Below are 144179 nucleotides of genomic sequence, written 5' to 3'. Positions count from 1 at the left end.
GAGGGAACAACAAGCTAAATGAAATCATCTTGGATATAATTAACACATTTGCGGGTGTTTATAGCATTCTGGCAACCCCCTCAACCTACTCTTTAATGAACAGTGCGGCAGGTAGCAACTTTTCGGTTACCGGCCCAGTGCTTTAACCACCATTTAAAGCCCTGGGCCGGTAACCGAAAAGTTGCTGGTTCGAATTCCTGAGTCGAATATCTGTCTGTGCCCTTGAGCAAAGCACTTAACCTTAATTGCTTTGTTGCAAGTTGCTCTGGATAAGAGCGTCTGCGAACTAAAATGTAAATGTAAGCATGAGGCAGACTGTTCTGTATAATGATCATACTTCATCTTTACTAAAAATGTATCATGGAAATTCAAATGTGTCATTGTGTTGAGTGAATAGGGAAAGCAGTGTCAGGGAAGCCTACAGAGGTTTTTCATAGGATCCCAAAAGACTCTCCCCTGAGCATCTAAAATGTATGTAAAGGCAACAAGAGAAGCATACAAATGAGATATATTGTGATATTGTGGGAGTCCCCATGGTAACGGTTAACCATGTCAAGCATGCACTCTCCATGGCAACTAAGACGATTTGGGAATACTGGTGCACGTCAGTCTGGCCTCTGGCTGTCTGAAACACAGGAATAAAGAACATTTACACAAAATGTTACTATTGTCACATTTTGTGAAGAAATTAGAAACATCACTGGGTATTTTACTAAAAGGGAGTATAAATATAAATATACATTTAAATACTTAATAGTGATGTTTATAATCATGTAATATATATTCACAATAACAATACAGGCACAAAATCGGACATCCTTAGTCGTTCACCAGACATAATTTATCATGATGTAGGTATTGGTAAATAGAGCTACAGACAGCTGGCCTATAAGAAAGAGAGCCAGTCCTCTTCTGGCTGTGCCGGGTGGAGATTATAACATAACATGGCCAAGATGTTCAAATGTTCATAAATGACCAGCATGGTCGAATAATAATAAGGCAGAACAGTTGAAACTGGAGCAGCAGCACAGTCAGGTGGAAGTTGAAACTGGAGCAGCAGCATGGCCAGGTGTACTGGGGACAGCAAGGAGTCATCATGTCAGGTAGTCCTGGGGCATGGTCCTAGGGCTCAGGTCAGTTGAAACTGGAACAGCAGCATGGCCAGGTGGACTGGGGACAGCAAGGAGTCATCATGTCAGGTAGTCCTGGGGCATGGTCCTAGGGCTCAGGTCCTCCGAGAGAGAGAAAGAAAGAGAGAAGGAGAGAATTAGAGAACGCACACTTAGATTCACACAGGACACCGAATAGGACAGGAGAAGTACTCCAGATATAACAAACTGACCCCAGCCCCCCGACACATAAACTACTGCAGCATAAATACTGGAGGCTGAGACATTCTATTAACAGAGAACTCATAATGAGCATGACTGCATTTAAAGCTTTTTAACCATCTCCTTTAATTAAACAGAATACCGAAGGGGCACATTTAAACAAAGAGATATTATCCTCCTTAGTTAAGCCTGTTCAATTTAACAGTCATTAAAGCTTGTAGTGCTTGGCTGAAGTTGTCTCCTTGAGTCGTTTGAAGTGAAAGCTTGAACTTGCAGTATCACAAAAACACCTGGGTTACAGGGGACTGATTAGATAACTGGCTGGTAAACTAAATAAGAATGGAAGTTAGTGAGTTCAGAAAGTATTAACAACCCTTGACTTTTTCCACATCTTTGTTGTGTTACAGCCTGAACTACAATTTTATATTTTTTTGTCACTGGCCTACACACAATACCCCATAATGTCAACGTGGAATAATGCTTTTTATTTGTATTAATTTGACAAATTCTTTAAAAATGAAAAGTTGAAATGTCTTGAATCAATTAGTATTCAACCCCTTTATGGCAAGCCTAAATAATAGTGTTTAAGATTTTTGAATGACTACCTTGTCTCTGTACCCCACATATACAATTATATGTAAGATTCCACAGTCGAACAGTGAATTTCAAACACAGATTCAACCACAAAGTTTTCCAATGCCTCGGAAAGGGCACCTATTGGTAAAGAAAAATACATTGAATATCCCTTTGAGCATGTTGAAGTTATTCATTAAACTTTAGATGGTGTATCAAAACACCCAGTCACTACAAAGATACAGGTATCCTTCCAAACTGATTTGCCTGAGAGGAAGGAAACTGCTCAGGGATTTCACAATGAGGCCAATGGTGACTTTAAAACAGTTACAGAGTTTAATGGCTGTGATAGGAGAAAACTGAGGATGGATCAACAACATTGTAGTTTTCTGTGTAACACAACAAAATTTGGAAAAAAGTCAAGAGGTGTGAATACTTTCTAACATAAGGTTCATTATAAATTGTTATTTTTGTGAATCACCTTGAATTTGAATAATATTATCATATTTTCAGTCAAGTCAATTAACAAATAAAATAAAACAAACTCCAAGAGCAATTTCACTTCCACAGGTAGAAAGAGATACAAGGAGGTGCTATAATGCTTAGGAGATGCAGAAATCTCCTTCAATCCATTCTACAATCACTGTGGACGAGTGTCTGATTGTACACGACAGTGTGACTGAGTAGGTGTGTCAATTGACTATAACAACGGCAACTAGACTCAATGTCACCATCTAGCTTCAGAGAGGGAAAATTATTTAAGACTTAATCAGAGAGGAAATGTCCTAAATCTGTCCACAACAAAAAAAAACATTTTTTTAAATTTAACCAGGTAAAAAGCCCATTGAGACCCAGAGCCTCTTTTTCAAGGGAGACCTGGCCAAGAAGGCAGCAACAATCAATACATTACATAATTAAAACACACAACAATACAATTCAACAACATGATCCAAAAAAAGCATTTACACTCCTCTGTAACAGAGTCTAACATCAAAATGTTTAATTCATTCAGTGGGAATAACATATCTAAATGAAGTATGGGTTGTAGACTATCCCATGCCTCTGGTGCACAAGACAAGAGGGCAGTCTTGCCTAATACTGTAAATGTCCTGGGGACTTCAAGTAGCAACCACCTAGCAGACTGGGTATGGTAACTGCTGGTGGTGAAGGAGACCAGACTACAGAGGTAAAGAGGGAGTTTACCCAAAAGGGCTTTGTAGATGAACACATACAAATGTAGCTTTCTGCGCATATAAAGTGAGGTCCAACCCACCATTTGGTACAAGTTGCAATGGTGGGGGAGTGACTTGGCATTTGTAATGAAGTACAAGGATGCATGATAAATATAGTCCAGTCTCTGTAAGACATAGGAGGCTGCATGCATATACAACAAGTCACCATAATCAATTACAGAGAGAAAAGTGGCCTGAATAAGCTTCTTTCTGGCCATAAGCGGGAAGCAAGCCTTATTGCGAAAATAAAAACGCAATTTCAGTTTAAGCTTCCTCACAAGATTATCCATATGAACTTTAATGGACAGCTTGTCATCCAACCATATACCTAGGTATTTGTAGGAGAACACTTTTTCAATGGATAAGCAACCAAATGTGACAATGCTAACCTTCTCTGGCTGAATGCGAGCTCAGGTAAAGGCCATGAATTTTGTTTTTTGGACATTCTAGATGAGTTTGAGAGCCTAAAAGGAGGCCTGCAGTTACTGAAAAGCAGTCTGGAGCTCGTCAACAGCCTGAACCAGAGAAGGAACACATGAATATATTACTGTATCATCTATAGATGGAACTTTGCTGGCTGCATCCCATTTCCCAGATCATTAATACAAATTTAGAACAATACAGGAGCTAAAATGGAACCCTGGGGCACACCTCTATTTATCTCAAGAAAGCTAGACTTGTGATTGTCATCTGCCACTGCCATAGCTGCCGTTGTGATGCTGTGCCCCGCTCAGTATGTTCTTTTCAATTAAGACATTTTTAACTGTGGATTCATAGATTTTGCCAGGATAGGGAGTTTTAAGATAGGATATGACAATAGTTATTAGCATCTGAGGGATCTCCACCCTTTAGTAGTGGGAGGATATAAGCTAATTTCCAAATGCTGGGTATGGAATTGGTCAAGAGACTCAAGTTGAAAATGTGAGCCACATGTTCAGTAATAATACCAGCTGCTATCTTTAAGAGGTAGGGATCCACGTTGTCTGGAATTAAATATTTTTTAGTGTCTATTGCCATTAGTGCTTTATAGACCTCAGCATATGAAACAGGCTCAACGTTAAAATGGTTCACATGAGGGCCTATATCATAATTTACTGTAACAGAGCTTACATTAGAGGTGGGCCCCATCATTATCAAAAACTGAACCAGCAGATATGAAGTACATGTTAAAGACCCCTACAATATCAGCTTTATCCTTCACTGCATTAGAATCCATCATTAAATGGCCAGGGAGGCCAGAGGATACATTAGAACCTGACACTGATTAGCCCTTCAGGACTCGGTGGGTTGTTTAGGTTCTCTGTGACTGTATTTAGATAGTCATCTGATTTGGACTTCCTGATCAAACCTGTACATTTGTTTCTTAGTGCTATGAAGGAGAAGCATTTGTAGGTCTAGCTTGAGCCCAAGAGACATTTCTCTTTCTAATTAATTCTGCCAATTCTGCCAATAAGCCCACAAAGTGAGGAATTTTTGTATGGTCAATGAGAAAGTAAAACAAGAATTGCTCATTTCCTACATGAGGCTAATTCTGATTGAATAAAAGTTTTGTCATATTTAGGCACTGATATTAGTGGACGCGCGTGGCATATCGCCAACTTTGACAAAAATGACTTTATATCAGAGTTGTGCCTGTTGTCATAGAGATAGAGAACTCATTAAGGATATAACCAGTTTTAGCATGGACATTGCCACTGATGGCAGGGTTGGGGAGTAACTGACTACATGTCATCTGATTACAAAAAATGAATCAGTTACATTACCAGCAAGAAATATTGTAATCAGATTACAGATACTTTTGAAATCTAGATGATTACTTCTTGGATAACTTTCAAACAGAAAGGATGTTTAAAAAATATATACATTGTGACACCTTTCTGTTTTCTCAATGGCATTAAATTCAGCATTGAAAAAGGCGCAAGTTTAAGTTTGCTCCACCTGAGCAAGTGTGACCACAATTCAGAGACCACTAGGATGACACAGCAAATGCAGTTGATGGATCCTTTTTGTCTTCTTATGCCACTTAAGGGGAAAGTAATCCAAATTTAACTGAAAGTAATCAGATTATGTTACTGAGTTTTGGTAAACCGTAAATTGTTACTGTTGTTAATTGTTACAGAAAATTGGGACAGGTAACAGATTACATTTCAAAAGTAACCCACTCAACCCTAATTGAGGGCTTCCACGATTTTAAAGTAATCAACTGGGTGGGGATTCCTATGAGGTGGGAGCAGTCAGCCAACGAAGAAGAAGAAAATGTAGTACTTTAAAACGGAGATAGCCTCAATGATGCTGTCACAGATGCTATAATGGCACAGATATAAAGATGAGTCCTCTATCTCTGTGGCCTGTTGTTCACGCGCGTATCTGCCCTCTCATTGGCTAGAATAGTCCCATCTGATCTTGCCTCCTCCCACCTGCCTTCCATCGTGGAGGACATGTATTTCCATTATTAGAGCGATCACTCGACTAGTTTATCAATATAATAGACAATCTCTGACTTAATCGCTGTGATTAGTCACCTTTTACCCAGACTAACTTTTCAATGTAACTAATGGGCTCTCAGTTGGCCTGAAAATATTTTACATTTTAAATTGAAAAATGTCTTGAAAATCTATGCCATAAAAGAGCGGGGAACTGAACATGTAGTTATTTACCCTTCGATGATGTGCCACAGGACGGTTGTTGGAATCATTTCTTTTACTTGAGTTTTACATTGAGTTACATGTTTTTTATCATGAAAACATTAGCATTGTTTTATCGCTTTAAAGGTTTAAAGGGTTAACTGTTGTTTTCGTTCCATAACTATATTATCACGAGTTGACCCTGGAGAGACGAAGCAGGTACAGGGAGTCAAACATTTAATAAATAACGGACATGGAACGAGACAGGAACAGCGTCAGCAAACTAATACTAAAGACAAAAACAATACAATGCAGCCACGGGGAACAGAGCTGGGTAACTGACAAATATAAGGGAGGAAATAAACAGGCGATAGGTGAGTCCAATAACGCTGATGTGCATGATGAGGGAAGGCAGGAGTGCGTGATGCAGGGCAACCTGGCGCCCTCAAGCGCCAGGGGGAGGGAAGAGCGGGAGCAGACGTGACAGTACCCCCCCCCCTCTTGGGGCGCCGCCGGTGGGGCGTGGAAACCCAACGAACCGGCAGGAGTGTGAGAGCCTGGCAAGTCGGGTGAGGCATGGGAGCCTGATGATCCGGCTGAGGCAAGACGCCTGTCGATCCCGCTGCAGAGAGGGAGCCCCAAGATCCAGTGGAATGTGACGTGGGATGGGAAGCCGCCGAGCCAACCGAGGCAAGGAAACCTCTCGAGCCAGCCAGGGCGTGAAAGCCCGACGGGCTAGCTTAGGCACTCCCGGTTCCATCGGCTGCGGGATCCATCCCGACATCACCAACAAAACAAATGACAAACAAAAAAACTCCTGGACCGGCTGGGCGAACAATAACTGACGATCCGGCTGAGGCCCGACGTGGGATGGGCGCAATCCGAGCCAAACGGGGCAAGGAAACCTCTCGAGCCAGCTAGGGTTCCATCGGTGGCAACCCAGAGCCGATGGCACCATACCAACTGGAACGCCAGTACTCCCCGATGCTTCGTATGTATGGAGGCTGCATTCTGTCGAATTAGTTGACGCTGGAGAGATGAAGCAGGTACGGGGAGTAAAAAATTCAATGAATAATGGACATGGACCGAGACAGGAACAGCATCAGCAAACTAATACTAAAGACAAAAACAATACAATGCAGCCGCGGGGAACAGAGCTGGGGTGATAATAAACAGGGGGAGGGAAGAGCGGGAGCAGACGATACATATACAGTTGAAGTCGGAAGTTTACATACACTTAGGTTGGAGTCATTAAAACTCGTTTTTCAACCACTCCACAAATTTCTTGTTAACAAGCTGTAGTTTTGGCAAGTCGGTTAGGACATCTACTTTGTGCATGACACAAGTCATTCCAGAAAATGATGTAATGGCTTTAGAAGCTTTTGATAGGCCAATTGATATCATTTGAGTCAATTGTAGGTGTACCTGTGGATGTATTTCAAGGCCAACCTTCAAACTCAGTGCCCTTTTGTTTGACATCATGGGAAAATCAAAAGAAATCTGCCAAGACCTCAGAAAAAATTGTAGACCTCCAGAAGTCTGGTTCATCCTTGGGAGCAATTTCCAAACGCCTGAAGGTACCACGTTCATCTGTACAAACAACAGTACACAAGTAGAAACACAATGGACCACGCAGCCGTCATACCGCTCAGGAAGAAGACACGTTCTGTTTCCTAGAGATGAATGTCATTTGGTGCAAAAAGTGCAAATCAATCCCAGCACAACAGCAAAGGACCTTGTGAAGATGCTTCTAATGGCATGACATCATTTTCTGGAATTTTCCAAGCTGTTTAAATGCACAGTCAACTTAGTGTATGTGAACTTCTGGCCCACTCTACTTGTGATACAGTGAATTATAAGTGAAATAATATGGAGGAACAGGTACAAAAGTATCTATATCCACAGTAAACGAGTCCTATATCGACACAACCTGAGAGGAAGAACACCATCCCAACCGTGAAGCACGGGGGTGGCAGCATCATGTTGTGGGGGTGCTTTACTGCAGGAGGGACTGGTGCACATCACAAAATAGATGGCATCATGAGGAAGTAAAAATATGTTGATATATTGAAGCAACATCTCAAGACATCAGTCAGGAAGTTAAAGCTTGGTCGCAAATGGGTCTTCCAAATGGACAATGACCCCAAGCATACTTCCAAAGTTGGTAGTATGCTGGTAGTATGACCTCAGTCCTATAGAACATTTGTGGGCAGAACTGAAAAAGTGTGTGTGTGAGCATAGAGGCCTACAAATCTGACTCAGCTCTGAAACTCGCTCTGTCAGGAGGAATGGGCCAAAATTCACCCACTTATTGTGGGAAGCTTGTGGAAAGCTATCCAAAACATTTGACCCAAGTTAAACAATTGAAATGCAATGCTACCAAATACTAATTGAGTGTATGTAAACTTCTGACACACTGGGAATATGATGAAAGAAATACAATATGAAATAAATCATTCTCTCTACTATTATTCTCACATTTCAGATTCTTAAAATAAAGTGGTGATCCTAACTGACCTAAAACGGAATTGTTACTAGGATTAAATGGCAGGAATTGTGAAAAACTGAGTTTAAATGTATTTGGTTAAGGTATATGTAAACTTCCCTGGAAACACAGCCCACTGTGAATATAAAATATGGAGTAGGAAAAAAAGCTGACGAGACCCTCATTCAGCTCAAGAGGAGCCTACTAAGTGTCTTCCAGGGAAAGTGGCCCTGGACTCCTACGGGCTGTAAGAGTCTGAATTGTACATGAGGGCCAATAAAGAGGTCAATGTGAAAAATAGCTGATCCAAACACAGACCAAACAGTCATGGTTTATTTCCACTTGTTGCTGTCTGTACCTCAACACGAAAAGAACATAGCTCAAAAGAGGAGTGAATGGCATGGTTTGGCTCCTTAAAAGGCAGTGTGTGAGGTTTGATAGAGGAGCTCACATAGTTTCAGTCAAGGGGCAAATGTATCCCAAAAATAATTAATTTAGAATTTTCATTGCTGCATTTGTCAATAGGATACAATAGGATGTCATAAGGGATGCAGTCTGACTGACAACATTTGGTTCAACATTTGGTACCATAGAATATCAACAGGTAACTTTTGTTTAGAAATGTAGCAGTTTTTGTTTCAACAGGCTATCCACTCATCCAAGCTCTCTGTCATTATGGAGAGGTAGCACACTCTCTGAATAGAAAATGTGGTGAACAAACTCAACAACACTATCTCTCTCTCTCTGTGTCCAGCAGGACTCCGTCAAACAGTGAATTGACCTACCAGTAGGGTTGCAAAGGGCCTAAACTTTCCGGTAAATTTCCAGAATTTTCCCTGAAGTGTTCTATGGGAAGTTAAGCCCAGGAATTTTGCTTACATTCATCAAAAAAGTTAGCTTATAATAGTGAACCTTTTTTTGTGGTATACGCATTAGGCAATTCTAGGTCTTGTGGCATATTTTGGTTAAACTATCCCCAATTCAAAGGAATTGCAACCCTCTGCTTGCACAGTGCATTCTTCCATCACGTGCAGTGCACTTTTCCATCACATGTACAGCTGATTCTCAAGACCTTGCACACTAATGAGATACTATTGAGACCACACTACTACACTGTTTGAGCCAAGGACTACATGCTTTCTGGTAAATTTTGATTACAATACTGGGTGGGGTGAATATACACTGCTCAAAAAAATAAAGGGAACACTTAAACAACACAATGTAACTCCAAGTCAATCACACTTCTGTGAAATCAAACTGTCCACTTAGGAAGCAACACTGATTGACAATACATTTCACATGCTGTTGTGCAAATGGAATAGACAACAGGCGGAAATGTATAGGCAATTAGCAAGACACCCCCAATAAAGGAGTGGTTCTGCAGGTGGTGACCACTTCTCAGTTCCTATGCTTCCTGGCTGATGTTTTGGTCACTTTTGAATGCTGGCGGTGCTTTCACTCTAGTGGTAGCATGAGACGGAGTCTACAACCCACACAAGCGGATCAGGTAGTGCAGCTCATCCAGGATGGCACATCAATGCGAGCTGTGGCAAGAAGGTTTGCTGTGTCTGTCAGCGTAGTGTCCAGAGCATGGAGGCGCTACCAGGAGACAGGCCAGTACATCAGGAGACGTGGAGGAGGCCGTAGGAGGGCAACAACCCAGCAGCAGGTCTGCTACCTCCGCCTTTGTGCAAGGAGGAGCAGGAGGAGCACTGCCAGAGCCCTGTAAAATGACCTCCAGCAGGCCACAAATGTGCATGTGTCTGCTCAAACGGTCAGAAACAGACTCCATGAGGGTGGTATGAAGACCCGACGTCCACAGGTGGGGGTTGTGCTTACAGCCCAACACCGGGCAGGACGTTTGGCATTTGCCAGAGAACACCAAGATTGGCAAATTCGCCACTGGCGCCATGTGCTCTTCACAGATGAAAGCAGGTTCACACTGAGCACATGTGACAGACATGACAGAGTCTGGAGACGCCGTGGAGAACGTTCTGCTGCCTGCAACATCCTCCAGCATGACCGGTTTGGCGGTGTGGGGTGGCATTTCTTTGGGGGGCCGCACAGCCCTCCATGTGCTCGCCAGAGGTAGCCTGATTGCCATTAGGTACCGAGATGAGATCCTCAGACCCCTTGTGAGACCATATGCTGGTGCGGTTGGCCCTGGGTTCCTCCTAATGCAAGACAATGCTAGACCTCATGTGGCTGGAGTGTGTCAGCAGTTCCTGCAAGAGGAAGGCATTGATGCTATGGACTGGCCCGCCCATTCCCCAGACCTGAATCCAATTGAGCACATCTGGGACATCATGTCTCGCTCCATCCACCAACGCCACGTTGCACCACAGATTGTCCAGGAGTTGGCGGATGGTTTAGTCCAGGTCTGGGAGGAGATCCCTCAGGAGACCATCCTCCACCTCATCAGGAGCATGCCCAGGCGTTGTAGGGAGGTCATACAGGCACGTGGAGGCCACACACACTACGGAGCCTCATTTTGACTTGTTTTAAGGACATTACATCAAAGTTGGATCAGCCTGTAGTGTGGTTTTCCACTTTAATTTTGAGTGTGACTCCAAATCCAGACCTCCATGGGTTGATAAATTTGATTTCCATTGATAATTTTAGTCTGATTTTGTTATTTAAAAAAATATTTAATAAGAATATTTCATTAGTTCAGATCTAGGATGTGTTATTTTAGTGTTCCCTTTATTTTTTTGAACAGTGTATTGTATATGACATACATGCATGATTTTATGTTAACTTGTAAATAGTAGCCTACAGCAAAGTGTGTATAAATCAAATCTAACTTGTTAATATTTTCTGATAGTTTGTTTTTGCTACTATGTGGGTTTTAGCTTGCTTGAGGAGGAGTGTTACTTTACCTGGTTCCATACATTTAATTACATTTAATTTTAAAACATTTATCTTACAAATGAGTTGTTTAATCTAACTGCTTAACTATTTATCTGTACCTTTTTTTACTCATTTAAAAAAAATCTTTACTGGAAAATGCCACGGGCACTATCTGATGTGTGGAGACATTTCACTGCAGCTAATGTAGAAGGAAAAGCTGTGTACATTTGCAAATACTGTGCCAAATCATATTTGAAGAATGCAGCAAAGATTCAGAATAATTTGGCCAAGTGCATAATGTTCCCTCAGCGCTCACAACAAGCAACCTCTGACAAAAGCCCCTCTACTTCTATTCGAGGTGGAAATGATGAATCAGACACCTTATCGATAAGCAACAGCTCATGGCCCTCCTGGAATCAGAAGTTGTTTTTAATCAATGGAGGAACGTGGTCAGAGAAATGCTGATGAATGTCTTGCCCGAGCTGTGTATGCAACTGGTTCACCTCTGATGCTCACGGGCAATGTGTATTGGAAGAGATTTCTGAATGTTCTTCGGCTCAGCATATACACCCCTCCAACCAGACATGCTTTATCTACTAATTTGTTTGATGCAGAGTTCAACAGAGTTCAAGTGAAGGTCAAGCAAATCATAGAGAAAGCAGACTGTATTACAATAATCTCTGATGGGAGGTCGAATGTTTGTGGGCAAGGAATAATTCTCCACCCCTCATCTCCACCCCTCAACCAGTATTCTACAAGAGCACAGACACAAGGGACAACAGACACATCGGTCTCTAAATTGCAGATGAACTGAAGGCAGTCATCAATGACCTTGGACCCCAGAAGTTACAGTGTCTTGCGAAAGTATTTGGCCCCCTTGAACTTTGCGACCTTTTGCCACATTTCAGGCTTCAAACATAAAGATATAAAACTGTATTTTTTTGTGAAGAATCAACAACAAGTGGGACACAATCATCAAGTGGAACGACATTTATTGGATATTTCAAACTTTTTTAACAAATCAAAAACTGAAAAATTGGGCGTGCAAAATTATTCAGCCCCTTTACTTTCAGTGCAGCAAACTCTCTCCAGAAGTTCAGTGAGGATCTCTGAATGATCCAATGTTGACCTAAATGACTAATGATGATAAATACAATCCACCTGTGTGTAATCAAGTCTCCGTATAAATGCACCTGCACTGTGATAGTCTCAGAGAGGTTAAAAGCGCAGAGAGCATCATGAAGAACAAGGAACACACCAGGCAGGTCCGAGATACTGTTGTGAAGGAGTTTAAAGCCGGATTTGGATACAAACAGATTTCCCAAGCTTTAAACATCCCAAGGAGCACTGTGCAAGCGATAATATTGAAATGGAAGGAGTATCAGACCACTGCAAATCTACCAAGACCTGGCCGTCCCTCTAAACTTTCAGCTCATACAAGGAGAAGACTGATCAGAGATGCAGCCAAGAGGCCCATGATCACTCTGGATGAACTGCAGAGATCTACAGCTGAGGTGGGAGACTCTGTCCATAGGACAACAATCAGTGGTATATTGCACAAATCTGGCCTTTGTGGAAGAATGGCAAGAAGAAAGCCAGTTCTTAAAGATATCCATAAAAAGTGTCGTTTAAAGTTTGCCACAAGCCACCTGGGAGACACCAAACATGTGGAAGAAGGTGCTCTGGTCAGATGAAACCAAAATTGAACTTTTTGGCAACAATGCAAGACGTTATGTTTGGCGTAAAAGCAACACAGCTCATCACCCTGAACACACCATCCCCACTGTCAAACATGGTGGTGGCAGCATCATGGTTTGGGCCTGCTTTTCTTCAGCAGGGACAGGGAAGATGGTTAAAATTGATGGGAAGATGGATGGAGCCAAATACAGGACCATTCTGGAAGAAAACCTGATGGAGTCTGCAAAAGACCTGAGACTGGGACGGAGATTTGTCTTCCAACACGACAATGATCCAAAACATAAAGCAAAATCTACAATGGAATGGTTCAAAAATAAACATATCCAGGTGTTAGAATGGCCAAGTCAAAGTCCAGACCTGAATCCAATCGAGAATCTGTGGAAAGAACTGAAAACTGCTGTTCACAAATGCTCTCCATCCAACCTCACTGAGCTCGAGCTGTTTTGCAAGGAGGAATGGGAAAAAATGTCAGTCTCTCGATGTGCAAAACTGATAGACATACCCCAAGCGACTTACAGATGTAATCGCAGCAAAAGGTGGCGCTACAAAGTATTAACTTAAGGGGGCTGAATAATCTTGCACGCCCAATTTTTCAGTTTTGTTAAAAAAGTTTGAAATATCCAATAAATGTCGTTCCACTTCATGATTGTGTCCCACTTGTTGTTGATTCTTCACAAAAAAATACAGTTTTATATCTTTATGTTTGAAGTCTGAAATGTCGCAAAGTTCAAGGGGGCCGAATACTTTCGCAAGGCACTGTATTTGCACTGGTGACAGGCATTTCTGCGAACATGAAGACTGCTTGGTCTAAAGTGGAGGAGTCCCACCCTCACATCACACCCATTAGCAGTGCTGCTCATGCATTGAATCTGCTCCTCAAGGACATCATGGAACTGAAAACAATGGATACACTCTACAAGAGAGCCAAGGAAATGGTTAGGTATGTGAAGGGTCATGAAGTTATAGCAGCACCAAGCAAAGTGAGAAGAATAAGAGCACCACATTGAAGCTGCCCAGCAACACCTGTTGGGGTGGTGTTGTCATCATGTTTGAAGGAGTCTCTCCAAGAAATGGTCATATCACAGTCTGCCAATATGGACAGCCCCATCAAGAGGATCCTCCTCGATGATGTATTCTGGGAGAGAGTGGTAAGCAGCCTGAAAGTCCTAAAACCTATAGCAGTAACCATTGCACGGATTGAGGGAGACAATGACATCTTGTCTGATGTTCAGACTCTGCTTGCAGATGTAAGAGAAGAAATCCGTACTGCACTGCCCACTTCCTGTTGCTCCAAGCAGAGGAAACTGCAGTTCTGAAATACATCAAAAAGTGTGAAGACTTCTGCCTGAAGCCCATTCATGCTGCAGCGTACATGTTGGACCCCAAGTATGCTGGCAAGAGCAATTCTGTCTGTTGTAGAGATCAACAAGGCCTACGGTGTCATCACTACCATGTCTCGCCACCTTAGCCTGGATGAATGCAAGGTTCTTGGCAGTCTTGTGAAGTACACTTCCAAGCAAGGGCTTTGGGATGGAGATGCAATATGGCAGCCATCCGGGCAAATTTGAGTATTTTTAAACCTGACAACAAGCCATCCTCAACAAGGTTGGAAAATGAAGATGAGGCCTCAGAGTCTGATGTTCAAGGGGTGGACATTGAGGAGGTCCAGGGAGAAGACATGGAAGCCTGAGAGGAAGACGACTGAAGCTTTAGTTTCTAGACTATCCTTTTACAGATGTTGAAAACGTTTTTGGGAGATGCGATAGATCATTGGAGATATCACGATTCAAGGTAAGACCCAGATGTAGACTGTGTCAAAGTAACAATTTTATTACAACAACAAGGGCAAAGGTAGAGGATGGCAGGCAGGCTCAGGGTCCGGTCAGGCAGAGGTCGGTAATCCAGAGTAGTGGGCCAAAGGTACAGGAAGGCAGGCAGGCTCAGGTTCATGTCAAGCAGAGGGGTCAAAGCCGGGGAAAACTAGAAAACAGGAACTAAGACAAGTCAGGAGCAAGGGGGAAACCACTGGTAGGTTCTACGAACAAAGCGAACTGGCAACAGACAAACAGAGAATACAGATATAAATACACCGGGGATAACGGGGAAGATGGGGACACCTGGAGGGGGGTGGAGACAAGCACATAGACAGGTGAAACAGATCAGGGTGTGACAAGGGAGCATTCAATATTCCCTTTATTTTGTTGTTTAGTGAAATCATTCAATGTGAAGAGTCAACTAATTTAATTAAAGTTCAATTCGTAACTAAATTGTATTTTTTTATTTCTATTGGAAGGATTTAATAATTTGCAATTGTGTTTACTTATGATAGGGTAAAGGTTTATGTTTCTGTCTCCATATGATATGGTTGATATATCCAATGCAAAAAAAATGACATTTAAATGGTATTAATATTAATTTAAAAATATTTCCATTAATTCCCATATATTCCCGTTAATTCCCACCAAAAGTTTCCACCTTTGAATATTCCCCAAAATGTGCATCTCTACTTGTCAGGAGGATAAAAATAACACATGAAGGTCTAGTAAAAGAGTTTTGGGTTGTTGTTTTTAATAGGACAACTAGGGCAGTAGCGTAGTAATAATTCTAGCCTTGGACATGTCGTGAAGTGGGTTAAACCCTCCCTCTCCCATTACAATAGGTAGGCCTACAAAACTGATAGACTGTTAGGCTATTATAAATGTATGTTATAATACACAATTTAATAAAAGGTGTGGGAACAAATGACATGCTATATTTTTTTATTTAATAGGACATTCATATCTGATGTCTTCAGCTATGGTTTAGCCAATACAATATGATACATGTCAGACATGTAACGAGACTAAGCTGATGAAACAATGGGAGCATCTTGTGTTGGAAAGCTGTATTGAAGAAACCAGTGTTGGATAAGGGAAATATCATTGAGAGTGATAAATATGAGAACATGACATATCCCCACTGAAACATGACATCTTCAAACCTATATAAATTAATAGACATACTGCATATTACACAAAGCAACAAGCAGATATTTAGAAGTAATTGATCACTACCCTGCAAATGGTGCTGATCGCTTTTCCATTTTGTTGTTTTACTTTGAAACCCACTGGAGCAATGAGCATATGGATGAGTACATTATGTAAAAAAAATATGAACATCAGCTTCCCAGTATCTTCATGTTCGACTGTGAACTTTCCTCACCATGCACCCAGCCAGCAGATTAATCGCCATTATTAATATGGCTATGTGGAGTGTTTTAATCATTAGCTAATGTTTTTTCCTTGAGAATTTTGCATAATGGGTGACTAGAAAGCACTTCACCATGCATAATTAATGCAACCTCAAAAGCAGCAATAATGTATGCTCTATTGAGCTCCTTTTTTCATCTTCCTTAGTGATTAACTCTAAGCCATTTTCCTAAATTCTCTAATGCATAGCATAATTTATTTGCAGATCAGATGTTATTGCCATGTAATCGTTCACATTTTTGTGTAGTTGTTTAGAAGACAAATAATTATTCATAAGGCCGACCTGGGCAAAAAAAAAAGCTAGTTTAGCTTTGAAAAACATATTGTATCACAGCACCTCTCATCTTTCTAAAGATCTCATTTAAATGTACTGTGTCTTCACTGACATTTTCAACCTCTACCTGTCCGAGTCTGTAATACCAACATGTTTTAACTAAATAAATAAATAACAAACATGGATTATATTCAATGTCATCAGTTCACTGGAGAACAGAATATAATTTGAAAGTAAAACACAAATTGCGCTTTATTGATCTGATCTGCAATTGCTGTTCACAGTTCTGAAATTAGTTTAGTGATGGTTGGTGTCTTTTGAATTCGAGTTCATTGGACTGGTTGATCCTCTTGTGTTCCTCTGTTTTGCCATTTGGAGGAGACTCCTAGGTTTAACTAGCGTGGTGGTCTGTGCTGGTGGTGTTAGGGCAGTGCCACACACATCCATGGTGTTTGGGAAGAGACTTAAACCTTGACTCAGTTCTGCTCAGTCTCAGAGCCATAGAGCAAAAGCCACATTCACATACATGTTTATACACACGACACATGAGTGTAGTTGCTTGTGTACAGAGATGGGACCAAGTCACAATTTTCAAGTCTCAAGTCTTAACCTTCGAGTCTTCAATCAAGTCCCAAGAAATAACAAGCAAGTCTCAAGTAAAGTCCACAGCTCAGGTCGAGTCAAGTCACAAGTCCCTAATATGGGGTCAATGGTTACGTGTTTTATGTCAATTTTGATGCACTTTTTAAATTTATTTTCTTACACTACTAGTACTCTACATAATAAACTTGAGTCAAAGATCATGTTAGAAATGTATTTAAAAGAAATCCTATTACTGACAGAAAGGCCATACAAATGGTTCCAATGACAAGACTTTTAGGCTCTTAGGTTTTCAACACAGCTTACACCTACTGTAGACACAAAATGTAAACCAGGAAAATCCTAAAAGTTGTTTTATTTTTTCATAACTATACAAGAAAAAACAAGTGCAAAGCAGCCATTCAGAGCAGCCATTGTATGTCCTCAAGACGTCACTGCTCCATTATCATCGTATATTTCCTCTCTCTCTTACAATGCATTGCATTAGCAAAATATCAAATTGGCAAAGGGTCAATCATTCATTTGGGTGCTATGGGACCGCAGTATGATTCTCCCTTGGCTGAACACACGATCCACAGGAGCACTTAATGCAGACACTGCCAAGAACCTCATTGCCTCTCCAGAACAGTGAAGGAATAGTGTTTCTGTTCATAGTCCAGAACAACTTCTGAGATGCTGGAGTGCCACACACTTCTCTCTTTTGTCTTTTGTGATATGCTACAAACCAGTGGCGGTCAATGCCGTTTATGATGAGGGAGGACATTTTTTTTCTCGTGAACATGGCATTATTTCTATTACAGCATGTTGGGTGACTGTCATTCATATTCCATTCACCCAGTTCAATGTAACATCGATTGGTTTAGGTTACTACATGATACAACATTTTCCCCTATACCCATCATGAAGTTGCTACAACCTAGCCTATGAATGAATGTTTACAACTTAGGGACACACAGGTCGAGGGGAAATTTAGATGACAGTCAGTGACACATGGACAGACAGTGACACATGCAATACTGCCTTGGACACTCTTGCCTGCATCTAGCAGTCCAACAATTCCAAACAAGTGTTTCTTTTGGACAAAATCTGGTATTATTTTATCCCCGTTTCGTTTGCTTCAGTTTAAACAGACCACCATAGTGCCTGTGCCCAATAACACTAAGGTAACCTAAATAACTACCGACCCGTAGCACTCACGTCTGTAGCCATGAAGTGCTTTGAAAGGCTGGTCATGGCTCACATCAACACCATTATCCCAGAAACCCTAGACCCACTCCAATTTGCATACCGCCTCAACAGATCCACAGATGATGCAATCTTTATTGCACTCCACACTACCCTTTCCCACCTGGACCAAAGGAACACCTTTTTTGAGAATGCTATTCATTGACTACAGCTGAGCGTTCAACTCCATAGGGCCCTAAAAGCTCATCAATAAGCTAAGGACCCTGGGACTAAACACCTCCCTCTGCAACTGGATCATGGACCTCCTGACTAGCCGCTACCAGGTGGTAAGGGTAGGTAACAACACTTCCGCCACGCTGATCCTGAACACAGGGGTCTCTCAGGGGTGCGGGCTCAGCCCCCTCCTGTACAGCCTGTTCACTAATGACTGCACGGCCAGGCACAATTCCAACACCAGGTGGCACAGATTCTCCTGAAGTCACTGCGCAAGCTCTTCGAATGCATACTGAATCCTCTGGCAGTCAACTTCGTTCAAACCCCTGCAGCAGCTTGCATGATGGACCCAAGTGTGTCTCTGGAACTTTAATCATCAGAGATGGGCTCCACTGATAAGGGAAGCAGAGTATTTTGTACTTCAGCAAAGCAGAGAGTACAGCGGTGGAGCAGCAGGACACCAGTAAGATGCCAGCACGATGAATTCAGCAAGCATGTCGACCACAGTGCTTCAGAAATGTAGTTTCCTCAGATTGAAGATTGTGTCAGAGGTCATTGTCCAGCTGGAGGGTAAACCTAGCAGGGCATTAAGTGCCCTGTGTGAGCTGTGGAAATACCTAGGAAAGGTAAAGAGGGGGTATGTTTACAGAGTCACCTCTCCAGTCCTGACAGGCAAGGATAGCTGTTTATCCAAAGCTGTGCCCTGTGTCACTGACTCTCGTTTCTACCCCTGCATCCCAAGCGTTTGTGGAGAGAATATTCTCTGTCTATGGCCAACTGTCATCAGGCTTGAGAAACCAAATGACTATCTCTCCAGAACGCAGTCACCAGAAAACCTTGTTTGGTTGAACAGAAACACACACACGCATACGCACGCACGCACAAGCTGGCTGGCTGGATTTGTGAAAAAGTATTGTATTGCTTATGTTTTTGCTGTTGTTGCAGCTGTTTTTATTAACCCTATTTGAAGGGGTTAGTCAGTGATACAGGTTTAATATTACAAAAACATTGCATGTCAATTGTGCCATAACTTCTTTTATTGTTTTTTCCTCTTTCTGTCAGATGAAGGTAAAGGTACTTGATTCTTCTTACAACTACTACTAAAGTTTAAAAAAGCATTGGATTGGTTTAAACATGGTGAAGATGTTCCTTCCACCATATTTATTGCACCAGTTTAGGCACTTAACCTTTAAATCCAAGTCACATTAGAATGTATTTACCTAACCAAACCTATGTCCTGGCCATGGAGTTGTAAGGACTCCTCTAGTGGCCAAAAGCCTGTGTTAGTATGTGCAGCACCTTTAAGGACTTTCGCCATTTTTAATTCGTCAACTGGGCGGGACTTCCAACTTCATTGGCTAATCCTTCCTGATTACCCGGTTGGCATGACCTGATGACCCGGTTGGAGTCGTGACAAGCCGGGTCATCTGGGGGGGGGGGGGGGGGATCAGCCAATGAATTTTACTTGTGAAGAAGAAAATGAACTATTTCAAGATGAAGATGACCTCAATGGAGCTTCCCATGCTCTCACAGACGCCATCATGATGCATAAATGTTATGTATATCCAAGTCTATGGTCCTGGCCCATCATCTTGTATTTTACTGCCCCCCCCCCCCCCCCCCCGCAAGAAGTGTCATCCCCCCAAAAAACTATAGGCCAACAACACATAAATGGCTCCTAGCCTCCCAACCTAGGCTAATTTCCGTCCCTAACACTAAAACCGAAACTAGATAATATTAAAACAAATGTTTTTTCAAACTGAAACTAAATAAAAACTAGTAAATCAAGTCTGAAAAAGAACTAATACTAAACTGAATGTCAAATAGAAATTAAAACTAATATTAAATCACAAAACTATAATAACCATGCAGGCCACATTTTCTCTCTCCATTTGTTGACTACTAAACTTCCTTTTTTGATTAAATAAACCTTGACCATGCATGGTGTTCGACACATACAGGTTTGACGTCTCAAAAAGGGTGCATAGTCTAAAAAGGCTCTCTCAAACCCACATAACTCAAGGGGAATTAAATTCAGATTGCAGTGGCTACCTAGTCAAAAGTTATTATAGCCAACTCAGCCAGGGATTGAAATTTGCAAATGTTAAAAAACACATGCAAAATAAACATATTCCCAAGTGGCTCTTTGGTTGGGTCTTTTGCTCATTTATTAGCAGCAAAGATTAAAAAATATATATATAATCTGCTTGTATGGAATTTATTTTTCCAACTCCTCGAGTACCCCCAAAGCCCCAGACAAACACACCTTCTTCAACTCATTGAGGTCTTGATTATTAGTTGTCAAGCTGAATCTGGTGTGCTTGTCAGGGGCTACGTATTTTGTTGTTGTTGTTGTTGTTGTTTGGGGTACTCAATTACTGGAGTTGGGAAACACTGGACTAGAGCATAAAGTCCTTACCATGATCTCTGTCTGTGCATCCCTAGTAGGCCTACTTTTGAGTAACCTGTGTGCCCTATACACATGACCAGTGACCCATGACCCAAAATGCCCTCCACTGTAAAAATTACATGAAATATACCAAGGCAGACAAACTATATAGAAAACATAACAAAACAGCCATATATAACAAGTTGGCAAAAATGGATATAACAGGGATATTGTATTTGTAAGGCCAGGGATGATTATTATAATTTAGAAATTATGATTTAAAAAAAAAAATGCTATAATTAATCAATATGCTGAAACTGAAACTGAACTAAATACATGTCCTCAACAATGGAAGGCAGTACGGAGGAGGCAAGATCAGTTGGGACCGTTCTAGCCAATGAGAGGCCAGATACGCGTTTGAACCTTTACTCCACACACAGAGACGCATACAAAGCTCTCCCCCGCCCTCCATTTGGAAAATCTGACCATAATTCTATCCTCCTGATTCCTGCTTACAAATAAAAAACTAAAGCAGGAAGTACCAGTGACTCACTCAATAAGGAAGTGGTCAGATGATGCGGATGCTACACTACAGAACTGTTTTGCTAGCACAGACTGTAATATGTTCTGGGATTCATTCAATGGCATTGAGGAATACACCACCTCAGTCATCGGCTTCATCAATAAGTGCATCTGTGATGTCGTCCCCACAGTGACTGTATGTACATATCCCAACCAGAATACATGGATTACAGGCAACATCCGCATCGAGCTAAAGGCTAGAGCTGCCACTTTCAAGGAGCGGGAGACTAATCCGGACACTTATAAGAAATCCCGCTATGCCCTCAGACGAACAATACAATTACGATTGAATCCTACTACACCGGCTCTGACGCTCGTCAGATGTGGCAGGGTTTGAAAACTATTACGGACTACAAAGGGAAGCCCAGATGCGAGCTGCCCAGTGACGCGAGTCTACCAGATGAGCTAAATGCCTTTTATGCTCGCTTCGAGGCAAACAACACTGAAGCATGCACGAGAGCACCAGCGGTTCTGGATGACTGTGTGATAACGCGATCGGTAGCCGATGTGAACAAAACCTTTAAACAGGTCAACATTCACAAAACCGCTGGGCCAGGCGGATTACCAGGACGTGTACTCAAAGCATGCGCGGACCAACTGTCAAGCGTCATCACTGACAATTTCAATCCCTGACTGAGTCTGTAATACCTACATGTTTCAAGCAGACCACCATAGTCCCTGTGCCCAAGGAAGCAAAGGAAACCTGCCTAAATGATTACCGCCCTGTGGCACTCCAGCCGGTAGACATGAAGTGCTTTGAATGGCTGGTCATGGCTCACATCAACAGCATCCTCCGGATACCCTAGACCCACTCCAATTCGCATACCGCCCCAACAGATCCACAGATGATGTAATCTTAATCGCAATCCACACTGACCTTTCTCACCTGGACAAAAGGAACACCTATGTGAGAATGCTGTTCATTGACTACAGCTCAGCGTTCAACACCATAGTGCCCACGAAGCTCATCACTAAGCTAAGGACTCTGGGACTAAACACCTCCCTCTGCAACTGGATCCCGGACTTCCTGACGGGCCGCCCCCAGGTGGTAAGAGTAGGCAACAACACATTTGCCACGCTGATTCTTAACACTGGGGCCCCTCAGGGGTGTGTCCCCTCCTGTATTCCCTGTTCACCCATGACTGCGTGGTCAAACATGACTCCAACACCATCGTTAATTTTGCAGACGACAGAACAGTGGTAGGCCTGATCACCGACAACGACGAGACGGCCTATAGGGAGGAGGTCAGAGAACTGGCAATGTGGTGCCAGTACAACAACCTCTCCCTCATTATGATCAAGACAAAGGAGCTAATCGTGGAATACATGAAAAGGCGGACCGAACAGGCCCCCATTAACATTGACGGAGCTGTAGTGGAGCGGGTCGAGAGTTTCAAGTTCCTTGGTGTCCACATCACCAACGAACTATCATGGTCCAAACATACCAAGACAGTCGTGAAGAGGGCACGACAAAACCTTTTCCCCCTCAGGAGACTGAAAAGATTTGACATGGGTCCCCAGATCCTCAAAAGGTTCTACAGCTGCACCATAGAGAGCATCCTGACCGGTTGCATCACCGCCTGGTATGGAAACTGCTCGGCATCTGACCGTAAGGTGCTACAGAGGGTAGTACGAACGGCCCAGTACATGACTGGGGTCAAGCTTCTTGCCATCCAGGACCTATATAATAGGCAGTGTCAGAGGAATACTCAAAAAATTGTCTGACTATTTTTGTACACTGCTGCTACTCGCTGTTTGTTTGTTACCTATGCATAGCCACTACATGTACAGATTACGTCAACTAGCCTGTGCCCCTGTACATAGCCTAGTTATTCTCATTGTTACTTTTTATTATGACTTTTTATTTTAGCCTACTTGGTAAATATTTTCTTCTTCTTGAACTGCACTGTTGGTTAAGGGCTTGTAAGTAAGCATTTCAGGGTAAAGTCTACACTTGTTGTATTCAGTGCATGTGGCAAATAAAGTTTGATTTGATTGAACAACAGGCACACCGGTTCTTGCTATATGGAATCCTTGGGACGTCCCAACTCTGACGTTATCAAGGGGCCAGGGGTTTATTGTTAAAGTAAAGGTAGGTATTAAGGTTCGTGTTTAGGGTAGGGACGCCCCAATGATATCGTATAGCAATAACCCAGGCACAACTCGAATATAAAGTGTTTTTTCTCAAAGTTGCTGCGATGTCAGTAAAATCGTAACAACTTAACCATTACGGAACTTATATTCGATCAAATAAGACTCACGTAGCACATAAGACATTGCATTTTTTGTTGACCAAATTCGACCTTCTAATTGACCTCCATACAAAAACTCTGCTTGGTGGGGAAAAAAAGCCACCTTGCTGCAGGATACATATTTAAGTTTCCATCTCGCTTCGCCCCTTCCGCTCTGTTTAAACTTTAAAACCATCATATCCTGCTTCGAATTGGCCTCCTCCCGATTGGCGCTTTTGAAAGACACCCAGCGACGTGATTGCTTGGTTTTGAAAGCTAGCATGCCCGCGGCCAATTCGAAAAGAGTGTACCCAGCAGTAGTACTCTAGCTAGCTGACTGTAATAGAGCCACACTCATTTTCCATTCAACAGTCGCGATACACAACGACATGGCACAACCGGTATAAAAGTTTTACATTTTTAGCAACGTGTATTCTTTGTTTGATCGATTGTATTGTAGCAGTTGTCATGAAATTTAAAATGTAACTAGCTAGCATTGAGGGAAACATTCGCTAGCTAGCTATCACATGCACAGCTTTTGAAAACGAGGATATTGGAAATTATTACTAACAAGGCGTCACATTAAATATCACAAAGTAATGTTATACTGTTTTGTTATCGAGTAATGATACTACTATAATGTTCATTGTTGGCTGGCTACCGAAGTTAGGTAGGTAACGTTAGTTGACTATCTATTTTCTTAACGCGGATGTCATGCTTTTTTTCTCTAGCACTTGTTAGATTGCGGGAGGTTTCTTAACTAACTCTAGCTACTGTAGTTACCTCCAACAAACAAAGTTGGCTATTTTGACCTATCGTTCATTTTAAGTTGCATGAATGGCTTTCGTAACCTAGACTGTTTATTTTTTTCAGGGAACAATGGATGATTACGTGAAAATAGAGAAAATCGGAGAAGGTATGTTATTTCCTCAACTTTGATTTGTTCCCCCCCAAACTTGCTATCTATCTAGACTAATATGTATATAATTTTGAACCTGCTATATTTAGCTTGCTAGATTTGTGTGCATGTCATTAGATTTTCTTTATATTTTCTTCCAACCTGTTAATCAAATCTAATTTGTCACATACTTCGTAAACTAACAGTGAAATGCTTATTTATTGGCCCCTCCCAACAATGCAGAGATAAAAAAAAAATATATATATATAACGGGTAACGATAACTTGGCTATATACACGGGGTACCAATACCAAGTTGATGTGCAGGGATACAAGGTAATTGAGGTAGATATGTACACATAGGTAGGGGTTAGTGATTAGGCAACAGGATAGCTAACAGCAGCATATGTGATGAGTCAAGAGTCAGTACGGGGGTACAGCGGTATAAGGCACTGCATCTTAGTGCAAGCGGTGTCACTACACACCCTGGTTTGAATCCAGGCTGTATCGCATCCGGCCGTGATTGGGAGTCCCATAGGGCGGCGCACAATTGGCCCAGCATCGTTCGGGGTAGGCTGTCAATGTAAATAAGAATTTGTTCTTAACTGACTTGCCGAGTTAAATAAAGGTATAAAAAAAAAGTTTAACTTCAGGGTCCTGTTGATTCCAGACTTGGTGTAGCGTTACCATTTGCCGCTATACATTATTCATCAGGGTGGCTATCCAACATAGTAAAGCATGATTGTTGCTGTGATTTCCAGGTACCTATGGGGTTGTCTACAAAGGCAGACACAAGTCGACAGGCCAGGTAGTGGCCATGAAGAAGATCCGACTGGAGAGTGAGGAGGAGGGAGTGCCAAGCACAGCTGTCAGAGAGATCTCTCTGCTCAAAGAGCTAGCGCACCCTAATGTTGTACGGTATGTAGTGTGTTTGTGTCTGTGGGGTTCCTAAAGAGTTTACAGTAGCCAGGCAGCAAGAAAGTTGATGTGATGTCTTAACAGTTCAAAGCTCAGACACAGCATCATTCTAAATAGGCTCTGAGCAAGTCTTGCAATTGCCATATCATATTAGCTGTCTAGTGTCTACATAAACAAATAACATGTATTTTGTCTCCAAACAGCCTTCTAGATGTGCTGATGCAGGAGTCCAGACTGTACCTCATCTTTGAGTTCCTTTCCATGGACCTGAAGAAATACCTAGACTCTATCCCCTCGGGCCAGTACATGGACCCCATGCTTGTGAAGGTATCGACCCCACTGAGGGCGGGGCAGTCATGATGCACATAGCTTGTTTGTATTTATTTTTTTCACTTTCTGCTCTTAGTATACCAACTTAGTGTTTTTAGTCCAAGTTGTATTGGACTGTAAACAGTGTTTCTTGCCAGTAGGTGAATTTTAACCCTCTGCTACTATCTCCCCCATCCAGAGCTATCTGTACCAGATCTTGGAGGGCATCCTGTTCTGCCACTGTAGAAGGGTCCTCCACAGAGACCTGAAGCCCCAGAACCTGCTGATTGACAACAAGGGAGTGATCAAGCTGGCAGACTTTGGGTTGGCCAGGGCCTTCGGGGTGCCAGTCCGGGTATATACCCACGAGGTAAGCCAGAAGACCACATAGTTAATTTCCAAAGAGCATTAGCAGATACACATGTAAAGTAATGCTATCATAAGGTGTGTGTGTACACATACATTTTAATGGCATCATTAACTGTGTCTTTGTGTCCAGGTTGTGACACTGTGGTACAGGGCTCCTGAGGTTCTGCTGGGTGCCGCACGGTACTCCACCCCTGTGGATGTCTGGAGTATCGGGACCATCTTTGCGGAGTTGGCCACAAAGAAACCACTTTTCCATGGAGACTCAGAGATTGACCAGCTCTTCAGGATCTTCAGGTATAAACTGAGTGTACAAAACATTTAGAACACCTTTCTAATGTTGAGTTACACCAGGTGACATCAATAAGGGATCATAGCTTTCACCTGGATTCACCTGGTCAGTATGTCATGGAAAGAGCAGGTGTTCCTAATGTTCTGTACACTCAGCATATTTGCATGTGAATATACACATCTGTAATATAACAAATCCTACTGCTACCAACATCTAGGTTGGTTAATCAATACATTTGAATGTCTACAACAAAAACACTAACAATGTAGCTATTTGATGCTAGATTAGGACATTTGATTGAGCTGTGGTGGGCAATGAGCCATCCAGAATTGACAGGCAGACAAATTGAGTGATTAACAGTCAACACTGAGATAATTGCTCCATGTTGGGCATACTGTATGACATTTTATGATCTCCTTGAATTAAGTATTTATCAAGCATGGTTTCTTTCTTTTCCAGGGCCCTTGGTACTCCCAACAATGACATCTGGCCAGAGGTAGAATCTCTGCCTGACTATAAGAACACGTTCCCCAAGTGGAAGTCAGGGAATCTGTCCTCCATGGTGAAAAACCTAGATAAGAATGGCATTGATCTGCTCACTGTAAGACAATTTCCCTGTTCTCCTAATATTTATTCAGATTGATTATGAAACATTGTTACTGTAGAAGCCTGGTGCACACCTGTCTTTTTCAAGGGGCTGGTTGTGTTTTTGGTAGTATTATTGATATTGAAGTGACCTATTGTTCTGTCAGCCCAGCAGTAGTCTTTAGGATACAAATGAAAGTGACCATGTCCCACCTTCTGTAGAATGTGTCGCTTCATAATTTCCTATCGTCCTCATTTGTAGAAAACGCTGATCTATGACCCACCCAAGAGGATCTCTGCTAGACAGGCTATGAGCCATCCATACTTTGACGACCTGGATAAAACCACTCTACCTGCCAGCACGGTCACGATGTAAATGTCACATGGCTCTACTCAAAAGGACCTGAAAAAGAGTACAATTATGGATGTGTATTGAATTTGTTAATTTGATTTTTTTTGTATCTTTGTTCTTTCTTTGTTTGTCCTTTTTCTATCTAATATGAATAACTATTCTGTAAATAACTTTTATGTAAAAAACAAAGTTTGGATCTAAAGTGACAGTATATTTTCAATAAATTGCACTTTTGCAGAACTGATACTTCTAAATTGTTTTGTTTTATACTGTTAATCTGTCACTGTGTTTCTGCATTCCTGCCTTCAGTTTGATGCTTTCAAGTGTATATTTCAGTTTTTAGCAAGTCATACCTTATCAGGGTTTAACACAAGGATCAACTATATTCAACTGCGGGACAGTTTATTTTTCTGGTTGGGGATAGCGGGGAGCTGGAACTTAATTACAAATAATTGGTAGACTGCAAGGCTGATTTCAGTGACAATTTCGCTGTTTAAACAGGTATTGTTTAGCTAATCAAATTAAAACATTACTTCAAACTACTTTTGGGTACCTTGTTAACATTACAACATGAAATCCATGTCTTAAACGTTGCCAGGTTTCAGAAATGGCAAAGAACCTGTAATCTGCTTGACGCATTAGTTACTTACCTTACAGATCACGAAGTTAGCTAATTTCCACTCCATACCTTGGCAAATCTGTTTGATTTATACACAGGCTTGTCTGCCTGTCATGTTTTTATTTTAACCTTATCTACACTGAAATAATATAATTTTAGTAGTCTGCTATGATTTCTTTCTATCTCATAGCTCATTAGTACACCTTGTGGTTGAATATATGTATTGTAAATTCTAGGATACAATGAATAATGTGGAACAAATAAATACCATCAAAGGATAACCTATAATGAACACCTTGTGAAACAGCTGTGAAAACTAACCTGGCAATAATTAAGATTTTAAAACTAACTTGATATTTTTTGGTACAGTTGTGTCATTTTCAGATTATATATTTTTTTGTACACTCACATGGCAATAATGGACTAAAATACTGAATTCTGGTGTGTGGAATATTGAGGCGCTTGCTGTGTGGTTGGGAGGTTCTGCCTGTCACTTGTTTTCAACAGACAGCCAGTCTCGGAAGGGGAACTTGAAGTAGGATCCTGCAAAGTCCAGGCACTGCTGCTTTCTTTGATCTGAGTGTTTGCAATGCTAGTGTTTTTAGTTAATCTGTGTATCTCACATTGTGTGCCCAGTATGATAGAGCAAGAACGCTTTCTTAGCAGATAATGACAACATGACAATAACAGTAGCTGCAGGTGATGTAATGAAAAGTTGGAGTGTTGGTAATGAAGGACATCAGGTGGATCCACGTCTGGGTGTTGGGCAGAACACCCTAGGCCCTGGAGAACAGGAGCAGAGTTAAAGGGAACAGGGTAGGAGATGTAAACAAGCAGGTTATACTTTACTGTGAGACAATTTGATGGATTAGTGCAGAGTTATAAATGGGAGATATGTATTTTTCAACACTTTTGGAAGGTATAGCCTAATGCAAGCTGGTCCGACTCAGAGCACAGAGAATCAGACCGATCCGAACTCAGTGGTTCTGGTGGATGGGATTATTCCTGGGGGGCTTGGACAGTCAATGGTCCTAAAGTCATGTGGAGAGGTAAATTGAAGAGATACATTTTCATGCTTTCTCAAATATCAACCAAAGCTTAAAATACTTTGTCTATTGGGCTTCGCATCAGTGCTTTCAGTGGTCGACCATCTGACTGCTTCAACTGGAAAAGATTGTTGGCCTCTGTCATATCTTCTCCTGCTCCTCCCCTCCGGCATACGACGTCGCCAGAATACTAACCACCGGTCCTGGGATTCACCATTACGCACACCTGGTATTCAATATTACGTGCTCCTGTTAATCACTATGATTCACACCTGGACTCCATTACCTTCATGATTTCCTCCCCTTTAAATGTCACTCCCCTATGTTTTTTATCAGTTGGTATTGTTTTTGTTTACTGGCGTGTAGCCTTATGGAATTGACTTGTTGCTGATTTTGTTGTTTTATTAACTGCTGCACCTGCTTCCCGACTCACAGCTCCGTTATTACAGAATACCAACTCAAACTATGGAAGCAGCAGAAAAGTCGGAACTCTCTCAGACGGTCAACGAACAAGGGTACCTTCTACGTCAACACCATGACCAGCTGGCTGAACTGGGGACGGCCATGGAAGAGGTTCTCTGTAGTTTGCAGTGTCAAGCAGCCCAGTATCGGAGGATACTCTAGAGCCAGTCTACCCAACGAGCCAGCGCAACGGCCGATTCCGCGATGCCCATCCCTCCCGGATAAAAACTACATTACACCATCCAAATGCGGTGGCTTCCTCCTTCAGTGCTCCCTCTATTTTTCACACCAGAAGGGAGCCCCCACGACGAGAGGTCTAAGATTGCCTCGGTTATTTCTCTAATGATCAGGGCGGGCATTGGAATGGGCTACGGCCATCTGGGAGAAAGGACAGGAGGAGCTAGAGTCTTATGAGCGGTTCATGGCTCTGTTTTTTTTTAATGTAATTTGATCATTCCGCGGAGAGGGAGGTGAGCATCTGCTACAGCAGGGGAATCAGACTGCTGCTGAGTATGCGCTCATCGTCGGCATTCTCATTGCTTCTCTTCCTACTTTGGCGAGTACTCGGGATCAGAGCCTGAACCCCATGGAGGTAGGGGTCACATGCTTTTCCACAGCAGAACGATGCAGACGGATACAGCTGGGGCTCTGTCTGTATTGTGGGCAAGAAGGGCACAAGCTCCAGCAGTGTACGGTACTTCAGGATCCACTAGAGCAGAGGGATGGTCACGTGATGTTCCATCCCTTGGACCAGGAGTGAGTATTCCAGATTCAGCTCTTCCTGCTAGACTTTTCGGTGTCATCACTCTGGCTGACTGTCCCTCATGTACTGTACAGCTTTAGTGGATTCCGGCTCCGCAGGGAACTTTATGGCTCAGACCCTTGCCTCCTCCCACAACATTACCATCTAGCCACTCTCCTCTCCTTTTAGGGTTCAACGACTCCTCTGTCGGCCATTGGAATCTGGAATAATTAAAAACATCACTCAACCACTCACCCTCACCGTGGAGTCCAATCATCAGTAGAGCATCTTCATCACAAGTGCACCAGGTCACAATCATCCTCGGCCTCCCTTGGCCCAACACCATAACCCTATCATCTCATGGTTGTGGATGAAAATCAGACTGGTCACCTGAATGCTGGAAGACCTGCTTCCCTGTTCCACGTCGTTTGGGAGTCCTATGGTTGCCCTTCCGCCCAACATCCGAGGAATACCAGGACCTTAAGGAGGTATTCTCTAAGACCCACGCTAGTTGTTTCCCTCCTAATCGCCCCTGGGACTGTGCAATCAACAACCTGTTTTCCGGTGCTACACCTCTGCACAGGCGCATCTATACTCTGTCTGTGACTGAGACCCAGGCCATGGAGGATTACATTCAAGAGGCGCTCCAACAGGGTTTCATCCGGACTTCCACGTCCCCTGTGTCGGCTGGTTTCTTCTTCGTGGCCAAAAAGGCGGGAGGATTACGGTACCCTCTCCCGTTGGTGCCGTCAACCATAGAGCAGCTCCGCAGTGCTCAGTTCTTCACCAAACTGGACCTGCGGAGTGCCTACAATCTGATCCGCATCCGGGAGGGGGATGAGTGGAAGACAGCATTCAGCACGGTGTTTGGTCACTACCAGTATTTGGTTATGCCCTTTGGCTTAGCCAATGCTCCGTAAGTTTTCCAGGCATTCGGCAATGAGGTGTTCAGGGACATGCTTGAACGGCAGGTGATTGTATGCATCGATGACATCCTGATCTTCTCGACCAACCTGAAAGACCACACCACCCACGTTTGCACTGTCCTGGAATGCTGCTTGGTTAATCACCTGTTCATCGAGGTAGAGAAGTGCCAATTCCACCAGAAGGCTGTATCCTTCCTGGGTTACCAAATCAGCCCACAGGGAGTGAGGATGGAGGACAAGGTAGATGCGGTAAGGTCATGGCCAGTCCCAAACCCCATCAAGGGGTTACAATGGTTTCTGGTGTTTGCCAACTTCTACCGCCGCTTCATCAGGAGCTTCAGCGCGCTGTCGCTGCCCCTATCACCTCCCTCAAGGGTGGACCTCGTAGGGGGGGTGTGGTCTCCAGCAACCGACGAGGCATTTTGTTTTCAAGCAGTATTTCACCTCCGCCTCCTTGCTATAACACCCAGATCCCACGCTACCTTTTGTGGTTGAGGTAGACGCGTCTGAGGTGGGCGTGGGGGCAGTTTTAAAACAAAGACAGGATAACCCATTGTAATTGTATCCTTGTCCTTTTTCTCCATGAAATCCATGAAATTGCGACATTGGCGATCGGGAGCTGGTGGTGAAATTGGCATTGGAGGAATGGAGACACTGGCTGGAGGGCGCCAAGGAACCATTCGTTATCCTCACCGGCCATCGGAATCTAGAGTACATAAGGACAGCGAGGAGACTGAATCTGCAACAAGCCAAGTGGGCATTTTTCTTCACCAGGTTCAACTTCATGCTGACCTATCGCCCAGATTCTGAGAACATCAAGGTTGATGCTCTGTCCCATATCTATGATTAGGGAGAGGTTCCTGTCCAGAGGGAACCCATAATCCCATCTGAGTCGTGGGTCCAGTGGTTTGGGATGATTGGCTGCTGACCTGGGAACACAGTTGTCGTCGCTGGACATCCAGGTATTTCTCGCACCATCTACTCCATCGCTGAGAAGTACTGGTGGCCCACCTTGGTGCAGAATGTCACTCGGTATGTCAACGCCTGTTACAGATGTGCTCAAACCAAGTCCCCCCCCCTCTCTTCATGGTCTCCCCACTGCTCTCCAGGTCGCCGAGGCACTCTTCCAGCATTATTGCCTTCCGGAGGACATCGTCTCCAACCGTTCACCCAGTTCACATCACAAGGTTGGAGGGCCTTGGAGAAGCTCGGGGTCACGGTCAGCCTCACTTCCGGATATCAGCCTAACAGGCAGGTGGAGAGGGTGAACCAGGGGCTGGTGAGGTTCCTGAAGATTTACTGTCAGGATCGGCAGGGTGAGTGTGCACGATTCCTTCCCTGGGCAGAGTACACCCAGAACTCCCTACATCACTACTCCACTGGGTTGACCCCCTTCCAGTGTTTTTGGTTTCCAGCCGGCACTGTCACATCTGCTTCTCCCCTCTGGCGTACGATGTCACCAGAATACTAACCACCGGTCCTGGGATTCATCATTACGCACACCTGTTAATCATGATTCCCACCTGGACTTCATTATCTTCCACTTTAGGTCACTCCCTTATGTTTTTTTCATCAGTTGGTATTCTTGTTTACTGGCATGTGGCCTTATGGAATTGTCATTACTGGTTTTGTTTTATTAAACGTTTCACCTGACTCACAGCGCCATTATTACAACATCCACTGAGGGACGACAAAGAGAAATATCAGTGTTAGGGAAACTAAAACTAGCTTCATGTTATATTGTATGAAAATAGATATTTGCGATTTGTTATTCACCTTAACAGATGGTGAACCCAGATAGGAGCGACAGCAGTGAGGTGTCCCAGGTCTCGCCTTCCAAACTAAGTAATTATCCCGGATGTCGTGGCACTTGGTCCCCTTCTTGATTCTGCTCCGGTAGCTCTCCTACGCCTTGTTAATGTTCAGTCTCCCCTTGATAAGAGGAATAAACGCTATTATATTACAAATGAATTTCTTACATCTCTTGGCAGGTCAGGAAAGAAATTAACAGCGGACAATCATTTTGACCTGTTCAAAAACCTCCATCGTTCTCCGTACCTTCCTGAAGGTGGTCCTCGACGGCGTTCTGATCTGGTTAGACAACTTCCACCACATCGGGTGGGGTTTCAGTAGTCAAAGTACGTTATACAAAAATATGGAACAGTAAGTCATGTAATTCACATTATAGCAGTGCTATAGCCTAAGTTCCTTCTCTTTCCTTTCAGGACCACATTGTTAATGTCAGTACTCCCTGGACATGATTCTCCATTATCTGAACAGTGAATGTGGACATCTTCTTCCATTCAACTCCCCTTAACCTGACCACCCGCCTCAATCTTGTTCTGAACTGACATTTTGTGGTGGTAGCTATCAGCCTTGAGCCAGCACCTAAGATTTCTTATTACATTCATGGTCTGTCGATTCTCTACCACCCTACCCCTATTCTTCAATTATTGTGGAAACTTACAACTGCATCTTGTAAGTGCATTCTCACTACGCTATGAGTGGATGGTTTCTTATCCACTTATTGTACATCCTTTCAGGTTGTGAATAATTCAGTAGATTGGGGAAATAAAATTTGATTTGAAAGGTATTTTCTGAGAACAAAGGAGGCCGTAATGAACTCTTAATGATCCTCAACCCAGAATTATTTAGTCAAACGGCTTCAATGGATTTCAGGAAGTTTGCGTTATTGGTAGTTTGCCTGACAATAGCTTACTCCATCAGCCAAGCAATGAAGAAGTGGGCCTTAATCTGTTTAAAGCTGACTGATGAAACCGAATCACTTTGAGTAAGTCCTTAAAACCTCTCAAGGATCCGCCCCTTTAAAATGTTCGCTTAAAATTACATACCCAACTCTAACTGCCTGTAGCTCAAGACCTGAAGCAAGGATATGCATATTCTTGATACCATTTGAAAGAACACAGAAGTTTGTGGGAATGTGAAATTAATGTAGGAGAATATAACACAGATCTGGTAAAAGATGATACAAAGAAAAGTGTTTTTTGTACCATCTTTGAAATGCAAGAGAAAGGCATTATGTATTATTCCAGCCCAGGCGCAATTTAGATTTTGGCCACTAGATGGCAGCAGTGTATGTGCAAAGTTTTAGGCTGATCCAATGAACCATTGCATTTCTGTTAAATTTTGGATCAAGGTTGCCCAAATGTGCCTAATTGGTTTATTAGTAACTATTCAAGTTCACAACTGTGCACTCTCAAACGATAGCAAGGTATTCTTTCACTGTCATCGCTACTGTAAATTGGACAGTGCAGCTAGATTAACAAGAATTTAAGCTTTTTGCCAATATCAAATCAAATTTTATTTGTCACATACACATGGTTAGCAGATGTTAATGCGAGTGTAGCGAAATGCTTCAGATGTCTGTCCTGGGAAATGTTGTTATAACCTCATGCTAATCGCGTTAGCTCAACTGTCCCGCGGTGGACCCAACAATCCTGTAGAGATTAAAGGGATCATTTGGAATTTTGGTAAAGAAGCCCTTTATCTACCCAGAGTCAGATGAACTCGTGGATACCATTTTTATGTATCTGCATTTAGCTTGAAGGAAGTTGCTACCAAGCATTAGCGCAATTGCTAACTAGCTCAAGGGAAGTTGCCAAAATTCCAAACTATCCCTTTAAGATGCAATCTAGCTTTTACATTATTTGAGTCAGTAGTTAGTGTTGTTCACGAGCCAAAAGTGATCCCTGTTTTTTGTTAACTTCATCCAATAGTATATTACCATGTCATCCATTTCATGTGATATGTTACGATTTTTGCAATTTGTAGGATACATATTTTTCAATTTACATATGTTATGAATCCAATTCGTAAAATGTTATGAATATGGATCCCGGAGTGCATCTTTAAGTGTTGCATCTTGAGATCCTAGTAGTTGGTGTAGGAAGTGGTGATAAGCACACAAATCAGCTCAGCTGTTTGTTTTGCAACTTGGCTACGATAGCGCTGGTTTGTCTCGTTAGCCAAATTCTAAACATATCCCTTATTGGGTGAGTCTTTTCTGGCCACAGTCATGCTACAAAGAGATCTTGATAAAGTAGGTGGGGCTGTGGGGGAGGCTTTCTGCAGTTAAAATGTCTACAACAGAAATCTTAAGGTTTACCTTCATAGATGTGACATCCATAATGCTGTCTATGATTATGGCTGTCCCACTCATATACCCTCAAACCCACCATGAAAGTCTTGGCATCTGCATGTAAAAATCATCAAATCTGTAATTCACCCTAAAGAATATGAGCCTCGGCATTCGAACAGATCTCCATAGCCGGTGTCGAGGAGAGTTAAGTTCACTGCAGATATGAAAATTTTAATTAAATGTAGACCCATCAGCCAGATTGAGGAAACTATAAGATGCTACAGGTCCACCCCGCTAGGATTATATACACCAGCTGAGGGCTGTTCTCCCCGGGAGGAATACAGAACACACAGCTCAACTAGTCAATGGGCCGATTCTACGCCAGAGGGAGTGGAATTTTTTTGGGGTATCTCATTGTTCTGGTAATTCTCACATAGCAAAAATTGGGAGACAGGATGTTTAAATGGGTTTTACATTAGAATCACAAACAATTTATTATGAAAGTGGCCATTTAAGGCCTATATAGTGCATTCGGAAAGTTTTCAGACTGGTTGACTTTTTCCAAATTTTGTTACATTACAGCCTTATTCTAAAATGTATAAAATTCCCTCATCAATCTACACACAATACCCCATAATGACAAATCAAAAACAGATTTTTAGAGATGTTTGCAAATTTATTAAAAAGTACAAATGAAATAACATTTACATAAGTATTCAGAATCTTTACTTTGCTACAAGCTTGGCACACCTGTATTTGGGGAGTATCTCCCATTCTTTTCTGCAGATCCTCTCAAGCTGTCAGGTTGCATGGAGAGCGTCGCTGCAAGCTATTTTCAGATCTCTCCTGTAACGGCTCTCGTTGGGAGAAGGAGACCAAGGCGCAGCGGGGTAGGAGTACATCGTATTTTTATTGATGACACCATGCAAAATAACAAAGAAAAAAAACGAAAGCACACAGTTCTGTCAGACAGAAACAAGAGCCCACAAAAACCCAAAAGTAAAATGACAACTTATATATGATCCCCAATCAGAGACAACAATAGACACCTGCTTCTGATTGGGAAACACACACGTCCAAAAACAAAGAAACCGAAAACATAGACTTTCCCACCTGAGTCACACCCTGACCTAACCAAACATAGAGAATAATAAGGATCTCTAAGGTCAGGGCGTGACATCTCCAGAGATGTTCGATTAGGTTCAAGTCCGGGCTCTGGCTGGGACACTCAAGGACATTGAGACTTGTCCCGAAGCCACTCCTGCGTTGTCTTGGCTGTGTGCTTAGGGTCATTGTCCTGTTGGAAGGTGAACCTTCACCCCAGTCTGAGGTCCTGAGCACTCTGGAGTAGGTTTTCATCAAGGATCTCTCTGTATATTGCTCCGTTCATCTTTTCCTAAATCCTGACTAGTCTCCCAGTCCCTGCTGCCGAACAACATCCCCAAAGCATGATGCTGACACCACCTTGCTTCACCGTAGGGATGGTGCCAGGTTTCGTCCAGACGTAACGCTTGGCCCTCAGGCCAAAGATTGTCTGGTCTGATGAAACCAATATTGAAATATTTTTTTCTCATGGTCTGAGAGTCCTGTGGGTGCCTTTTGGCAAACTCCAAGCAGGCTGTCATGTGCCTTTTACTGAGGAGTGGCTTCCGTCTGGTCATTCTACCATAAAGGCCTGTTTGGTGCTGCAGAGATGGTTCTCCTTCTAAAAGGTTCTCCCCTTTCCACAGAGGAACAGTGACCATCAGGTTTTTGGTCACCTCCCTGACCAATGCCCTTCTCCCCCAATTGCTGAGTTTGGCCAGGCAGTCAGCTCTAGGAAGAGTTGGTGGTTCCAAACTTCTTCCATTTAAGATTGATGGGAGGACACTGTGACACAGTCCTGTCTTGACGCTCTACAAACAATTATTTTGACCTCATGGCTTGGTTTTTGGTCTGACATGCACTGTAAACTGTGGGACCTTATATAGACAGTTGTGTGCATTTCCACATCATGTCCTTTCAATTGAATTTACCACAATTAAAGGAACATCAAGTTGTAAATTAGAAACATCTCAAGGGTGATCAATGGAAACAGTATGCACCTGAGCTCAATTTTGAGTCTCATAGCAAAGCATCTGAATACTTATGTAAATAAGGGATTTCTGTTTTTGATTTTTAATAAATTAGCAAAAAAATGTTTTGCTACGTCACTATGGGGTATTTATTTAGATTGAAGAGGTAAAAAATGTATCTAATCCATTTTAGAATAAGGCTGTAACGTAAAGTGGAAAACAAGAAGGGTCTGAATACTTTCCGAATTCACTGCACATGCCTCCTGTATGATCTGTGAACTGTACATAATACAGACAAGATATTCATGTCATTATACTTCTTGTAGTATGCTCTAAAATAATTGTGTGCACGAAAACTTGATATCAGATAGCGTTTCACTGGTGAACTCCAAGATGTCAGCTGCAGTGCCAACGAAGATTAGCAGGAGCTGGAAAAGTTTGTCCCACATGACCCCGCTCCACAGTGGGAGGAGCCACTTCCCTATGATGAGAGGGATAAGCAGGACCTGATGGAGGGCCAGGATCCAGTCGATGAGACAAACCGTGGACGAGTTGGTAAAGAGCCTTGAATGTCAAGAGAGTGAACAGAAGGTCAAACCACAGATAATAAGCACTCAAAAATGTGCTAGAGTAAAAGGCTCAGGGTAGGATAGGACAAGGAAAGAGTCCCCTAATTACCCCTGAGAGCTATGTCACTGTGATTGAAATAACCTTATACACTGAGTATACAAAACATTAAGAACACCTGCTCTTTCCATGTGTTCGAATACCCATACTAACATACTGTATACTACATACTTAATGAGTATATACTACATACTATACACTATTAGATTATTTTAGTATACTTTAAACGAATGGTATCCTTTCAGTTGAGCGTACTAGCACTTCGCCTGTCTACCGGAAGTTGATGCTGTTGCTATGCAACCTCTTGCTAGCTTGTAAGCATAACAAATTACTAGCTAGACATTTTACGACTTTGGGTGTGTTCTTAAAATCAATCTGGAGAGCCAGAGTGCAATCTGGTCATTCTGAAATTCAGAGTGTTGTCAGTTTGTACATTCTGAGCATTTAGTTCTTGGAGCGTTCAGAGCGCGCACTGGACGCTCTGGCCAAGAAGTAGGGTTGACCCGAGCGTTCTGGCCTCACAACAATGGTCACGCACCCAAGCTAACTGACTAATGTTGGCTAGCTTGCTAGCTACTTCCAGACACAAATGAGAGACCACCTCACTCTGACCATTTTACTCGCCCTAGCAGAGCTGGTTAGGCAGTTTTCATGTTATCAGAGCATTGGTGACTGTAACTGTGCTGCTGGCAACAATTTAATTACACTTTTTTGCCAACATTTAATGACACCGGCCATATTCAACGGGTGTTGAGCGTTCGAAAATTCATCAGTTATTCTGCGTGCAAGACTTCTCTGAAATCGGAGTAGATAGACAGGGCGAATTTTCAAAAACACCCGAATGTCCATTGAGAATGCACAACGTCTATACCACTTAGCTAAGCTAAGAATGACAGGAATAATCAAGTCAATAAACATTGGGTAGTTAGTTAGATAGCATATAGTTAATATACTGGCAAGTTTGATGTATTAGTAGCCAATGAATGTTAGGTAGCTAGCTAACATACCAGTGCATACTACAGTAATGATATGCTATGTGTTTTGTAAGATTAGCGTAGCTAACAAATTGTCAGCCAACATAACGTGTAAGGTAACTTATTTGAAAAGTCATTACCTTATTACATGGCTCAACATTGTCTTAGCATTTGTCATAATTAGAAAGCAATGCATTTGTATCCACTCTTGTTGGACTTCGGCTGCATATTTTCTGCCATTTTCTTCAAATCTGAAAACGATGTGAAGCCATCCCCATTTTCTGAAGAATTGCATTATGGACCCTAGTGTCCACTGCTTGTATACTTCGTATTTTGGCGAATGTAGTACGACATCCAGGAACTGCTGGCATATTAACTATATCCATACTATGACCAATAAGAATACTATATACTCAATTTACGTCACAAATAGTATGGTTAGTGCGGTTAGTATGAGTATTCGAACACAGCTATAGTTTTCACCTGGTCAGTCTATGATCCCTTATTGATGTCACTTGTTAAATTCACTTGAATCAGTGTAGATGAAGAGGAGGAGATAGGTTAAATAAGGAATTTTAAGCCTTGAGACAATTGAAACATGGATTATGTATATGTGTCATTCAGAGGGTGAATGGGCAAGACAAATATTTAAGTGCCTTTGAATGGGGTATGGTAGTAGGTGCCAGGCACACCGTTTCCCGTGTGTATCAAGAATGTTCCAACACCCAAAGGACATATAGCCAGCTTGACACAACTGTGAGAAGCATTGGAGTCAACATGGGCCAGCATCCCTGTGGAACACTTTCGACGCCTTGTAGAGTCCATGCCCCGACGAATTGAGACTGTTCTGGGGGCAAAAGGGGATGTTCTTAATGTTTGGTATACTACGTGTATGTTAATAATGGAAAGTACTTAGATGTGACCCTGTTGTTGACGGTGAATTTGTGAATACATGAACATCTGTGTAGATAGGCCATGTGAATTTATCGTGTCTCCTGAATGTTAATTTATGGATTAAGGGTCAAGGGTCCTAGTTACAGTAGATTTAAGAAAAGTTAAAGGTAGAATAGTCTAGAAACTAAAACTAGTTCCAGTTTAAATAAGTTTGAACAGTTAAATTCCCCAGTTTTGTTCAGAGAAATCATGCTTCCCACATTTTCCCATGAGTTAATTTTCCTACACTGAAATTAGATGAGAGAAGTTGTAAGTAAATGTTTCATAACCTTCGTGCATGCATTGAACATGGAGCTGTACGACTTCTCTCCATCTCTGTTTTCTGTACCTGAGGGCCACTAGATTTGTTTTCCTGATGATGTAGTTCCAAAATCCAGATGGAAGGAATTATAATGATCAGGAAATGCAAGATGGCTGGCGAGAACCTCGGGTTGAAGTAGAAAATGTACTTTCTTTATTATTGTGACAACTCTTTATTCCATTCACATGCATTTGAAAGATGCATGCAACTATCCAAAGTTATCCACAAATTATGGTCCAATCACTGTGAATATATATATTTGTAAATCTTAAGCCCACAGAATAGCAATCAAACACAAAGGATAGAGCAGTGGTAAAAAATACAAAATAAATATGTAATTACAAAAATAAAAGAGGATTTTAAGCCCAAATAGCAGCCAGAAAACACTGATTTAAATGGAACCAACACATATCAGGATAAATCCAATTCTAACCACTTTTTTATCTTTATGATTTTTTCAGAATGTTTGACAAAACAATCACATGTTATTTTGGAAGCACTTGTCATTCTTCATTCTATGGGTACCGCCCTATCCCACCCTCACTTTTTAATAAATAATACAAAAATAAAGAAAACTGTGGATTTTTGTCCATCCTCCTCTGATTCCGAAAATACAGTATTATTTGCATAGTCACGGCATGCTTTGTGTAAGAGCTATTGAAGATTTAAAGCCTGAGTAGACTTTTTCCACCAGATTTTTGGGGGCTAAAGAGTTGTGAATTTTTGTCCATCCTCCCCTGATTCAGAATATATAATTTTCATAGTAATAGCACGCTTTGTGTAAGAGCTATTGGAGATTAAAGCCGGAATAAATGTTTTTCTTCAAAATGTTAACAACAAAAATGTTTTAAAAGCTTTGGATTTTAGTCCATCCTCCCGATTCACAATATATAATTTTCATAGTCATGGCATGCTTTGTGTAAGAGCTATTTAAACAATTCTTACGGCTTTAAATATTATCTTCAACATGTCTACAAAAAATGAGCAGTGGATTTTTGTCCATCCTCTCCTGATTCAGAATGTCTCATTTTCATAATCATGGCACACTTTGTGTAAGAGCTATTAAAGATTTAAAGCCTTAATATTTTGTTTCTTTGTTTACTGTTACAGGTTTTGGTTTTTCCATTATGTTTTGAGGTTGGACTTTTAGCACTTTAGCACGTACAGTTGGGCGCACCGATTTGGAGTTACCTTGTTAGTCAGCATGCGTTACACCTGTGCTGGTTGCCATCTCGTTATTGGGAAGGTGTTTCACCTGTGCTGGCCCAGGTGTTATTTAAGAGTGGCTGGTCCAGTACTCCAGTTGTCTTGGGAGATGTGGAACGTCAACACCTGTAGTTGGCGTGCCCTACTTGAGTTCTAGAAAAAATATTCCTTTGTCTGATCTTCCCTGTTGTTGTTTTGCACAAATTTTTAATTTAGTTTGACTCTTCTAGGACAAAATTTAGTGTCTTTTAGGTTCCAGTTGTTGTTGCTAGTCAACTTTCAGTGGACACCCCCATGAGTATCTGTCAGGACCCCTCCTAAACTCCCATCTGTTTAATTTTGGTTGTTGTATCAGTGATTATTTTTTAGTTCTCCCTTCTGTTTGATCAACATCATTGGTTTTCTTGTTGGGGAATGTAACAAAATGGGGGGGCTTATGTGGGACATTGTTTCCCATGAGTATGGTACTCACGCTAGTCACCTACTTTGAAGCTCTGCTGTGCCCAGATATCTGAGTGTTCAAATTACACTTTTGTAGTAGAGTTTCTGTCACTGACATCCACCTTGAGGGGTTATATGATTGGTGGAGTCATTTTGAAAGTTACATAAACACACAGGCTAATAAAATACAAATAAAGACATGGACTTTAAGTTGGAAGCATTTGTGGAAAACCATACATGGGAGATGCTAGATGAATGCACATAGGTGACTCTGCTCATCGCAAAGCATTATGACATCAAAGTGGCATCTGGCGATCCAAAAGCAGTAGCCAGAGTTGATCGGTACTATTTTGGTGGAAGAGGAAATCCTCTCGTTGAGTGAGGCTGATGAAAAGGGCACTGCAGGTAGTAGAGAACATCCCGTAGACGTGCAAATAAGGGAGTTAAAACTGAAGGCAAAGTTGGTGCAACAAAAATTTGAGCTTGAACAACAGAAATTAGAGTTGGAGCATAGGGAAGATAAGATGAATGTGCAGCCCAACAAGAATGAGAACGTGCAGCCAGACTAAAACAAGAAGAACGCGTGCATGCCATTCGATTAATAGAAATTGATCTGCAAGCGCTCCGAATCCTGATCGGAACAGCCGGCTTGTACACCCTTTTAACAACAACGAGGAGGATGTACATTTCACTCTGTTTGAGTGGATTGCCACATCCCTAAAATGGCAGTGAGATATTTGGTCACTGCTCCTCATGTGTTCTTATGGGAAAAGCTCAAAGTGTACACCGCTTTATTGCTTGACCAGAGTTCAGACTAGGACACTGTTAAAGCTGCTATCTTTCAGGTTTACAAGTTGGTCGAAGAGACAAACAGACAACAGTTCCGTAAATGATGAAAGACAGAATCACAAAACCCCACCTGTTTCGTTTTGGTTGTTGTCAGTGACTCTGTTAGTTCCTCCTTCTGTTTGAGCGACATTAATTGATTTTCTTGCTGTGGAACATTACATTATTTAAAACATTTTGAAGGCGTGGGTTTTTGTCCATCCTCCCCTGATTCAGAATATATCATTTCCATAGTCATGGCATGCTTTGTGTAAGAGCTATTGAAGATTGAAAGCCAGAAGACAACAGTATTAATCAAAATGTTAAACAAAAAGACGTGGAGATCACCGAATATCCAATGTAAAACCAATTTTACAGTTAAAATAAACGTAATTTTCTTCTTATTTGTTGTCTGTTATGTCTTTAGGATTAAAATATTTGGATTGCCTGCACATGACAAATTATAGACGGTATGTTAAAATAACGTAGGCTATTCTAGAATAAATGAACAGAATCTTACCATTTATAATCCTTTTCCGTTCTTATTTTCAAAGTTAGGATCATTTCGAGGACGAGGGGTAGAAAGAGGATTGTAAGAAACCAGTATTGTCATCTTTAAGCAATCTCCAAACTCTGACTGAGATCAGAATAAACAGTAACCTACTAACAATCGCACATGAACATTTGACAAATGCCATGACGCTTAATGGTAAAAATTCGACATCTTAAGTGTCCCGTTATCCCTGAAAATTCAAGCTCCAGTCGACCGTCGACAATGAATAACTTACTCTACCACACACGGTCGTAACTAAAATAGTATTTTAAACCTAACCGTAACCACACTGCTAACCTTATGCCTAACACTAACTTTAAATTAAGACTAAAAAGCTTATTTTCGTTTTAATGAATAGTGGTGTTGTGACTGTGGTAACTAGTGTGAACTCCCGCTCGGAGCCACCAAAGCTTACACTCCTCCCCAATTGGGGTCTCGTTTTTGACTGATGGGAGTTGCATGACAATAGTGATTTTCCAATGCAGCCAAGAGTAGATAAGGCTACATTTGCGCACACAACTAAAAGGCTATTTATTTATTGTATCACATTTGATTAACGTCAAGGGATTTAAATGTGCAACTTTGTACTGAAGAGGGCAGCACTGCAGTGCTTAACATGGTATATGCTTCTGTTAGGCAATACGTTATTCGATTATGATTGATGGATATAATCAGGCTATACACAGGCTCAAAGGCAGATGGTATTCACTGGAACTGTTCATCAGATGTTAAAAATTAGCATACAATAGCCTAGGCCTCATCAAAGTGACCATGTGTGCTTCATGAAATTCCTTTGCTGTAAACTGTCACATTTATGGACAAAGGGAAGAGAGGGAATTGAGAAAGACCTAACATAACACATCTATTTGTACCAAATTGAGTAGATTTGCAGTATGGGTCTCTTAAGAAATGGTTAGCATTATATTCAATATCTATTTCACTGACACAATCCACAATGAAATAGAGATATGATCTACTTAGACTGTTATATAAAGGAAAAAACATAGGCCTACTAATAGTATTTTTCTCTGCTCTCCTGACAGGTATCTTTCTCCATTCATAAAAGAGTAATAAAGGCCTAGGGAGGGAAACTAAATCAGAGGGTGCTGCAGCACCCTCAGTACCCCTACTTCCTGCAGCTATGGTTGCACAGACTTTTGATTCAAATCAACAGCTTGCAATAATTCTTTATGAAGTTATGAGTCATGAAGTCCCTTTGGTCCTTTGCATTAATTAGATTTATTCATGCATGCATATACTGTATACAGATTACATATTAAAACCACTTCTAACACAAAAAATATGCCCTTGGTTAGATGTTTTCCTCCAATAACAAAAAATAGCTCAACTCTAAACCCACTTTGACATTTGAAGCTATATTTGAATTACATGTATAAATGGATATTTCTGACTGTGATTACAATTTGATGTGTACAAACACAAATTCAATATCAGTAGAGTGCCACAAGACATGATTCACTCCTTTCAATTCAGCCAGGGATGGTAAGGCACACAGGATTGTGCAATGTTCTCTATGCCTATTTGGCTGCAGAGCTGATTCTATACGGATCAGAAAATATAAACGCAACAATTATTATTTTCTTTACTTAGTAACTGTTCATATAATGAAATCAGTCAATTTCAATAAATTCCTTCGGCCATAATCTATGGATTTCACATGACTGCCAATCCAAATGAGTTTTTCCCCACAAGGGCTTTATTACAGACAGAAATACTCCTCAGTTTCACCAGCTGTCTGGGTGTCTGGTCTCAGACAATCCCGCAGGTGCAGAAGCCAGATGTGGAGGTCCTGGGATGCTGTGGTTACACATGGTCTGCTGTTGTGAGGCCAGTTGGACGTACTGCCAAATTCTCTAAAACAACAATGGAGGTGGCTTATGGTAGAGAAATGAACATTCAATTCTCTGGCAACAGCTCTGGTGGATATTCCTGCAGTCAGCATGCCAAATGCATGCTCCTTCAAAACTAGATACATCTGTGGCATTGTGTTGTGTGACAAAACAGCACATTTTAGTAGCATTTTATTGTCCCCAGCACAAGATGCACCTGTGTAATGATCATGCTGTTTAATCAGCTTCTTGATATGCCACAACTGTCAGGTGGATGGATTATTTTGGCAAAGAAGAAATGCTCACTAACAGGGATGTAAGCAAATGTCACACCCTGACCTTAGAGAGCCTTTTTATGTCTCTATTTTGGTTTGGTCAGGGTGTGATTTGGGTGGGCATTCTATGTTCCATTTTCTATGTTTTTGTATTTCTTTGTTTTGGCCGTTTATGGTTCTCAATCAGGGACAAGCTGTCTATCGTTGTCTCTGATTGGGAACCATACTTAGGCAGACCTTTTTCCCACCTGTGTTTGTGGGTAGTTAACTTTGTTTGAGGCATTGTGCCCTGTAAGCTTCACGGTTGTTTTCTTGTTTGTTGTAATTTTTATAGTAAAAGGAAAATGTACGCTCACGCTTTTATGTCAAATGTACGCTTTTATTTCACCTTTATTTAACCAGGTAGGCTAGTTGAGAACAAGTTCTCATTTGCAACTGCGACCTGGCCAAGATAAAGCATAGCAGTGTGAACAGACAACACAGAGTTACACATGGAGTAAACAATTAACAAGTCAATAACACAGTAGAAAAAAAAGGGGAGTCTATATACATTGTGTGCAAAAGGCATGAGGAGGTAGGCGAATAATTACAATTTTGCAGATTAACACTGGAGTGATAAATGATCAGATGGTCATGTACAGGTAGAGATATTGGTGTGCAAAAGAGCAGAAAAGTAAATAAATAAAAACAGTATGGGGATGAGGTAGGTAAAAATGGGTGGGCTATTTACCGATAGACTATGTACAGCTGCAGCGATCGGTTAGCTGCTCAGATAGCAGATGTTTGAAGTTGGTGAGGGAGATAAAAGTCTCCAACTTCAGCGATTTTTGCAAGGCGGCCAAATGAGGTGTTGGCTTTAGGGATGATCAGTGAGATACACCTGCTGGAGCGCGTGCTACGGATGGGTGTTGCCATCGTGACCAGTGAACTGAGATAAGGCGGAGCTTTACCTAGCATGGACTTGTAGATGACCTGGAGCCAGTGGGTCTGGCGACGAATATGTAGCGAGGGCCAGCCGACTAGAGCATACAAGTCGCAGTGGTGGGTGGTATAATGTGCTTCAGTGACAAAACGGATGGCACTGTGATAAACTGCAACTGTCAATTTAAATAAATAAATTAGGCCCTAATCTATGGATTTCACATGGCTGGGCCTGGGAGGGCATAGGCCCACCCACTTGAAAGCCAGGCCGACCCACTGGAGAGCCAGGCCCAGCCAATCAGAATGAGTTTTTCCCTACAAAAGGGCTTTACTACAGACAGAAATACTCCTCAGCAACCCACCTCCTAAACCTGTGGGATAGTCAGATGAGAAGCCAGATATGGAGGTCCTGGGCTGGCGTGGTTACATGTGGCCTGTAGTTGTGAGGCAGGTTGGATGTACTGCCAAATTCTCTAAAACGTTGGAGGTGTCATAAGGTAGAGCAAATGACATGAAATTCTCTGCCAACAGCTCTGGCGGACATCCCTGCAGTCAGCATGCCAACTTTACACTCCCTCAAAACTTGAGACATCTGTGGCATAGTGTTATGACAAAACAGCACATTTTAGAGGGGTCATTTATTGTCCCAAGCACAAGGTGCACCTGTGTAATGACCATGATAATTAATCAGCTTCTTGACATGCCACATCTGTCAGTGGGATGGATTATCTTGACAAGGGATAAAATGCTCACTAACAGGGATGTAAAGACATTTGCGTGCAAAATTTGAGAGAAATACGCTTTTGTGCGTATGGAGCATTTCTGGGATCTTTTATTTCAGCTCATGAATTATGGGACCAACACTTTACATGTTGCGCTCCCCCAAAAATGTCAGTGTACATAGTTCATTGGGAGAGATCATGAGCAGAGCAAGGAAACAAACCCCCTGATATGTAAACAGAAATAGATTTCCCAGCTGCGACATTCCCACCTGCAATAACAAGGCTTCCTCTGCGCTTCATTCAGTAATAATAATGACACCACTAATGAAGATTGTCATTTGCTGTGTCAGGGATGAACTGAATGACCTTGTCAGTCTTCTGACAGCGTGTAAAGGAACTTGAGCAACTAATTGCTAATTTCACTTGGTTGTGAGATACTTAAGTTACTTTAATCCTCTTGGCCCTTTGGCCCTGGGAGCAAAGGGCATCCACCACCATGACTCTTGACCTAACTCGTTTCTGTGCAAGGGCTTTTGCCTCAAGGAGAAAATACCAGGAGATTCCATTTTATTGAAGTCTCGTTGGGTACTGTGTGGTTGTAACACTCTGTGGTATTGGTCAGGGGAGTTCAGAATATGTACTGAGGTTTGAATTACAGTACAATCTATCTGCACATATGTTTTGTATTTGTGTTATAACTGTCACTCTTCAATTCTCTTTTGGGGTATTACAGGGGTAGTACAGGGAGAGTTCTGATCATATTCTGAATAGCACATCCAAATATGATTGTGGAATGTAACCACATTTTCATTGATATTTCACATAAATATTCAGAGAAATAATAACGTACACTTCCTTCTGTGTTGAAATTCTACTGTGATCCAACAGGTGGCAGTGATCACTTAACTTTACCGAAAGGGATCTGCCAGGTGAGTGGTTGGTAAATGGGAGGCATTCCATTTCAATTATCTTGACTGTCATGTTATAGTCAGCAAAGCTTCTCCACAACATATTTGTCAGTTGGATTGATGTGAATTAGTTGTGCCAGCAATATGCCCTCTGAGGACATTTATGAACAACATTCGTTTCTCATTACCAGGAAAGGAAATCTAGAGCACACATGTTTCCAAAAGAATAACAACACGTGCTGCTGACATAATGATGATCCTTATAGTAAACCATCTACCCTTTTGTCTATCTCTATATTAACTCAATTATTATTGTAAAGATAATAGGCTGGCTCTTTATTACCTTTCTTAAAACAGCAGGGTCAAGGTTGAACAGGTGGCATTAATGGTTTGATTGCACTGGCATTGATCTTCTGCCTAGTCAAAGGGCTGTGTTTAAACTGTAAGTCACACATGTCAAGCATTTGCATGGGAGAAATTGGACATAAATGGGCAACACATGACTCATTCGCCAAGGCCAACAGCTGCATGGGCTCCAGAGTTATTGGACAACATGATTTGCCTCAAAGCAACTCCTCAAAGCTTTTCAAATGTGGAATTTTTACGTAATCCGAAATAAAGAGACTTACAGGGGATTTGCTGTAAAGAATATTGTGTTCCATGTATTTTCCTTAACTCCTTGTTGTATCATTATTAACTTGACAACTCTTATATTGTCAGCATTAGAAATCAAAACAAGGCTGAGGGTTGCTACTTGGCTCATATTCCCTCACAGTAAACAGCTCACAGATGTTTTACATTGATATTAACGACCTAAATCTGCCCTCTGTTGAAAAACCGAAGCAAAGAAGGGATTATGTTCTTCTCAACCATATATTAGACAGCAGTACTACCAATCTAATTTAGTTCCAGTGAAGTGAATGGTTTTTGCATAGGTCATTGGCTGTCTCAAAATATCCTGTCACCATAGCAACTTCAAGTGAGTCCTAAATTGCCATATAAAAAGAGATCAATTATTAATGCTGAGAGGTTTGCTTATGTGCTTTGTTCTGAACACAATATTTTTCTTTCCACTGCATTGAAACAATACCTAACTATTTTTCATAACTTGTTTCCTCAACACTGGGCACACACTTGTTGAATCAACATTGTTTCCACATCATTTCAATGACATGATGTTGAACCAACGTGGAATGGGCATTCAATTGATGTCTGTACCCAGTGGGTCCCTATAAGATGTACAACCATTGCAAAAAATTCAAACGACTATAAAAAAATACTCTTAAACCTATTACAAAAACCATAATTGATTCTACAAAGACCTGCAGATGTGTGACATGCCTATTGAAGGCCCCTCTTTTTCATCACTTGTACTTTATTGAACATATAATATAGAATGGAAAAGACATTGCATCTTGCCACCAGTGCCTTAATCTACAGCCAAATGCTCATCCCAAAACCTCCCAGTTCAGCAGGAGGTTTTGGGTCCTACCACTAATGATCTATATATTATATTAGCCGCCAGAGAGTAGTGCAAATGCATAATATATACAACTAAGGCAACATTCAGAAGTCAACTTTGATGGTTTTACTCCAGCTCCTTTTAATGAGGTTTTCACAGTTGAGGTTTTTGAGTCATCAGGGTCTATTGTAAATTATCAATTTACCAGCAGCTATAAATCAAGGCAACAGAGTTATACACCAGATATTTGCACAATACATTATTCATCATTCTGCTAATTCCATTTTCAGATGGAGAGATACTGTCTATGGTTGGGGAGAATTCTGTAGGTAGTTTGCAAATTCAGATTTATCCAGTGCTTTCATTCCTGATGCAATTTGCATTTGATATCGCTGCAATATATCCGCAGTTATGTTAATACATATTCACTTCAATATGTGTTCTGTGATGCATGATTATATTCCTGTGACGCATAGTAAAATGACTCACTTGTCATTATCAAACAATTCAGCTGTTATAAGAGCTGTGAATATGAAATTGCATTTTGCAGTCAATTCATTCATTCTAATGGCAGTCGTTCAGACAACATTTTTGAATACTTTCATCCAATGTTTGTGTTATCATCATTTATAACTAACATGCATGTCGACATACAACATCATGCATGCTCAATGACTACAGCCTGTAGTGGGAATGCAATGGCCATGTTGATGAAACGTGGCTGGAGAGTGTGCATGCTGCCTTTTCAGTTACAAGGTTGGATTTGAACAGTGAAATATAATGAGTTGAATTAATTTTATTAAGAAAATGAACTGTATGCAGAAATAGTGTATCTTATTGTTCAGGGTAAGAAATGGTAGATTAAGTTGTTTGAGTCTGTGCACTGATGTAATGTCAACCAAGGTTAAAAGCCCCTCCGCAACGCAAAACATGTTTCGCACTTGGAAAATGCGAGCTACAGTACATCAATCTAACTCATCATGCTGCCCCCAAAGCAAAGGATGGGGAATAACAGACTGCATAAGCATGGACAGGTCTTATATGCTTGAGTAAGAAATGCTAGAGCACCTCATAAGATAGCTCTTATGTGCTAAACTTAGCCTGCAATGCCATTCAGGTCTCCTGTTACCTGTTCTGAATGCATCTTGCTGACCCTGCCATTGTCATATCATTATGCAAGCACAAAGACAAGCATAAGGTTACAGCTGAAACGTGTGCAGAGGAACAAATTTGCCTGATGGATTTTTAATGACAGTCCTAAACTAAAGGAGGTGCCCATTGTAAATGGATATCTAATCAGCAGTGAATTTCTGAATGAGGCAGTGAGGAGAGAGCGCCGTAGGCAGTCATTTTGTCTCCAAATGAATTCCAAATTGAAATATCTTAGCAATTTTTTTTCATGGCCCCCTCCATCCTTGACATTTCCCCCAAAAAGTATATTTAAAAGGACATCAACTGTTCAGAGGAGACTGTGAATCATGCCTTCATGGTCGAATTGCTGCAAAGACACCACTACAAAAGGACACCAATAAAAAGAAGACACTTGCTTGGGCCAAGAAACACAAGCAATGGACATTAGACCGGTGGAAATTTGTCCTTTGTCCTCCTATTTGGTCTGGAGTCCAAATAGGAGAGTTTTGGTTCCAACAGCCGTCTCTTTGTGAGATGCTGTGTGGGTGAACGGATGATCTCCACATGTGTATTTCCCACTGTGAAGCATGGAGGAGGAGGCGTGATGGTGTTGGGTGCTTTGCTGGTGATGTTGACTGTGATTTATTTAGAATTCAAGGCATACTTAACCAGGATGTCTACCACAGCATTCTGCAGTGATACGCCATCCCATCTGGTTTGCGCTTAGTCCCATTATCATTTGTTTTTCTTCAGGACAATGACCCAAAACACACCTCCAGGCTGTGTAAGGGCTATTTGACCAAGGAGAGTGATGGAGTGCTGCATCAGATGACCTGGCCTTCACAATCACCCGGCCTCAACCCAATTGGGATGGTTTGGGATGAGTTGGACCACAGAGTGAAGGTAAAGGAGCCAAGGAAGCATATTTGGGAACTCTTTCAAGGCTGTTGGAAAAGCATTCCTCGTGAAGCTGGTTGAGAGAATGCCAAGTGTGTGCAAAGCTGTCATCAAGGCAAAGGGGGGCTACTTTGAAGAATCTCTAATATAAAATAAATTTTTGTTTTAACACTTTTTTGGTTACTACATGATTCCATATGTGTTATAAAGAAAAAACCTGGAATGAGTAGGTGTCCAAACTTTTGACTGGTATTGTATATGAAATGTATTTATTTGACTGTCATAATGTTGCAATCAAAATGGCTTCTCATTGGCATTGTAAAGGGGGTAGACCCAGCAGTTTAAGTGTTAAATACCACACTCCAAAATGAACCTATTCTCACAGAGACCTGTCATACTGGAGTTCAAACCCAATACTTTGGCAATCATCACAATTAATTTAAACACAATATTATCACTAAGATTTGTGTAAATGTAGCCTACTGTATGTGGTCCATATGATGCTTAATATTGGCAGTGTCACAGGCTTTTCCATTTTCTATGCGCCCCATGTGCTAACGAGGTTGGATGTTAGCACATAGGGCGCACCGATTGGTGTCACCTTGTTATTCAGTAAGTGATACACCTGTGCTGGCTTGTCCATCTCGTTAGTCGGGAGGTGTTTCACCTGTGCTGGCCCAGGTGCTATTTAAGAGTGGCTGGCCTAGTGCTCCAGTTGCCTTGAGGGATGTGGCGGATTAACATATTTTTAGTTTGTTCTCCCTATTTGATTTCTAGACAAATGATCCTTTATCTGATCTTCTTTACTGTTGTTGTGCTCCACTTTTTGCTTTGCATCCTGTCTTAGTTTGGTGTGGGTTTTTCTTTTGTTTGCCTATTCATGGGCAAATTGTGTGGGTGCTGATGGTGGGTGTCTTTTAGGTCCCGGGTGTTGTTGCTAGTCAACTTTCAGTGGACACCGCCATGTTTTGTCTTTTAGAAGCTCTCCTAAAACCCCACCTGTTTCGTTTTGGTTGTTGTTAGTGACTCTTTATTTGTTCCCCCTTCTGTTTGAGAGACAATTTTTGGTTTTCTTGCTGGGGAACATAACAGTAGGGAGTCTATAATAGCAGCTACTAGCTGTCAATGACAAACAATTTAGTGTCATGGGCATGGCTTAACTACATCACACATTCATAATTCATGAATGCAACTGTCAGCTTATTTCAATAACCTGCACAGATGCAGTAGCAATAGCATACTCAAGGTTATTGACATAAGAGATTTGTGAAGTTATGTTCTGATTATGTAGGGTCCTTGAATGAAAGAGTTGTTCAATCTACAATCTATCGACACAACAAAGACCATACAATAACTTTATAAATGTGTTATAAAGCAGGCTATCAAATAATGCGTCATTATAAACTACTTATAACCCCCTGTAAACCATTTGTGTATGGTGCCATCTTATTGTGGTATTATATGCTAAAGAAGGTACTGCAGTGTTTTATGATAAACACTGCAAGATCAATCGGTAGCTCCCACACTCTATTCTAGAGAATGCTGGAGATTGCTGTCATATGTTCTGCCAGCATGTCCCAAAGTCAATGTCCTTAATGGTTATTCCACAATTTAATTTAGCTCTATAACCATAAGTGTTCTGTTCTAGTGCTGATTACATTAAGGTTGGAATTGTTATAAGACAGCGTTGTTCCCTCCAATGTATCTTGCCTCTCAAGTCATTATTCATAACTGCTGTGAATAAAGATGTATGTTTATGACTCATTTCATTACAAAGCAAATAAAATGGGGAAAGAATTTGTCTTACACTGTGGTGATAACTGTTGAGTCTTCTCTATTGACAACAGGCACATTCAATTACTAGATAAGGGGTAAAGTCGTCTTATTGATTGACTAGGAATTCATTATGTCCTCTGTCATTAAAGTAGGTCCATTGATTTAGTCATTTAAACAGGTTAGGGATTTGGGAAATATGATGATAATAATAAGACTTATGGGCAGGATTCAATCAAACCTTCCCTGCAGAGAAGTTGTAACCATTCATTAAAATCAAAAATAAGTCATAGACATGTTTATTATTGTCTAACAGCAACACTTAAAACATGCTTTTTTATGGCACAGGAACAATGTAATTGATCTTATTAAGTGTGGGTTATTAACCACAGTACAAGTAAGACTGCCTTATTATAGCCTAATTATAGGGAACCGTTTGATATCGATGGTGTCTCCTCCAACGCCTCTGGAAGCTACGAATCTATTTTGCTTGAGGGACTATGCTAGTCACTCAATGGGATATCCTTCCACCTGGCGGCAGGATGAGTCAAGATATTAATATCAGAGTAATTCCATGCCTCGGGTGTGATGCGTGTGCCTCCACCCCCTATCAATACCTGAGCATCACTTCCTCTTTTCTTCCCTTGGCTACGCAGGTGAGTGAGAAGTGGATGTAGAAGACTTCATTGGTGAGTTTTTCATTGTGTGTAGAGTATACTCCATTTTTGGGCGAACCTAGCTCCTCCCAGGAGTGCTCTGCAGTGTTTTGTCATCGTAATTTTTTTGTTTGTTTTACAGGTCGACGCTGTACTACAAAGTAGGATGAACAGGTTGGGCCAACCTGATCACAGCATGAGGATTAGTTGTCTTGTTTGTGTCTGTCCGCTTGTTAGTTTCCCGGCTAATTGCGTTACCTGTTGCTTGTTAGCTGGATGCTAGCCTCTTCTTTCTGGAATTTGAGGATGGGTACTGTGCCTACCCAGGTTAGGGGAGAATGTGTGGGGACCTACTCTGGATGAGTTGGAGGCCCAGGCAGCCTCTGTCTTCCCAGCTCCACTCTCTCAGCCCGACAGGCTCCATTGAAGATTTAAGACTGGATCCTGATGATATCTCCATCCTTGCTGTTAATGACCTAGACGAAGAGACCTCTGAGGCTGGTTCTGGGTCAGCGAAAACATGGCTCAGAGAGGGCTGAGAGTGAAGTACCCTGTTCATCAGCTGATATGCAGGAGCTCCTCTCTAGGGTTCTGAAAGCTCTGGATATTAATCCAGACCATAACAGCAGCCCGGGCAACTGTACATTCCTCAGTGCCCCATATTCTCCAATGAACTGTGTTAGTCTTGGCCTAAGGTGAACTCAAGGTTCCATGTTTCAAGCCTTGGACCGTCATGGCTTCTCCCGAGGAGTTGGGACTGGACCATGGACCCTATTGTTGTGGCTATAGTCCTTCCAGACAAGGAGATCATTGATAGGTCTCCCCTCTGGCCTCCAGGACCTCATCGGGCCGCTGGCGACCACTTAAAGGATGCTCCTGACCTTGGCCATGGTGGCTCACCTCATGAATGCAACCCCTCTGCTGCAGGCATACCTGCACGTTCTGATAGCTCGCCTGTCCACCGACAGTGACTCTAGAGCTGATGGCTGAAATGACTCAGGGGTACACACTCCTCTCCCTATTAAATGTTGAGATATCACGTGCTAATGGCATAGCCCTGTCTATGGTCATCTTGTCACGTAGACAGCTTTGGTTCTCACAAAAAAAAAGATGTCGGCCTCCGTGAAGAAACCCTTTATGGAGCTAACCATCTCCCCAGGCCAAGTTTTTGGTGCTGGTGTGGATGACATTTTGGACCAAACGGCCACGCTATGGAAGGACAGAGACCCTGCAGTCTTTCATGGGGCCCCCTGCAACACATTACCATACCCAGAGACCATTTCAGTCTAGACCTCAGCCCTCCCCTGCCTTGAAAGGCCACTTGGGCCCTTGCCATAATCAGCCACCTCAACAGGTTTAGGGTCAGCAGTGGTACATGCAGCAGAGGCATAACAAGCACCATCCCTCTGCTCCGAAGAAGGATGGGCACCCTCAGTCATCCTGATGGGTTTTGCCCCAGTTAGAAGCTCTCTAACTGGAAATTGCATTCTTCTCCAGCAGGGAGGCAATCAGACAACTCAAAACATCAGAACAGAACACTGAGTTCTATGGAATATATTTCCTAGTCCCCAAGAGGAATGGTGACTTTTTCCCCATCCTGGACTTGAGGCCTCTCAACCAGTGGTTGAAAACCCTCCTTCAATATGTTATCTCTGTCCAGCATTCTACAGGCTATCAGCCCAGGCCAGTGGATCAAAACTGTTGAACTAAAATATGCTTACTTACACATACTGTTCCACCTGGCAAACAGGAAGTTCCTGTACTTTGCATTCAAAGGCATAGCATACAAGTACCAAGTGTTACCTTTCGGCCTCTACCTGGCACCAAGAACATTCACAAAATGCACGGATACTGCTCTTGCACCCCTAACATCACAAGGGATGATAGTACAACATTTCCTAGGCGATTGGCTAATCTGCGCTCAGTCACGAGAACAGGCAGCAGCAGACACGACATCTCTCCTGAAGCACATCTCAAAGCTAGGCCTCAGGGTGAACATGCAAAAAAGCCACCTTGTCCCCACACAAACTGTAGTGTTTGTGGGCATGCGGATCGACTCGTCTCTAATTAGGGCTAACATCACCAAAGAGCGAGTCTAGAAAATTATAGTTCACCTGAATCCTTTTCTCCAAGACCAGAAGGTGACTGTTCTTCAGTGTGAGAGACTGATGTGTCTCCTCTCTGCAGCCTCTCTTTTGACCCTATTGGGCCTTCTATGCTTGAGGCCCCTGCAGAGGTGGTTCAATGCTCAAGGTTTACACCCCAAGGAACACAGGTATTGTCGCCTGACTGTGTCCAAGGAATGCAAGTGAGCACTGGCCAGATGGCGATCCCTGATATTCCTGTCAGGCGGGATACGCCTGGGCAGAGTCCATCAGAGGGAACGTTCAAAGATGTGCCTCCTTGACAGGCTGGAAGCAATATTGAGGGAGAGGGAGGCCAGCGGGACATGGAGTACCAGCTGGTCCAAACACCACATCAACATGCTGGAGATGAGAGCACTCCAACTAGCTCTGCTAAATTTTCTCCAACAACTGCGGGACAAACATGTGCTGATACAGACAGTACCACACTGGTAGCGTACATAAACCACAAAGGGGGTATGGGTTCCATCCACCTCTCCCAGATGGCACATACCCTTTTGCTGTAGTCACATAAGAATCTGGCCTCACTAAGAGCTGTACACCTCCCAGGGTTCCAGAACATTGCAGCGGACATTCTGTCCAGTGAAGGCCCTCCGGACCGTGGAGTGGCAAATACATCCCCAAATAATGAGTCGCATGTGGGGGAAGCGGAGGTGGATCTGTTTGCCTCAGAGAGGAACATACAGTGCCTCCTCTGGTTCTCAATCTGGTCACTTGGTCTAGGAAGAGGCCTTCCCCCCGATCTCGCTAATTCCAGAGACTCTGGACAGAAGCGGGCCACCAGGTCCTTCTGATTGCCCCAAGATGGCCAAGACGCCACTGGTTCAGCACAAATACTCTCACTCCTAGCGGGGGCAGCATGGAAATGACCTCGAAGCCAGACCTATTTTCAAAGGTGGAGGGCACATTGTGGCATCTGAATCCCTTCTGCCTGCAGCTATGGGCCTGGCTGCTAAACAGGGAAAATGGTCTGGTTTAGATCTTGTGCCCTCTGTTGTTAACACCTTACAGAGTGCCAGGGCCCCATCCCCCATGTCAACCTATGACACGAGATGGCATGTGTTCTGCCAGTGATGTGGGGAGCAGGGGGTTGCTCCAGAATCTTGCAGAATAAAGGTCTTTGTTAGATGCTGGCAGGGCTGCATCCACATAAGGTATACGCAGCAGCCATTTCAGCATGTCATGACGAAGAGCAGGATGGTCCACTTGGCAGCCACCCACTCATAGCTAGTTTTTTTAAGGGAGTCCGTCGATTGCGCCCCTCAAGTGCCCCCTCAGTTCCCAAATGGGATTTGGATCTGTTTCTTGGACACTATACAGACCTCCCTTCGAAACGTTAGAAGTTATAGACTTCAAACCTCTCTCTTAAGACTGTGTTTCTGGTGGTCATATCCTCTACCAAGACAGTTGGCGAGCTCCATGCATTATCTGTTAGTGATGAGTTTTATCGTCTAAGCCTGGGTAAGGCGAGCGTTACTCTGCAGCCAAATCCTGCCTTCCTAGCAAAGGTCCTGCCCCCAGGTCACGTAAACAGGGAAATGGTGCTAACAACCTTGTCCACCTCCATGCCCCCTGGGGCTCATCATGTTGATGTGTGCGCTCTGTGTCCTATCAGGCAATCCGTCACCCTGATCACCTGTTTCTGTGCTTTGGAGATAGAATACAGGTTAAGCCTCTCTCAAAACAACGGTTGTCACATAGGACTGTAGACACTATCCTGCAAGCATATAGCCTAGCTGGCCGGCCCAGTGCCATCCTCTGTGGTAGCACACTCCACCAGGGGAGTTGCCACCTCTTGGGCACTGCTTAAGGGAGTCCCCCTCTCTGACATATGTGTGGCTGCCAGCTGGGCATCCCCCAGTACCTTTGCAAGGTTTTACTGGGTGAATGTGTCTGACCCTCATGGTATGAGCTCAGCTGTGCTTGGTGCTGCCCTTTCCTCCCAACAGTATCCTTTAGTTCGGCCGGGTACTGTCTCGAACACCTATGGTGATGTGTTACTCTAGGCTGTGCCCTACGAGAACTGACTTACTCTGGTATTGTCATCCCATTGAGTGACTAGCATAGTCCCTCAAGCTCAATCACGGTTCTATGCTAGGGACTATGCTCGTCCAGATGTCGCTTCCCTTGTAGCTTCGGGAAGAGTCTTGAGGGAGTGATGCTACGTGCCCAGGTATTTATAGGGGGTGGGGTCACGCGCATCACACCCGTCGGACGGAATTACTCTGATATGAATAACCTGCTTGTCAAACATCTCACATACTTTTGTGTATATCAAATAAAATACAATTGTATTTGTCACATGCCCTGAATACAACAGGTGTTGACCTTACAGTGAAATGCTACCTTACAAGCCCTTAACCAACAATGCAATTTTAAGAAAAATAAGTGTTAAAGTATTTACGAAAATAAACTGAATAAAAAAATTACTAAAATAAAAATGTATAAAAAGAACAAATCATTAAAGAACAACAATAAAATAACAGTAGCGAGGCTATATACAGGGGGTACCGGTACAGAGTCAATATGCAGGGGCACAGGGTAGTCGAGGTAATTGAGGTAATATGTACATGTAGATAGAGGTAAAGTGACTATGCATGGAACAGAAACAGAGAGTAGCAGCAGAGTAAAAATGGGAGTGGTGGGGACAATGCATATCGTCCGGGTAGCCACTTGATTAGCTGTTCAGGAGTCTTATGGCTTGTGGATAGAAGCTGTTAAGAAGCCTTTTGGACCTAGACTTTGCGCTCCAGTACCACTTGCTGTGCGGTAGCAGAGAGAGCCGTCTATGACTAGGGTGGCTGGACAAGTCTTTTGGACATTTTTAGGGCCTTCCACTGACACCACCTTGTATAGAGGTCCTGGATGGCAGGGAGCTTGGCCCCAATGATGTACCATGCAGTCATGGGTGAACAGGGAGTACAGGTGGGGACTGAGCACGCACCCCTGAAGGGCCCCCATGTTGAGGATCAGCGTGGCAGGTTTCTTGTTACCTACCCTTACCACCTGGGGGCGGCCCGTCAGGAAGTCCAGGATCCAGTTGCAGAGGGAGGTGCTTAGCTCCAGATATAATGTATCTCATTGAGTGACCAGCATAGTCCCTAGCTCATAGATCCGTGGTTATGTGAATAACCTTAATTCAAACTCCCATTAGACAGCTCTGCAAGCTTTATAATGTAAAAATATGTTCGTAACTCACCAAATATGGAGTTTCACTAAGCATCTATCTTAATTTAATCCCATTACGGACAGTATGTACTTCCCCTAAAAATGTACAAGCAACGGAAAAAAAATACTCTGACGGGTCATTCTCATTGTCAACATCTATAATGACACAGATACTGAAGCAGGCCATACCCCATTTCCAGCACATATTGTCCAAAAATGTTAGGGGATCAAATGTATAGGTTCATCTTGCATAGGCCTATTGTATAATGTCAGTCCTTTTATCTGTTGGTGTATTTTTATCCACTGAATAATTCTTTGTCATTTCCCCAATACATTTAAAAAAAAAATAAAGTAATGCTGATAACTGGAATGGGATCAATATGCCCTGCCTCCATAATTTGAAAAAGCTTATTGCATAAGACTGCATTTAAAAATAGCCGGTGTCAGTCATGTTGTTGCTTCTCAGGTAAAGGGAGGGCAAGGGTGGATAACGAATGAAAAAATCAGTTGGCGACTGGAAAAGGCTCTATCGGTGAATGACCCCTTCAATAAGCACTTTTCATGATCATACTATAAATCATGGTCACCATTGACAATCGTGTTAATTAGAATTAGAACCTCAAACTGTGCAAAAGACAATACTATCAAAACTGTTATACCCCCCCCCCCCCCTCCCTACACCGTTTAAAGGTTTAACTAATTTTAAAACCATTGAAAAATATCTTACGTTTTACAAGGCTTACATATCAGACATCTGTCTCAGGCACTGACATTAATAGTCCTCCTAATCGATTATTGCATATCGGTCATCAGCACAATTGAGAGTAGACTAGCCTATGCACAACCTATGACCTAGAGAGTTGATTGTTATTTCAGCATAATCGCATGCTTCATACATTTCAATAGGCTCTCGTGACGCTTGGCCAAATTTGCGTTTGAACATTTGTCACTTATTATTTATAGACTACGTCGTTCGAGAGCACAACCGAACGTCTTTGTTCCCACATTAGAAAACATTTGAGGAAACATTTGATAGCCTTTTTAAGTAGTTCAGAGTGTAACATTGTTTCTCGAAGGCATCCAGAGCGAGCGCCCTTATATCATTACTGTGAGAAATGTTCTTTCATACAAACGATCTTTACACAGGTCCTGGAATAAATATTTTAAATATTTTAAAAAAATAAAAAATTATACGGTAACACAAATTTTTCCATTGAGCATAACTTAAATACACTATTGAGGAATTATCGGACTGATGCACAGTGTTAATTCCATAGTTATATTTGTCGAATTCCACGAATTCAATGATAGTAATAGGCATATGTCGTTTTCCTGATTGAATACGGACGATTGTATTGGTACACTATTATCTACTGTGGATTTGTATTAGTTTAACTGATGCACAGCAACAAAAGCCATCAATTTTTTGTAATTTTGGAGGAACTCAATATTTGTACAAGTGTTCTATATTGACAACAAACTGTTTTTGAACTTAAAAAATATAGGGTCCTTACAGGACCTTCGGCAATCCATTCAATCCAACAAGTTTGGAGAGCGTGTTGAGTTTAATCAATTCAGAACGTCGAGATGGAGCCCAACTCACCGAAGGTAACGTACTAACATAATCATACACCATCATATTCTACTTTCGCATAATATTAACAATTTGGAGACAGCTAATTTACAATACTTGTATGTTTTGTTGTTTTTACATATTAATATATAGTTACATGGTTCTAAATCAGTCAGGTGTTATTAGTGCGTTATTTAAGGATTTGTCAAGCCATAGTCATTGCGCATGTCGTGCGATTTAATGGGGTTTCCTCATTTATTGAATATGAATAAGTCATTCATTAAGTTGTTTATTGTTATTTTCTCCACAGTGGGTAGGCTCTTCTTGCGGTTTACACGGACCATATATATTCTACAAGGCGTTTAAATTTCACCGGGACGGTAAACCAAGAATTCTGTCCCTCGGAGACTTTTTCTTCGTGCGATGTAAGCCTGGGGATCCGATTTGCATAGCGGAGCTACAGCTGTTGTGGGAGGAAAGGACTACTAAGCAACTTTTATCAAGCTCAAAACTTTATTTCTTACCCGAAGATACTCCCTCGGGAAGGACAGTTAGCCATGGAGAGGTAATAACCTTCTTTTGCTCTCATGACGTGCCTTATGCTGCCAAATGGATAACAGCCTATAGACTAACAAATATTCTGTGTTGATAAATCAATGTGGCATTTTCTGCATTCTTTGGTCATTAATTGTATAATATGCGCATGCATTATGTGATTCCCACATCGATCCATCACAAACGGCATGTGTCTATTACTGTGTTATTGTCTACTTAGCCTATTTGTTCATTGTGTCGACTGCTGAATGTGCAGTTCAATCTTATCCAGCTGTGCGTAATAACGCTGGTGCGGGGATAATTGTATTAGGGGAAGAAAAACCCCTATAGCCTACGAATCCAGCGTTTGTCATTTTATTTCATAATGGTGACATATAGGAGGAAATTGCGAAATGCGTGAGATCAAAACTCCTAGATTCAACAACAGAGTCTTTCATCATAGCATATGAATGGTTGCTGAATACGTGCACACGACCTATTGAAAACGAGTGCTAACATGTCTAACTAACGTTACTTAATCATTTAAAAAATGACTATGAAATCATTCGCATTCCTAACGATATGATATTGTTGTCAGATCAAATGTACTGCCCTCTTACCCGAGGATCAGGGCAGTTCGAAATGCCAAAGCATTACAAAAGGACACTTACTGTAGTCCGATATGTTGGCATTAGCAATATGATTAACTGAGGCATTTTGCTAAGTGGCCAAATATGACGCCTGTATCACATTTCATAAGCGCGTGGCAGAGAGCGAAAAAGCTTGGGTTAGTTTTGTATATGCTTTTCTTGTGCGGTATACGAAAGAATCACGTATTTTATATATGCCACTGTAACCTACCCAAATACTCTATTCGACACAACATCAAATTGAAATATTTTTTCGATCACTTGATTTTATGGTCACATGAAATATGCCTGCAGTTGCCATTAGGGAGGACAAAGCCTGGTTTGTATTTGATTAGCAATGCAAACAACCGTCTTTTCCTTTGCTGATGGTAAGCATTCTTTCCTCTTGAGTAATACAGTAGCTATCACATTTCCTTTTCATGAGAAAGGTATTTATAGTGGATGTTGCTATGAATAAATGTAACTTAATCCTTTTTTCTTCTTTACTCAACCAGGATCATCCAAATCCTTCATTTGCATTATCCTTTACACAATGTAATGACTTTGTAATTACATTGAGTGCATGCACAGTCCATCATTTAGAAACACACTTCTGCAATAAGGACAAGTCAGCCCCACCCCTTGAGAAGCCTGATTTACATTGTAAAGCGGTAACATCCACATGATTGGATATCTGGACAATATTATTTGACTCCTTCCAGGATCAAACGACAGAGAGACTCCAGTGTGTTGGTAGTGGTAAATTGATAGTTATAACCTACAGCACAGCTGAAGTAGAGTATGACAAAACATATGATGATATCTAAAACTGTGATGTTGATGCCAAAATCATGACCCCATTAAATGTGATTTTAAACTTGATTACATTGAATATTTACTCAAACAGGTAAACTGGCTGCAGTTATTACTCGTCAGTTAATTATATTTATGCAAATCTGCATAGCCTGAGACAGCTTTCAATTTCTAAGATTTACTTCATAGTTATAGCCTCTGACTAATGGGTATGTCTAAGACTACATATTTACAGCACAAATGTGCACATGTCATGAGTACAATAAGTGTTTTCCTCAGTGTGATAAAAGGAGGTTATAAATCTCTGGATATCCCTTCTTGAGTTCAATGCTCAACGCATTATGTCATTTCCCCTCTGGCTCGGGTATTTGTATGCTCTTCGCCCCTCCCAGTGTAGGCAGGGACAAGAGAAACCCATGTCCTACTGTGCTCATTTTGCATTCGCTGACAAACCCTCTACTCCACTAGCTAAAAAATGCCTGCATGCTAATGTGAAAAGGCATTGTGTTGTGTTGCACACCCATTGTGAATATCATACAACCTCTATTTGTCTCTCTGCATTCTGTGGTCTGAGAACCGCCTATTGCAAAACAGTCACATGCGTTAAACTACTTATTGAGTGACACAGTATTAGGTATTGCCCTCAACGCCCCCCTCCGGTACATGTTGGCTCAATACACTGTCTTTATTTGGCTCATGTTTCAAGAGAGCTGTTTTAGATAACACTTACAGCTACAACCGCCAAAGTGCTGCTACAGCTAATTGCTTAGGCCTTATCTTTGCAGTACTCCAGGTACCCTTCGTGGAAATGGAAAATTGGCAAGTAGTGTGGTATTTTTGCATCATAAGCTAATAATTTGTTATTATCTCGGATGTCACTGCTTCTCCACTCTATTACTAATAAATGACAAAGCAGTGAGGTAGGAAAGCAGTGACTGCAGCAGTTTTATTGATTGCAGTAGAAATAAATGGTGGAATCTGTCCAGAATCAGCTTTGGTTCAAGGCAAAAATCCATACGGGTTGTGTTTGATTGCTTGGGACATGTTTGTAGGGAAATCAGATGATATATTGTTTATTTGCTTTTTCTCAGATTTTCCTGGAGGGAGTATGTTTGCAAAAGTCATTTTCCAGTTATGTTATCTGGTGGTCCAGATATTCAAACAATAACTCAATAGAAGGTGTTATAACGACTTACACTACATGACCAAAAGTATGTGTACATCAGCACGTCGTACATCTCATTCCAATATCAATGTGTATTAATATGGATTTGGTCCCCCTTTGCTGCTATAACAGCCTCCACTCTTCTGGGAAGGCTTTCTACTTGATGTTGGAACATTGCAGCGGGAACTTGCTTCCATTAAGCCATAAGAGCATTAGTGAGGTTGGGCGCTGATGTTGGGCGATTAGGCCTGCCTCGTAGTCTGCGTTCCAATTCATCCCAAAGGTGATTGATAGTGTTGAGGTCAGGTCTCTGTGCAGGCCAGTCAAGTTCTGCCACACCGATCTCAGCAAACCATTTCTGTATGTATCTCGCTTTGTACACAGGGGTATTGTCATGATGAAACAGGAAAGGGCCTACCCCAAACTGTTGCCACAAAGTTGGAAGCACAGAATCGTCTAAAATGTAATTGTATGCTGTAGCGTTAAGATTTCCCTTCACTGGAACAAAGGGGCCTAGCCCGAACCATGAAAAACAGCCCCAAACTATTATTCCTCCTCCACCAAACTTTACAGTTGGCAGTATGCATTGGGGCGGGTAGCGTACTCCTGGCATCAATAAAACCCAGATTCGTCCGTCGGACTGCCAGATGGTGCTGCGTGATTCATCACTCCAGAGAACGCGTTTCCACTGCTCCAGAGTTCAATGGCGGTGAGCTTTACACTACTCCGGACAACGCTTGGCATTGTGCATGTGATCTTAGGCTTGTGTGCGGCTACTCAGCCATGGAAACCCATTTCATGAAGCTCCCGACGAATAGTTATTGTGCTGACGTTGCTTCCCGAGGCAGTTTGGAACTCAGTAGTGAGTGTTACAGCCTAGGACTGACCATTTTTACGCACTACTCGCTTCAGCACTCAGCGGTCCCGTTTTGGGAGCTTGTGTGGCCTACCACTTCGTGGCTGAGCCGTTGTTGCCCCTAGACGTTTCCACTTCACAATAACAGCACTTAAGGTTGACTGGGGAAGTTCTAGCAGGGCAGACATTTGATGAACTGACTTGTTGGAATAGTGGCATCCTATGACAGTGCTACATTGAAGGTCAATGAGATATTCAGTAAGGCCATTCTACTGCAAATGTTGGTCTATGGAGATTGCATGGCTGTGTGCTCGATTGTATACACCTGTCAGCAACGTGTGTGGCTGAAATAGCCTAATCCACTAATTTGAAGGGGTTTCCACATATTTTTGTATATATAGTGTATGTGAGATGCTTACTGTTTAGTGAGCATGACACCAAATCACCCTATTCATTCAACAATGGCAGGAATTTGAGGCGGAGGGGGAGGGAGAAACCATTAAGTCTGAACGTTGCCCTCAAGTCAATCCTTTTGCATTTCTAAAATACATGTAAATTATTATCTTGTTTTATGGCATTACTGGTGGTAATTTAAAATGTAATTTAAACTGGATGTCATGCACTTCAAAGAGAAACATCATTTTGGTTTATGTTATTTCCATACACATACATGAGTTTTTTATATTCTGCTATTCTTTGATATACTGTATGTAATGATGTGTTATAACAGTGACTTTTCCCTCCACACATGAGAAATTGGTGGTATTTGGATTGGTTTACACCTTGTCATTGACAAACCACTAACATCAAACATTTCCCATAATGCATGACTCTAAGCCCCAAGCTATTGTGGATCATTATAACCTTAGAGGACTGAAACCACAGATGAGATGTTTGAATGTACTTAGCATATTTTCATTCTTTAGTGAATGCTCATAGCACTACTTCAGCCTGATATGATTTAGTCTTTGATTACACACCCCACAGTCAAACTAAGTCAGATAGTATTCAGTACTGTGTGTTTTAAGTATTTTTGAAATGACACACTGTACAAAACAACATGGTAGCTGCTTATAGTTTATAGCATATCTGATCGCCAATATCTTGCAGGCATATACATTGCAGGCATAAAACAACTATTTAACCCAGTTCCATTTTTAAACAGTCTCAGTAGAATATATTAGCCCCCTAGCATCTCCTGGCCTCTTTTTTTTAGATAGTTGAGTTTGTTTTGAGACACTGTAGCCAAGGTCAGTGCTGAGGAGGAAAGATAATGAACTCATATTGCATTTCACTCCCTCAGCCGAGCGCACCATGGAGCATTGTTCATGTCACCATGCCCATTACTCAATTACTAATCTCCTTTTGGCCCAAGGAATTCCTGGGTTGACCCCCTGAGCCACCAGACTGAAACCTTCTCAGCATGACAGGGGCTGTCTGTGGGACTCTTGACTCTTAACTGAAAGACCTGTCCAACCAATGTACCACTTTGCCCTACAATGGTGACATTAAGGAATATCCCTTACAGTTCAAAAACTGTGGTGTTCCTTTTACAGAATGATATGTAATAATATGGATTTTATGCAACTTGACAGATCATGCGATTATTGTTGAATTTTAACAGTCATAAAAGCACACTGTTTCTTTGTAGTCAATAGGGCCTTCAACTCTACTTTAGATTGCTTTGACGCTAAGATTGCTCTTTAGATCTAGTCTTCCTAACATTACATATAGACTTCCCTTGTGACCTCTGCTTCATGTCAATGCACCTGGAGCTTCAAGCACATCTGAAACTGGCTAATGACTCATTATCACCTAATTGATATACTGTATCATTTATTAGTAGTCCTGGGAACGTTAATTGCTCTTACACAGTTGACATTCTATACATGTTATATAAGCTCTCATATATGATTTGTTTTAAAGTTTAAAAAAAAAGGGTCAATCAAATCCAGTATGTCCTGCAGGGGTTAAAGTAGATTACGTTTCTTACAGGTATGGAACACCCAAGTGCACGCACGCATTTAACCAAAAAATATCCAACTACAAAAATTACAGGGTAGCCTACTCTGCGGACACTGACAAACAGATCAATAAAAACCGATGTTGTCTGATCCGTATAATCGGCCTATGAAAAGAGGAGACACAAATACAAAGATGTCCATCTATCCTGGAGGAGGAAATTATTGTCCAAAAACAAACAAAAGTGGCACTGACCCAATGATAAAGACAGTGACTATGCACACTCACCGGGGATATGGCCGATATTCTCCACCGGTGCCAATAAGATAGGCTACTGTTCGCTCAATTAAGTTATGAATTTTGATAACTAATAGACAGTCTTTTCATTGTCATCTCTTTACAGCAATAGCCATATGCTTTTCATAAAAAAAATATGTGATTCTGTTTGTAAATATTGTTATATGCCTGGCTGGGTCTCTCTGCTTTTCACTGACAGTCGCAACTCAACAAGGATCTATTTAGTATCTGCAGCGCGCGCTCCCCAAATTGCGGGCCCTTCTAACTGTAGGCTATTCAAAAAAAAATGTAAGCAGATTATCCTCTATGGCCAAATCATGCTTTCTGGTGTAGGAGCCTATTTTGAATTTTATTTATTTATGTATATACAGGAGTAAGCTAATTAGGCTATAGAATTTTGGCACTTACATTTACTTTAGAGAAAGTTTAGCTTCCCCTAGCCTTATGGACATGCTGCCTATACCATTTAATGTGGCATAAACACAACCAGTCATTATATTTTCAACTGATTATCAAACTATCACTTAAGAAAGGTGCTCCGGTAGGCTACCTGTGCACATTCGTTCACTCAGAAAATAATTTCAACATCCAAACCCCAACAGTGCACCCGCAATTTGATGAATGGAAAGAGACATCAGTTACAAAACACCATGTGTATTGTAATGCCATTCTGCGATTAACATTAGGCCTACATTAGGCCTGAATTGATGCATCGACTGTTGTCCATGCATGTCTCGGTCTCGGCCACTCATCTCCGCCTTGACAAAATGTGTTCTTCTCAAACCACCGCAATTTGGAGGGTATACCACCCAGTTTCCAGTCAATTCGCACATGTTTCATGTGGCTGACATGCAGTAATGTTAAATTAAGGTGTCCTATCGCTTTCCTATCGTTTTTTGGGCATGTTTTATTCATTTTGATAGGCTCACGTTTACCGGTACGGCGTACCTCCACTATTTATTTTGCCGTGACTCTAACAGACCATATTGCCTTTCTTTCACTCTTGATGTCCTATATTATTAATCATGAACCTTTTGTAATAAATCACATTGTAATATTATTGCTCCATAAACATCTAAGGTTGTTGTAAACCTATTGTATCGTATGATAAAGAGCATGAAATGATATAGCAGCAACCTCTTGTGAATTGTTTTATTTGAAGTGTCACTTCTTTCCATTGGTAGCCTCATGAGACCTCTGACCTATATATGCAGCTTGGTGGTTTTATCTTCCAGTTCCTTCCACTATCAGTACCTTAACTCTTTATGGTAACTCATTGTGGATTTTTTACTGCATTTGAATGTGTGGTCTGTTCATTAACTAACTCATGTCACTCAAGTAAATTAAGTTACTAAACAGGATAGTTGGTTCCATGCTGGCACCCACACCTGTCACATAAAATGTAATGATGTTAGAGAATACTTTCTGTGAGGAAAACTATAAAGTATGTTATGAATACACTCACTCAAAATACATAATCCATTGTGAAATCTTCTGAGTGACGTAGTATCAAATATAATATATCCCCTATGATTTGCCAGTTTAGTATCTTTACGTAGGCAATTGCTTCAAAGCACAGTAAGAATTCCAGAGGATTTTTGGCTGCTGGCATCACTGCTTAACAATTTCAGCTATCTGCTGTTGATTGTTACTAAAATGGAGGTCTATGTTATGGAAATGTGTACCTAAAAAAAAAGAGGCTTCCTTGCATCACGCCAGCACGCAAACAGTTTCAACCACCAACCAACCACCACTTGACAGCTCATTATAGGAGTGAAAAAAGCAAATGTCTTATGTTTCCGTTTACTGAGAAGACACTGCCATAGGAAGCTAACCATTACAGCTTTTCTTATTTACAGATTTGTTTTATTTACAGTTTTCTTAGCAGTGGACGAGGATTGTGAAAATTTACTCTGTATGAAGAGTAGTAAAGGCACTGTACAGATGTAGGATCTTAATTTGACACCCTTTTGCAGGAAAGGCAAACTGGTAGTGTGTTTGAGGTTTAAAAAGGCTTCTTAAGTTTGTAATTTCCGCTTTCAAATTTTAGACTTGATTTGCCCTAACAAATAATGTATCGACCCCTACATAAATTAGAATCCACACAATAATTATAATTTCCTGTTGCTGCAGGATTATGTTCCTGCTGTGAGAAAGTGGTCAAATTAAAAGAGTGTGTGTGTGTGTGTGTGTGTGTGTGTGTGTGTGTGTGTGTGTGTGTGTGTGTGAGTGTGTGTGTGTGTGTGTGTGTGTGTGTGTGTGTGTGTGTGTGTGTGTGTGTGTGTGTGTGTGTGTGTGTGTGTGTGTGTGTGTGTGTGTGTGAGTGTGTGTGTGTGTGTGTGTGTGTGTGAATGCTTAAAGATAGCTTCAAGGGAAAGGTGTACAGACAGATGTAAGGTAAGCGTTAAAAAGTGTGTTTCTCCAGATGGACACATCTGTCCTCCAGATTCCGCAGCTTAATAACAATCTCATACCACTCCGGCCCGATAACAAGCACAACAGCACCCATTACTCCTCAAAATGAAACCACATTTCAACATTTCTATGTAAAAAATTTTTCATTACAATTCCTCAAAAGGGAAAGATTGAAAAGCTATTTTAGTTTGCCTCAAACAACTTGTTCAAGGGTGGTAGACTCTCTGTAATAGAATATTACATTTGAACAAAAGGTTGCTTAGAAAAGTTCACCCTAGTTACCATTGCAAGTTATGACCCCATCTCTAATAGTAACTATTATATTAGTCTTAAGGTGGTGTTAGGAGTTGACATATCCATGTTAGTTATTTTCCTCCTGACCTCACACTCCCTGCCCTCGCACCTCTGATTCATAAGGGTTGGGTTAAATGCGGAAGACACATTTCGGTTGAATGCATTCAGTTGTGCAACTGACTAGGTATCCCCTTTCCCTTTCCTTCTCTTGTCTCTCTTATAGCATGAGGTCATTGCTGTGTCAGAGAAGGTGATTGTTCGGTTGGAGGACCTGGTGAAGTGGACAGTCCCAGAGTTTTCGGAATGGTCCCACGGGCTGCGGGCAGCGCCTCTGAAGCCCTCTGTCCTGAGGGAGCTGGGCACCAACGGGCACAGAGAGGCCCTCCACAGATACAGGGAGAGCACCTTCACCAGCGGCCTCAACTTCAGAGACATCCAAAGGGAGAGGTCTCAACTGGGTGAGGGCAGCAGCTTTCCTGTCTTTCAAGCTGTTTTGTTTGGCTGTTGATCTGTAGTTTGAACAAGCACTAGAGTTATGATTGACATAATTTATACATGGAATTATAACTGTAATTATAAACCTCATATAGGCTTTGTATAAATAGTTACCAGTTTGGATTACACATCACTGTAAGAGCCACACATGCACAATAATACATGTATGACCAATTCAAAATGGTTTCATTATGCATTTATTTTTGCTCATGTTACATAATTGTACAGTTATAATTGCATGTACATTCTGTATAATTGTCTCAGACCTCTGACATCCTTAATTTGTATCATTGATGTCATTGAGGTATTTGATAGCTGCATTGTAGCAGTGGCGAACCGTGGCTATTGGACCTAGGTCTTCAGTGGGGGAAAATAATATTCCAACACGTTGTACCAATATAGTAACAGTTTATGCGCCCAACTGAATCAAACAGGCCTAAGGCTGAGCCATGCTTCGGGATGCCACTCACACAGAGGCAGCACCCGCATGGACAATGCTACCAGCAACAACAACCAAACTGGTAGGCTAATGCCATCACTGTCACACTATCATCAAAAGAGAAAACAGTGACACGTAAAAGGATGTGAGAATAAACAGGTTTGTGATGCTGAAAGGACAGTGACTGTAATATGCAGCACGCACCATGGAGTGTTTCCCAGTCGATATGTACAACTATTACTTCCCATTGTAAACACCTTTTTCACGTTCAGCACACAAAATCTATAGTTTAAATACAACAATGTTTCACACACAAGTTGTTTTCAAAGAGAGCTAACAACAGCAAGCAAGCTTGAACCTTTATTTAACTAGGCAAGTCAGTTATGAACAAATTCTTATTTACAATGACGGTCTACACCGGCCAAACCTGCACAATGCTGGGCCAATTGTGCACCGCCCTATGGGACTCCCAATCACGGCCAGTTGTAATACAGCCTGGAATCATACCAGGGTGTCTGTAGTGACGCCTCTAGCACTGAGATGCAGTGCCTTAGACTGCTGTGCCACTCAGGAGCCCTCCACTTACCAGATGACAATAATTTGAAACTTAACATCTTGTTGAAAGTTAATTTTGAAAAGGGCAAAGCTACCAAATTAGCAACAACATCCTCTTCGATAACACCTGCCGCAGCCGCTGCACACTAGCCTACAACAAACGTGAGCTAGTTAGACCGTGCTTGCTATTGTGCAATCACCTGTCGGCAAAGGGTTCTTCAAAGGGTTCTCCTGCGAGTACAGCCGAAGAAACCTTTTACGTTCTAGATAGCACATTTTCTACTAAGAGTGTAGCTTCTGAGGTCCCAGCCAATGGCTGACTTAGATAGCTAAATTTATCTCCCCAGAGACTGCCGAAGAAAAACTCCTGATTGGGTATTTTTTTATGTTCAGTGTTAACCCTTTTCTTTTCCAACACAAAATGAAGATATGAAAATTATTGTTTAATTTCAGCCAGTAGTTTTTAAAAGTTTTGTACACTCTCATCCAATTGTGTACTATGTCATCCACAACAAATATATATTTTTAGCAATTTGTATGATATGTTACGAATCCAATTTGTACAATATCTTACGAATTTGTTGTGTGTAGCCTTTTCCACTCAATACCTCTGTCATCCAGTATACATGTTAAAAATTACAGATTTTGTGATTGATAAGCGCCTGAATTGGAACGCAATGGCTGTAGAGTAACATGCTACACATGTCAGAGCGCAGGTTCTCCGTTTCACAGCGCTGTATTCGTGTTGACAGCTGTTATAAACTTGAGCGCCGCGCGACTTGAATATTCCCCATTCCTCCCTCTAATTGGCTACTTTTGCACATTTGTTGTTGTGTGAGTAATGGAAATGCTGTAAATAGAGACGAGTCTTTGTTCTGAAAGATGAGACGTTGAAGATTATAATAAATACTGCTTTGATGTCATACAAGCAAGCCAAACACATGTGCACTTCACATTTCCATATTTGAAAACTCATGTCATTTACAGTATCAACTATATACAGTTGAAGTCGGAAGTATACATACACTTAGGTTGGAGTCATTAAAACTCGTTTTTCAACCACTCCACAAATGTCTTGTCAACAATCTACAGTTTTGGCAAGTCGGTTAGGACATCTACTTTGTGCATGACACAAGTAATATTTCCAACAATTGTTTACAGGCAGATTATTTAACTTATAATTCACTGTATCACAATTCCAGTGGGTCAGAAGTTCACATACACTAAGTGCCTTTAAACAGCTTGGAAAATTCCAGAAAATGATGTCATGGCTTTAGAAGCTTCTGATAGGCTAATTGACATCATTTGAGTCAATTGGAGGTGTACCCGTGGATGTATTTCAAGGCCTACCTTCAATCTCAGTGCCTCTTTGTTTAACATCATGGGAAAATCTAAATAAATCAGCCAAGACCTCAGAAAAAAAATTGTAGACCTCAACAAGTCTGTTTCATCCTTGGGAGCAATTTCCAAATGCCTAAAGGTACCACGTTCATCTATACAAACAATAGTACGCAAGTATAAACACCATGGGACCACGCAGCCGTCATACCGCTCAGGAAGGAGACGTGTTCTGTCTCCTAGAGATGATTGTACTTTGGTGCAAAAAGTGCAAATCAATACTAGAACAACAGCAAAGGACCTTATGAAGATGCTGGATGAAACAGGTACAAAAGTATCCATATCCTCAATAAAATGAGTCCTATATCGACATAACCTGAAAGGCCTGGAGGATATATGCATCATAGGCCGCTCAGCAAGGAAGAAGCCACTGCTCCAAAACCGCCATAAAAAAGCCAGATACGGCTTGCAACTGCACATGGGGACAAAGATCGGACTTTTTGGAGAAATGTCCTCTGATCTGATGAAACAAAAATTGTTTGTCCATAATGAACATCGTTATGTTTGGAGGAAAAAGGGGGAGGCTTGAAAGCCAAAGAATACCATCCCAACCGTGAAGCACGGGGGTGGCACCATCATGTCGTGGGCTGCAGGAGGGACTGGTGCACTTCACAAAATAGATGGCATCATGAGGCAGGAAAATTATGTGGATATATTGAAGCAACATCACAAGACATCCGTCAGGAAGTTAAAGCTTGGTCGCAAATGGGTTTTCCAAATGGACATTGACCCCAAGCATACATCCAAAGTTGTGGCAAAATGGCTTAAGGAAAACAAAGTCAAGGTATTGGAGTGGCCATTAATCTTATAGAAAATTTGTGGACAGATTTGAAAAGGTGTGTGCGAGCAAGGAGGCCTACAAACCTGACTCAGTTACACCAGCTCTGTCAGGAGGAATGGGCCAAAATTCACCCAACTTATTGTGGGAAGCTTGTGGATGTCTAACCAAAACGTTTGACCCAAGTTAAACCATTTTAAGGCAATGTTACCAAATATTAATTGAGTGTATGTAAACTTCTGACCCACTGGGAATGTGATGAAATAAATAAAAGCTGAAGTAAATCATTCTCTCTACTATTATTCTGACATTTCACATTCTTAAAATAAAGTGGTGATCCTAACTGACCAGGGCATTTTTATTATGATTAAATGTCAGGAATTGTGAAAAACTGAGTTTAAATGTATTTGGCTAAGGTGTATGTAAACTTCTGACTTCAACTGTATATCCTGAGTTGTCTTGAACAGAAGGAGCATATGTTTTTATTATTTTTTAAATGTTTTAATTTATTTCACCTTTACTTACCTTTATTTAACCAGGTAGGCTAGTTGAGAAAAAGTTCTCATTTGCAACTGCTACCTGGCCAAGATAAAGCGTAGCAATTCGACACATACAACAACACAGAGTTACACATGGAATAAACAAAACATACAGTCAATAATACAGTAGAACAAAATAAAACAAAAAAGTCTATATACAGTGAGTGCAAATGAGGTAAGTTAAGGAAATAAATAGGCCATGGTGGCGAAGTAATTACAATATAGCAATTAAACACTGGAATGGTAGATCGGCAGAAGATGAATGTGCAGGTAGAGATACTGGGGTGCAAAGGAGCTAAATAAAAATAAATAAAAACACCAGTATGGGGATGAGGTAGATAGATAGATGGGCTGTTTACAGATGGGCTATGTACAGGTGCAGTGATCAAAAGCTGCTCTGACAGCTGGTGCTTAAAGCTAATGAGGGAGATGTGAGTCTCCAGCTTCAGAGATTTTTGCAATTCGTTCCAGTCATGGGCAGCAGAGAACTGGAAGGAAAGACGACCAAAGGAGGAATTGGCTTTGGGGTTGACCAGTGAGATATACCTGCTGGAGCGTATGCTACGAGTGGGTGCTGCTATGGTGACCAGTGAGCTGAGATAAGGCAGGGCTTTACCTAGCAGAGATTTGTAGATAACCTGTAGCCAGTGGGTTTGACGACGAGTATGAAGCGAGGGCCAACCAACGAGAGTGTACAGGTCGCAATGTTTGTCGTATTGTGAAGAAATGTTGCTGCGGAACACGTTCTTAAATGTCCATTTTATGCGCAACCAAATTAGTCTTGTTTGTCTGAAGTGCCTTGTGAATGCCTCACACTGTAAGATCATATTTTATGATTTAGTTGGCAATAGAATAAGCTTTGGAATGATGACCACCTTGCCCAGAATGTGATTTATAATATTTTTTTATTGTGTAAACAACAACAGTAATTGTATGATGTTTGGGGCTGTGTTCCAAACAAAAAACTACAAGTGTGCTTGCTTCAGTTCCTCAACGGAAAAGTTAGGAGAGAGTTTGGAGAGGTGCGTGGCCAGTTTGGAGAGGTGCGTGGCCAGTTTGGAGAGGTGTGTGGCCAGTTTGGAGAGGTGTGTGGCCAGTTTGGAGAGGTGCGTGGCCAGTTTGGAGAGGTGCGTGGCCAGTTTGGAGAGGTGCGTGGCCAGTTTGGAGTTGTGTGTGGCCAGTTTGGAGTTGTGTGTGGCCAGTTTGGAGAGGTGCGTGGCCAGTTTGGAGTTGTGCGTGGCCAGTTTGGAGAGGTGCGTGGCCAGTTTGGAGTTGTGCGTGGCCAGTTTGGAGAGGTGCGTGGCCAGTTTGGAGAGGTGCGTGGCCAGTTTGGAGAGGTGCGTGGCCAGTTTGGAGAGGTGCGTGGCCAGTTTGGAGTTGTGCGTGGCCAGTTTGGAGAGGTGCGTGGCCAGTTTGGAGTTGTGCGTGGCCAGTTTGGAGTTGTGCGTGGCCAGTTTGGAGTTGTGCGTGGCCAGTTTGGAGAGGTGCGTGGCCAGTTTGGAGTGGTGCGTGGCCAGTTTGGAGTTGTGCGTGGCCAGTTTGGAGTTGTGCGTGGCCAGTTTGGAGAGGTGCGTGGCCAGTTTGGAGAGGTGCGTGGCCAGTTTGGAGTGGTGCGTGGCCAGTTTGGAGAGGTGCGTGGCCAGTTTGGAGTGGTGCGTGGCCAGTTTGGAGAGGTGCGTGGCCAGTTTGGAGAGGTGCGTGGCCAGTTTGGAGAGGTGCGTGGCCAGTTTGGAGTGGTGCGTGGCCAGTTTGGAGAGGTGCGTGGCCAGTTTGGAGAGGTGCGTGGCCAGTTTGGAGTGGTGCGTGGCCAGTTTGGAGTGGTGCGTGGCCAGTTTGGAGAGGTGCGTGGCCAGTTTGGAGAGGTGCGTGGCCAGTTTGGAGTGGTGCGTGGCCAGTTTGGAGTGGTGCGTGGCCAGTTTGGAGAGGTGCGTGGCCAGTTTGGAGAGGTGCGTGGCCAGTTTGGAGAGGTGCGTGGCCAGTTTGGAGAGGTGCGTGGCCAGTTTGGAGAGGTGCGTGGCCAGTTTGGAGTGGTGCGTGGCCAGTTTGGAGTGGTGCGTGGCCAGTTTGGAGTGGTGCGTGGCCAGTTTGGAGTGGTGCGTGGCCAGTTTGGAGTGGTGCGTGGCCAGTTTGGAGTGGTGCGTGGCCAGTTTGGAGAGGTGCGTGGCCAGTTTGGAGAGGTGCGTGGCCAGTTTGGAGAGGTGCGTGGCCAGTTTGGAGAGGTGCGTGGCCAGTTTGGAGAGGTGCGTGGCCAGTTTGGAGTGGTGCGTGGCCAGTTTGGAGAGGTGCGTGGCCAGTTTGGAGAGGTGCGTGGCCAGTTTGGAGAGGTGCGTGGCCAGTTTGGAGAGGTGCGTGGCCAGTTTGGAGTGGTGCGTGGCCAGTTTGGAGTGGTGCGTGGCCAGTTTGGAGTGGTGCGTGGTCTAACTAAGACATCAGTTAGACCTTTCATTCAAACCATATTCTTATTATGTTACTGAATGTATTCAGACTATTTTCAGATTTGATTGTTGACAAATGCTGTGAAAGGTAGAGTAAATGTCAAATGCTGTGAAAGGTAGAGTAAATGTCAAATGCTGTGAAAGGTAGAGTAAATGTCAAATGCTGTGAAAGGTAGAGTAAATGTCAAATGCTGTGAAAGGTAGAGTAAATGTCAAATGCTGTGAAAGGTAGAGTAAATGTCAAATGCTGTGAAAGGTAGAGTAAATGTCAAATGCTGTGAAAGGTAGAGTAAATGTCAAATGCTGTGAAAGGTAGAGTAAATGTCAAATGCTGTGAAAGGTAGAGTAAATGTCAAATGCTGTGAAAGGCAGAGTAAATGTCAAATGCTGTGAAAGGTAGAGTAAATGTCAAATGCTGTGAAAGGTAGAGTAAATGTCAAATGCTGTGAAAGGTAGAGTAAATGTCAAATGCTGTGAAAGGTAGAGTAAATGTCAAACGCACATAAAATCAACAGTGTAATGTTTGGATTCAGTCGTGTGTCAGTTGAACTGTTGTGTCCTCACTTTTTGGTCTGATAAAGTGTTCTCTTTCAATTGCTACCATGATCATGCATATGCTTTTTATAGTTATTTTAGAAACATTTCAAACTATCCATATATGCCGTTTTCCATGAGTGTAAGGGTTTGATTTTTTAAATTTTATTTTGTATTTTACCCCCTTTTTTTCTCCAAAATTGGGATCAAACCCAGGTCTGTAGTGACACCTTAAGCACTGCGATGCAGTGCCATAGTCCGCTGCATCACTCGGGAGGCCAGTATAAGGGGTTTTAATTAAGATCCCGGACTGCATCTTTAAATCAGAACATCATTAAAATATTATTGAAAAGATTAAATACAAAAGGACAATTATTTCATAAATCCTTAGGCCTTCTCTTATGGCATAGATGGCCCTCGCGGTTCAACACTGCTCATTGTGTTATTTTACTGCTGCATTGAACAGAACATGAATCACAAGATATAAAGGAGGCTGATGAGTCATGCTAATCCTTGCAGATATTACATATTTGCTGGTTTATTTAAACAGAAGAAATGTGAAGGACTTTGAGTATATTTTTGTTTTTACCCCTTCAGATGAAGTAGCATAATTGTCATACAATGTTAATGACACATTCCGCATTCTCTAACTCCAATTTCATGTTTTTCTATTTCGTTTTTTCTTTTAATTCGTAGTTACAGAGTCCTCCCTGTCTTCATATAAAAATCTCCTATTGACGTCAATACAAGTAGAAGGTCTTGTCACACATTTTTATTGATTTTTTATTTCACTTCTATTTAACCAGGTAGGCTAGTTGAGAACAAGTTCTCATTTACAACTGCGACCTGGCCAAGATAAAGCATAGCAGTGTGAACAGACAACAACACAGAGTTACACATGGAGTAAACAATAAATAAGTCAATAACACAGTAGAAAAAGAAAAAAAATAGTCTATATACATTGTGTGCAAAAGGCATGAGGAGGTAATACATAGTTGTATCAATTTGGGATTTCTAGAGATACTGCTGTAATGTTTTGCAAAAAATTGTTTTTTCCACAACCAAAAACATTTGACTAGAGAATAACTGAAAGAAGGTACAACATAGACAAAGCAAATTAAGAAAAAGCCCTTCAGAATGGGCTATTGATGGTTGTTATTGTTTTGGGTGATGTGTATGATGCATATATCCTCCAGTAGCTGGAGAGCTTGCTAGTTTTTTCATTTGAGTGTTACATTGCCCTTGAATACACTCTATATCATTACATTTTCATGCAGAAAGTGGATTGGAGAATCAATAATGGCCGCCTTGTCATTCTACTACATGAGGAATCAATAGTGTGTGTGTGTGTGTGTGTGTGTGTGTGTGTGTGTGTGTGTGTGTGTGTGTGTGTGTGTGTGTGTGTGTGTGTGTGTGTGTGTGTGTGTGTGTGTGTGTGTGTGTGTGTGTGTGTGTGTGTGTGTGTGTGTGTGTGTGTGCGTGCGTGTGTGTGTGCGCGCGCGCCAGTGCTTCTCTATATGTGCATTTGTGGTGATTGTGTAATAGGAATAGCAGAAAATATCAGAGGGACAAAAAAAGCTGTATCGATTTTTCTGATGTCAGTCTCGTCACCTTCTAATATTGTCTGTGTCTGTGTGATGCTAATGAGCGATGTAGCCATTAATGACTCCATCAGGCTGTGTAAATGCACTTGTCCCTCCAGTGGAGTCTCTCACTGGCTGCCAGCTGAATGTGCCGGGTCAGCAGAACTCCCCTGGCAGGGCACCAGCAGCCCTAGCCCTGTGGCATGTGTTCCCTCGCTTGCCTGCCGTTGGCTCTCTAACGATAAGAGAGGAATCATTCAACAAAGGCACGCTATTCCAGTGAGCTGCAGTTTGGATGGCTATATGGCTGTGATGAGCTGATGATTGAAATGAAATATGAATCAACAAGAGATATTGCACGCTTTCCTCGAGTGTCCTGCCGCTAGCAATGTAGGTTTTGTTAAAGCTTCTGAATCATTATTTGGATTTTAGATATTTTGGGGGAAATTATTATTTATAAGCCATTGAGTTTCTTATTGTTGGATAGAGCTTTCGTGCTTGATCAGTTCTATTCATAACATGGATGATCTACAGTATATATCAGAGCCATTTATTCATTGAAAGAACAGGATACTGACAGAGATTGCATGGAAATCAATTGTGCGCTAAATAGTAATACACTGTTCTATTGTTCGAGGGAAACATTTTGTATCCTAGTGCATCCAAATATTTCCTGGCAGACAGTCAATGAGAAGTGCAGTGCATGGAAAGCTTAAATAATGCTCTCTACAAATGTGTCATGAATAGCAGAATCACAGTGCTATTGCTTATGTGAATTATATTATAATTATTATTATATATTATAGCAACTAAGCTATGTGCTCTGATCACAAAGGATAGGAAAACCGAGATCTCCACTGTAATTAATTTGAAAAACAGTGCCCTTGCCTGCTAGCTAGAGCGCCGCATCGACCACAGTGATTCTTTTTACAGCATGAAGTGAGAGTGGAGATGGCTATTATAATTCAAGTGCCGTCTTGAGGAAGAATTAACTTTCAAGGCTCTCCACATACTAAATGATCAGGGTTAAGAGCAAAATTACACTTATCTGGACTTGCAGGTGTAAAGAGACCAATTCCACCATGCAGCCTTAGCAGGGAAAGTTTACATCGATCCCCAAGAGAACTGTCCCAATTTTGGGCCTGTCAAAATTGGTTCTATTCCAGTGGACTGGACTGGACAGGAGACTTAAGATGGCTTAAGATGTTTATTTTAATATATATATTTAACGTCAAGCTTTTTACATGCAGTATATTACTGTGACATCAGTATCTGCATCTAGCCATCTACTGTATGTTCCAACAATTAAGAAAAGCCCCGATGTTGAGGAAGGAAATGAGGGTTGAGAGAGTGAGAGGGAGAGAAAGAGAGAGAGCGAGAGAGCGAGAGCGCGAGAGCGAGAAGAAAGAGAGAACATGTGTGGATCATTTGGGTCATGATTCATTCTTCACAACTGCAGCTCTTTCACCCAGAAAGACTTGTGCTGTGACATGATGACATGAATTGTGCAAGGTCACATTTTTTACTCTTTCTCTACCCCCCTCTCTTCTCACCTAGCTGGAGGTCGATGATTACATTATTTACAGGAAGAACAGTCAACCATGCTGCTTTCTAGTTAACAACATTTACATTCCTACTTGAATGAAAATGGTATGTTTCACAGGTGCTCCATATAAATATAATTAATCCACTGCATAAAGCATTATACATTATTTATAACTGTCGAGATGCTGCCACTGGCAATCTTCAGAAAATGTTTCAGTTTAAATATTTTGAATTGATACAGTCTATAGATTATAACCTTCGCATTATCTTTCAGAGAGAGCTCAGCGGAATGATAAGAGAATAGAAACCAGATTTCTTTCTCTAGCTTAAAATATCCAAGTAATAAACATATGATTGTAGTTTATGTAGCTTTTCTATTATACTGTGGGAGGAAACAGACTATGACACATATATTGTGATCCTATAGACAAAGGAATGGATTTGAAATCAAAGGATGTCTTGTTGTAAAGCATATTCTTCATTCAACTGTGTATTAATCAGATAGATGCCATACGCTCCCTTTGTCATTTTCTCTCCCTATGCAATTTCCTCAAACAAATTCTTGAACTATCCTAAGCTTTGAAGTAATTCAATGGAGTGTTCTATTGATTGTGTGACTCTGATAGCAGTGGGTTTTGGTTTATGGGCATGTCCTTTATTATTTTCAAACCTGTTGGAGAGAGAATCACAAGCTGTTTTTTGCTCACTGATCTGCTCATATCATTAATTCCCTTATGACTGAAGTTTGGCCGGAAGCCAAATAATTCTAAATCTGTAAGCAGTAAATTGTGTGGCGGGGTGGAAAAATCTATTAGATGTGGGGAGCGTTTGAGCATGCCTCGAATTTGAATGGGCCAGAAAAACACGTTCTAGCAGGCATGTGCTTTGTAATCAAATTTGGATTCCGATGGCAAAACCAGTTTATTCATTTCATTTTCTTTTAAAATGTCAGATAATGTTTGTAATTTCAAGCTGTTTTTCACCTGTGTGCTTCAGGGGGTGAGAGGCTTTTCTGGTGGACTGTTAAACAATGGAAACCCAGGGGTGATCTCACAGAGGAAATGAAGGGTTTTGTCTGTCCATTAACCAGCTCTGAAACAACATACCTGTTATTGATGTGACCTCTCCTATAACATGAAAGCCATCCCAAACAGCTAGACACATAGAGGGAGCATTACTCCACTCAAAGATTCCCTAATCAAGTTATCTTTATTGGATTCGTTTCATTAAAGTTGAGCAGAATAAGACAGGATAAATGGACATCAACATGCACACATGCATGCACAGACACGATACACAGACACAGGCGTACACAGAACCAAACACACACATGCACACACCCTTTTCTTAAAGCCATCATAGTGACATTATTAATTTCAACTTGAGGGCATTCACTTTGTTTGCGAATATACAATGTGGCTTTTATTATATAGGTTGCCAAGGCTCGTAGAGTCAGTATGCCTTGCCCTTTAGTTTTTATTGCCAGCCCATCATCCCACCATAATATCATTGAATATTTCATGAGAACATATATTCGTCCATCTGTGTTATGAATGCATTTCATGCTGCTCCAGTTGCAGTCTTTTTGTGCAGATTACAGTTACACGCTGGAATTCAATCAGAACTGCACTGCGGAAACCCACACTGCAAAAACAGCTTTGCCATTCATATTCACTGCACAGGAACAAAGTTATTTTTGTCAGTGGGGGGTTGTTAGTGCTGTTAAACTCAGGGTCAATGATTTCCTTCCCACTGGCATTGTTTAAGAAAAGTTTCAGTATTTGTAAATCATATTGAATATTGTGGATATTTTAAGGTGGACTCAGTGAAATGACGTTGCCACAAGCAGCACCACAGATATTGCGATGAGCGAGATGCAAGATTCCGCTCTCACACAGTCACACACAGTATCTGAGCATGTGCATGGGTTCCCTTCACGTTGTTTGAGAGTAGTAGGTACAGGACCAAAACAGCTAAGAAGTTTAGCCTTGCGTTCAACGCTCTTAGTTTTTGCGGAAATTGACCCACTATTCTGTTTACTTTGTGCACCTGCGTCATATCGCTGAGTCTACCTTTAAAATGTTACGGTTAGTTTACCCATACGAAGTGTTACGTTTGGGAAGTACCAAACGTACCTTTAGACAGTTTGAGCAATGTTTTGTTGTTTCTAAAAAGGGTGATACTTCTCACAGGTAGAACAAAGAAAGACATACACTGTAGGCCTAGTTGATAGACTTAATCATTCATGGACTCTTTTTTTCCATTGTGTTGTCCTGGTTTTATTCATTAGCCCTGTTACTCTCCACCATTATCCCAGTCATTGTTGTGAAAACGAATTCAAAAGGAGAGTGAACAGTTTCTTATTCTTATCTTATTTTGACACAACAATATTATTTTTGCATGACAATATGAATATTTGTATATCTAACTGTTCAAGGTTTTACATTTTGTGGACAAAAAAACAACATTGTTTCATCAATATGGCACTAATATCATTATTCCGTTATTAGAAATTAATGTTCCAGTAGTTGTTCTTACATTCATCCATGTCAATTGTTCATTGTACTGGATGTAATTATTTAATTAGTTCCAGTTGGCTTAGCCCATCTACTGTTTATTTTAAGCTTCCCTGTACAGATCTGCTAATATGAGAGTTTCTTACATAATGACAGGAATTCACAATGGGCTCTGTTGAGTGACAGCCCCCACCCCCTCTTCTCTCATTATAGTCCTTAGAATAGGAAACATGCATGTCCTCAATAGTCTGTAGTTTACTCCTCTTTCTTTCTGTCTTTAACTGAAATATTAAGTCATGTTCTTTTTTACACTCTGTATGACCTCAGTGACCTGCCATGATTTTACAATTGGGGGGGGGGGGGGTCTTTGAGGAAATATACACAGCAAGTTTAATCAGGAATGACATAATTCCCTCTGACCCAATTCCAAATTTTGGCCCAAATGGGAACTCTGTGTCCCATGAAAAATATATTTAAAGGAAAACTCATCAATTATATTCTAGAATGCACTGAAAATGTATAGGCCATGAACTCATTCATGATCGTTATGATCCAAGATTACAGCTGCTCAATTGAGTTTGTGTCGAACAATGCCGTGTGACAAATGGAAAGGCCGGCCCATCAGAAGAGATTGTATATCATCACCTGGGAGAAAACCCCTTTGGACTTACAGTACCAGTCAAAAGTTTGGATACGCTAGCGTCCCACCTGGCCAACATCCAGTGAGATTGCAGAGCGCCAAATTCAAATACAGAAATACTCATTATAAAAATTCTGAAAAGATACAACTATTTTACTTAGGTTTAAGGATTAACTTCTTGTGAATCCAACCACGGTGTCAGATTTAAAAAATGCTTTACTGCGAAAGCATACCTTACAATTATTTGAGAATATAGCCCAGCAGACAAATCATTACAAACAGTAACCAGCACAGTAGAAGAGTTACACAAGTCAGAAATAGGGATAAAATTAATCACTTACCTTTGATGATCTTCATATGTTTGCACTCAGAAGACATTCATTTATTCAATAAATGTTCCTTTTGTTCGATAAAGTCTCTCTTTATATCCGAAAACCTCCGCTTTGTTCGCACATTTTCTTCAGTAATCCACAGGCTCAAACGTAGTCACAACAGGCAGACAAAATATCCAAACGGTATCCGTAAAGTTCATAGAAACATGTCAAACGATGTTTATATTCAATCCTCAGGTTGTTTTTAGCCTAAATAATCGTTAATATTTCAACCAGACAATAACGTCGTCAATATAAAAGGTAAACAAGAAAGACACTCTCGGTCGCGCGCATGAAAAAGCTCTGTGTCACTGCAGGGTCCACTCATTCAGACTGCTCTTACACCCTCATTTTTCAGAATACAAGCCTGAAACAATTTCTAAAGACTGGTGACATCTAGTGGAAGGCATAGGAACTGCAATTTGAGTCCTAAGTCAATGGATACTGTAATGGCATTGAATAGAAAACTACAACAACAACAAAAATCCTACTTCCTGAATGGATTTTTCTCAGGTTTTCACCTGCCAAATCAGTTCTGTTATACTCACAGACATTATTTAACTTTAGAAACTTTAGAGTGTTTTCTATCCAAATCAACTAATTATATGCATATCCTATCTTCTGGGCCTGAGTAGAAAGCAGTTTAATTTCAGCATGCTTTTCATCCAAAATTCCAAATGCTGCCCCCTACCCTAGAGAAGTTAAACAAATCAAAATATATTTTATATTTGAGATTTTTCAAAGTAGCCACCCTTTGCCTTGATGACAGCATTGCACACTCTTGGCAATCTCTCAACCAGCTTCATGAGGTAGTCATTTCAGTTAACAGACGTGCTTTGTTAAAAGTTCATTTGTGGAATTTCTTTCTTCTTAATGCATTTGTGCCAATAAGTTGTGTTGTGACAAGGTAGGGGTGGTTTACAGAACATAGCCCTATTTGGTAAAAGACCAAGTCTATATCATGCTAAGAACAGCTCAAATAAGGAAAAAGAAACGACAATCCATCATTACTGTAAGACATGAAGGTCAGTCAATCCGGAAAATGTTCAAAGTTTCTTCAAATGCAGTCGCAAAAACCATCAAGCGCTATGATGAAACTGACTTTCATGAGGACCGCCACAGGAAAGGAAGACCCAGAGTTACCTCTGTTGCAGAGAATAAGTTCATTTAGAGTTACCAGCCTTAGAAATTGCAGGCCAAATAAATGCTTCACAGAGTTCAAGTAACAGACACATCTCAACATCAAAGGACACCAATAAGAAGAAGAGACTTAGAGTAGGTGAACTAATGATCTCTGCATATTTTATTTTATATTTTTATTTGATCTTTATTTAATTAGGAAAGTCAGTTCAGAACAAATTCTTATTTTACAATGACGGCCTACCCCGGCCAAAGCCTCCCCTAACCCGGACAATGCTGGGTCAGTTGTACGCCGCTATATGGGACTCCCAATCACTGCTGGTTGTGATACAGCCCAGGATCGAACCAGGGTCTGTAGTGACGCCTCTATCACTGAGATGTAGTGCCTTAGTTCGCTGCACCACTCGGGAGCCCGTTTGGAGTATGTGTGGTTCCCACCGTGGAGTATGTGTGGTTCCCACCGTGAAGCATGGAGGAGGAGGTGTGGGGGTGATGGTGTGGGGGTGCTTTGCTGGTGACACTGTCAGTGATTTATTTAGAATTCAAGGCACACTTAACCAGCATGGCTACCACAGAATTCTGCAGCGATATGCCATCCCATCTGGATTGCTCTTAGTAGGACTATCGTTTGTTTTTCAACTGGACAATGACCCAACACACCTCCAGGCTGTGTAAGGGCTATTTGATCAAGAAGGAGATTGATGGAGTGCTGCATCAGATGACCTGGCCTCCACAATCACCTGACCTCAACCCAATTGAGATGATTTGGGATGAGTTGGAGAGTGAAGGAAAAGCAGCCAACAAGTGCTCAGCATATGTGGGAACTCTGTCGGAAAAGCATTCCAGGTGAAGCTGATTGAGAAAATGCCAAGAGTGTGCAAAGCTGTCAAAGGCAAAGGGTGGCTACTTTGAAGAATATAAAATATTTTTTTTATTTGTTTTAACACTTTTTTGGTTACTACATGATTCCATATGTGTTATTTCATAGTTTTGGTGTCTTCACTATTATTCTACAATATAGAAAATAGTCAAATAAAGAAAAACCCTTGAATGAGTGGGTGTGTCCAAACTTTTGGTTGGTACTGTAAAATTTGTGGAATTAAATGCCTCCGATTTTCCCTGGCCTTCTTTTCATCCTTAGATTCAGTCATTTACACTGATAATCTCCTTTGGGTAAGGTTTTCTACATAACAGCCTGGCCACTGTTAATAATTTGTGAATGAGGAGTAGTGCTATACTGCGATATCTGGATTGGGATAGGCAAACAGAGCCATTAATCTCACTGGATGAATAAAACAAAGACCAAGGTACGCTGTTGGGGCCTGTTTACCACGGACAAAAGATATTGACTGTCAGTTCGGTAAAATCTCTGTTTCTGCTTGTCTAAGTCAACTTTCTTGTTCCTAACAATAATACCTTTCTGGTATAGGCAATTATGGGTCTTATGTTTGGAGTATGGTTGTGGTGATGCAGGGTTGAAGCTATAATTTGGTTCAGGCATAAAACCTCTGGAACATTTGGATGCTGCCTTGTTTGTAATAGCCATGGTCTTTGATAGTCAAAGGAACCAATTTGGCACAAGGAGCTCTGAATAATTTCATCATGTATTACAGAGCCTATTAAATGCAAACTTTTCAATCTAGCAATCAATAACGCAGACAGCTTACACTGGCCCCATGCCAACGACATTAGAAGTGCTAGCGCTTGTTGCTAGGGAGCAGAGCCCGCTTAGGGGAAGGAATGTTTAATGTAATAGAATCACATAAATCAACAAAGGGAAAGTGCTGCGTTCTTTTTCTAAACCATTTTGAAATAGGAGTATGTTTTTTAAAATGTCGTTTATTGCTAAAAAAAATTATGTGAACTGTGAGAACATCTGGAACCAAATTAATAACAGTGTGTAGAGTAATTGTATGCATGTAGCTGGCCTGAATTCTTGCGCAGCACACTTGAATAAATGGAGGTGAAAATTATATAAATGTTTATTTTTGTCTCAGGAGGACACCCTCCCCCTCTCCACTCCTTAAAAAATCTAGAACAGAAAGAGGCACTTTAGTGCTGTTAGATAATTAAGAACAGGAACCAACTTGCAGAGAGAGCAGCCCTCTGCTGCCCTTCATACCATTTCAATAGAACATTTCCTCTGGGTGTTTGTGGCCTTTTGTGAGAATACCATTCGCTTTGAAGGCTTTACGGACATGCCTTGTGAATATAACAGGGACTAATAGTTCTCTTAGGGCTGATCTAAACCGGGCCATTTTTTGATGCAGCTGATATTATTGGTTGTTGTGAAGATGCGAGTCAATACTTGAGTGTAATGTAGCAGAGGTGATTGGAGCCCATTGAATCATGGTGGATACATTATGCGTCATGAATATGAAGGGGTTTAGATTTTTTTTTTTCCTTAGGGAGGACAAGCTAGTCGTTACTGAAATATGATTGTCTTTTTGCATTCTGTCCAGTATTTATTACTGGCAGATGCTGTGCTTTTTTGGTTCAATAAAAACAAACAGCTTGAGAGCCAGCATGCATATAGCTCTCTGTGTCGTCCTTTATATGAAAAGTGTATATGCTGCAGGAAAGAGAGGAGGATGAATCCGTTATGTGTTATACATTATGAAAGAAGTCTTTGGTAAATGGAAACAAGGCAACCTCTGAAATCAATACAGAGCTGAACAGCAAAAAGGTAGTGGATGGAGAGAGAATACAAAATAGTCTCCTTCTCCAGTTTCCCTCGTTTATTCCCTCTACTTTCAAAAGCTTTACATGTTGTTTTGATATCTGTGGGGTACCTACTGTAAGAACAGATATCAAAGTGACGTTATTGGCTCATAGATTTATTACCTCTCTCAAATCCTATCACATTAAGCTTCAGTAAATTCCTTGGCTGGTTAGATAATGTGGAAATTTTGACAACAGCAAATTTCAGCTGACTGAGTGATTGTGTGAGAATGATGTATGTCCGCATTTTTGCCTCAGTGAACAGAACTTCAGTCACAGTCTTTTGAAAGATCTTGTCAGTTCTTTTGTCTGGTGTAATGATTGTAAGCTTGTTTGAAATGTAAGCCATACAGTTTACAAAAGCAATTTGGTTAATGCATTGGGTTTTTCCTAGCATAAAATAGTTTTTTGGAGTCTGTGTTTGAAAATACAATTTCCTTTACTCTTCACCATGCAATCTCAATGGAAGGAAACCCACAAGTAGGTTTGAAAGGGTTGTTATCAATGACCGGAGAAGTGAAAAGCAAAAATGCGCTCATTGCCTATGGTTGTTCAGAGTAATGGTGATGCAGGAAGCAGCGGTATTATAAATAGTAGGCCTATATCCCAGATTCATCGACCTTGTCCTTGAGTTGCCTTGTAATTGAGTTCTGCACTTAGATTTTCTTATGGAGGCACTATAATCCGTCTACTGTATAGTTACAGTTGAATTGCATATTGTGTAATACACTCTTATATGTCCTCGGTTATGAATAGTAATCACCTGTCTTGAATTGTTCTGATTACATCCTGTCACATTGTGTTTATGCTGATGATACAGACACTGTGTTGTGTTTATTAGTTTTGAGATTGCTTGACGATGCATAAAAATAAATAAAAATCTGTTACATGGTAGTTTAATCATCATAGAAGTGCCTCTAGGTCCTACACAAAAGCTTCTTGTCAAAAACCAGCTGTTTTAGTCGAAAGTAGTAAAAACAGAGAGAGATCAATTACATAATGTCCTTTCTCTCTGGATTTTAACTCTCTAGTGACAGAGCTAAGGCCCCAGCCAATTTAAATTATTATGTAAAGATAACAATGTCCTTTATTTGGAAAGGTCAGACTTTACGAACAAAGGGACATAAGGTGTGTATACCATTATGCACACGCAGTTTCTCTCACACACACACACGCACTCGCATTCACACACAGGTACTTAGTCCTACTATACAGTAAATGCCCCATGGCTTCTTCCCCAGCAAGTTGAATCTAATCAAGAGAATGCTGGGAGGGCCCTCAGGAGATTGCCAGGTTCCAGGGTTGGCTAGTTCAAATAAAATCCTTGACATTTGGATAGAAACCAAGTGCCACCAAGCAGTAATTGCATGCGACCACAGACACACATCTGTGGTGTGTGTGTTTGAGGAGGGGGCTTTCATTCCCTCCCTTTTGAAGTATTAGTCATGTGTAGTTAACTAACTGGCTAACTTGTCTGTGAAGGGTGGCTCTATTGGACTATGGTACCAAGTAGGGCTGGGCTGCAAATTAATGGTGTCAAATAGAGGTGTGCCACCTGACCCTGTCCAATAGAAATACTCATTTTTGTTGGACTATTCAGATCATATTTCATATCAATGATTATCATCGACAATTATGATTTTAATTATTATCCGTATCACCCAAAACCTAGTACATGTACAGTACCTCATACAAAAAGCCCCATTGTTATGTTGTGGATTGTTTGAGTAGGTGCTACTACAGAATGCCTTCATTCAACACCTCATTATGCATAACACCTCTGGCTGGATATATGCCAAGTAATGCTACCCAGGGATTGTTCAACAAATTCTAATAGCTAGATATTCAGTCTATACTGTATGCAGTGAAAGAGAGAGAACAAGAGAAATAGGGAGAGGGAAGGGAGGGTGAATGAGGGAGTGTTCCATTTCTTTATGATTTATCTTTCCCTTGCCCTGGTCTAGCAGGTTTGCCAACTCAACCTTACATTTCTGTAGATGTGTTGCAATGCATACATGGTGGATTTTTATGCTTATATGGGCCAAGGGGTATATTTTATTATTTCATGTCTAACAGTACACGGTTTGGGCTCAATACAAGTATATTTCCCCATCATAAAGTATATGTTTTTTCCTGTCATATATTGCATGATATACATAGCCATATCAGCTGGTAGATTTTGATGGATTGTCTAGGGTTTTCTCTAAGAAGGTTACAACAATGTTTCTGAATGACAAGACTGCCTTAAGGGGCATTTCTTACATGCTTGTTTTCCTAAAATGAACAATCCTGGGAAAACTGCTGCTTGAATTTACCTATATGTTGCTTGTTAAAACCTGTCAATCTAGATGTGAAAATCTCTGTTGCCTTGACATTTGCTTTCCCTTTGCCTCTGCTATTATCAGTTTACGTCATTATCAGCGTGTGTGTGGGTTTAAACTATATTTGTTTGAAACTAGGGCTAACTGTTTGTTTCTACATTTGTTTTGTTCCAGGTCAGGAAGATGACGGCAAGAAAGTGCTGGTGATGAGCTACCCCCAGTACTGTCGTTACCGCTCGGTCCTGGCCCGGCTCAGAGAGCAGCCGTCTGCCCTGCTGACGGACCACACCGTGCTGGCTTTGGGCGGCATCGCCTCCCAACACGACACCACACGCATCCTCTACTGCAGGGACACCTTCGAACACCCCACCCTGCTGCAGAATGAGAGCGTCTGCGAAGAGTTCGGTAAATCCCAAAGCGCTAGGGTGCAGGTAGTAACTGTTCAGTTTCTGCTCAGTAACTGCTCAGTTTCAAAAGGTTTTCTCCAATTTTGCGCCGACTAAACACCACCCAGGGTGGGGTCACTTCTACTAAGATTCAAGTGACTTCAAGGGATGAATTTAAATTAAATTCATGATTTCAAAATGCCCTATGGACCTGAGATGATTCAATTCACTTCTTAAATTGACTGAATTGAAATTGAACTGACCCCAACCCTTCAAAACACACCGGACTGAGTATCATTGGCCCTTGAGATAGTCTTTCTTTAACTTTGTGCGTTTCCACAAAGAGCACTGTTGTATAGCTTAACTCATAGTAATTGTGGAACAGGTCAACATTTTTGGAGAGATTGTCAGTGTGGGTAATTTAATTTTAAAAGAGAAGCGAGGAGGTGAATGGAAACTGTTTTATGCCTAGGAAAATACTATATGAATAGCATGCTCACATCCTGCTGCTGCTCGTACCATTGGCTCATAGTGTCAGCCCTCATACTACTGGCTCATAGTGCCAATGCTCATACTACTGGCTCATAGTGTCAGCCCTCATACTATTGGCTCATAGTGTCAGCCCTCATACTACTGGCTCATAGTGAGCCCTCATACTACTGGCTCATAGTGTCAGCCCTCATACTACTGGCTCATAGTGAGCCCTCATACTACTGGCTCATAGTGTCAGCCCTCATACAACTGGCTCATAGTGTCAGCCCTCATACTACTGGCTTATAGTGTCAGCCCTCATACTACTGGCTCATAGTGTCAGCCCTCATACTACTGGCTCATAGTGTCAGCCCTCATACTACTGGTTCATAGTGTCAGCCCTCATACTACTGGCTCATAGTGTCAGCCCTCATACTACTGGCTCATAGTGTCAGCCCTCATACTACTGGCTCATAGTGTCAGCCCTCATACTACTGGCTCATAGTGCCAGCGCTCGTACTACTGGCTCATAGTGCCAATGCTCATACTACTGGCTCATAGTGTCAGCCCTCATACTATTGGCTCATAGTGTCAGCCCTCATACTACTGGCTCATAGTGAGCCCTCATACTACTGGCTCATAGTGTCAGCCCTCATACAACTGGCTTATAGTGTCAGCCCTCATACTACTGGCTCATAGTGAGCCCTCATACTACTGGCTCATAGTGTCAGCCCTCATACTACTGGCTTATAGTGTCAGCCCTCATACTACTGGCTCATAGTGTCAGCCCTCATACTACTGGCTCATAGTGTCAGCCCTCATACTACTGGCTCATAGTGTCAGCCCTCATACTACTGGCTCATAGTGTCAGCCCTCATACTACTGGCTCATAGTGTCAGCCCTCATACTACTGGCTCATAGTGTCAGCCCTCATACTACTGGCTCATAGTGCCAGCGCTCGTACTACTGGCTCATAGTGCCAGCGCTCGTACTACTGGCTCATAGTGCCAGCGCTCATACTACTGGCTCATAGTGCCAGTGCTTATACTACTGGCTCATAGTGCCAGCGCTCATACTACTGGCTCATAGTGCCAGTGCTTGTACTACTGGCTCATAGTGCCAGCGCTCATACTACTGGCTCATAGTGCCAGTGCTTGTACTACTGGCTCATAGTGCCAGTGATCGTACTACTGGCTCATAGTGCCAGTGCTCGTACTACTGGCTCATAGTGCCAGCACCTGTTAGTGTTACACCGTATTCAGGCACAAGCCTTTTTCACACTCTGACTGAAATTCCTTTATGTAAACACCAGTTCTCTCAATCCGCCACATTAATGTGTGTTTTATTCATGTTAGGAAACATTAAATTCACCCATGTTTAATCCAGATTTTTATTAGGTCAAGTGCCAGGGGCAGTGAATAATGGGCCGTTGTTAAAGCTAGAAGTGACCATAAACGATCGTATTTATGCTTTTCCAATGCTAATCCTGACCTTTATCATTGGCCAAATCTTTTTCTAGGGTTGCCCCTTTAACAGACGTTCTGTTGACAAACAGCCACCTCAGGGTGTGTGGACATAATGTCATTTGTTTCACTGCAGAAGTACTGGAACACTGCTGATAATTACAATTCTGCTATCTAGAGAAGTGACACTGTCATTTATATAAACTTGAGGGTTTATTATGGTTTGGTTACTCAAGGCCCTAGTAATAGCAAGGCAACTTGACATGATGTCAGACAACTTTCTTCCTATTTCCATATTCATGTAACCTAATTTCTACCAAACTGCGGAGACTGTATTGACAATGTGACTATCACATATTATTCTCACATTTTCTGTGAGATAGAACAAAAATGATGAATTACATAACATAATCTAGGAAGAAAAGTTTGAAGTAATATTAGTGTTCCAAGGCAGTTCCACTGAGAGGTAGAGGTAGTATGATGACCTTTGCTCTTTGGCAATCATATTAGAATTGCAATTATGTGGTTGGAATATGCTGTGAGAGAACATGTTATCCTGAACATTGGTATAATTATCTGCCTGGCAACATGCTTTCAGAATATTTTGAGACATGTCATTCTTCTTTTCCTGCAACAAAGTAATACTGTTGCTTACCCTCCCTGCCCCCATCTCTGAGAAACATAATACCCGTTGCTTAAACAAACAGTGTTTTGAAAGCTGATGAGGCACTCATGTTTGAGGTGAAACTACAGGCGCGTTCCTTCATTTAGTATTTTATTCTAGCTGCAATGTCTGGAAAGGAAATAGAATCGATATCTATTTATGCAAAAATGGTTGTTATTGTTTGCCTGTTTGAGATGTTTCCACTCATATTTGTTTTAATGTTCATTAAAGAGGAGCATTTTCTGGAATCCATCTGAATTATTTTAGTAATCCCCGAGGGGGGGGGGGGGGGGGGGGGATTTATTGCTGGATATTAATGCTTACCAGATGCATAGACCCTAAAGAGATTCTATTTTTAACGTATTGTGAAATGAAGGATACTTGCTCTGGAGTGTAAACTGTGTTAATGTTCCTGTAAAAGCACTGTAGCATGGCCAGTATGAGGCCAGAATGTAAACACACTGATAAAGGAATGATTTCCTTTGTGTGCCTGTGTCACTCCCCTCCACTGAATCCCAGTAAAGCTGGAGATTGCCTAAGACAGGCCCATTTTTATCCTGCTAAACTGTTAACATGTGCTCTCCCATATAGATTGGAATAATTTCTGCTCTGAAATCTTTTTTTCAAAGCTAAGATCAGGTTATAAAGCTGGCACTGTTTTAATGTATTTGGGTAATCATATAGCTTTTATTTTCTCATATACACTCAGTTTTTCCACAAGATGTTAGCAACAACCTCACATTGGTATTGAACTAAAAGCATTTTCAGTCTACTGAATTAGCATGACTGTGTGGTGAAGCATAATATCCCTTATTTTTCATCCTAATTAGAAACATACAGGACAAGCTGCCCAGATGCACATTATTATAGTCCTTTTAGTCTGTACAGAAAAAAAGCTTGGAGAGGTATCATTTATCTGGACAGAGCGAGGAGGGAGAAGACTTTCACAGGCTCTTGATGTGGCTTAATTCCTACACAACACAATTTATAGAGGTTGAGGAGTAGAATGCTGAAGCCTGGAGTCAGATCCATGAGTCATGAGGGATGATATTATACACCCTTGAAGTTTAAGTATGTTGTGAGGGGGCTCTTTTGCTCCTCATATTTGCAGGTAGGGGCATGTTGGTCTTTTTGAACATAGTTTATGAGTATCGTAAATAGCATCATTCTTACTTACACTAATCTCTCACATCCTCATTACAGTACAATGGAGGAAGGCCTCTGTGTTAGTCATCGAGGGAAATATCTCAATATTTCTCAGAAGAATAAATTGCCCTACAACCAGACAATAGGTATAGTGGAAAAGCATGCCCTGACCTATTTGAAATGAATATGATTATTTATAATCACCATGCTGGAAGATTTTACATGACAAAGTCATAACGATAGCTCTTTGGTTAACTCAATCCCATCAAATGTAACCAGAGCGTAATCTATGAGAATAAATATGGTTTATTGATGTATGAGTGCGTTTATCCGTGCATTCATTTATTTATAGGTCGCTGTGATTTCTCCCTTCCGGTAATGAATAGCATAAGTCTTGAGCTCCTTCACTGCTCGGTAGTTATATATGAAACAGATTGTTTGGTTATTTAAAACCCCAGACCCATTTAGTTTTTGTTTCACTCTGTCAATAGCAATAATCTGGAAACGTTTGAAGGTTAGCCCATTTTTAGCAAATCCCACATTACGTAATTTTGTCTGTTTTACATTCGCGCTCATGGAAAGACATGCCATATTTGGGACGGCCCCTCTGTGTGTTGTTATGCTTGACTTTCATCCTTAAAAGGTTTTTTTCTCTTTAAACAAAAGCCATTAAGCGACACTGCCAACTCAAAGGCACTAGGCAAATCTGAAACTGGACATGGTAAACTCTCCAACATGTAAACTCTACATATATGTATTTTTAGATCATGACACTATTAATGTATCTGTTTTCATATTTTTAATTACATATATTTGCTAATGGGATAGGGCAGATAAGATGTATGATGGTGGTGTGGGGGCAAAATCTATGTATGTTAAAATCACACACTGTAACTGGATCTAAATGGAGTAGGGTGATGTTATCAAGATTGAGGTCAGAGTTCAGTGCATTCCTTACTCTGCTTGTCAGCCTTGTTTTGGTTTAAGCTGGCAGAGTTCAGAGAATGATCTGTGTTAATGAGTCCCAATGACACACTGCAAAGAGCATGAATGTGTCACATGAAGAGGAAAGTGGACAAAAAGAATGGAAGACAGAGAGGGAGAGATTTAGGTGTGCTTAAGTTACATTTTGATTTGATTCTGAAAGAGTAAAGAAAACGTGTTAATCTCTAGGTTTAAGTTAAATGTATTGTACTGTACATGTGGAAATGGTATAGGGGGAATTCAATGCTTGAGTGTACCTTTATATTAGTGTACATTAGTGTACACTCAAGCACTACAACTTTGAGTTTGCACAGCACAAAGCATACACATTCACACCCTCAATCGCACTCCATCCAATGAGAATTATTTCATAATAAACGTGTTTCAACAGTTTAATTGGCTCTTCCTGGAATAACTCCGTTTCACTTCATTTGATATGATGAAAGAGTAATGTTCCCTCCCAAGGGGGGCATACACAACACTGCATAAATAAAGCTGCAGTGGAAAATGACAGCAATAATAAACAAGGCAAATTCATCCGCACTCCTGCCAATTTTAGCTCAAATTGCTTTTGGTTTATTTGCTAATCATGTTAATTAGCAGATCTTGTTTTAAGTAAATTGAATATTAATTCCAGAAGGATGAAAGAGCATGGTTATTCAGTATAAGTAAAGTATCAGATGGTTGTTGGGTAAGATGTGACAAAAATATTCTCTTCACACAACCCTTTTAAAATGACATACAGTAGACACTTTTCAATCTAAGCTAGTTTGAGCCTTTATGATGTAGTTCTGCACTAAGGCATTTAGTATATGTACAACTACCAACTGAGGAACAGAGACATGAACAACAAAAAAGAGCCTTGAACTTTGCTTGGGAACTTTAACCTCCGTCTCCTTATTAAACAACATAGAGATATTATGGACTTGTGTCTTCAGCTGCATCATTAGCTTGCAGGGCTGTTAACGTTTGGCTCTGTGGTTAAGCCAACCAGATGGAATAGTAGTGGACATAATGGAAGTGTGTATGCCCACTTAAGGGCAATGTAGTTAAATGCTGGCAGTTAAATGCTGTGTTCACCTGTGAGGTAGGGAAGCGAGAGGCTGAACTGTAAAAGGACTGTTCAATTTCCTGTAAACATACATGCTGCGATGTGGGCCTGTTGCCATGGGTACTGCGGTCCAGACAGAATCTTGATGATGATTGATAATTACTACCTGGCGTTTGGTCTTCATCTTCACAAATATATGGCTAGATATGCCCTCCACGATATATCTGGCAAATTGTTCCCTTTGATAATAGGTTTTTAATGTTCAACAGTCAACGTTTGTTGGGTATAGCAATCATTTTCTCATGTAATTATATTTCCCAGAAATAAATGCAATGTAAAATCAATTGTGACTTGTGACTTATCCAGGATGGTGGCAGAATTTTATTTACAAATTCTTGCAACAAAAAAAAGGGTGTTATGTCGGTAGTCACATATTGAAATTTGAGCATTTGAAAATGGCTATTGCATTTACTTTTATTGTTATTCAAATGAGATTAGTTGAATTTGTCATTTCCATGATAAGAGCATGGCATTGTGCTACTCGTTAGCTCACATAAACACAGGCAATTTGAAGCCATCTCATGACAGTATTCAGCTCTGAAAGGATAACAAGCCATCACATTATTTCACTACCACTGTCACTTACTAGCATACTACAGTAGGCTACTTGTCACACTATATTTCACATTTCTGAACACCTGCAGTAATAGCAAACCACTTAGATGAGAGGAAATAGTCATTTTCTCACATCAGATGGCGTCACTCCTACATGATGCTCGTTCCTCAAACGATCTGTCTTGTAGGAAGTTGAACTCATTTCTAAAAATCAAGATTTTGCCCATCCCCCTAACACTAGTTTGCCAGCTTGTTGATGAAGTTGTACTGCACCAAAGTTATGGGACTGTTCTCAGAAATCAGCATGTATCTGACTCTGACAGCTGGCACCGTGCCTCGCTACTTTGTAACAATTGGCCAACGCGATAACGTCGCAGAGAGCAGTCCGCTGTGCTGTAGAACTCTGTGCAGTAATCACGGCAGAGAAGATATCATGAAAACTAGTTTGTGCATTAGCTAGAATTTCACTACACTAGCTAGCTAGAGGGAGTATTCGGCATTGAGTGTGTCAACTGGCATTGTTAGCATCCCTGCCTTTCGTTTCTTATGGATTGATTTGAGACTGGTTCAGCCAGCAAGCAGACACACTAGCTAGCTAACCCATTAGGTAGCAAATGTTAATTTCAAATTTCACACAGTAATGGAAAAGTACTAAGTGTTCATACTTAGGTAAAAAATACCGTAATAGAAAATGACTCAAGTAAAAGTCACCCAGTAAAATACTATTAAAAGTCTAAAAGTATTTGGTTTTAAATATACTTAAGTATCATTAGTAAAAGATAATTTCATCTATTTTATTTGTATTTTTTACATAGCCAGGGGCACACTCCAACACTTAGACATAATTTACAAACAAATAGTTTGTGTTTAGTGAGTCCGTCAGCTCAGAGGCAGTAAGGATGACCGGGAATGTTCTCTTGATAAGTGCTTGAATTGGAACATTTTCATGTCTTGCGAAACATTCAAAATGTAAAGACTAATTTTGGGTGTCAGGGAAAATGTATGGAGTAAAAAGTACATTATTTTCTTTTGGAATGTAGTGAAATAAAATAAAGTTGTCAAGAAAAGTACAGATACCCCCAAAAAACGACTTAAGTAGTACTATAAAGTATGTTTACTTAAGTACTTGACACCACTGATTTCATAAATACTGATTCTACCACCACAAAATACCTGAGCTAGATGTAGAATTAGGTAGTGAATACTTGCTCATAAAAAAGTCAATATTAGCTACAGAATTTGTCAAATGAACTCTGACTCTTTTGAGGATGAAAGGTGGTTCAGTGGACAATGTCACCTTGGTAACATTTTAAAATGTTAGGACAGCATATTGTAGCCAAAATTATTTTAAGCTATCCCGAATTATCAGACAAATCAGTGCAGATGGACGTCACGCTAGCTGACGTGAGACAATGAGGAAATAGTCCCAACTCAAAACTCTATATGAGTTACGAAGACTGTAGGAATGCAAAGATGCCCGGGTTCTGTTAAAGAGATAATGATTACTCAACATCCCATGTGAGCAGGTTTGGGGAGTAATTACACTCCATTAAACTGATTACAAAAAAACTGTAACTGTAATCTGTTACGTTACCAGCAAAAATATTTTAATAAGATTACAGAGACAATTGAAAAACCACATTACTTCTAGAATTTACTTTTAACTTCAGAAAGGATGTTTGTCACAAAATGATTTGATACCTTTCCGTTGTCTCAATGATATTCAAATCAGCATTGAAAAAAGGCGCAAGTTTAAGTTTGTTCTGCCTGATCGAGTCTGACCACGTTAGAGACCAATGATGACACGCCAAATGGGTTTGATGGATCGTGGGAAAGAGCAGCAATAGGATTTTTTTGTAGGCTACAGTCCAAGCTATGTCTTCCAATGGTAATGACTGCTGGTGTAGCCTACGGGTGATACGAATATAACTTGTTATTGATATCTACATAGAGCATTGATGTTAATCACACTGCTACTCTTTCATTTAGCTATTTGCGCCTTACGGATTGTGGTTGTTGTGGATAGCTTTTCACAAATGTTTGTGTATTTTAACCCAATAATGGTTTAATTGAAATGTAAGCTGCTTATCAATCATTGTTTTTTGATACCAGTGGACAGCCAGTAAAAAATGCACTTTTGCAACAGCTGCATATTGCGGGAGTTCCTAAGAAGACCACGAGTGGGGCTTTTATTGTTCAATATAATTCATACTGATTCAAAAACAAATGTCCATAGGCCAAATGGTACACATGCTCAAACTCGCATACTTTTTGATTGACTTAACAGCTGCAAATGATTGAGATATTAAAGTGTCACCAAAAAAACGTAAACAGCGTATGGCATACATTTTTCACATGCAAATAGCACTTTTCGGCAGTGTTCAGATCTTACCATTCCATGAGAGGATCATTTATTTTTCAACTCAAAGCAATAAGCCCAATAAGTCCTCCATTACAACAACATAAACAGAGTAGGAAAACAATTCCTTACTTTTTGGGTTATGCACAGGTAAAACAATTTGGCTAATCTACTGTATATTTCTAAGTCCTACTCTTGAAGATCAAGGAGTATTTCATTCATTGGAATGACTGGAAATCTGACAGAGTTTGGTTTTTTAATGTAAAGATGAAGCCTAATTGTATTATTTGAAGTGGCAGCAAGAGGTTAGAAGAAGCCTACATAACCAACACATTTAGTAAAATGCACCATCCATTTATGGCGATCTATGTAAACTCTATCATTGATTTATCCTGCAATAGATATCGTTCAATTGGTAATATTTGTTTTTGTCTTCCTCTAATGCATCTTAAGGGGAAAGTAATCTAAAAGTAACTGAAAGTAATCAGATTGCGTACTGAGTTTGGGTAATCCAAAAGTTATGTTAACGATTACAATTTTGAACAGGTAACTAGTAATTGTAATGGATTACATTTAGAAAGTAGTCTTAAATAAATCTACTTTGAAACATACAGTATACAGTATGGTTATGGGCTTAAAAAAGTACACCTGTACCATGTCTGATATAGAGTTGGAATGTATTACATTTTGAGTTTGCATCCCAATATTACACTTTATGTACATCACATAAGACTGAAATATAACAACCGTTTGACATAGAAACACCGGATTTTCGTCAGTGGAGAAAAAAAAGGTGTATTAATTATGAAAAATATTAATAACATTCCACCCATGAGGGCAATTTGGTATTTGACTGCAGGAAAGGGCTGCTACACAATTTGTATAGGAAATTAGGAGGTTGGCTGGGGAATAGCATAATGCCAGAGGATGAGTGAAGATCACAATGCTACCCCCATATCACCCCCACACTGTGTTACCCTCACTGTGTGACATTTCTAAATGAAGATAAAAAGCATCCTACATATGGGAGAGAGAGAAAGACTTGTATAAACATTAGGTTATAGACCTTTAGGTTGGGTGGGTCACACCTTAGGCTGTTGTTCACGGGGGATTTAGCTCATTTGTAGAAGTCTGTTTAATCCTAAAGTACATGTAATATCATGGCCTGACATGTGTCAGGAGTACTGAGCTGCCCTCTGTTAGAGCCCCCTTTCAAACACATCAGGCTCAGTGACTGTGAAAATGTCACAACAGTGGAGCTACCCAGCAGGAAAAACATACACAATCAGAAAGTGGGATTTTGTTATGTGTTGTTATTTGTTAAGTATTTTTGTTTGTTAGAGGCTTATTGGCTGTAAAGTTGTACATGTGCTTGGTTCGCTTCGTAATCTGTCATATTTAGTTGGGTTACAGAAATCATGAATAATGGGTGTTCACTAAAAGATCATGGAAATGAGGAGGAAAATAGTATGCCAGTCATCTTTCTTCAAACCACCTCCCAGGGCCGGTGTGAGAACAAATCAATTGGATGGGCATCCGATATCCATAAGGAGCACGTTTTTTTCAAGGGAACTCTTGTGTGTGCACGTGCTTGTTATAGTAAAGACCATAGGCGGCGCACAAGTGTCAAGTTTTGGGAAGCTTACAATTTATCCTACCATTTCTACCGATCTGCGTGGCAGTTAGGATTTTAATTTAAATAACAAAGTTTTGGATTCTGAAAATTGTCACATGGTTAATCATAAAAAATCTGAATTAAAAGTTAAAATTCAACTAATGCGAGAGCACCAGCCTCTGTCATATAGACACATTGATACCCCGGGATCCATTGTTGACTAAAGAAATTAGCGCATGGAGCTCAAACATAGCTTATAGGCTAACACAGCAGTAGGCCTGTAACTAAGATCGTCAACTACACTGAACAAAAATGTAAAGTGTTGGTCCCATATTTCATGGCCTGAAATAAAAGATCCCATAAATTGTCCACAAAAACCTTATTGATCTCAAATTCTGGGCACAAATTTGATTACATCCCTGTTAGCGAGCATTTACACAGGTACACCTTGTGCTGGGGACAATAAAAGGCCACTCTAAAACGTGCAGTTTTGACACAATGCCACAGGTGTTTCAAGTTTTGAGGGAGTGTGCAATTGGCATTCTGACTGCAGGAATGTCCACCAGAGCTGTTTCCAGTGAATTGAATGTTAATTTCTCTTCCATAAGTCGCCTCCAACTTCATTTTAGCGAATTTGACAATACATCCAACCGACCTCACAACCACTGTCAACGTTGTGAACAGAGTGCCCCATGGTGGCGGTGGGGTTATGTTATGGGTAGGCATAAGCTACGGTCAACGAACACAATTGCATTTTAGCGATGGCAATTTGATTGCACAGAGATGCCATGATGAGATCCTGAGGCCCATTTTTGTGCCATTCTTCCGCCAACATCACCTCAAGTTTCAGCATGATAATGCACAACCCCATGTTGCAAAGATCTGCACACAATTTCTGAAAGCTTAAACTGTCCCAGTCCCAGGCCTGCATACTCACCAGACATGTCACCCATTGAACATATTTGGAATGCTCTGGCGTGTTCCAGTTCCCTACAATATCCAGCAACTTCGCACACCCATTGAAGAGGAGTGGGGCAACATTCCTTAGGCCACAATCAACAGCCGGATCAACTCTATGCGAAGGAGATCTGTCGCGCTGCATGAGGCAAATGGTGGTCGCTCTAGATACTGACTGGTTTTATGATCCATGCCCTACCTTTTTAAAGTATCAGTGACCAACAATAGCATATCTGTATTCCCAGTCATTTGAAATCCATAGATTAGGGCCTAATGAATTCATTTCAATTGACTGATTTCCTTACATGAAGTGTAACTCAGTAAAATCTTGGAAATTGTTGAATGTATCGATTTATATTTTTGTTCAGTGTAAGTAAAATACAAAGGTCTAAAGCAACAAATAAAAACAGTATGGGACACTTTTAAATGCCTTTACTTGAGCTCTTCTTGCCATAATGTGGACTTGGTCAAATAGGGCTATCTTCTGTATACCACCCCTACCTTGTCACAACACAACTGTTTGGCTTAAACACATTAAGAAGGAAAGAAATTCCACAAATTAACTTTTAACGAAGAACACCTGTTAATTGAAATTCATTTCAGGTGACTACCTTATGAAGCTGGTTGAAAGAATGCCAAGAGTGTACAAAGCTGTCATCAAGGCAAAGGGTGGCTACTTTGAAGAATATATTCCAAATATATTTGGATTTGTTTAACACTTTTTTGACTACTTGACTACTTGATTCTATATGTGTTATTTCGGCATTTTGATGTCTTTACTATTATTCTACAATGTAGAAAATAGTAAAAATAAAGAAAAACCATGGAATGAGTAGGTATGTCCAAACTGTATGGTACTGTATGTATTTGCACAGTTGCATTAAAATAAATAAATAAAACCAAATGACAGCCATTAAAGACCTACTGGTGACATACGTATGTAATGGGGAATTTATCAAAATAAACAACCAAATGCACAAAATGAAACAATAAATGCACATGAATTGGCGGGAGACCGCTGAACGCATTCTGGAGAGCTGAGTGCATTCATTCTGGAGAGAGACAAGCCTTACACTTAGATTGAAGTACTTTGTAACACCAATACTAGTGCCAGTTGAGTTGCCACCAACCTGAAGGACACAACCTTAACTTAGCTAGAGTATTTAATCACATCATCCTGAGATGTTTTGAAACATGACACGGTGTGTTGTATACCACTTTATCAAGTGTTGTGCAACACCTTGCCAGGGACTGGGAGCACAAACAGACATTTTTAAAACACTATTTTGGTGTTTAGAGTCCTGTCTTTATGTTTAACATTGTTTTATGTATTTGATCATTTGCCATTTTATACCATTTTGGCAGGCATTGTCAAGCATTGTGCTCAAACAACCAGCACTAACTGGAGATTGAACTGCAAGAATTAACAGTCAAGGGTTCTGTCCTCATTAAATGATGGTTTGGTTAGCCGTTCATCATGATCCATTACACCTCATGGCACAACAAGCTTAATACTAACAGAAATACACACTATATATACAAAAGTATGTGGACACCCCTTTAAATTTGTGGATTTGGCTATTTCAACCACACCCGTTGCTGACAGGTGTATACTATTTAACACACAGCCATGCAATCTCCATAGACAACATTGGCAGTAGAATTCCTTACTGAAGAGCTCAGTGACTTTCAATGTGGCACCGTCATAGGATGACACCTTTCCAACAAGTCAGTTCGTCAAATTTCGGTCCTGCTAGAGCTGCCCTGGTCAACTGCAAATGCTGTTATTGTGAAGTGGAAATGTCTAGGAGCAACAACGACTCAGCTGTGAAATGGTAGGCCACACAAGCTCACAGAATGGGACCGCCGAGTGTTGAAGTGCGTAGCAAGTAAAAATTGTCTGTCCTCAGTTGCAACACTCACTCATTTCTTACAGTCTGGCTGTGTGTTTGAGTGGGTAAAAGTTATTGAATGTCAATTTGCCTGACGGTTTGGATATCCATTCATCATGATCCATTACAGCTCACGCAACAAGCTAAATACTAATATAGAAATATAATTATATTTCTTCAAACTAGGGATGCATGATATATCAGTGAACATATCTAGTTTAACGCCAAATGTGCAAAACCGATGTCAAAGCTGACGTGCATACCTACAGTTGAAGTCGGAAGTTTACATACACTTAGGTTGGAGTCATTAAAACTCATTTTTCAACCACTCCACAAATGTCTTGTTAACAAACTATAGTTTTGGCAAGTCGGTTAGGACATCTACTTTGTGCATGACACGAGTAATTTTTCCAACAATTGTTTATAGACAGATTATTTCACATATAATTCACTGTATCACAATTCCAGTGGGTCAGAAGTTTACATACACTAAGTTGACTGTGCCTTTAAACAGCTTGGAAAATTCCATGGCATGGCATTAGAAGCTTCTGATAGGCTAATTGACATAATTTGAGTCAATTGGAGGTGTACCTGTGGATGTATTTCAAGGCTTACCTTCAAACTCAGTGCCTCTTTGCTTGACATCATGGGAAAATCAAAAGAAATCAGCCAAGACCTCAGAAACAAAATTGTAGACCTTCACAAGTCTGTTTCATCCTTGGGAGCAATTTCCAAACGCCTGAAGGTACCACGTTCATCTGTACAAACAATAGTACGGAAGTAGAAACACCATGGGACCACGCAGCCGTCATACCGCTCAGGAAGGAGACGCATTCTGTCTCCTAGAGATGAACATACTTTGGTGCGAAAAGTACAAAAGTATCTATATCCACAGTAAAACAAGTCCTATATCGACATAACCTGAAAGGCCGCTCAGCACGGAAGAAGCCCCTGCTCCAAAACCGCCATAAAAAAGCCAGACTACGGTTTGCAACTGCACATGGGGACAAAGATTGTACTTTTTGGAGAAATGTCCTCTGATCTGATTAAACAAAAATTGTTTGTCCATAATGACCATCGTTATGTTTGGAGGAAAAAGGGGGAGGCTTGCAAGCCAAAGAACACCATCCCAACTGTGAAGCACAGGGGTGGCAGCATCAAGTTGTGGGGGTGCTTTGCTGCAGGAGGGACTGGTGCACTTCACAAAATAGATGGCATCATGAGACAGGAAAATTATGTTGATATATTGAAGCAAGCTTGGTCACAAATGGGTCTTCCAAATGGACAATGACCCCAAGCATACTTCCAAGAAGAACACTGTTTGCATCCATTAATTATTTTTATGACCAGCACTGTAGGTGCGCGAGACAACTTTACCAACAATATAGCATATGTATCGATGAATCATTGTGACATATGAGATACAGGTGATAGTGTAGTCAATGTGTAATAACTATGTAAAACATTTATGAAAGCGTTAAATTACTATGTGACGTGCAGTCATATTCAGATCCTGATTGGTTAACAAGCATATTTGACACGTCATGAAATTACTGAAGAAATGAACAATGAAACAGCACAGCAAGTTAATGAAAGAAATAGGTTATGATTATGTTTTACTGGTACTGGGGACACGTAAAGGCCAACAATACTTTTTGGGTCAGTGTGGTGTGTGTGTGTTTGTGTGTGTGTGTGTAACCTTTATTTAAGTAGGCAAGTCAGTTAAGAACAAATTCTTATTTACAATGACGGCCTACCCTGGCCAAACCCGGACGACGCTGGGCCAATTTTGCGCTGCCCTTTGGGACTCGAAATCAAGGCCAGATGTGATAAAGCCTGTATTCGAACCAGGGACTGTAGTGACGCATTTTGCACTGAGATGCAGTGCCTTAGACCGTTGCGTCCATGTGTGTGTGTTAACTACTTAACTGTACTAGAATGCTTAAAAGGCCGCAAAAAATTGTAATATCGGTTATAATTTGTTTTTGGCAAGGAAAATATCGCATATCAGTATTGGCCAAAAATGTAATATCGGTGCTTCACTACTTCAAACACTACTTCAAACATGCATACACCATTGTGTGAAAGATTCAAAGTATAAACATTTTGAATTACACACCATTTACAACAAATATTAAGTAGATGTTTTCTGTACATTTCTATTCACCCCAGAATAATTGCTTACAGTGTGGCTGTGTGGTTGAGTGGAAAAAAGTCAAACTATCTGCTCCTCCTGTTTCTAATCTGTCTAAATAAAGCATTGAAAAAAATAAAGGTGTAATTCCGCAATTTTTTTTTATCCATAGGCCCTAATCATCAATAAATATTTAGATTATGAACCTTTTGCATTTTTAAACCATTGATTGTATGATGCCTATTACATGCACTGAAACCCTAAAATTGTTTTCACAACACTCTCTTAAAAACACCAATATTCAGGTTGAAGAACCACTTTAGGTATTTGAGTACATTCTGTCTATTAAAACACTTACATTGGGTTGACATTCAAACACCCTCCAAACACCAGATCTCAGTTTAGGTGCATTACTTTTCACGGTTTCGTTCATGGTGTTTTGAGACTTTCTATTTTTACAGTGTATCTTAGCCACACACCCCTCCCCTTCTTCTTGTCTCAACATTTTAAATTATACTCATAAAACATTATCTTCAAACTTAATTTTGATGCTTTTCACTGACACCCGCAACTCAATAATCAGCTAGGCCTATTGCCATGTGCGCTGCCCAAATTCCACGCTTCTTAATTAAATAGGCATAGGCCTACGTACTTGCTATTTGAAACAATCAACAGCTATTAAAAAAAAAAAGCTCATGATCCTTTGTGGCTAAGTCATGCTCTCTGGTAAAGTATTTTATTTAGAGAGGAGTAACTATATAATTTGGGCGAAATATCAATTTACATTAGGGGAAGTCAGCACCTGCCAACAGTCTTTTTCAATTCGCAAGTGGTTGACACCAGAGATTGGGATAATGACCAAGTGCTCATGTCTCCGCCCTAACAATCGGAGTGGTTGTCCCAAAGGCGGGAAAGCAGACGACAAGTTTAGGTCTGCATATTCTGTCTCACTATATGTAACCCATGTATCTGACACTGTCTGGACAAAAATAGTATGACATGCCATACTCTTTTTGTCCAGACAACATCAGATACATGGTGTACACATAGTGAGACAGAGAGGCGCTGTTCCGCTTGCACACATGCTTTATCTGAGATTGATGCGTCTTTCTGTCGGAGCACGTCTCAGTCAAATATATGATCAATATTTCTATATTTTATTTGGATGGGCAAGGAAGTATGGTAGGGCAGGCCAGGCCCTTTAAAGCCCACCCATAATGCCGGCCCTGCTTCCTCCATTTTACTGTCTTTATGTCTCTGTTTCACTGGTTAGTGAGAAGGAAGAACAGTAAGTACTAACGCGTGTTTGCATGCTTGGCATTATGTGCATGTGTTGTGTGTCAACATACCCAGTGTTTAATGAGAATAAGCAAACCACGTTCTTCACTAAATGTAGAATAGCTCTCAGCAAAAAAATGATGTCTTGTGCTGTGGTTGCATTATATTCTTCATGGACTGTTCACTAACAAATCCTTTTTTCTGAAATACCTTACCAATATTCGAGTGTACACAACTATCCTGCAAAGTCTATGTATAGAAGTGAAATACATTTGAAAAACCTTAAATTCATAATAAGTTTGTAATATAAATCATTCCTTTTATAGTTCTGATTTTAAAACTTTGTCATCTGTTACATTTGCTATTATTTTGTAAATATATTATTTGATTTCAATTTAGGGGCATCTGGGTTTTCTGAACATTTTGTGTTAGCCTGTTTTTTTTTAGCCTTGTATTAGCCTTGTTAGCCTTTGTGTTAGCCATGTTATTTGCCCCCTTTTTCTCCCCAATTTCGATCTTGTCTCAATCGCTGCAACTCCCCAACGGGCGCGGGCGGCAAAGGTCGAGTTATGCAGTCCTCCGAAATATGACCCGCCAAACCACACTTCTTAACACCCGCCTGCTTAACCTGGAAGCCAGCCACACCAATGTGTCGGAGGAATCACAGTTCAACTGACGACCAACGTCAGCCTGCAGGCGCCCGGCCCACCACAAGGAGTTGCTAGAACGATGAGACAAGTAAAGCCCCCACGGCCAAACCCTCCCCTAGCCCGGAGGACGCTGGACCATGTGACGCATCTAGCACCCGGGTCTGTAGTGTTGCCTCTAGCACAGCGATGCAGTGCCTTAGACCACTGCCACACTCGGGAGGCTCCTTTGTATTGTTCTAATAATACCCAACACTTTACACACAACTGGCAGTCAGAGGGGATTTTCAGCCTGATGGATTTTTCACTGTGCTTCCCTCCTCTGTATATGAACTTTGGCCTTATTTGGGTCACAGGGTTGTAGTGAAATCATTTCTCCCTTTTGCTGGGAAGATTTCGGACTCTCAAAAGCATATTTGGATGTCAATGAAATATAGGCCCTATAATTAGTTTCGAAGTCATGTGGGAATAAAAACAAAGAAGTTGCTATTTTGGACCAAGAGTCAAAGTGGCACTTGCATCAGTAGTGATTCAGTAAAGAGTGCAGCTCATTTATATGTGGTTGTGGATTTTTATTTCACTGAGTACAGTAGCATTTCATAAGACATTGTTGCAGCAGCAGTGTATTTTAGCAAGGAAGCATTTTAGTGTTATTGCACCATCGCTCTACAGTGCACCATCGCTCTACAGTGCATATAGTTCAAAACAGGATCATACAGTATGTGAATGGAAGCTATAATTTCAAGCTATAAAGACATCATTATGGTAGTATTTAGGTTGAATGATATTCTTCACTTTTATACAGTGTTCTTTATATTCATTGCTGCATAATCCTAAGGAATCTGTCAATGTGGACTGTCAGAACCCATTCTGAGGTGTCTAATGGCTTTTTCAAACAAGGCGTCCGCGGAATGATAATGAAGTGCTAGTTCTTAATTGAATTGGAGAAATTAGACAAAGTACTGTCAGACATTAAGAGGAGCATTGGACTGCATCAAAAGATCAAGTTGTCAGCTTGCATCACTGCTGAATTTATTGAGACTTTCATGCCTCCGGGGTGCTGCTCAATGACAGAAATTATGGATTTTCCCCAGGGTGTGATTTTATGTCTGCCTTTGCCAAGAGAGCAAGCTTTTATTCAAGGTAACTTATGCATTTGACCTGCACTCTAAATTTCTGCCACTTTTTACAGCTGGCCATTTAAACAGCTGTGTATTCCTCAAGGGGTTTGAACCAGCAACCTTCAAATTCAACCTTAAGTCAGGTCAGTGACCCCCAAAAAAGCCAGAGCAGACCTAATGCCTGTGTGTTATTGTGAGGAGGTTTCCTTATGTAACTGCCATCAGGGAACATGATCAGTGGCATACAGGCTCAGAATAATAAAATGATTCCTCACATTCCTCCACTTGACCTTGAGGCTCATTTGAAGTCGATATGCTGAAAGTCTGAGGGGGGCTTTCTGATGTTTTTAAACTAGCACAGATGTCGACAGATCCATGTCAAACCCGTGGCATCAGCTCAAAGACAAACCTCTGATGTAGTCAGAGGAGTTAACACACACGATTAGTTTTGCCCCAGAATGTATTTTTCTCACTATAACCAAATCACACGTTATAACTTGAGAGTGAATTGCATTATCGGTTTCTAAATCAAGTGTCAACTCCCTCCATCCAGGATACACTGCTGTGAAAATCAAACAAACTTCTAAAACCACTATCTGGAAATCAGTGAATCTCAGCCATAGTGATCATAAACAGCATGTAACATTTATCTCCCAGTCTTCACATCTGCAGCATTTGATGTGTGAAATGTGCACTGCACACAGTGTTATTACACAATACGCTCTCATCTGAGTTACATGCTCAAGCTTACACATTGGGTTTCTAAAAAAGACCCACATTGAGGGCTCTATTTTAACAAACCTAACACAATGGTAACTCTAAGCGCAGGCGGTAGCTCTATAGGTTCAGGGGTGTGTCAGAAATATTTGAGCTATTTTCACTATTACAATTATCAACGTACTTGCTGGCGTGGGTGCGAAAGGGCTGGGTTTTGATGACTAAACAAGTTGTGCGTGTGTCGAGGCACTGGCCAATCAGAACATGCTTCATGACCAAATATGTGGTTGCTTCAAGTTGTGTATTTACGGTCTTTTATATGTTGCCTTGGAATCGAGTCCAATTCCAATGTTAGTCTGTTATAGTTTGTTAGATATCTTACAGAAACAAAATAACTAAATGTAGACCCATCTTGGATAAATAGTTAACTTGAATCCAGTCCACATTGTTCCAAGTAGTTGCATGGCTTCTATAACATTCACACTGACATAGGGTCTGCTCCCAAATAGGCCTATGTTTTATGAACATAGTCGGAACCATCTTACAGATCTGATCACATTCACACATCAGAAGTTGCATTGCATGCGCGCCACGGACGTGGTAAGCATAAAACCAGGAAGGTGAATCATTCTAATAATATTGGTTGTAATAAAATTAAACGAAAACAACAACAATAAATACATTTAAAATATAATGATATCATAAAGTATTCGTTAGTATTCAGCTAACCACGGTTTGTGGTCATCAGCTATCCTTTAGCTCGAAAATCTATCGCCAGTTCTGTACGGCGCAGCGCGGCTCGGAACGGAACATACCGGACCAATTTTTCTCTCCATGTCCCTGGATTTCGACTGCTCTCTGGACATTCATACCCGGATCTCACAGCTAGCTAGCTGCTATCCGTGTGACTATCGGCCTTCGTCGATTCCGGAGCAAACATCAATTATTCCGGAGCTAGCAAGCTCCGTCAATCACTCCTGAGTTCCATCAATCACACCTGGGCTGCAGTCACCTATCCGGACCCGTTTTACTGCCTTCGCGGAGCCCCACCGGGCCTTCACAACTGGACTGCCGACGTTATCTACCCGAAGGAGTTATTCGGCTGGCTCCTCCGTCGCGACGTTACCTGAACGCCCATCTGCGGCCTGCTAACCGTTAGCTGTCTTACCGGCTGCTATCTGAATAGACAATCGGACAATTTTTTTATTATTATTTTTTAATTTTTTATTATTATTATTATGTTTTCTTCTTGGGCCTCTATAACTATATCTATTGTTTTTATTTTTGTTGTTGTTGTGTGATTTGGATTAATCCCCTCTACCACACGGAACCCCACTAATCTACTGACGGAACGCAACAGGTGGCTAACAACAGACCTCCATCCTATGCTAGCTTGCTACCGATGCCCTGGCTAGCTGTCTAAATCACCAACCAACCTCTCCACTCACCGGACCCTTTTGATCACTCGACTAAGCATGCCTCTCCTTAATGTCAATATGTCTTGTCCATTTCTGTTCTGGTTAGTGTTTATTGGCTTATTTCACTGTAGAGCCTCTAGTCCTGCTCACTATACCTTATCCAACCTATTAGTTCCACCACCCACACATGCAATGACATCTCCTGGTTTCAACGATGTTTCTAGAGACAATATCTCTCTCTTCATCACTCAATACCTAGGTTTACCTCCACTGTATTCACATCCTACCATACATTTGTCTGTACATTATACCTTGATGCTATTTTATCGTCCCCAGAAACCTCCTTTTACTCTATGTTCCAGACGTTCTAGACGACCAATTCTCATAGCTTTTAGCCGTACCCTTATTCTACTCCTCCTATGTTCCTCTGGCGATGTAGAGGTGAATCCAGGCCCTGCAGTGCCTAGCTCCACTCCTATTCCCCAGGCGCTCTCTTTTGACGACTTCTGTAACCGTAATAGCCTTGGTTTCATGCATGTTAACATTAGAAGCCTCCTCCCTAAGTTTGTTCTATTCACTGCTTTAGCACACTCTGCCAACCCGGATGTTCTAGCTGTGTCTGAATCCTGGCTTAGGAAGACCACCAAAAACTCAGACATTTTAATTCCAAACTACAACATTTTCAGACAAGATAGAACTGCCAAAGGGGGCGGTGTTGCAATCTACTGCAAAGATAGCCTGCAGAGTTCTGTCCTACTATCCAGGTCTGTACCCAAACAATTTGAACTTCTACTTTTAAAAATCCACCTCTCTAAAAACAAGTCTCTCGCCGTTGCCGCCTGCTATAGACCACCCTCTGCCCCCAGCTGTGCTCTGGACACCATATGTGAACTGATTGCCCCCCATCTATCTTCAGAGTTCGTGCTGCTAGGCGACCTAAACTGGAACATGCTTAACACCCCAGCCATCCTACAATCTAAACTTGATGCCCTCAATCTCACACAAATTATCAATGAACCTACCAGGTACCTCCCCAAAACCTTAAACACGGGCACCCTCATAGATATCATCCTAACCAACTTCCCCTCTAAATACACCTCTGCTGTCTTCAACCAAGATCTCAGCGATCACTGCCTCATTGCCTGCATCCGTAATGGGTCAGCGGTCAAACGACCTCCACTCATCACTGTAAAACGCTCCCTGAAACACTTCTGCGAGCAGGCCTTTCTAATCGACCTGGCCGGGGTATCCTGGAAGGATATTGATCTCATCCCGTCAGTAGAGGATGCCTGGATATTTTTTTTAAATACCTTCCTAACCATCTTAAATAAACATGCCCCATTCAAGAAATTTAGAACCAGGAACAGATATAGCCCTTGGTTCTCCCCAGACCTGACTGCCCTTAACCAACACAAAAACATCCTATGGCGTTCTGCATTAGCATCGAACAGCCCCCGTGATATGCAGCTGTTCAGGGAAGCTAGAAATCATTATACACAGGCAGTTAGAAAAGCCAAGGCTAGCTTTTTCAAGCAGAAATTTGCTTCCTGCAACACTAACTCAAAAAAGTTCTGGGACACTGTAAAGTCCATGGAGAATAAGAACACCTCCTCCCAGCTGCCCACTGCACTGAAGATAGGAAACACTGTCACCACTGATAAATCCACCATAATTGAGAATTTCAATAAGCTACTCCTACCCCGGACAACAGCACTGCACCCCCAACAGCAACTCGCCCAAGCCTTCCCCATTTCTCCTTCTCCCAAATCCATTCAGCTGATGTTCTGAAAGAGCTGCAAAATCTGGACCCCTACAAATCAGCCGGGCTAGACAATCTGGACCCTTTCTTTCTAAAATTATCTGCCGAAATTGTTGCCACCCCTATTACTAGCCTGTTCAACCTCTCTTTCGTGTCGTCTGAGATTCCCAAAGATTGGAAAGCAGCTGCGGTCATCCCCCTCTTCAAAGGGGGGGACACTCTTGACCCAAACTGCTACAGACCTATATCTATCCTACCGTGCCTTTCTAAGGTCTTCGAAAGCCAAGCCAACAAACAGATTACAGACCATTTCGAATCTCACCATACCTTCTCTGCTATGCAATCTGGTTTCAGAGCTGGTCATGGGTGCACCTCAGCCACGCTCAAGGTCCTAAACGATATCTTAACCGCCATCGATAAGAAACATTACTGTGCAGCCGTATTCATTGATCTGGCCAAGGCTTTCGACTCTGTCAATCACCATATCCTCATCGGCAGACTCGACAGCCTTGGTTTCTCAAATGATTGCCTCGCCTGGTTCACCAACTACTTCTCTGATAGAGTTCAGTGTGTCAAATCGGAGGGTCTGCTGTCCGGACCTCTGGCAGTCTCTATGGGGGTGCCACAGGGTTCAATTCTTGGACCGACTCTCTTCTCTGTATACATCAATGAGGTCGCTCTTGCTGCTGGTGAGTCCCTGATCCACCTCTACGCAGACGACACCATTCTGTATACTTCCGGCCCTTCTTTGGACACTGTGTTAACAACCCTCCAGGCAAGCTTCAATGCCATACAACTCTCCTTCCGTGGCCTCCAATTGCTCTTAAATACAAGTAAAACTAAATGCATGCTCTTCAACCGATCGCTACCTGCACCTACCCGCCTGTCCAACATCACTACTCTGGACGGCTCTGACTTAGAATACGTGGACAACTACAAATACTTAGGTGTCTGGTTAGACTGTAAACTCTCCTTCCAGACCCATATCAAACATCTCCAATCCAAAGTTAAATCTAGAATTGGCTTCCTATTTCGCAACAAAGCATCCTTCACTCATGCTGCCAAACATACCCTTGTAAAACTGACCATCCTACCAATCCTCGACTTTGGCGATGTCATTTACAAAATAGCCTCCAATACCCTACTCAACAAATTGGATGCAGTCTATCACAGTGCAATCCGTTTTATCACCAAAGCCCCATATACTACCCACCATTGCGACCTGTACGCTCTCGTTGGCTGGCCCTCGCTTCATACTCGTCGCCAAACCCACTGGCTCCATGTCATCTACAAGACCCTGCTAGGTAAAGTCCCCCCTTATCTCAGCTCGCTGGTCACCATAGCATCTCCCACCTGTAGCACACGCTCCAGCAGGTATATCTCTCTAGTCACCCCCAAAACCAATTCTTTCTTTGGCCGCCTCTCCTTCCAGTTCTCTGCTGCCAATGACTGGAACGAACTACAAAAATCTCTGAAACTGGAAACACTTATCTCCCTCACTAGCTTTAAGCACCAACTGTCAGAGCAGCTCACAGATTACTGCACCTGTACATAGCCCACCTATAATTTAGCCCAAACAACTACCTCTTTCCCAACTGTATTTAATTTTAATTTATTTATTTATTTTGCTCCTTTGCACCCCATTATTTTTTATTTCTACTTTGCACATTCTTCCATTGCAAAACTACCATTCCAGTATTTTACTTGCTATATTGTATTTACTTTGCCATCATGGCCTTTTTTGCCTTTACCTCCCTTCTCACCTCATTTGCTCACATTGTATATAGACTTGTTTATACTGCATTATTGACTGTATGTTTGTTTTTACTCCATGTGTAACTCTGTGTCGTTTTATCTGTCGAACTGCTTTGCTTTATCTTGGCCAGGTCGCAATTGTAAATGAGAACTTGTTCTCAACTTGCCTACCTGGTTAAATAAAGGTAAAATAAATAAATAAAATAAATAAAATCATCACGCTTTGCTGTTGAACCAGCCGTCGTTATAGTAGACCTAAGGGAGGGCTTGGGAAAACAAGCTATTTTTACAGGTTACAGATATCTTCTAAATACAATGTTCAATCAGTATTCACCGGAGGTTCTCATCTCTTATTTCATGATGGGTGTGGACACGTAGCCTACATCACGGAAGGGGTTTTATGCAGGTCCAAAACGCTAACATAATGTGGGCCTGCCTGCAATGAATAAATAAAAAGGGAATGTCAGCTCACTGCTTTATATTTTAATTTATAATTAAGATTTATTTCCAAGCGGTCTCAGGAGCCAAACTTTTTATCAACAGTTTTGACTACAACGCGATTGCAATGGGCAGACAAAAAAAAATTATAATAATTGAGAGGGGGGAGAATATGTTTGGTTTTTAATGGGAAAAAACATGTTTTTTTGTGTTACTAAATACGAAGTATACAGGCACCAAAAGCACATTAGGCTACTCTCATTCCATGTGCATGTGGGCAGTGTGCATCACGGCTCGATAGGCTCTGTTTCCGCTGTCAAGATTCATACTATTAAGTGCATTTGTGAAAGTATTTAAACCCTTGACTTTTTTTCACAATTTGTTACGTTACAGCCTTATTCTAAAATTGATTAAATCGTTTTTCCCCGCTCATCAATCTATACACAATACCCCGTAACAACAAACCAAAAACAGTTTTTTAGAAATGTTTGCAAATGTATTAAAAATAAAAAACTATCACATTTGCATAAGTATTCAGGCCCTTTACTCAGTACTTTGTTGAAGCACCTTTGGCAGTGATTACAGCCTCGAGTCTTCTTGGGTATGACACTACAAGCTTGGCACACCAGTATTTGGGTAGTTTGTCCCATTCTTCAAGCTCTGTCAGGTTGGATGGAGAGCATTGCTGCACAGCTATTTTCAGGTCTCTCCAGAGATGTTCAATCGGGTTCAAGTCCAGAATCTGGCTGGCCCACTCACGGACATTGAGAATTGTCCCAAAGCCACTCCTGCATTGTCTTGGCTGTGTGCTTAGGGTCGCTGTCCTGTTGGAAGGTGATCCTTCGCCCCAGTCTGAGGTCCTGAGCGCTCTGGAGCAGGTTTTCATCAAGGATCTCTGTATTTTGCTCCGTTCATCTTTCCCTCCATCCTGACTAGTCTCACAGTCCCTGCTGCTGAAAAACATCCCCACTGCATGATGCTGCCACCATGCTTCACCGTAGGGATAGTGCCAGGTTTCCTCCAGACGTGATGCTTGACATTCAGGCCAAAGAGTTCAATCTTGGTTTCATCAGACCAGAGAATCTTGTTTCTCATTGTCTGAGAGTTTTTAGGTGCCTTTTGGTAAACTCCAAGCTGGCAGTCATGTGCCTTTTACTGAGGAGTGGTTTCTGTCTGGCCACTCTACCATAAATGCCTTATTAGTGGAGTGCCTCAGAGATGGTTGTCCTTCTGGAATGTTCTCCCATTTCCACAGAGGAACTCTGGAGCTCTGTCAGAGTGACCATCTGGTTTTTGGTCACTTCCCTGACCAACACTCTTCTCCCCCTATTATTCAGTTTGGCCAGACGGCCAGCTCTAAGAAGAGTCTTGGTAGTTCCAAACTTCTTCCATTTAATAATGATGGAGGCTACTGTGTTCTTGGGGACCTTCAATGCTACAGAAATGTTTTGGTCCCCTTGCCCAGAACTGTGCCTCGATACAATCCTGTCTCGGAGCTCTACAGACAATTCCTTCGACCTCATGGCTTGTTTTTTGCTCTGATATGCACTGTCAGCTGTGGGACCTTATATAGACAGCCGTGTGCCTTTCCAAATCATGGCCAATCAATTGAATTCACCACAGGTGGACTGCAATCAACTTGTAGAAACATCTCAAGGATGATCAATGAAAACAGGATGCACCTGAGCTCAATTTTGAGTCTCATAGCAAAGGGTCTGAATACTTATGTAAATAAGGTATTTCTGTTTTGGGTTTTATAAATGTGCAAAAATGTCTAAAAATCTGTTTTCGCTTATTCATTATGGGCTATTTTGTGTAGATTGATGAGGACATTTTTTTATTTAATCAATTTTAGAATAAGGCTGTAATGTAACAAAACGTGGAAAAGTCAAGGAGGTCTGAATACTTTCCGATTGCACTGTAACCAACTACATTACCGCTAAAACCAGCTTTTGGTTGGTCTGAAATATCCCTAATAACACTGCTAGAAATTAGCACTCATGTTTTTAAGGACACACCTCAAATATTCCCACCCTGCCTATCTGAGCACAAGCGAGCTGATATAAGACATATAAATGGCCGAACCTGGTTTTAGGGCTAGTTTTTACATGACGAAATTGCAAACTAACGTGTGTTTGACACTAGCACCTCCTTAACCCCAGCTGAGAAATAGAGGCCTGAGAGTATTATTTATGTACTGTTTCCTACGTAGGCCTGTTTTAGATATGGAATTTCTTGTTTAAACTGATGTCACATGGTGAAAAACAAATCTCAATGAGGTAGAGCTCAGGTCAGCTCGTTTGTATTAACATTCATGAGTCATCCATTACGCAAAGGATTGGACTTCAGGGTATTGTAAGACTTCAACTTTATAGAGGGAGAAAGAAAGAAAGAAAGAAAGAAAGAAAGAAAGAAAGAAAGAAAGAAAGAAAGAAAGAAAGAAAGAAAGAAAGAAAGAAAGAAAGAAAGAAAGAAAGAAAGAGAGAGAAAGGGAAAAGAAAAAGAAAATACAGTGCACTGTCCTGTATTACAATCAGGCCAAGTATTGTGAAAACTTGCAGTTGCCAAGCTGATTACAGAACATGGTGTAATTTTCCTTGCCTTTTTCCCTGCCTGTTTTCGAAAGAATGTGAAGTGAAAGGTCATTGAGTCACAATAGCGTTCACCAACTGTAATTACTTCCTCCTTGATTTCATTGGGGTTTGTTTTTTTTACATTTTTTTTCTTCAAACCATGATGAGAATTTGATTCTGCAAAAAAATATTCCCCTGGCTGCCTCTAACCTTGGACGTAATTTAATTGTCATTGCACACGGAATGTCGCTCTGAACGACTTGACTTAACCTGGCTCAAATCGAGTGCCTCCTCTCTCCTTTTAGTTTATCATTGTTACAGTGGAAGGCAGTCTGCCAAGATGTTACAATACAGTTGGTGGTTGACATAAAATGTGACCGTAGAAAGACTCTGGAGGTTTGAAAATGCTTTGTGTACTGTGGAATTATCTGCATACCTCTAACAAAGGACTCCAATCAGACAGGTTTATGTGTTTTATAACTGACAATATTGAAGGTCTCAAATCAGCGAGTTACAAGGGAACTAAGAATGGAAATAATGATTAGATCAGTGTATGTGTTGTGCAACAACATCACCTAATGTTTTCATGGATGTAACTTTAGAGGATTGGAATTGTTACTCAGATGTTTACATAGTTTTTATGCTACACTCCTGAAACCTAGAATGGAAATGTTTATTTGCTAAATGCTTATTATACAAATAATTCAGAATTAGCTTGCTTATCTTCCTTCCCTAGGCCCTGTGTGTGGTTGTGTCTTTCTTTCTCCAGAAACATTGTCACTAGGAATACTAACCAGCACATGGTTTGTCCCCATATTCTCAGCCCCTAACCTGAAGGGTCGGCCACGGAAGAAGAAACTGTCAGTGTCCCAGCGAAGGGACTCCCAGGGCCACAGTCAGGGGCCTCAGGGACCCCAAGAACCCAGCACCCCAGAGAACAAGTCTCACACCAAGGTACACTACTCACGTAACATTTGATTTAATAGCAGACATGCATAAAGATGATGGCCCCCATGTACTTACCACAAATACCTATTTTGCTAAATTCATTGGATTATACACTGCTCTCCATTACTCATTTTTTTGTATCTGCATTAGCACAGTAAACTTGATCCCAATTCTAGTTCCCAGACTGCAAAAAAAAAGAAAAGATTATGCTGGTTTAATTGCACATTGAACCATGTCACTAGCCGCAGTTTAAAACAATGACATCATATCTGAATTCCTCCATCTTTGTGTGCCTTCGCCATTCACTTAACTTTATTTCAGTTTGGTTTAATAAAAAATGTAAAGGTTGCGATTATATGGAGTGATATGATAATACTTTTGACAGAATCATGCATTCGTTAAATAGCCCCCACTTCCAGTTGAATGTTAACCCTTCAACTCCCACTCTTATATTTCCTACAGGTAAAACCTAACTGCAAGTTGACGGTTCCCACCAGAGGCACAATGGCCAAACCCAGGATCTGTAAACAGGCATCTGTGGAGGAGAAGGTGGAGAGGGAGAAGAAGGAGGAGAAAGAAGAGGACGAGGAATCATCAAATGAGAGTCGGGCAGACGAGCAGGCCTTCCTAGTAGCCCTATACAAGTACATGAAAGACAGGGACACACCTATCGATAGGATCCCCTTCCTGGGATTTAAGCAGAGTGAGTGAAATATCTTCCTTTTATATTCATATAAGCTTTGCATATAGGATATATAATTTTCACACACCAGGTCCTGTAAAAAGCATCATATGTGAGTCCATAACGCTTCTTCTCACACTGTCAGAGTGTCGCATGCATGGGAAACACATCTCGCTCAGATCAAACGCTTCTTATGTAGGTCGAATGTTTCACTTCACAACAATGAGGTTTCACATGCTAGGGAAGATTATGTCTTATATAGAGAACCATACAAGAACCGTCATTCAATATTATTTCTCGGAACAGCCATGCGTCATTGTGGTGCAATTCACTCTATACAAAAAGAGGTGAGCTGTTTTACATGTTAGTCTCTCTATACAAATGTAAGCTGTGGTTCACGATTAAACTCCATATAGATATTTGGAAAGAGAAGTCATCTTCACACCAAAGAGACTGTTCTTAAGTTGGCCAATGTGGTTGAGATGATATGATAGTGACTCAGTATGCATGCATATTGTAGTTACTGAGTTTACAGCATAGCATCGTTTGAATCGAAGTATAACCCCAACTGTTTTACATACAGTACATGTTCTGAATTACAAACCAAGCAAGACTCTTCTCATTAAAGCTTCAAATAATGCAATTTAAACTTGTCCTTGGCAACTTGACTGTTTAAAAAAATAGAACTACTACAAAATATGCTCAGACGCAATCAGCATTCATGATTCCTTTCAGTCACTGCAATAGCCTCAAGTATCAAAGCAAAACTTTTCTGTTATGGAAATTGTGTTTTTGGATTTGCTTTTATGAGTGGTCTATAATTAAGAAAACAACTGTTTTAAAGCACTGGATTGTCGAACGGTAATACACATGTATTCTTGTCCTCTTTCAATGTGCCTCCTACATGCTTTGCGTGATTGTTAACAGAAGCCATTTAATGACATATTCTTCTCTAAAACATTGGCTCTGAAATGCACACCGAGCTACCAATTCCACTTCCTCTAAAGCACAATGTAGGGCAGCCAGAGCAGTGCAGATACAGGTGAAATACTGTAAGTGAATCAGTCAATCTATCCACTTTATTTTAATGGCATATTCTACACAGGGCAATGCTATAGCTCCAGCACAAAGTTTGTTATCTGTTCCACTAGAAAGGAAGCTTCTTTGGGTCTTCTTTGCCTTCTATTTAGCTTTAGCAGTGTGCCTGCTCGCTGCACAGGACGTAAGATAAATGAACTTCAAAAGAAGAAAAGCCACATGACAAAAAGAGATTTCATTATATTCCATTCACTTGAACAAACAGCTATTCCCAGTGTTGGTACCACATTCTGAATGTACAAGGAGGGGGCTGGGAGTGTGTGTCAGTGTTGGTACAGTTTGACATCACATTGCACATTTTAAATTGCATTAGTCGCAAATAGGAGAATAAGGAGTTGGGGAATTGGTTTTCATGTGTTGGGCGGGGGAGGTGATGCACATTATTTCAGGTTGCCTTTAGAGAGGTTATTTTTGCCTTGTTTATTATTTACCTGTTTGAACTTGTCTGTTTTAGTCTACATTGTGTTTCGTCTGTTTTGCCATCTTTATCTCTGTGATAATTGCCCTGTTGAATAGAGTGAATTAGAGAAAAAACAGGCTGGAAGTAATCTAAGAAAGAAGTATTCTCTTATTTGCTTTCTCCTTTCTGTGCTTCCTAATTCTGCTTGCTATTGTGGTAATTACAGTCTATGCATAACAACCCCATTAATAGGCCTTAGCTGCTATCCAGTTGAAAACACAATGCCATTCTGCAGTTCAAATAGAACCCACCCAGCTTCCTTTGTTATTCTGCCTGTTCATTGACAACAGCCACGGAAGAGGAGAAAGGAAAAATCAATGCTGTCAAATGCAGAGATAGGAAAATGTCATTTTGAAAAATGCAAGCCTTTGTGTACGCAAAGATTGAATTTTGATGGATTTCTCCCTAGGCGAATCTTCCTTATTTATAGGTCTTCATATAAAAATGATGTTACAATGATGTTACAGAAAGCAGATACAAATGTCATTGTTTGGAAAATCGCACAATAAAGTGGGTTCATTGTTTGTGGGGGAATATACTGTCAGAGATGGAATGATTTCAAGCTTCATCTGAACGGGTCTTTGTTGGATTTTGATCACCTGCCTAATCACTATACCGCTCTAATCCATGTGATATCATCTGTCATTGGATATTTGCATGTAAAATTCTATGCAAAATGGCATTGGCATTTGAGCCAACATTGGTAACGAGTGCTAACATGTCAAGTAATACTTGATGCTCATAATGGTGTTTATTCAAATCCCCTTCAGCTGAAGTGTTACAGAGCTAGCTAGGTGTCAGGCTGTATCTACAGTAGTTTATGTAGCTACAGTACATTTGGAAAGTATTCAGACCCCTTCACTTTTTCCAAATTCTTTTACATTACAGCCTTATTCTAAAAATGTTTTTTTTTTTTTTATCCTCATCAATCTCACACAATACTCCATAATGACAAAGTCAAAACAGGTTTAGATTTTTTTCAAGTGTATTATAAATAAAAAACAGATACCTTATTTACATAAGTATTTCTTGCTATGAGACTCGAAATGGAGCTCAGGTGCATCCTGTTTCCATTGATCATCCTTTAGATGTTTCTACAACCTGATTGTAGTCCACCTGTGGTAAATGCAATTAAGCAAAAACCAAGCCATGAGGTTGAAGGAATTGTCTGTAGAGCTCCGAGATAAGATTGTGTTGAGGCACAGATCTGGGGAAGGATACCAACATATTTCTGCAGCATTGAAGGTCCACAAGAACACAGCGGCCTCCATCATTCTTAAATGGAAGATGTTTGGAACCACCAAGACTCTTCCTTGAGCCGGCCGGCCGGCCAAACCAAGCAATAGGGGGAGAAGGGACTTGGTCAGAGAGGTGACCAAGAACCCGATGGTCACTTGACAGAGCTCCAGAGTCCCTTTGTGGAGATGGTAGAACTCCAACAATCAGGAATTTATGGTAGAGTGGCCTAACGGAAGCCACTCCTCAGTAAAAGGCACATGACAGCCCAAAAGACACCTATAGGACTCTCAGACCATGATAAACAAGATTATCCGGTCTGATGAAACCAAGATTGAACACTTTGGCCTGAATGCCAAGTGTCACATCTGGAGGAAACCAGGCACCACTCATCATCTGGCCAATACCATCCCTACGGTGAAGCATGGTGGTGGCAGCATCATGCTGTGGGGATGTTTTTCAGCGACAGGGACTGGGAGATTAGTCAGGATTGAGGGAAAGATGAATGGAGCAAAGTACAGAGAAACCCTTAATGAAAACCTGCTCCAGAGCGCTTAGGACCTCAGACTGGGGCGAAGATTAACCTTCCAACAGGACAACAACCCTAATCACACAGCCAAGACAATGCAGACAAGTCTCTGAATGTCCTTGAGTGGCCCAGCCAGAGCCCGGACTTGAACTCGATCAAACATCTCTGGAGAGACCTGAAAATAGCTGTGCAGCGACGCTCCCCATCCAACCTGACAGAGCTTGAGAGGATCTGCAGGGAATGAGAGAAACTCCCCAAATACAGGCGTGCCAAGCTAGTAGCGTCATACCCAAGAAGACTTGAGGCTGTAATCGCTGCCAAAGGTGCTTCCACAACGTACTGAATACATATGTAAATGCGATATATACGCTTTTTTATATATACAGTTGTCAGGCTGTGGGTAACTGGTTCATGGAATCAGGCGCAGGAGAGGAGAGATAAGTGTACAAGGTAGTTTATTCCACGAACTGCACCAGTATAAAACAAATACTAAAGGTGTGTGAAAATACCGGTCACTCTTAAGTAACGGGCATAATAACAAACCCGGCAAACAATACCAGCCATAAAGGGGGTGCCACAGGGTTCTATTCTCGGGCAGACTCTTTTCTCTGTATATATCAATGATGTTGCTCTTGCTGCGGACGATTCCCTGATCCACCTCTACGCAGACGACACCATTCTGTATACTTCTGGCTCTTCCTTGGACACTGTGCTATCTAACCTCCAAACAAGCTTCAATGCCATACAACACTCCTTCCGTGGCCTCCAACTGCTCTTAAACGCTAGTAAAACCAAATGCATGCTTTTCAACCGTTCTCTGCCTGCACCCGCACGCCCGACTAGCATCACCACCCTGGATAGTTCCGACCTAGAATATGTGGACATCTATAAGTACCTAGGTGTCTGGCTAGACTGTAAACTCTCCTTCCAGACTCATATCAAACATCTCCAATCCAAAATCAAATCTAGAATTGTCTTTCTATTTCGCAACAAAGCCTCCTTCACTCACGCATCCAAACTTACCCTAGTAAAACTGACTATCCTACCGATCCTCGACTTTGGCGATGTCATCTACAAAATGGCTTCCAATACTCTACTCAGCAAACTGGATGCAGGTTATCACAGTGCCATCCGCTTTGTTACTAAAGCACCTTATACCACCCACCACTGCGACCTGTATGCTCTAGTCGGCTGGCCCTCGCTACATACTCGTCGCCAGACCAACTGGCTCCAGGTCATCTACAAGTCCATGCTAGGTAAAGCTCCGCCTTATCTCAGTTCACTGGTCACGATGGCAACACCCACCCGTAGCACGCGCTCCAGCAGGTGTATCTCACTGATCATCCCTAAAGCCAACACCTCATTTGGCCGCCTTTCCTTCCAGTTCTCTGCTGCCTGTGACTGGAACTAATTGCAAAAATCGTTGAAGTTGGAGACTTTTATCTCCCTCACCAACTTTAAACATCTGCTATCTGAGCAGCTAAACGATCGCTGCAGCTGTACATAGTCCATCGGTAAATAGCCCACCCAATTTACGTACCTCATCCCCATACTGTTTTTATATATTTAATTTTCTGCTCATTTGCACACCAGTATCTCTACCTGCACATGACCATCTGATCATTTATCACTCCTGTGTTAATCTGCTAAATTGTAATTATTCGCCTACCTCCTCATGCCTTTTGCACACAATGTATATAGACCTTTTTCTTTTTCTTTTCTTTTTTTCTACTGCGTTATTGACTTGTTTATTGTTTACTCCATGTGTAACTCTGTGTTGCTGTCTGTTCACACTGCTATGCTTTATCTTGGACAGGTCACAGTTGTAAATGAGAACTTGTTCTCAACTAGCCTACCTTGTTAAATAAAAGGTGAAATAAAAAAATTAAAAAAATACAACCTGAACATAATAAACAAACACGCACACCAACATGGGGGAAACAGAGGGTTAAATAATGAACATGTAATTGGGGAATAGAAACCAGGTGTGTAGAAAACAAAGACAAAACAAATGGAAATGAAAAGTGGATTGGCGATGACTAGAAAGCCGGTGACCTCGACCCCCGAACTCCGCCTGAACAAGGAGAGGGACCGACTTCGGCTGAAGTTGTGACAGTAGCCCCCCTTGACGCGTGGCTCCAGCAGCGCACCGACCTCGGGGATGACCCGGAGAACAAGGCGCAGGGCGATCCCGACGGAGACGGTGGAACTCCCGCAGCATCGAGGGGGCAATACGTCTTCCACCGGCACCCAGCATCTCTCCTCCGGACCGTACCCCTCCCCTCCACGAGGTACTGAAGGCCCCTCACCCGACGCCTCGAATCCCATATTGATCGAACTGCATACGCCGGGGGGCCCTCGATGTACAGAGGGGGCGGAGGAACCATCTCAGACTCCTGGAGTGGACCAGCTACCACCGGCCTGAGGAGAGACACATGGAACGAGGGGTTAATACGATAATCGGGGGGAAGCTGTAACCTGTAACATACCTCGTTCAGTCTCCTCAGGACTTTAAATGGCCCCACAAACCGCGGGCCCAGCTTCCGGCAGGGCAGGCGGAGGGGCAGGTTTCGTGTCCAGAGCCAGACCCGATCCATCGGGGCCTCACTGCGGTGGCGATCTGCCTTGGCTTTCTGACGCCTCACGACCCGCTGAAGGTGCACATGAGTGGCGTCCCATGTCTCCTCAGCGAGCCTAAACCAGTCGTCCACCACAGGAGCCTCGATCTGGCGCTGATGCCAAGGCGCCAGGACTGGCAGGTACCCCAGGATGCACTGGAGGGGGGAGAGGTTAGTGGAGGAGTGGGGGAGCGAGCTCTGGGCCATCTTTGCCCAGGGCACGAGCCCCGCCCTCCCCTGGCCAGGACCGCAGAAACCTACCCACATCCTGGTTCACTCTCTCCACATGCCCGTTACTCTTGGGGTGAAAACCCGAGATAAGGCTGACCGAGACCCCCAGACGTTCCATGAACGCCCTCCAGACCCTTGACATGAACTGGGGACCCCGTAGTGACGGAAGAAGTGTGTAAACAGGGCCTCCGCAGTCTGTAGGGCCGTAGGGAGACCGGGCAAAGGGAGGAGATGACAGGACTTAGAAAACCGATCCACAACGACCAGGATCGTGGTGTTACCCAGTGATGGAGGAAGATCCGTTAGGAAATCCACCGACAAGTTCGACCACGGCCGTTGTGGAACAGGTAGGGTTGTAACTTCCCTCTGGGCAAATGCCTAGGGGCCTTGCACTGGGCGCACACCGAGCAGTAGGAGACATAAACCCTCACATCCTTAGGTAAAGTGGAACACCAGTCCTTCTCACTAAGACAGCGCACTGTCCGACCGATGCCCGGATGACCAGAGGAGGATGACGTATGGGCACAATAGATCAAACAGTCGCGGACAGCAGACGAAACGTTCAGACGCCCAGCTGGACATTGAGGGGGAGTGGGCTCTGTACGTAACGCCCGCTCGATGTCAGCATCCAGCTCCCACACCACCGGTGCCACCAGGCAAGAGGCCGGAAGTATGGGAGTGGGATCCATGGGCCGCTCTTCTGTGTCATACATCCGTGACAGTGCGTCTGCCTTAGCGTTCTGGGAACCTGGTCTGTAGGACAGGGTGAAGACAAAACGGGTGAAGAACATGGCCCACCTTGCCTGGTGAGGGTTCAGTCTCCTCTCCGCCTGGATGTACTCCAGATTGCGGTGTTCAGTCCAGATGAGAAAGGGGTGTTTAGCCCCGTCAAGCTAATGTCTCCATGCCTTCAAGGTCTTGACAACAGCCAACAGCTCCCGGTCCCCCACGTCATAGTTTCGCTCCGCCGAGCTGAGCTTCTTCAAAAAGAAGGCACAGGGGCGGAGCTTTGGTTGCGTACCCGAGCGCTGAGAGAGCACGGCTCCTATCCCAGCCTCGGACGCGTCCACCTCCACTATGATTGCCAAAGAGGGATCCGGATGAGGCAGCACCGGAGCCGAGGTAAACAGAGCCTTCAGGTGACCAAAAGCCCTGTTCGCCCCAGCCGACCACTGCAAACGGTCCCCCCTTTAGCAGTGAGGTAATGGGAGCCGCTACCTGACCAAAACCCCGGATAAACCTCCGGTAGTAGTTGGCAAGCCCTAAAAAGTTCTGCACCTCCTTTACCGTGGTGGGAGCCGGCCAATTACGCACGGCTGAAATGCGGTCACTCTCCATCTCCACCCCTGAAGTGGAAATGCGGTAACCTAGGAAAGAGACGGACTGTTGAAAAAACAGGCATTTCTCAGCCTTGACGTACAGGTCATGCTCCAACAGTCGACCAAGCACCTTGCGCACCAGGGACACATGCTCGGCGCATGTAGTGGAGTATATCAGAATGTCGTCGATATACACCACTACACCCTGCCCGTGCAGGTCCCGGAAAATCTTGTCAACAAAGGCCTGGAAGACTGATGGAGCATTCATCAACCCGTACGGCATGACGAGGTACTCATAGTGCCCTGATGTGGTACTAAATGCCGTCTTCCACTCATCCCCCTCCCTGATACGCACCAGGTTGTAAGCGCTCCTGAAGTCCAATTTTGTGAAGAAGCGCGCCCCGTGCATTGACTCGGCCGCACTGGCGATGAGAGGCAGCAGGTAACTGTATCTTACAGTGATTTGGTTGATGCCTCGATAGTCAATACACAGGCACAGACCTCCATCCTTCTTCTTCACAAAAAATAAACTTGAGCAGTGTGCCCTCTGCAGCCACAGATGGTGCATGGATCGGCCCCTCCTCCGGTCGCCCTAAGTGCAGCACATCCCAGCTCCATACGCGTTGGAGCGGTGGTGCTGGGGGATGGAATCGACAGATCCCGATCTGGACGTCCGCGGGTAGCCAGCAGGTTATTCGACCTTATGGACATGTCCACCAGCTGGTCGAAGGTCAGAGTTGTGTCCCTACAGGCCAACTCCCGACGGACGTCCTCAGGTAAACTACAACGGTAGTGATCGATCAGGGCCCTGTCGTTCCACCCCGCGCTGGCGGCCAGGGTCCGGAAGTCCAATGCGAACTCCTGTGCGCTCCTCGTCTCCTTTCTCAGGTGTACGAGACGTTCGAAAAATGCCCTGAAGCGGCGGGTGAAATCCTCGAATTGGTCCAGCACCGCTCCTCCTTCCTCCCATACAGCGTTGGCCCAATCCAGGGCCTTCCCTGAGAGACAGGAGACGAGGGCGGACACACTTAACTCTAACTGAACTGATCCTCTGCAGCAGAGGTAACTCTGGGTCTTCCTTTACTGTGGCGGTCCTCATGAGAGCCAGTTTCATCATAGCGCTTCATGTTTTTTGCGACTGCACTTGAAATTTTGTGTATTGACTGACCTTCATGTCAAGTAATGATGGACTGTCATTTCTCTTTGCTTATTTGAGCTGTTTTTGCCATAGTATGGACATGGTCTTTTACCAAATAGGGCTATCTTCTGTATCCCACCTTTACCTTGTCACAACTCAATGGTTTGGTTCAAACGCATTTAGAAGGAAAGGAATTCCACAAATTAACTTTTAACAAGCCACACCTGTTAATTTAAATGTATTCCAGGTGAGCCTCCAGAGTGGTACAGGGGTCTAAGGCACTGCATCTCAGAGGTGTCTCAGAGGTGTCACTACAGACCCAGGTGTCACTACAGACCCAGGTTCGATCCCGGGCTGTATTACAACCGGCCATGATCGGGAGTCCCACAATTGACCCAGTGTCGTCCGGGTTAGCAGAGGGTTTGGCCGGGGGGGCTTTACAAATGGGCTGTCATTGTAAATAAGAATTTGTTCTTAACTGACTTGACTAGTTAAATAATGGTTAAATAATATACTACCTTATGAAGCTGGTTGAGAGGATGCCAAGAGTGTTCAAAGCTGTCATCAAAGCAAAGGGTGGATACTTGAAGAATCTCAATTATTAAATATATTTTGATTTGTTTAACACTTTTTTGGTTACTACATGATTTCATAGTTTTGATTTCATAGTTTTAGAAAATAGTAAAATAAAGAAAAACCCTTGAATGAGTATATGTGTCCAAACTTTTGACTGGTACTGTACATTTGCAGTAATGTCTAAAACTTTCCGAATGCAGTGTATGTGACAGTATATTTGCATTTGTTGATCTGACTGAATACCATTGATCTCCCTGTTTGTTGTTCCTCTAACAGTTAACCTTTGGACTATGTTTCAAGCTGCTCAGAAACTCGGAGGATATGAGTTGGTAAGTGTTTACATATGTCCTGCGCCATACTTCACAATCTTGGTCAGGCCCACATTTTGCAAAATGATACCTTTGTTTTAAACCCCCTCTAAGTGGAAAACACGTTACCCTTCCATTTCAGGGACATTTGTGAAGTCTGTCATTTTTTCACCATGTTGAGGCTCTAAAATCAAGCTGTCTATTATATACAGTGAGACAGCAGAACGGGGCCTTTCACTTGCCAGCCTACCTCACATTTGTTCAGTACTAATTTGGGAAGTGTTTCCAAAATTCTTATATCTTTTGATGTGAAGAGTAAATGCATTGTGAATATTGGTTAGTTCGTTAGTCACATATAGTCATACAGAGAGACGAGCCACCAAACAGGAAACTTGTCATGCAATCGGGATGTGTTTCCTTTGAAGGCTTTTTATCTACAGCTGATTATCACTTTCATGCTTGCTTTGTGAGCAGGAAGCCATGTGGTTGGTTTGTGTAGTCACAGTATGTATTTAATGGTATAATAAGTCTTCTGCATGCTTCAGTTTGAACAAATGAGTGTGCTCACATACTCCTTTAAAAGTTTGCCCTGAAAATGTGAAAAGAGCAGCAATAGATATTTGTCCATCTTGAGACACCTTAGTCAGAATTAAAATAGTCAGAATTCATCTAAGATTACTCAAAAAATCTGTTGTTGATGTTTTTGCTGAGGTGATCTTAGTAGAGCAATATTACATCTAACTAAGGTGTTTGGTTCGGTATTTCTCAAGTGAAAAAATAGACATAAACTATTTTGTCTCCTGTTGAATTACAACAAACACTTCATTGAAGAATCCCTACTGTTAACCAATCACCAACAAAGGGGTGTAGACTTTGGCTACCGACTTCAGCTTGCCTTGAGAAAGTTTTCTGTGTGCATTAACAGCCTAAAAAAAACATTACTGAAGACCAAAACAAATAAAAACATCAGCGTGCCCTGTGCGCCACAGAAGTCGCTAGTGCGCGATGGGACAAGGACACCCCTGTCAGCCAAACCCTCCCCTAACCCGGATGACGCTGGGCCAATTGTGTACCACCCCATGGATCTCCCTCGATCGCGACAGAGCCTGGGCTCGAACCCAGAATCTCTAGTGGCACAGCTAGCACTGCGATGCAGTACCTTAGACCACTGCGCCACTCGGGAGGCATTTTATGCATCTCTACCACTGTACTGTACTTTTCTCTGTTTTGCCCCTGCTGAGGTAGAGACTGCAGCAGCCAGCTACAGCTGGTGGCATGTTATGGAGATGGTTTTGCATCAAATAATGGTGATTTGATGTATTTTATTTCAGTATCATACACCAATTGGTGCCCAGCCAATCTGGGCTTAAAAGACACAATTCTTCATGGTCTCTGTGGCACACTTAATAACTTTGTTCGTCATTTTCCTAGTGTGAGTGTTTAATACTATCTATAAAGATGCTATCACATAGTTATATACAGGATAATTCAAATCATTTTCTCTCTCAGATCACAGTTCGCAGACAGTGGAAAAATGTATATGATGAGCTGGGTGGAAACCCAGGGAGCACAAGTGCCGCCACATGCACACGAAGACACTACGAAAGGTGAGTTATTAACAAAGCCCTGTCCCATTTTCCTAATGCATTGGAGGAAGAGGAGCGCTACTCTCAGCCCCAGTATCAGGTGTATGTAAACCCTGCTTAGGGAAGTAAGGCTTCCTTGCTATTCCTGACATGATGTCTTTAGCCATGTCCACAGACTCTCTCACACACTGCTGCTCCATGCATACTAACACAGAGCACAGCTATATTCACCAAACCATCTCTCTCTCTCCAACTAGCCTTTTTTATTGAGAGGGTCCGAACCAAAGCAAACAGCAAACGGATATGATCCTGTTGGAGCCTGAAGATATTATGCATACACACACAGATTACGTGTCAAAAGAGGGCATGCAGAGCAATATTGTGAATGCATATAGTGAGCATGTGTATAGATCTAGGCAAATGACAAACAGTCAGCCTGAATTGCTCAGTCAATATGTGTAGGTTTATCTATGCTCTATGAACAAGTTCATACAAAATTGGATACTTGAATATGGTTGAGCAGTTAGATTATACCAAATAGCACTGCAGCTTAATTAAACTTCCTGTGCAGCCAGAAGGGACTGTATTTGCTCTGCCTTTTGAAAGCCCTTTCCTAGCCCTGCATGAGTAGGAGGACTGGTATAGACAGTGTCAGCACAGGGGGTTGGGGGGGCCCAGTGAGGTGTGACTGCTGCGCTGGCCTTTCTCAATACCGCCACAGAAAGCTGAGAAATTGTGCTGAATCAATACATCCCCAAAATATCCCCACTGCAGTGAATATCACCCTGTCAGAAAGAGAGCGGGAAATCTCAGCTGAACCCTAACAGGCCAGGGGAGGAGTATTTTAGCTGAGGCTCACTATTCCAGCAGCTAGGAGGGCAATTAACTTCATCGTATTAGCTCAGGAAACAAAGCTATTCTCTCTCCCTTGGAAGTATATGATAAATGACCCTGTTTGTCGGTTTGGTGAAGGATGTGTTTGGTCTCTGGTGGCGTCGTTGTTTTCACTTAATGATTACTCAGCATTGAGAACACAATAAGTAATTTAAACTAGAGCATGCAACATTTATCCTAACGTCTTTTGATTTACCCCCCCCCCCCCTAAGTCAGAAGCAGTGGAAACATTTGGTTGTAATTCCACTATATTAACTGAACGTGCTGATCTTGGTCTTTTGTTTGGGACTTTGAATGTCCCCAAGCCCTGACTGCAATTTGAAATGATCCACATTATCCATTTACCTCTTTAATGGAAGTCATCTGAAACGGTTGCCTTGGAGAAATTATTTTCAATGATAGAGATCAAAATAATGACTGTATTTATGGTGTTGAGCAGCAGGCAGTAGAGAACATAGGTTATCTTTTGTTCTGTTCATTCTGAGGTACTTGTCATTTGGAAAGTTGCTCATTGCAGCCATTCTACTGTGCATTAGCTTAAAGGGAACAATCTATATTTAACGTCCAACCCAAGGTCTAAAGCTCCAGCTGGGAAAGCTTTAATGATATTTATTTAAACCGTTTCCCAAGATTAGCTGTCAGAGCTCTGCTCCCTGAATTAAAAATGAGGTCATGAAAAGATGGCATCAATAACCTTGAAATAGACTGCTGCATTCTCTCCCTGCATGCCGCTTCATGCTGATTTTTTGATTATACAGGTCAGTGGCTTTTTGCTGCCGTTAGTTATTTAAGCTCTCACTTTCTGTGTGAGCTGCTAGTGCTACAGAAACATTACATTTATACTGTACATGTTGTCACTCTGATAGTTCCTGTGTTAATGCAGATTTAATGCCTGCCATGCATAGGATTTTTTTATGTAATTGCAGGGGGGAATATCCATGGCAACAGTAGAGGCAATTGAGAATGATTTTCTCAGAGGTTGTACAGTGTATAACAAATAACAATAAATTCCACTCATATTAGTTAACATACCAGGTAATGGCCGTTTTTTATCTGATGAATATTCACACTAGAAATATTGACACTAGAGTGTGAATATTTATTTGGGTTGGATACAGGGTTGGATTCTTTTGCATACATTGCAGACGATACCATTGATTCTTTTATGCATTCCCCCTGGTATTGGTGTGCCTCTGCTCTCACTCAAGCTGCACCTCAAATTGAAAATGAATCCCACAGTGTATAGGCTCATGACAAATTGGAACAACTTGGCAAGTCGCCACCCCGTGGATCATGTTAGAGTAGACTAAATCCTAAACACAGCCCTTACTCTGTGTTGCTTCTTGTTCCTCTATGCAACACTCAAGTCTCTTTGTTACAAATCTTACAACATGAGTTAAAAAAACACATTGCTGTAAGAACCTAAAATGACAAGCTATAGGAAAAAACTACTGGACAGATTACAGCTGTGATAGCACTTAGATGAATGAAGTTTGATTGCTCTCCCTCCTCATTCACCTGGCACAACAAAGAAATAACTAACCCACATGAAATATACTAGGCTTTTAAACCTAGTGTTTGCATTTAGGGGCTTGCAAATTGTGCCATACTTGCAGAGTTAGACATTCGGAAATACTGATAACAATTCACAGTATTATTTTAAACATTCTTGCCTTTGGCTTAGGAACAGTTCATGTGATTTTTGTTGATGTGTAATGATGAACAGACTCTTTTAACTATATTATAAATCTGTTCCTAATGTTGAGATTGGATTGAAGAACATAATGTTCTACGCAGTGAACAACAGACATAATATCTAGCAGTTAATACAAACACTTACCATCCATTGCCCAACACCTGTCATGATTAAGGTTAGCTGTGTGCAGTTGAATGTAGTTTTGCCTTGGGGGAATGGTAAAGGTCATTTTTAGATCTGGTATTTCCAGACTCGACAAAAGGCCTTTCACTGCCCTGTTTAACTGCGTGAATCAGGATCACTTGAAGTGGTTGACTTTCTACAAAAGAGAGGCTTTGAAGCCAAATCTTTCCAAAGCTGAGGGAACAATGTCTGTTTATCCCGCTCTGACTCGGCTCTGAAGATTGGTATTTGCTTTTGTACAGACAGGAGTTATTGTTTTGCCAGTTCTTTGAAGCAGCCTAAACATAACAGTTGGTGATGAATATGTATTTTATGTTATGCTTCTTCTCTTCAAGAGGTTGTTTTAAAACTATCCCAAAATAGGGTTCCGTTAACGCATTAAGAAAACCTATGACCTAAACAGAACGCCAGCTCAAATGAATTTCAGCACCAGGAAAAGTACTGAATGAAATAGCCTATAGGGGTTTCCGGCGCTTTGGTGATTTAGACATTTCTTGGATTCCACAGGTAAATCCCCTTTAACTCAGATGACAGACCAGCTAATTGTTGATAAAAACCTATTTGATTGTTTGGCATGTAAGTGCATTATTTTAATGGGACAGACATGACTATGTCTCTGAATTACAATTGTATTGATTTCCAAATAATCTTACAACAATATATTATACTAAGAAATGTCTTTAGCCTAATTACATTCCAATATGCTAGAGAAATCACTGTCTGTCTCTTTTGCCTATTGAACTTTTTTATTTTTTATTAGTGGATAGGTTACGTACTCAAATCTACCGTGAACATCATAGAAAATGGCTGCTCATGTAAAGGCTCAGTGATGAATAGCCATGAGCGGAAGTTTAGTATTTATTGACCTCACAGAAATGTAAGCTCTCCTTCCCTCATTGAGTAATTCCCTCATTGACTTTTCCATGTCATGTTGTGCTCATTCTGCCCTCTGGTGTGCAGGAAAGTATGTTGCATTTGATTTTGATATTGCCTGTGATATTCATTACGAGAAGTGTTCCTGAGAGGCATTTCCTGCTTTGAACTCAACCAAGGATTTATATAAGAGAAAGCCCTATATTTACATAAATGTAACCTATCACTGTGCAAAGAGCCTCCCTGCTGCCTTCACATGTGGACTGAATTCCTTTCATGGCCTCTCGATTGTACACCCTACAAGGCCCCCTGCTTTCAGGAAATTACTACTTACATAAGTCATATTGTATTATCATTGCTGTATTATGTGATCAGGAGAATGTTATATGCTCTCCCTGTACTTATTATCGGTCTTTTACAGAGTCACTGGGTGCTATTTATAATGTGAGTTTTCATAGTTAACTGTTCAGCAACAGAGAAGCAGAAAATAATCCTGCCGTGCTAAAAGAACAGTGTTACTTTTTTTTTTCCTTTCCAAAAATAAATCAAATAAAAGACTATCTGGAATATTGAGTTTAACAATTGTGATGTAACATGGATTTAAAGGAGAATGTTCCACTGAGATGTGACAAGCACACCAGTATGGATGGTACCCTCACCTCTCAGTGGCATTCTGGAGAATTAATGTAGGGCAGGGCAACTTTGATGGTTTCGTCATGAGAGACGGCATTCGCTCGTGCGTTTGCATACCCACATCCATATCCACACTTGCAGTCAGAGCCATCCCTAGCCTTTTGGGGGCCCTAAGCGAAAAAAAATAGCTGACTTGGGCTAATTGACTGACTGTTAGTGACTGACATAACAATAGAAAAACTGCAGATGCAAAATTGCACTTTGTGTATTCTATTATTCTAACTCTAAACAGTAAGTTGAGCCCCCGACTGAGCCCCCCCCCCCCAGGTGTGAATTGATCCAATAGAACTTTGTATCTTCGTCTGTAGCCTAGCTCCTAAAACTCAATGCAGGATTATTTCATTGTCATCCATGTCTGCTGATAGATACTGATTTGTAATTGGTATTGCTAGACGCCAAACACAGAAGGGCATGGTGTTCATTCTTACAGCAGATGGTACAGTATCTTTGCAGACTTGAAATGTGAGTGTATATGAAATTGCTCCCTATTTTCCTTACTCTATTTATACAGTAAGTCACGTCGAGTTCATCACATTATTTCTCAATGGTGCAGTGGTTTATGGTGAATAATTTTTTCACTCCATTAACATCTGTCTTTCTTCTCTCTCTCGCCGTCTCTATTTTCTCCTTCTCCCTCTTTCAAATAAGTCACATTTAATCGTACATTTCCTTTCTTGGCCTGGGGCCCGGTGCCAGCTGTATGAAATTTAGTTTTACTGCTTCTGCTGCCAGCAGTTTGGTTCTGAGAAATCCCACTGAGCCGCTTGAACCAATGCAGCCATTTTTATCTCAGTATCAAATTTCTCTGTAAAAATTAAGTACCTTATTGTGATTGTTTTCAAATAAAAGAGCAATTTCTAAAGCAAGAATTTTGCTAGAAGTGTCAGGGAGTGGTCTGAGTGGGGAGAGGGAAACTGAAAAATAGATGTTATTGGCAGAGAGGTTTGGAACTCTCTTTCTTAGGCTCTATTCCCATTACAAGATACTGTGTAAAGGAGAGTCTGAGGAGCAGGGTGGTGAAAGAGAATTCTACTTTTCAATTCACATTACATCCTTGCCTTACAGTGTGGCTGGCAACGCAACATGTTTGGTCCACAGCTCAAATTGACCGTAAATATCACAGTAAGCACAAAATATTCAACAATGACAGAAAATGTTCTTCTAAAACATATTGAAACATATCACACTATTGAATAATGCAACCAAACCATATTACACTCTTGAATAATGCAACAATTCACAACACACCTACTCATTCCATTTTTTTTTTATAAAAAAAAAAACTATTTTCTACATTGTAGAATAATAGTGAAGACATCAAAATTCTGAAATAACATATGGAATCATGTAGTAACCAAAAAAGTGTTAAACAAATCAAAATATTTTGCCTTGATGACAACTTTGCATACTCTTGGCATTATTTCATAGTTTATGTCTTCACTATTATTCTACAATGGAGAAAATAGTAAAAATAGAGAAAATCCTTTGAAGGAATAGGTGTCCAAACTTTTGACTGGTACTGTATGTGCAGACAAAGGGTTTATTTTCTCATCTGTAGGCTACACTCATTACATTTGAGCTTCAATACAAAAGCACAGAGTTGCTAACAGCATGTCTTTATCAATTAACGTTAGCCTATCAAAAATGTACGATTGACCCCCAAACTAGGCTTCATTTTTTTCAATATCATGCAAAACATAATGTGGTAAAAGCAAATTGCGAATGAAACCGTGGGTATAAGTGAATTCACCACAACAAGCTGTTTTATATGGAAGGACATACCCGCCACCAAAAAATAAAATGCCTCATGATTTGTCAACGTGCACAATTAGTCTGTGCTTCAGTCTGATCAACTGTAGCCTCCTGATAACAACCACATCTGCAGGTAGCCTAGAGAAGCCTATGCATTCTGATCCCATCTGGGCCTGGCCAGGGGAAACGTAACGTCATGTTTTTATAGCCTAAGCTCTGTTTTTATAGCTTAAAATGGGCCCATTTATTTGTGTACTGAGAAAATGTGAGTGTGATCAAATGTGGTTTATATTTGCCTTTTTAATCCAAAATGATTGGAATTAAGTCAATCAACAGTGATGACATACTCACACAGTATCTTTTTAATTACAGATGCAGAAGGCCTGCACGATGCCACCCTGCATACAGTGACCTCAGCCCAGTTAGTTTTTGTCCAATTGCAGTTGTTGTCTCTGTCTGTGTAAAGGGTTTTAATGTTTTCATCCTCCCTAGGGCCCGTTTTTTAAACCTGATTCTAAAAATGATCTGGTCCCGTCATAGCCCATATAAAATGTTTTTTTTTTACAGCTGATTTAATACTATGTTGTATGCTACACCTAGGGTTCGGAGTTGTTTAGGTTACTACGCGATCGGGTAAAACTCTGGGCCCCAGAAAAACAATTTACTCAGGGACCTGTGGTGCCACCTCTGAAATGTCCACAAAATATTACAATGAAAAAACATATCCTATTTGTATGATCTGCATTTGACATGTGTTTGGTGGTGGGGATGGGCTTCCATAGTTTTACATGGCTCAGTGCAGCCAGCAGCTACTGTAACAATTTCAGAATGTAACAATTTCAGGTAAAAACTCAATAAAACAAGTCTCAGATATTAGGAAAAGGTGTATACATTTCAGCCTTTTAAAAAACATTGCTCTGTTATTACTATTTATACTTTATGAGTGTTAGCTCATGGTGTTAGCTCATCCGAGTGGCACAGCGGTCTAAGGCACTGCATCTCAGTGCTAGAGGTGTCACGACAGACCCGGGTTCGACTCCCGGCTGTACCACAACCGGCCATGATTGGGCCAGCATTGTCCAGGTCAGGGTTTGACCAGGGTAGGCCGTCATTATAAATAAGAATTTGTTCTTAACTGACTTGCCTAGTTAAATAACAACAAAAAATAGCTCAATGAGACAATTCTGCTTACACTGTCCTGCTTCAAGGGGTGCAAGTGTCGTGCGCTACCTCTGGCGAGTGTCTTGATGTCACCTGGCAGGCCAAAACACCATCCCACCAAAACAGACTGAAATTTCAAGTGTTCTTTTCAAACACATTATCATAATTTTTTACATTTCACAGTATTATTCCAACCTCATAGTGTGGAAATACAGTGTATATTTAAAACACAGGAATATTACGTTTTTGACTGCACTGGTACATTAAAGGCATTTCTGTTTGTGAACAAGCGAACCACTAATGATTCCTTGTTTGTTCTACCACAAAGTCCCTTAAAAAGGGAATTGAGCAACTACTTAATGTGCACACATGAGAACGTGTTCATGCCTAAGTTGTTTCCTAATAGCATTTGGATTGCTATCATGGAAGCTGGCCTCATAAAGGAATGGGTGAGGCGAGAATTTCCAAAATAATATTGAACATTTCATCACTGGCTGGTACCTCTTTTCGATATTTGATACTGTAATGTTTTGTGGTGTTTAACCTAGAGTATGCCACATGTTTTTCCTCAGCATTTTCATCTGTCCTTATATTGTTTCACACATTTGATAAGACCTTGGTGATAATAACCCCCATGGTGTCAGAACCCACACTGTAGTCTCATCAACAGCACAGCTCAGTCAGAATGGATGTTGTTTTAGTTACTCTAGCAGCTGTAGTGTGTTAACTGTTTCCCTGGTAATGTGATGTAAAGATTAACACACCCTAACTGGGGGCCTCAGCCTTGCCTCATCTCCTGGCCCTATGCCAGGTGTTAGTTGGCTCCCCAGCTCTCTCAGCACATACCAGCTCTGTGTTGAAGCATGCTATTTGGTCTATACTAACTGACTCAAGCCCACCACCAGTGTACTCTGGTCAGTCAAGTGTCAAAATTAAGGTTGAAAGTTATTTTCTGAATTTCCGATGTAATTCAAGTTATGTGTCTTTGTCTATGCCACAGTTGTAGGCCTAGCATCTCTGGTTTATCTAGATATTACTTCCTAGAGTGAATGTCCTCTTACAATATAAGTTGGACCTTTTCATTATTGACTGTCATATCTTGAAAAAGATCACAAACCTGAAATGTCGACACCCAATAAACACATGCAGAGGTAATCATGTGTGAGTAAATTCTTAGAAATTGATTAAACTTTGCAGTTTTATTCCTAGCACCACTTATGAGAGACCGCGTAGTTGTTAATCTTTAAAAATTTGTTGATTTTTCGACATGTTTCATTGCAGCTACATGGGCAGGGTGTGTAACAGCATTCCTAAGAGGTGATACATTTATAGCCTTAACTTTGTTTCAGGTTAATGTTAACTCAGTCTCTTCCCCTCTGACCTTTCCAGGCTCCTCCTACCCTATGAGAGGTACACCAAAGGAGAGAAGGACAAACCCCTCCCCTCAGCCAAACCCAAAAAACAGGAGCATGGGGCCCAAGAGGGGGGTGCCAAACCCAAAGGGGTCACAGCGAAACGACCTAAAGGTGGACTAAACCAGAGACAGGTGGCCAGGAAGGAGAGAGAGAGCGACGACGCAGCAAAAAGCCAGGAGCTCTCACAGGTCAGTCCTACTCATTTTCTGTCCGTCTGTCTCACACTCTCTCGTTCACACACACTCTTTCCTAGAAAGATAACATATGCCAATGGCACACATGCATCATGTATATGTATTGAATAACAGTATGGCATGTTTTCCCACTAAGGTGTCTGAGGAGAAAGAGGAGAACCAGGAGCCTGCAGTGATGAAGCAGGGTCCTCTTTCCAGAAAGGAGCCTGAAGAAGAGTTACAACACACCCTGAAGAAAGAGGAGACATTGAGCCAGGAGGAAGTGTCCTGCCTGAATCCCCCCAACACAGACTGCCACCGAGCCACACCTGTGCTCCACAGTGATCTGTGTCCACAGCCCGAGTGGATACATCCCAGCCAGCCACAATCAGACACATTCAACCCTGAGCAAAGGGACCAAGCTGATGGAACCCTCTCTAAGACCCCATATCCACACAACTGGGACAACAACAACAGTAAGCCTAGGTATAGCAGTCTAGCTGACCCAAGCACACCTGACACTCCGGTAGCTAAAGACACAGACAGTCACAGTTATGGACATGGTGGGAGGGTGGGTAAGGTGCTGCCCATGTGTAAGCAGAGCCCACCCCCACTGCAGCTATACTCTACAGAGCCACTCACAGACAAACAGGACTCCCCCAGTAAAAACAAAGAGATAAATCAGTGTCACGTGCACACGCCAACAACATACTCCAAGGACAACCTGGGGGTCATGTCCCCACTAGCCAAGAAGAAGCTCCTCTCCCAAGTCTGTGAGACAAGTCATTACTCATTCAGTTCCCCTCATCTTCCTCCTCCCACTCCATCAGTCAGTGTGGGTGATGTAAGCGACAGCTGCGTAGAGGAGGTGGTGAAACTGAGGCAGGACTCCATCCCGGACAGCCCAGAGATGGCTCCTGTCTTCAGGCCTTCTGTCATCCAGCATGCCCAAAGCGTCAAACCCCAGCAAGAGAGGAGTCCTCTGGGGGATCTGTCTGAGCCTTTCACTTGCAGAGTGAGCCACTTCCAGCCCCGGCTCAACCCCCCCTGGCACCCCTACCTCCACAGGACTGAGCACCAGGATGGAGTGGAGAATGCAGGAGAGACACGGATGCAGCAGCACCCCAGTCAGGCACCACCAGGCTTTGCAGGCGACTGCTACTCCTCCCCTCACCTACACAACCTCTACCGGCAGACAGAGAACTGTCTGAGCCAAGAGCGAATGGCCAATTATCCCAACAGAGACAAACAGGGACATTTTATCGGGGAATGTCAGAGCAGTGAGGGCTTCAGCTTAAACAATCCTGACAGAGAAGGGTTGGCTTACAGAGCTCCCCACTTCTCTGAGAGGACACAAACACATGGGGATAGACCATTGGACGAGGAACCCCGAGATTTCAGTATTTCCAAGCCTGTCACTCAAAGAATGTCTTTCACAAAGCCCTCTTTCTGTGGCCTCCCATATCCCATGATGCATCAGAGTTTAGACTATCACCCCAAAGCATGCAGAGTCCTCCCCATGACTATATCTACCCCCAAACAAAGCCCAGACCCCCCTCAGCCCTTCTTCAACCCTAAAAGCCACGCTGAGACTGTCAGTGCCTCCAGACCCAGTAAGAGATGCCTGGGGGAACTAGAGAACGAGGGGGTGCCAGACCGCAAGGTGCGAGTGGTGACCCCCATGCACCCAGCCGGCTCTATCCGCAGGGGCGACCCACAGGGGGAGGAGCTCAAACCAGCTGAACCGGCACACGCCATCCACCTCCACATTCCTGAGGGCCACACCTACCCTCCCCACACACCCTTCTACCCAGGGATGTACCCCGGGATGCAGGATGCCCTCCATCACAACCTCCAGTACCTGAAGAGCCAGACAGCTGTGTCCCCCCTGGTCCCTCCACTAGCCTTCCACTCCATGATGCTACAGAGGCAGCTGATGGCCTCACAGCCCAGCCCTCATCACTTCTACAGGCACCCTGGGGGGGCGGCCCTGTACGGGGACCTCCTGCACCACCTGTACCCCCTGTCCACCCTTACCCACCCACAGCTGTCCTCCATGCACCCCAGCACCAGACTCTAACAGACAAACCCACATGGAGCTTAACTGTCTACCTGGGACAGTGGATCTAGTGTTCTATTATTCAGTAAGCATGACAACACTGGTTAACTGTAGCTGGTGGATTTAGTCAGGCACACAGTTACATTTTTTGTATTTTTTGTTTGTTTTTGCACTGTGCTGTATCACCACTTAAGTTACCTTGTCTCAATTTGCACTCTGTAGTGTTTGTGTTCACCAACCAGGTCCTTTCTCTCGCTCAACAGTCAGGTTCTTACTATCTTTAAGTGTGGAGGGACGGGAGACAGAGAAAAGCCATTGGCATGCATGTCGGGGGATAATCAGATTTGCTGGGTCTCCAAAGGGATGGACTACATCACTGCAATGCAACAACCTCATCCTCCAAATGTGTTCTGGGGATTTTATCAGGTTGAAACACTAAAAAAAACATGAGGGGCCTATCTAAAATAGACTCTTTACGCATAGTTTGCCATTGGAAAAGTTAATGCAGCTGTTAAGCATTAGGCTACTCCACCTTCAATCAAGTTTTTAATATCTTTTTAGAGCTCTCTAGTGTGGTGCTTTGGCCTGTTTCTGTTCATGTATAAGTCAACTACACCTGTATTCTTAGGAATTACTGTGTTAAACCACGGTGCTGTACAAAACCACAAGGCCCTGAGGTATTGTATGTACAGTACCAGTCCAACATTTGGATACAACTACTCATTCCAGGGTTTTTCTTTATTTTTACTATTTTCTACATTGTAGAATAATAGTGAAGATATCAAAACTGTGAAATAACACATATGGAATCATGTAGTAACCAAAAAAAGTGTTAAACAAATCAAAATATATATTTTTTTAGATTCTTCAAAGTAGCCACCCTTTGCCTTGATGACAGCTTTGCACACTCTTGGCATTCTCTCAACCAGCTTCAAGAGGTAGTCACATGGAATGCATTTCAAATAACAGGTGTGCCTTGTTAAAAGTTAAATAGTGGAGTTTGAGCCAATCAGTTGTGTTGTGACAACGTACAGGAGGACCAAGTCCATATTATGGCAGGAACAGCTCAAATAAGCAAAGAGAAATGACAGTCCATCATTACTAAGTAGTCTATCTGGAAAATGTTTAAATTTCAAGAAAGTTTCTTCAAGTGCAGTCGCAAAAACCATCAAGCACTATGATGAAACTGGCTCTCATGAGGACCGCCTCAGGAAAGGATGACCAAGAGTTCATTAGAGTTAACTGCACCTCAAATTAATGCTTCACAGAGTTTAAGGAACAGACACATCTCAACATCAACTGTTCAGAGGAGACTGTGTGAATCAGGCCTTCATGGTCGAATTGCTGCAAGAAACCACTACTAAAGGACACCAATAAGAAAAGAGACTTATTTGGGCCAAAAAACACAAGCAATGGAGATTAGACCAGTGGAAATCGGTCCTTTGGTTTGATGAGTCCAAATTTGACATTTTTGGTTCCAACCAATGTATCTTTGTGAGACACAGAGTAGGTGAACGGATGATCTCTGCATGTGTAGTTCCCACCGCAAAGCATGGAGGAGGAGGTGTGATGGTGCTTTTCTGGTGACACTGTCAAGGCACACTTAACCAGCATGGCTACCACAGCATTCTGCAGCGATACTCCATCCCATCTGGTTTGCGCTTAGTGGGACTATCATTTTGTTTTTCAACAGGACAATGACACAACACACCTCCAGGCTGTGTAAGAGCTGTTTGACCAAGGAGAGTGATAGAATGCTGCATCAGATGACCTGGTCTCCACAATCACCTAACCTCAACCCAATTGAGATGGTTTGGGATGAGTTGGACCGCATAGCGAAGGAAAAGCAGCCAGCAAGTGCTCAGCACTTGACTGTTGAAAGACTGTTGAAAAATCATTCCAGGTGAAGCTGGTTGAGAGAATGCCAGGAGTGTGCAAAGCTGTCATCAAGGGAAAGGGTGGCTACTTTGAAGAATCAAAAAAATATATATATTTGTTTAACACTTTTTTGGTTACTACATGATTATATATGTGTTATTTCATAGTTTTGATGTCTTCACTATTATTCTACAATGTAGAAAATAGTAAAAATAAAGAAAAACCCTTGAATGAGTAGGTGTGTCCAAACTTTTGACTGGTACTGTAGATAAAAGCTCATTTTCATCAGAACACCCAAGCTGTGAAGAAACCACATTTGACGTTTTTCATCCGTTTTTTAAGGCGAGTCGTATCGCTTGTCGGGAACATTCTCTCAAAATGTTTTGTTGACCCCTGAGAGATGGGAAGGTGACCCAGATACATTAATATATTGAACAGAAAGTATTTGTACTACGCTTAACATTTGAGTCACTGATGCTGCCTACTGTGACATCTGACAGCACTTATCTTGACACATCGTAGCTCTGAAAAATCACTTATTCTTTCATGTATGGCTGTTTACTCAGCCTCCTTCGTTCAACAGCATACTGTATGATAAATAAAAATGTGTCTTGTAGATTATTGCTTTGTGAATATGTGCCTTTCTTAATCTTTGATTACTGGTTGCAGCACTACAGTTATAAGGTTCCATTCCATCATCACATTGCAGTGCAAACTCATTGGACTGTAAATGTATAGTATCATAGTTAATGTTTAGAAAAGGCATAGTTAAGCACTGGTGTAGAGAATGGCTACTAGAATAGATTTATGTGCCACAGCCAGGCTCAGTGATCAAAAGGAACCCTGTAGTGCCTCAGGACTAATAGCACCTGGTCTGGGTTTACAACCATCAGAACTGTTTTAATGGGTATTTGGGACATATGAAATATAGGTAACACATAGCCGTTTAATTTTGTCTTGAAGCCAATCAGAAGAGATTTAGCAGACACTTAAGATAAACATTAATTTACAATTACATGTTCTGAATGTCATGTTTGCTTCAGCAGCTTTAGTAACTACTGTTTAGGCTCCTTAACATTCAAAACTATTCTCTGGCATCTTTCTCTGTCTGACATCTTCTGTAAATAATAATGTAAATACTGTTGACTTCTGATAGTCTTATCATGTGTTATATGTTGTTATAATCTGTAAATAGTATAAATGCATAAAGCTGCTTACACAATCTAGATGTGTCAAAGGTCACCTTACTATATTAGATCTGAACACTATTTGTAGGACACTTTTTATTTGCTTGTTTTCCCACATTGTTTCCATACTGTTCATCTTTAACGTGTTTTTGATACGATGTGCCATCTGTTTACCAATCATTTAGCTGGCAAACAAGAAGAAAAACATTTTGTATTATATGATCCTCTGTATATTTAATTAAAATATTTTACTATCAATGAATGTCTTTCTCCCCTTAATTGTGGTGGTACTATACTACAGATGGATGAGGTTGGAAAATATAACTCATTTTCTAAGAAGATCCATGATGAAATATTGAAATGTCATGTAGACCCAACTACAAAGGTACAGGTAACTGCCAAAATAAAGGAGACACCAACATAAAGTATCTTAATAGGGCATTGTCACATCACGAGCAGCCAGAAAGTGTCTGGAACTCTATTGGAGGGATGCGACACCATTCTTTCATGAGAAATTCCATAATT

The 144179-nt window shown here is 41.7% G+C and overlaps 2 protein-coding genes and 1 pseudogene across 3 annotated transcripts; 2 read left to right on the top strand and 1 right to left on the bottom strand.

Moving 5' to 3' along the window:
• The first annotated feature begins 23690 nt into the window (after positions 1-23690).
• LOC109899760 (cyclin-dependent kinase 1) lies at positions 23691-27480 on the top strand. 2 transcript variants are annotated; one of them, XM_020495269.2, is made up of 8 exons: positions 23691-23916; positions 24389-24431; positions 25174-25330; positions 25534-25657; positions 25839-26009; positions 26139-26302; positions 26757-26898; positions 27145-27480. In XM_020495269.2, the coding sequence occupies exons 1-8, from the start codon at positions 23905-23907 to the stop codon at positions 27256-27258; spliced, it is 927 nt and encodes a 308-aa protein (XP_020350858.1). In that variant the 5' UTR covers positions 23691-23904; the 3' UTR covers positions 27259-27480. The 2 variants fall into 2 exon arrangements, with proteins under 2 accessions (XP_020350858.1, XP_020350860.1); XM_020495271.2 differs by having other exon boundaries at positions 23717-24185.
• A 9753-nt stretch (positions 27481-37233) lies between these two features.
• On the bottom strand, positions 37234-43226 carry LOC109898874 (transmembrane protein 26-like; annotated as a pseudogene).
• A 17290-nt stretch (positions 43227-60516) lies between these two features.
• Positions 60517-143916, top strand: LOC109899761 (AT-rich interactive domain-containing protein 5B). The gene is made up of 10 exons (XM_020495272.2): positions 60517-60578; positions 60854-61108; positions 69732-69966; positions 89693-89923; positions 117785-117915; positions 118372-118612; positions 128073-128125; positions 129614-129711; positions 138332-138545; positions 138688-143916. The coding sequence occupies exons 1-10, from the start codon at positions 60558-60560 to the stop codon at positions 140608-140610; spliced, it is 3402 nt and encodes a 1133-aa protein (XP_020350861.1). The 5' UTR covers positions 60517-60557; the 3' UTR covers positions 140611-143916.
• Positions 143917-144179: the final 263 nt, after the last annotated feature.

This window comes from Oncorhynchus kisutch, linkage group LG11, assembly GCF_002021735.2.
Source record: "Oncorhynchus kisutch isolate 150728-3 linkage group LG11, Okis_V2, whole genome shotgun sequence".
Taxonomy (NCBI): domain Eukaryota; kingdom Metazoa; phylum Chordata; class Actinopteri; order Salmoniformes; family Salmonidae; genus Oncorhynchus; species Oncorhynchus kisutch.
The sequence above is the reverse complement of the archived record's forward strand: the minus strand, read 5'-3'. Positions and strand labels throughout refer to the sequence as shown.

Bases quoted from the DNA above. Each gene is read 5' to 3' on its own strand.
- LOC109899760 (XM_020495269.2), top strand. The intron at 26,303-26,756 runs GTATAAACTGAG...TTTCTTTTCCAG, and splicing joins CAGCTCTTCAGGATCTTCAG to GGCCCTTGGTACTCCCAACA. The intron at 26,899-27,144 runs GTAAGACAATTT...CCTCATTTGTAG, and splicing joins ATGGCATTGATCTGCTCACT to AAAACGCTGATCTATGACCC.
- LOC109899761 (XM_020495272.2), top strand. From the start codon at position 60,558: ATGGAGCCCAACTCACCGAAG. The intron at 60,579-60,853 runs GTAACGTACTAA...TTTTCTCCACAG, and splicing joins TGGAGCCCAACTCACCGAAG to TGGGTAGGCTCTTCTTGCGG. The intron at 129,712-138,331 runs GTGAGTTATTAA...TGACCTTTCCAG, and splicing joins ACACGAAGACACTACGAAAG to GCTCCTCCTACCCTATGAGA.